Genomic DNA, 119,132 nt, shown 5'->3' on the forward strand with positions numbered 1-119,132 from the left:
GTCTTTAGTTTTTTTTTATTGTATTACATTATATTGTTGGGGTTCCCCGAATTGAGGAGGGATCCCCAAGCTGGATTCATCACCCCAAGAATTAAGAGTCCATGCACCAATTGATGCAACACGCAAGAGGTTTTAATTAGGCATCTGTAGATGGGCCTCTCGATCAGCTTTAGATCGATTGGCCCTGAGGTTCAGTTACAATCAGCTTTTAAAGACAAAAACCACAAGCCTTTGGGAGGGGTCCCTATCTTGTGACCCGTGTACATGACTACTGATCAGGGGAAGTAGGTGTCTTCCTGAGACCTTGGTATGAGTTAATCATCTCTCCCTAAGTAAATGGTGGTTATCATCTCCTTGTTTCCCATGAATCTTGTTTGCCCATCTCTGACGCCCTGGTCAGTTCGTCACAGCTGGTCAGCAGCCCAGAATTGGCCTTTTGTGGGTTTACAGCCCTTCTGCAATTAAGGTTGCTAAACCATACATCCCATTCTGTGGTCTTTCAATATGTGTGAGCGCACATGGGCACATGAACCATGATGAATATACAAAGGTCAGAGGACAGCTTTGCAGGAGTCTGTTCTCTTCTTCTACTATGTGGTACCTGAGTATTGAATTCAAGTTCTTGGGCTTGGTGACAAATGCCTTTACCAGCTGAGCTATTTCTCTGGTTGGCTTGGTACAAAGTGTACTTGTTCAGCCTTCTCTACTGGGGCGTAAACTCCATTGCCAACACGTGCACTAAAACACAGGTCAGCAACCAGGACCCACCAAGCCGAATGCTGCCCTTGGCCTTGGCTTTGAATGTTCAGCAAGTTTAGAGTGTCTCCCCTATTTTATAATCATTATCATCATCATCATCATTATTTGTTTTGTTTGTTTTCAGACAGGGTCTCGCTATGGAGCACTGACTGACCTAGCTGTCTTTGAATTCATAGGGAGATCCACTTGTCTCTGCCTCCTGGGTGCTGGGACCCCTGTGGTTTTCTTATTCTAAAAAGTACTGTGTAAAATCTGCAGCAACCAGCTGTTTATCTAATGCATCCTCTCTTGTTTGGTTCTGTTGGGTCACTGCTCCACACTTGAAGCCTTGATGTTAACCCTTCACCATTGTCTAGGCGATTGGGGCAACCTCTTCTCTGGGATCCAAACAAAGGGAGCTCTGCAGCTACAACTGTCCCCTTCCAGCTCTCCAGAGCACCTACACTTCTGGGTTTTCCTGTGGCTTCCTGGATCAGCTCAGCAAACAGAAATGTACTCCCAGGAGTCCCTGCTATGCTTTCAGGAAAATGCTGTTTATAGAATAAACAATTTAAAGGAACATAAAATATCTACCTTAAAATATTAGCATGAATCCCATTCCCCCTCCCTACTCCCTCTTTGCTCACTAGTCAGATCAAATCATGTCTTAGTTTTTTGGTACCTAGAAGGGTCTTAAATGGGGATGGGGCATGTGATCCCTGTCTCCACAGTCCCTACTACTCTCTATTGCTTCATCTTTCCCTTTTGCCTTTCTTGTTTACAGCATTTGCTTGCACTCTGAGGGTATTTAGTTCTAAATAAGGTGTGGGATATCATCAATCAGACAACACTTGCTTCCTAGGACAGGAACATCCCCACCCCCACCCACCACCACCACCACCAAGCCTTTGACTATGAGGACTTCCGCACCTAGGGTGTTCTCCCTCATCCCATTCATTCGTTGAATTCCTTTCCAGCTTAGAACCTTCAGTTAGAAGGTACATTCAGGCCAGGCAGTTGTGGCTCATGCCTTTAATCCCAACACTCAGGAGGCAGAGGCAGGCGGATCTCTGTGAGTTCGAGGCTAGGCTGGACCGACAGCCTCCAAAGCCACAGAGAAACCCTGTCTCGTAAAAAAAAAAAAAAAAAAAAGAAGGTACATTCATTCAGATTTATTCTATATATCTATTCCCCACTCCCCACTGTTCCTCTACTCTCTCTGTTCCTCCTTGCTTCTCCCTCCCTCTTTCCCTCCTTATCTCCCCCAACACACCCCTCCCTCCCTCCCTCCCTCGGTCCTACTCCTGTATATATACATTTCTGTACTGCTTCCATAGAGCTTCCCAGCACAGAAAATGGGTCCATTGTCTCTCTTTTCCCCTTGGTCTCACTCAGGGCAGAGACACAAGTGTTGAGAACATTTGTAAGATAAATGAATTTAAATGACTTCTAAAGCCAGGCAGTGGCGGCTCACACCTTTAATCCCAGCAGAGAAGGCAGAGGCAGGCAGAGCTCTGAGTTTGAGGCCAGCCTGCTCTACAAAATGAGTTCCAGGACAGCCAGGGTTGTAACACAGAGAAACCCTGTCTTGAAAAACAACAACAAAAAACAAAAACAAAAGAAAAAACAAGCACGCACACACACACACACACACACACACACACATGCACACACACACACACACACCCTCCAAATGACCACTAAGTGTGAGGTCTCCACTGCTCCTGCAGGGGTTTCTGTTGGGATTTTTTTCTTTTTTCTTTTTGTCTGAGATAACTGAAGCAGCTTGGGGTGGGTAGGATAAGTTTAAGCAGTGCCAGCTAATAGAGGGAAGGGGAAAAAAAACAGTCAATACCAGCTGTCTTTGTCTGTACAAATTGCTACAACAAAATACCACAGGAGGCTTACAGGAAGTAGAAACTGGAGACTGGAAAGTCCAAAATAAAGGCACTGGCAGATTTGGTGTCTGGTTCACTGGGTGCTTTGTATGGAGGTCTTCACATGATGTAAGCAGAGCAGCAGCTTCTGGGATCTCTTTTTTAACTTTTGAAAAAAAATTACTATTTATTGGGAGGAGAGGAGGGAGGGAAAACTGCTGTCAGGCTGTAAAATAAATGAAAAATAAATAAATGATGAATATATGATGGAAAATAAATAGATACATAAAATTATTGTTTGTTTTTTAAGAGAGAGTCTCACTTTGCAGCTCTGGCTGGCTAGAACTCCCTATATAGACCAGGTTGTCATTGAACTCACAGGGATCCATTTGCCACTCTCTCCTGAGTGCAGGCATTGAAGGCAGTTGCCACCATGCCCAGCCTTGGGATTTCTTTCATTTGGACACTATCCCTTTATAATCTGCCCTCTCATCTGGCCATGAAGCCTCCTATCATTGTAGCTGGCATTTTCTTTGGGTTGCCAACCAGCTCCCAAATAAAGACATGGAGACTTATTATTAACTATGAATACTTAGCCTTAGCTTGGGCTCATCCCAATAGCTCTTTTAACTTAGTTTAACCTGTTTCTAATCATCTATGTTTTGCCTCAGGGCTTCTCATCTTTTTTTCATTCTGTATGTCCTACTCTCCTGTTTCCTCAGTGTCTGGCTGGCTGGCCCCTGTCATCTCCCTGTTGTATCCTTTTCTTTTTCTTTTCCTCCCCCTCCTCAGCTTAATTTCCTCCTCCTACTTACACCCCCTGCCCAGAAGTCCCACCTATACCTCCTCCTTTGATATTGGTCATTCAGCTTTATATTAGACCAATCAAGTGCCTTAGGCAGGCAAGGTAAAACAGCAACACATCTTTACATAGTTAAACAAATGCAGCACATCTTTGCATAGTTGAACAATATTCGGCAACATATCACCATGTCTTGGACACAAACTGAAGAGAACTACACAACTTGGGTGTGCTAGTTACTCTCTGATGACCTGCTTCACAGCACTGCTTGGTGCAGCATCAGATTTCCACTCAACTCACATAGGCTCCCTGCCTGTCTCGGGCAGAGCAAGTCCAGTTTTTCCAGACAGCAGTGCATTAGAAGCACATTCAATGCCTCAGTGTTCCTGTGCCAGATCCCAGCTGGGCAGAATGGCTGAAATCCCTTGAGTCAGTCTGTACTGTTTAAACAACGGCAATATATATCTAGGATAGCATCTCAGGGGTGCAAAAAAAATTGACAGAGGTAAACCCTTTTGAAAAAAACTCTGTATCCTAGAGCTGGGGAGACAGCTTAATCTCTAAAGTTCTTGTACAAACATAAGGACCTGAGTTCTGGCCCACAGTCCACCCACGGGTTGAAAAGCCTGATATAGCAGAACACAGTTATGATCCCTGTTAAGTTCCAAACCCCTGGGAAAACAAACAGCTAAAGTGCCTATTTAACATATCAAATCAGACCTAGCTGCCAGGTTCTCCCAGCATACCCTGCTCTCTACCCTGAATTCTCCAGCCCAGAGGCTGGGCTGCCCTTCCCCCAGAGGATCTTGCCTATATAATCCAGACATTTTGGTTACCTGCCCCTTTTGAACCTTTGGCCTCTTGGCTGCTGAACCTGGTCCCCCCCACACACACACACCACCACCACTATGGCCCAGCTCTGCCTGGTCATGTTCACTCTGGACTCTCCCAGATGTCCATGCCTGGTTCCCCTCTCTTCCCTCTTCCTTCCTCTCCTCCACTCTTCGCATGACTCAAGATCATGTCCACTCTGGACTCTCCCAAATGTCTCTGACTCTGGCTATGTGATCTCTCTTATCTACCATATCTAGGAGCAGTTATGTCCTTTACTTTCTTTTTTATTTCTCTTTTTAAATCCCAGCACTGGGGAGACAGAGGCAGAAGGATCCCTGTGGGCTGGCTGGCCAGCCAGCCTAGCTGAACTGGTGAGTTCCAGATTCAATGGGAGACCTTGTTTCTGAGTTTGCTTCTCTGTTGCTATGATAAAACGCTGACTAAAGGCAACTGGGGGAAAGGTTTTATTTCATCTTATAGCTTACAGTCAATCATCGAGGTAAACCAGGGCAGGAACTGAAGCAGAGTTCACAGAAATATTGCTTACTGGTCTTGCTCAGCTTGTTTTCTTATTGACCAGGATCACATACCCTGGGATGGCACCGCCCACAGTGTGCTGGGCCCTCCCACATCAATCAGTAATCAAGAAAATGCCCCACAGACTTGCCCACAGGCCAGTGTGATGGAGGCAATTCCTACACTAAGATTCCCTTTTCCCAGTTATGTCTAGATTTGAATCAAAGTGACAAAAACTGTGATCCATGATGCCTTGTCTCAAAAAAAAAAAAAAAGGAGAGTAATTGAGGAAGACAGTCAGTGTCTACACTGATCTCCACATACACATTCGACATGTGACATCCGTGTTCAGGATAGGTCTTCTCTCTTCACTTAAACAGGTGTCATCTAGGTGATTCTAAAGCCAGTCAAATTCACAGCAAAGATAACAATCTTTAAAAACATTGACTCACAGTCATCAGAGAATGTGAGTTCAGATTTGTGTGTGTGTGTGTGTGTGTGTGTGTGTGAGAGAGAGAGAGAGAGAGAGAGAGAGAGAATGTGTGTGTGTGTGTGTGTGAGAGAGAGAGAGAAAGAGAGAGAGAGAATGTGTGTGTGTGTGTGTGAGAAAGAGAGAGAGAGGGGGGGGGAACCCAAGAATCCAGAGCATCAGCCCTATGCAGCCACAGCCTATGCTGAAGAAGTAAAGGTCGTGGTCCTTCCCTGATCGGGCTCTCAGGTAGAGTGGGCGTCCTGTGGGAAGCAATGTGGACAAACCCTGAGCTGCGGTGACAATCCCTTTGACCCATGGTCAAGCTTATGTTGAACTGCAGGCCAATCAGTCTTCTTCCCCACAGGCTGTTGCTTTTTTTTCCCCCTAAGGCTTATTTTTTTCTGGGTGTGGTGGTGCATCACCTTAGTCTCTGCACTTGGGAGCAGAGGCAGGCAGATCATCTATGAATTTGAGACCAGCCTGGCTTACAAAATGAGTTCCAGAACATCCAGCCAGACAGAGCCACATAGTAAGACCCTGTCTTGAAATTTTTTTTCATTTTATTTGTATAAGTGATTTGCCTTCATGTAGATGTGTACACTATGTGCATGCATTGCCTGTGGAGACCAGAAGAGGATGTGGGATTCCCTGAAATAGAAGCTAGGATGTTGTTAACCACCATGTGGGTGCTGGGAATCAAACCCAGATCCTGCAGAAGAACAGTGCTCTTAAATGCTGAGCCACTTAAGCTCAGCTTAAATACTGAGCTTCAGTATAAAGGTTTTTACTCTGTTTTTTTTTTTTTTTTTTTTTTTTTTTTTTGAGAAAGGGTTTCTCTGTGTAGCTTTGTAGACCAGGCTGGTCTCAAACTCACAGAGATCTGCCTGCCTCTGCCTCCTGAGTGCTGGGATTAAAGGTGTGCGCCACCACCAGGCTAGGCTATTACTCTTAAGGCAGACTCTAGCTGCTGTTCCTCACCCAGTGTCTTAATCAGGACTTTTATTTATTTTTTATCCTATTCATCCCATGTCAGCTTGTGTTGATAAAACACTAGAGAAAATCAAATTAAGGGAGTTAAGACTTATTTTATCCTACAGTTTTAGAGGTCTCAGCCCGTCATAGCTGGGTGCCGTGGAGGAACAGAGAAACTGAGATAACAGTTTCCAGGAAGCAGAGCAGAGAGGAGAGGGACCATGAATAACCTTCAAGGGCATGCGGATTCCAGTGTCCTGTTTCCTCTATCTAGGCCCCACCTCTCAAGGGTTCCAGAACATTCCAAAGAGTACCATCATCTGGGGACAAAGTATTCAATGCTTGAGCCTGTGGGGAAATTTCACATTCAAAACACAGCATCCCACCCTTAGTCTCCAAAGGCTCACCCAGGTTCATGATATAAAATATATTTAGTCCACCCCGAAGAGTCTTAGCAGCTAAAAAGTCTTACTAATTGCATCAGTTACATTCCTATTTTTGTGATTAAACAATGTGACCAAAGCAACACATAAAAGTTTATAATTACAGAGGGTTAGAATCCACGATGGCAAAGGGAAAGACTCCAGGCAGAAACAGCTGAGAGCTCATACCTCCAAACATAATCAAGAAGCAGAGAGTACACTGAGGATGGAGGGAGCTTTGGATGCCTCAAAGCCTGCCCCTGTGACACACTTCCTCCTCAAGGCCACACCTCCTAATCCTTCCCAAACAGTTCTACCAACTGGGGACCTAGTATTCAAACATATGAGTCCACGAAGGGAGGGAGCAGGGAATTCTCATTCAAACCACCATAACAGAGTTTCAACATTTCTCCAATATTTGGGACCAAAGTCTTCTGAGACTCAAGAGAAACTCTTAGCTGTGAACCCCTACAAAAAAAAAAAGTTCCAGCCATCCAAGCTACAGTGGCACAGAATAAACATGTCTGCTAGCAAAGAAAGAAGTAGGAAAACAGCAGAGAAGGATCAGGCTAGCTTAGCAGGGAGAATATTAAACTCAATAGACCTATGTCTGGCCTCTGGTGTGCATGGTATTGTGATGTGGGCTCCAGTGGGCTTGGCAGTCCTATGCATTATCATTTTTACATTTTTAATCTGAACGATCTCTCTCTCTCTCTCTCTCTCTCTCTCTCTCTCTCTCTCTCTCTCTCAGACTGGTACTACTGGTCCCACGCTGACCTCTGTAGACAGATATCGATACTTCTGACATTTCCACCTACCTGGGGTCTCTATGCTGGCTTAGGCTTCCCCAACACAGCTCTAGGCATTGTCATCTTGGGACTGTCTGTAGGGATCTTGACCCTGCCACACATTTCCTGACCTCTTGGGCTTTCTTTGAAGTTTGTGTGGAAGCCTCTGTAATCCTATAACTGTTGAATTCTAAACACCTACAAAACCAAGGTCTGCCATTAGTGGAGCATGACTACCATAGCCTTTAAATTCTTAGGCATATGCACACACTGAAAAAACCTTGGGAAACAAGCTTGTGGGTAGCTCCATGCGAGCCAAGAACCCTATGGCCCTCTCTGCTCAAGGGAAATTCTTCAGATGAGTTTGCTCTTTCACACCCTTGAGCCTGTCTTAAGTGGGGACTGGATGATTCCTAAGACATCCCACCGCATCCTTTATTGGCTTTGTTTTACTGGTGCTAATCTCTTCAGAAATTATGTCTTCCATAGTCCTAACTTTATCCTGCCTTTCTGACTAACCTGCAAAGTTTCTTGGTTTGTTTGTTTTTAACTTTCTTCTCGGCATGTTGCTCCTCAGACCCCCTGTAAACTTATCTGAAAACAGCTCGCACCAGTCATGCCACAGCCTGAGTGCTAGACTGCCATGAAATTTCAACAGATTGATTAGCCTTTAAACTCACCTTCCCACGAAGTTTCAGGAGGACATGGGTGAGTGTCCTCTTGCCCTTTTTCCAGTAGAGTCCTCACTTCCATCGGAAGTCTCATGAGTGCTGTCTTCTTTGTTCATATTACTCTCTGGTACTCTGAGCACCCATTAGAATGTCCACCAAGCTCTGTTTACAGTACCCTAGGGCTTCCCCAAACTTCTCTGATTCTTCCTGAAAACCAGTTAGCAACAACTCCACTCCCCTGGCTCCAATTTTCTACATTGGTGAGGCTTTTTATTTGCTGCAACAAATTGGCTAAATGAAACAACAGAAAACATGAAAACATTTTCATTTTCCTTCTTTGTTTTTTTTTTTCTTTTCTTTTCTTTCTTTTTTTTTTTTTTTTTTTTGGTTTTTCGAGACAGGATTTCTCTGTATTGTTTTGGAGGCTGTCCTGGAACTTGCTCTGTAGACCAGGCTGGCCTTGAACTCACAGAGATCCTCCTGCCTCTGCCTCCTGAGTGCTGGGATTAAAAGTGTGTGCCACCAATACCCGGCTCTTTTTTTTTTTTTTTTTTTTTGAGACAGGGTTTCTTTGTGCAGCCTTGGCTGTCCTGGAACTTGCTCTGTAGATCAGGCTGGCCTCAAACTCACAGAGATCCACCTGCCTCTATCTCCCAAGTGCTGGGATTAAAGGTGTGCTCCATCACTTCCCAGAGACATTTTTGATTCATGGTTTCAATACATACTGGGGAAGATATGGTGGAGTAAAGCAGCTTATATTTTAGATGCCAAGAAGCAGAATAGAAAGAAGAGGTCCAACTCCCAAAGTTTCCAGAACCTTCTCAAACAGTACCAATAGCTGGACACCAAGTATTAAACACATGAGCCTATAGGGAAATCTGTTCACAGCAGGAGAGATTGGGAGTCTGGTCTCCTTCTCTATACCCAAGTCTACCCCCAAGACTTTCTACTCCTGATGCTTCTACCTCATATCTCTCTGAGGGCTAGATATCCTAAAGTGGAGAACTCCATCCAAGTCCACACATATGGGCTTTCTGGTTAGATACCCCGAACCCTACCTGTTGCCTGCTCTGAGTACTACTCACCAGTCTCCCTTGGATCTCTCTACATGCACACCATCCTCATGATATAACAAGAGGTTTTCAGCTGCAGTCCTCAGCATCCCCACCCTGAGGCCTCTGCCAAAATCCCTGTGCTCCTTCACACTGGACTGGGCTGGGTGTCTCCACAACTAGATCTGTGTGGCGTTTCTGTTGGGAGAACTAAGAGGATATCAGGGAGAAGATATATCTCAGACTACCCTGTATGATAGCCCAGGCTGAGGGAAACTTGTCAGTGAGGCTCCCTCATGATGATAACATGAGAAATGTTGAAAATTCAGCCAGGAACCCAAAGGAATCACTATGCTATGGACAAAAGTAGACATTCTGTGGTCAGATTACAGCAAAAATGTCCCAGGGAAAGCAGATGAGCAGAGCCTGTGCCTTGGAGATGGCAGGTTTATTCCATGTCACTAGGACAGCCATGGAACTTCACTGGGCTGTTCAGTTAGGGTGGGGAGGGGGAGAGAGTAAATCTCCCTATTAGAAAAAGCTTTCAGACATGCGTACAGATGAAGAAGCCAGGTGTATAACATGTAGGTGACGTTTTTCTGTCCTGCCAGCCAGCTCCCCAAATAACCACACAAAGACTTAATATTAATTCTAAATGATCAGCCAATAGTGTAGGCTTGTTTGTTATGAACACTCTTTCCCACCAGCCCGGTCACACAGCCCTTGAGCCCCAAATGAACACAGGGAGGCTATATTAGTTTTGAAACTGTTGGCCGATGGCTTGAGCTTCTTATTGGCTAGCTTTGTCTTAATTATTAACCAATAACTACTAATCTATGTATTTCCATGTGGTGTTGGCTTACTGGGGAATGTTGGACCTGCAAATTCTCTGTCTGCTACATCACAACTATTCTGGTGGGCTCCCTTGACTACCTTTCTCAGACTTCTCCTTCTCTCCTAGTCCTGCCTCATTGGCCATTGGCCCAACAGTGTTTTATTCATCAACCAATAAAAGAAACATATACAGAGTAACATCTCCCATCACTTGTTACTAACTAGCTCTTTCAACTTAAATTAACCCATATTTCTTATCTATGCTCTACCACTTGGCAGAACCTTTTTTCAGCACAGCATGGTCATCTTGCTTCTCACTGATGGATGACCTTGCCTTCTTTTACCCCATACTCTCTTTTTGTCTGCAAGTCCTGCCTAACCTTTTCATGACTAGCTATTGGCCAGGCAGCTCTTTATTAGTCAATGAGAGTAAAACATATTCACAGTGTACAAAAAGATTGTTCCACAGCACCAATACCTGGTCCCACCTTCTTGGCCAGTGGGGTCAAAGTATCTCTGGAAAGTGAGGCTAGAGACCCCCCACAGATATCATCTTAGCATTGAACATCTGAGACCCACTGGGGCCAGGCGCAGTAGCCTACTCTGAACAGACAGTCAGGGTTCTGGGTGTAGCTGCGAGGGCTCACCCTCCTCTAAAGACAGGAATGGGCCATGCTGAGAGAGGTAGAGAGGCTCCTTTCCACTGCTTTCCCACTCCAAAGGGATCTATACTGAACTCCATATCTAAGCCCTCTTCTGTGGTTTGGATCTTTGGGGTTGTTAGACTACATTAGAGGAGGTTCCTGACTAAGGTGAGGACAAGAAAGGAAGCTGCCTTCAACCAGGACCTAATGGACTGGGGCCACCAGCTGACCACCTGACCATTCTTCTGAACCTCAGATCCGAGTACTTGCAGGGTGAAGAAGTCAGGGAAGTACTTGGGCACAAATGACAGAAATGACTTCAATGTGTGCTGAGTAAAGATAGAAATTTATTGAGTTTGCTGTGAAAGAACACCATAGGCTGGGTGACTTATAAACAATGAACCTTTATGGGCTCATGGTTGTAGAGACAAGGAAGTCTATAACTGAGGTATGGTGTCTGGCATGGGTCTTCCTGCTCTAGTATCCCACAGGAAGAAACCATAGATCAAGAGAATGTGAGAGAGCATACTCAAAGTTTTATGTACTCTTCTAATTAGCATTGATCTGTTGGTGAAGGTGCAGCTCTCATGGCCTAAAAAGTGAACAGATCCCAGCTAAAGCCAAGGCCTCAAAAAATGTGTAGCTTTCTCCACCCAGGGATCCAATTTACTCTGGCTCACTCCACTCTGAGGCAGCCTCTCTATCCCATCCCAAAGGTGATGACAAAGTCCCTGGCATCCCCAAACTATGCTCCATACAGACGCACCAAGAGACTCTGGTCTTTTATGCCAATTTTCTCTATGTTGGGAAAAGCAAGCTGTCAAGCATGGGCCACATTATAACCTCTGAACCAATCGTAGAGCCAGGTGACTCCAGCGGGCTATATATCAGACCCAAGACATCACTCTCCCAAAGGGCTCCCAGGGATGCTGGTCCCAAAAGCAGAGAGGTTGCTAGGCAGGCAGCTGCTGCCGATGCCACCACATGGTCGTAGCATTCACCCATGCCATTCTTCATATGGAGGTATAAAATCACAGAAACAGTGGAGGACAAATCTGAACTGTGCTAGGACACAAGGATCCTGGTATCTTGGTGCCAGTAGAAGGCTGCTTCTTGCCCCCTTCTCTAGCCTGTTGGGTTCTACCTGACCCAGGCCCTTCTCCGTAGAGAATTTCCCTCTGTGACCCCTAGCTTAGTGTCTGCCCCACCCATTGCTTTGTAAGAGCCAGGAGGCTGAATCTGTCATCATTCATCAAGTCCCTATTACCCAGATAGTGCAGGCTTGGGGATGAATGATGAATGGATGAAATAATGAATGAATGTCAGCTCTGCGGTCAGCTTTGCGCTTTCCCATCAGCTGATTCAGTCAAACCTTCTCCTCTGTCGCTGTCATCAAACTTCAAACTCCTCAACGGGTACAACAAACACTTCTACCCCAGGAGCTGCAAAGCTAGGAAAAACACCCCACACAAGACTTAAGCTAGTTTTTCTTTTCTTCTAAAAACTTACGATTGGGAAATACCATAGATTTAGATTTCTTGATTTTTTTTTTTAAGTTAAACCATACACGCACCAGATGTCTTCAAAGTGAGCAATTATTGGGCCAGTTCTCGTGACCTTCCTCAGGAGATGAGGGGCTTGGAGAGCAGTGGGGAGAAGGAGGAGACAGCCGGGAACTAGGGCGGGGTGAAGCTAGCCTCGTGACTCATCGCAGGGTCGAACTGAGGCTCCAGGTCACACTGGGGCGGTGGAACCCCTGGCTTAGATGCAGGCACACTGTTCGCCAGACGGGTCTGCCAGCGCATCTCCATTAGGGGGCGGTTTCCGCGCCGGCCCAGCTTTCCTTCGGACCTGGGGAATCCCCATCCCAGCAGCAACCAGGTTTGAGCTCTACCATATCTTGGTCAAGATCCTGTATCTCTTCCAAAGAGCTTCAGTTTTCTCCTTTCTCAGCCAAGCCCAGTTCGCTGCCTGGCAGGATGGGAACAAGTTCACGAGTCTAGTGTGTACTACTTTTTCTTAATCTGAAGAGAGTTTGGCACTGAGGGGGGTACATTGCAAGAACAGGAGCCCAGTGTGTGTGTGTGTGTGTGTGTGTGTGTGTGTGTGAGAGAGAGAGAGAGAGAGAGAGAGAGAGAGAGAGAGAGAGAGAGAGAGAGAGAGAGAGAGAGAGAGAGAGAGATGCTCTGTGCATACCCGGCCTGGTTTTAACCTCAGGAGGAATTGAGAGGTACGTTCTACAGTTATCATAGTTTACAAATAAGGAAACTGAGGCACAGAGCGATCCGCCCCCCGGTTAAGGCTTCTTGTATAGTTTGTCTGACTTAAAGTCTGAACTGAAGAGTTTGCCGCCGAATGGCCTTCCTCCCTCCCTTTACAGTAGGGACTGGAGCTTGGGAGCCGCCCCTCACTCCTTTCCTCGAGTCTTGGGGGCCCCCGCCGTTGTCACGACAACCAGGGACCACCAATGAGGGGCAAGCAGGCGGCATGAGGCCCCGCCCCAGCCCCACCCTCTGAGAGGACTAGTGGCTGACTATAAGGGCAGGAGGCCGAGCGGCGGGAGCCTGAGCCAGGGAGCGCGAGGCACGGAGAGTCTTCTGAGTGTCTGGAGCGGTCGGCAGCCACCATGTGCGGTAAGTTCAGGACAGCCTCCCTCACAACCTTTCAGAGCTTAGGTCAGAGAGCCAGGCGGAGAGGACCTTCTAGGGGTGGCGATCGTGGGGCTTTCATTACCCAGGCCTACCTTACCCGCTCCTGACCCCGGAGTGAGGTCTCCGGGCATGGGGGGCGTGGGAAGAGGGGCGTCTAAACTCGGTGTGCGAAGACCCAAGTCGGGACCGCACAGAGTAGAAGCAACCGGGCGGGTCCCCGGCTTGGATCCCCGCAACACAGAGGTGTCCCCACCCCGTGTATTGGGAGGGCGCTTCCTTCACTTGGCCCACAAAGGCCGCCACGAGCTAGCTTAAGCATCCTAGGCGCGGAGTGGCGGTCCGGAGTCCCAGTCCGCCGCGCCCACCCAGGACGGGCGACCTCACCTGCGCCGTGTCAGCAGCCCACCCCGGGGCGTCCGGACCGGTGCTCTCGGGAGGGTTTACGCGTCTTTCTGGCGACCCGAAATGAACCTCCTCCTGTCCCTAGAAGGGTGGGTCCTGTGGTGGAGCTTTGCTGGAAAGGGCCCTAGGAGGCTCCAGAGACAGTGACTCCCTGGAACCTTGGCCCGAAGCTAGGAGCGGGAGCCTTGGACTGGCTAGCGGCGCAGCCCGAGGCGACGCCGAGATGTCCGCGGGGCTTTGGGAGCAGAAGGGAGGGCGGCCGCCCTGGGCGCACACACATCTGCAATTCCTTACCCTCCTGGCTGGCTGGGCCGCCTCCGCTGGCTGTCTGGTCGGGGAAAGCTGGGAACTTCTGGGACAAAAGGTCACTGTGCTTTTTTTTACTCCTTGAGTAGGATTCTGTTACCCACTCCAGCCCCCTGTGGCTGGAGAACCTGGTGGAACTTTTGAAGCCATGAAAGGCGCCTCTCTCACTTTGCTGAGGGCTTGCAGGGTGGGGTGTGCCAGTGGGTGAGTCCAAAGCCAAGATCTGTACAGGCCTTGTTTCACAAGCCAGGAGATCAGGGGAAAGGAGCCACTGGCCAGGGAGCAGGCAGGAGGCTTTGAGACACAAGCTTGCCCAGAGACAGCCCGGTCAGTTTAAATTCCTAGTCCAGCAGACAGAATCTTACCACTCCCAAGTCTCCTTGGCAATGTGTACGTAAGGTTGCCTCAGTCGTTTCTGGACTCAGAAATGACACAAAGAAGGAAGTTTTGTCAAAGACCCTCCCCCTGCCCCAAGTTCGAGCCCTTGCAAGGCTCTAGCCTTAGAGCCAGACTCTGCAAGAACCTCAAACTATTTGAACTATTTGGCTTTCCTTGCTGATCCTCAGATGGCCCTCTGTCCCCACCACCAACCACCTGACCCTTCCACCCTGCTTACTCCTAGCATCTGCCTTTCTCTTGTGTCTTTCCAAGTTCTGGAGGGCTGCATCCTCCAAGTCTTTGGAAGAGATCAAGTTTGGAGTTATAACCAACCTGTATCCTTCCTAGACTTTGGTATTGATTTGTGACTGAGTAGGAGAAGTGCCTCCAGGTCACCAAAGGATGTCTAGGACTGAGGAGACGTCTTGGCCCAGCTGAACTTCTTTTTTTTTTTTTTTTTTTTTTTTTTTTGGTTTTTCGAGACAGGGTTTCTCTGTAGCTTTGGAGGCTGTCCTGGAACTCACTTTGTAGACCAGGCTGGCCTCGAACTCACAGAGATCCGCTTGCCTCTGCCTCCCGAGTGCTGGGATTAAAGGCGTGCGCCACCAACACCCGGCTCCAGCTGAACTTCTATTCAGAAATTCAGAACCAGAATTAAAGGAATTGGATGCACTAGGCTAGGCCTCTTCAAACTTAAGTTTTTCTTTGAGGTCATCCTTACTGATTCCTACAACAGCTCCGGCCTTCAGCCAGGGGTCCTGTAACATACTGTGCTTTTAGTGCTCTCTGTCACTTACCAGGCACCCTTTGTCCCAGTTCTAGGCACAAGTGCCTAGAACTGAACACACTGGTCTGGGTTCTCTTGGACTGTACTGTCTGTATGTGTTCGTCACAGAATAATCGTTTTCCTTTCATGGCTGTTTTCTCTTGTGATTTAGTGGATTTTACAGGAAAATGGTAATGACTGTGCTTTTGACACAAGCATACAGCAAATATTGGATCAGTTCCTATCTACATTTGGGAAAACTGAGGCCTAGTGAGGTTTGTCTGAACAAAACCTTTTAGATCATTTCACTTCCCTGAGCCATACCTGTGGTTTTCATTCAGAGCAGCCTGAAGTTTCAGGGGTTAAGGCCTGTCCTTATCAGCTGGCTAATGACCAGGCTCTGATGACGTCTCTATCCACAGAAAGCTGGGGCCCAATGGGATCCCACCCTCCACAAACAGAACAGACGCACTCAAAAGCCTTCAGTGTGTTGAGAGTTTATCTGAACAGAACCTTAAATATGGCTTTAGCTTCCTTTCCCTTTGCTCTGAGAAAATATCCCAACAGAAGAAACTTAAGGGAGAAAAGGCTTGTTCCAAGTTACAGTCCATCATTGTGGGAGAATCCAGGTCGCAGGAGCAGGAGGCAGCTAGACAGAATAAATCCACAGTTGTGAGCAGAGAACAGCACCTAGCTCATGAAATGGTCCCACCTACATTCAGGGGAGCCTTCCCACCTAACTAGCCCAAGTAAAAAAATCTATTCCAACGTGCCCACAGGCCAACTTAATCTAGACAGACCTTCATTGAGCCTCCCTTCCCAGGTGACTCTAGAAAGATCCACTATTAAACCTAATCATCACAGCTTATTGACATCAGAGAGTTGCTTGCATTATGTTGATTTCCTGCCAATAGAAAGGTTATTGTAGTTTCTCCCCCCACTTGCGTTCCTCCTCCCCTTTTATTCTTCATGCAATTACTGTGGATGATTGCTTGTTGAGAGGTTCTTTGTGTTCTAGGCTCTGAGGTTTTAAAGGCCATCTGGCTGTGCCACCACCCACTTCTAAGAAGGGGCAGGTGAAGAAAATGGCCACCCTTCTGTAGTCCAGTCCCAGGCCACAAGAGGATAATCCAGCTGGCAACTGTTGCCACAGAGAGGATATCTCAGGCATAGGTTACTCCTATCCTGGTAGTACCAGGCTGAACCAGGCAAGGGGACAGCTTTTTGTTCAATGCACAGGGTTTAAACATTTTTTAAAAATGAGTTACCAGATTACAAAATTAGGAGGGCTCATGTAAGTGTTTATGGTGTGTGTGTATGTGTGTGTCCACTTCTCTGGAGCCAGAGTTTCAGGCAGTACTCTTATCCACTGAGCCGTCTCTTCAGCCCCTGGTATGTTGGTTTCTGTGGTATACATACTTCCACCACAGCAGTTTCAGGTGAGGGCCATGGGAAGTCCCTGAATGAGTAATTGGGAAAATGGAGCAGCCAGCTGACTCCTGGAAGCCATCAGGACAATCACAGACCACCTACGCGTGTCTCTAATACTGATCTTGGCACTCATTTGGGACATGAGCTTGAGTCCTCTGGAAGAGTCCTGTGCACCCTCAACCACCAAGCCATTTCTCCAGGCCTGTGGTAGAGCATTTGAATTCAGCCATTGTTCACAGAGCAGGTTCCCTCCATGCAGGCTACCCCCTTCTCTGTGCCTTCCTATCTTGTGCTCTTCTACAAGATGGGAAGTCCTCCTTACCTAGGCTTCCCCAGATCCAGAAAAATTGTCACATCGTGTGTCATAGCATTAGTAAACAGCACAAAAACACAAAACAAACAAAAAAGCCTGACCTCAACTTGGTGTAAACTTAAAGAAGACCTTGAACCTTGCTTGTTTTTTTGTTTTTTTTTTCCAAGACAGGTTTTCTTTTTTTTTTTTTTAATAATTTATTTTATGTGCATTGGTGTGAAGGCTTCAAATCTCCTGGAACTGGGCTTACAGACAGCTGTGAGCTGCCATGTGGGTGCTGGGAATTGAACCTGGGTCTTCTGGAAGAGCAGTATATGCTCTCAACCACAGAGCTATCTCTCCAGCCCTGAGACAGGGTTTCTTTGTATAGCCCTGGCTGTCCTGGAACTCGTTCTGTAGACCAGGCTATTCTCAAACTCAGAGACCCACCTGCCTCTGCTACCCAAGTGCTGGGATTCAAGGCATGTGAGCCATCACTCCCCTGCTGACCTTGAACTTCTAATCCTCCTCTTCCGTGCCTCCCAAGTTCTAGGATTGTGTGTGTGTGTGTGTGTGTGTGTGTGTGTGTGTGTGTGTGAGTGAGCAAGTGCACGTGTACTCCTGTGGAGGCTAGGGTCACCAGGTCCCTGAACTAGAGTTACAGGCCACTGAAAACTGCCTGATGTGGGTGTTGGGAACTGAACTCCATCCTCTGCTAGAGCAGCAAGTGTTGGGTCCATTCAGTGTCCATGGCCAGGTCTTCAGAATCACTCAATGTTCTGTAAGAACAGTGGGACTGCATATTGCATGGTGTGTCTGCTTCTACTCTCCCATTTTTAAGGAGGCAGCAGGAATTGTCATTTGCACATCAATTAATTGGTCTAACCCAGTCTACAAAAGTGAGGGCCAGTCAGACAAGGCATAGCCTCATACCCTTGGCTCAGTGGCCTCACCACACTTGTGGGCCTTGCTCAAGAAAGTAGACCTGCCTCAACTTCCCCAACACAAACACCGAAGAATTTCGTGAACATTTCTTTGAGATAGAGAAACAAACAAAACAATAAAACAACCAACATGACCCTGCTTTCCTGTGTAGACAATTTGGTATTTCATTTACATTAGACTCCTGGTCTCTTTGATTCTGAAAATGGTGGTAGTAAGTAGGAGGCTCAGCCTTGGGTACCCCAGCCTGGGTGGATGGTGATGTGGTTCCCATGGTGAAGGCTCAGGCTGGGCCTCTCTGGGTGGAGTTGCTTGCCCTCACTCAGGCTGAGAACAGTGTTCTCATTGTGCAGAGATGTACTATCAACAGGACCAGAGGAATCCCAGCCTGCCCTCTTTGAAGCTATTTCTTCTCATCCTCTAGATTCCCATGCTCCAATCCCTCCCCTACCCCCAAGCACTCAAGGGAATGCAGATAAATTCTGAGTGTTCAGCAATTGACCGGTACTCAGGGAACGTTGCTTCCCTAAACTGGTCATTGTCATTATCTGTCACTTAGAGGTTGACCCTTGAATGTTAGGAACATCTGTTTACATGACTTCTGTGGAGTCCCTGAGTGATCTCTCAAGCCTGTGCAGGGGGCAAATGATTTCTAATAATCAGACCTACCTTTGCCTGGCTGAGGAGCTGTCTCTGACCTACTTGCGAGGCCGCTTATCTTCGGCTATCTTCGTTCATTCACGCACGCTTTCATTCAACATCTGTTTATTGTGCACCTAACATAGGCTTTCTGTGGCGGGGTTGCTAACGTGGATGTGGCGGTGTAAAGTAGCGTGTAAAAGGTCGTGTACAGTGGGGAGTCAAACAAAAGGGAGAGAAAGCAAGCATATGAAACAAGTAGTTGTGTGGCCTCTAAGGTGGGAACTAGAGAACCTCATGGGGACCCTGCTAGCTGATACACAGTGAACAGAAGTCACTTTTGTAAAGAGCCAGCAGCCCTTGGAGATGTCTCCCCCAGTCTAACAAGAAGTCATGTCCCCACTCTCAGTCCTTAGTCCCTCTGCCTACAAATCACAGCTCTGGGGACCCCTATGCCTATAGGATCTCCTTCACCCCACTCTGTAAGGCTCATCCCTACATCTCACTGAATCATAACAGTGAGAAGGTTCCAAGGACTAGTAGTATGCTTATGGGTTGAATTAAATTTTGCTCACATCACAGCCAGATCATACATTTGGCTTAACCATCATTTCTCCCAGAGGGTCAAGAAAAAGAAGAGTGGCAGTGTTCCCCCACACCCTGACTATTTGACAGACATTTCTTGAGGACTGACCACGGGCTGTAGGAATGCACTGCATGGGCACTGATTGGAGCCTCAGGGTGGGAAGCTCCTTGTCTCATGTTATTCAAATGGACACTTATTATGCGACAGCTTTTTGAGGGCTTTACAAAGGCGTCCTAAACTTTCATAATTACCCTGCTAAGCAGATGCTGCCATCACTGCTGCTTCACCGATAAAACCCAGTGATCCAGGTTCCGTGACTTGTCAAGGCCACACAGAATGCACAGGGCAGGGGTGGGAACAGAGATGGGCATTTGGCCCTGGCTGTGGGCTTCAGCCCCCATCTTCTGTGTTCCTTGCTGTCGCATAGCCAGCAAAGGGAGGGAGAGGATGCTGTGACCCTGAGCCTGTTCTTCTGTGGACCTGATGGGGAGTTGTGTTCCGGTCTTTCCTACCCTCTTATGGCTACTGTTCTTCCAGGTTATCATGGCCTGGAAGCCACTGTGAGGTCAGCTCAGCTCAGGAGGAAGTAGAGACACAGGAAGTGACAACTGAGACCTTGGAAGGAAAGGGCATGTGCTAACCCAAGGAGAGGCTTGTAACCACCCAAAGTAGCACTGATCTCTAAGAGCCGCGCAGGGATTTGGCCAGAAATCCCAGGTGTCTCTCTATTACCAGATCTGTCTTTGAGAGCCTCAGCCCTCCTCACTGGCATGGCGGTCCCCACAGGAAATCCGGATTAACCAGGGCTGTGACACATTCACCACTACCTAAGCAGTTCAGCCTTGTCAACCTTTGTCCCTTGGCTAGGACGTCCCCCTTATGATGACATGGGGGGTTTTCTCTCTCTCCTTACACTTACATGTATTTATTTTATGTTCATTGTATGTATATGTGCATGTATGTGCCATGGCACACATGTGAAGGTCAGTTCTCCCCTTCCACCATGTGAGCTCCAAAGATTAAACTCAGATCATCAGGCTTGCTGGCTGGCACATTTACCACTGAGCCATCTTGCTGACCTTGGAGATTTTCTTCCCACCCCCACTTTGGTTTTTCAAGACACAAGTTTCTCTATGTAGCCTTGACTGTCTTCGGTCTGTAGAGGTCACATACAAGCCCGAGCTGCTGACCTTCCATGAGCACGAGTGCACTTCTGCGAAGATGTCTGTTGGGTGTGTTTCTAGAACTGAAATAGCTCTTATCACGACACGTGTTCACGTTTCATTTCAGATATCCGCCAAATGCCTTCTAAAGAGGTGGCATGAACTTAGATGCTCACTGCCAAACTCATCTTCTCTGTTTAAAACTGCGTTTCCATCATCACTGTATGGTAGATTCCAAGAGGCAATCCAGCCTTCTTCTACTTTATGACCTTTTTACAAAAATGATGTGATTAGTAATCAGCGGAACGTACACTAATTTGTTCATTTCAATTCAGCTTTGTGCTAACCCAACTGGCCAGGAAGAGGGGCGGTGCTTCACTAACGCCGAAGTCACTGAGTAGATGCCTCATGATGAAAATGAAAAGATTTATGTTTCCTGGGCAAAGGCCTCGAAAACCCTCCTTGGCAGCTTGTGCCTCAGCAGCCGACTCCCAAACTGTGCTTCCACTGTCTGCCAAGCCGCTGGCCGGGTGTCAGCACTGCTGGTGGTCCTGAGGACAAGGGCATTTCAATATCCCTCCAGGGGGCTCTGACATGCCCCTTCCCCCAAGCTGTTTCTGATCTTCAGTGCCATGCAGTCGTGCTAGATGAGTCTTCACCGGTGGAGTGTGGCTGGGAGAGAAACAGCAAGGAAAGTTGGGAGAGCTGAATCCAGAGGCTTCCCACCCCAAAGAATCCAGACTTAAAGGCTGTTTTTTAACTTTATATTTACAGATATATAAATTTTATAGATCTACAAAAATACTCGGGACCCAAGATATCAATATTCATGATATCTTACACTCCACCAAATAGTCACTAAGTATTGTGGGAAAAGGGGACCCATGACAGGGAGAAAAAAAATCAACCAATCAAGACGGATAAGAACACTTCCTTGACCGCATTCCACACGATCTGGAACTTTATTGGTGTATATCCACTGCACATGTGTTAGGTTAATGGAGATCCTGGAGTGTGTCGATTATTTTGACTGTGTTCACCATCACCCACCCTTCTGTTTAAAATATTTTCAAATATTGGTGATAGTCACCTTTCTAGTCCTTTATGTTACCTGCATTGAATATACAGTCCCCTTAATGGGTGTAGGTATAATTCTGGAACATTTGCAGGGTGCTAGGAAAAGGTAGTTTAAAAAGACTCCAGGGGCTGAGAAGATGGTTTAGTAGCATGGGAAGCTGAGTTTGAATCTTTAGCACCCATATAAAAAACTGGGTATGGCTCTATGTGTGCCTGTGACCCCACTGTTGGTGAGTGCAGACCGATGGATCCTGAGAGCTCACTGGCTAGCCAGCCTAGCCTAAATGGTGACCTTCTAGAATCTCTGTCTCAACACAAATAAAATAGAGGAAGGTGTCTAATGTCTTGTTCTAGGCTCTGCATGTTCTCACACCAGCACGTGCACTCATGCACAACACACACACACACACACACACACACACACACGCACGCACGCACGCACGCACGCACGCATGCACACACAGAGCCTGAAGCTGTGTCTTGTCCATCAACTAAGCCTTTACCGTGGTCTGTGTTTGTAATGTACAGTGTGAGGAGTGACAACAGAAGAGGCACGGTTCTTTTTCTCTTACAGTTTCCCAGGTAGTACATTCCTTTTTATTGTTGATCTTTGCAGCCCTAGCACACGATTTTCCTTCTCTTATTCAGTCAAGAACTTCTACCTTTTTGCTTAAAAGGAAGGATGTAAGAGCACCATATCTTCAGCACCTCTCTCTCCCCTGACCTGAAGCTTTGTGTCAAAATTTCCCTTTTCTTTACAAATAAAAATATATGAAACTGTACAGAAAGCAAACTGTGCATGCTTTAAAAAATTCTGTGTGTATGTGAGCGTGTGCCTGTGTGTATATATGCACATGAGTGCAGTTGCCTTTGGAGACTAGAAGAGGGTATCAGATATCCCTGGAGCTAGAGTTAGCTGGAGTTGCAGATGGTTGTGTGCTACCTGATAGAGATGCTGGGAACCAAACTCTGGTCCTTATGAAAGACCAAAAGCAGGGATTTTAATCTTTCCACTATGGGAAAAGTAAAAGTAAATAAATAAGCAAGCAAACAAAATAAAGCCAAACTGAATCCTCTTAGTTTGCTAGCCTACCTTAACAATGCTTTCCCAAGAGATGGATCTATTCTGGCTGCTCTTACATTTATCCTTGGAGCAGGAACTAAGGATATACAGCTTACTTAGCAGAGTGCTTGCTTGCCCTGCATGCACGAAGAATCCCTTAGTACAATCCCCAGCATGGTGCAGAAGGAAAGGAAAAGAAACAAGCTATACTGACTAGCTGTTTTGTCAGTTTGATACAAACTGAGTCATTTGGGAAGAGGAGATATTAATTGAGAAGATGTCATCATCAGATTGGGCTGAGAGATAAACCCATGCAAGGTCTTTACTGAGATTGTACCCTCCTGAGTTCTCAGCCAATGAGGAAAAAGGAGGAAGGACCTGCCCTCAGGGCAATAAAAACTGTTCTTTGCACTCCTGAGGCACACCCTCCATTTTGTCTTTCTAATCTCTGTTGGTGGTGCCCAGCTTTGCAAGGTCTTAAATGAATCGTTTTGCTCTTACTACTCTTAGCCCCTGGTTTATTTGTTCCTTACATCTGCCAGTCGAGCAGAGAAATTCTCTGCAGTGGAACCGGGAGGCCAAGGGTCATGACACAGGGCTCATGTGAGCTTTTGCCACAGAGAGAAGGGCTGACAGAACACAAGTCTTTCAGAGGACAGGAGGGACAGCTGTTCTTGCTAGCCTTTCCTCTGCAAGCAGCCTAGGGGGCTCTCTGAGATGCCTCCTTTGCCTGGTGTCTTTTTTCCTAAACACAACACTGGTATATTTCTTAAGGTGATATTTTGCTTTCTCTTTGGACAGGAATTTTTGCATATATGAATTACAGAGTCCCCAAGACAAGGAAAGAGATCTTTGAAACCCTAATCAAGGGCCTGCAGCGGCTGGAGTACCGGGGCTATGACTCTGCAGGTAGGTCTCTGAGACACCCCACCGTGGTTGTTTCTCTTACTGGTGTTCTTTGTGGTGGGGCTTTTTCAGCCTGGGAATTTCCCCGACTCTTAAGATGTTAGGTTCGATGGCAGGGGGATCCCATGATGGGGGAGAGAGGGCAGATAGGGGAGAGAGAGATTGGGGGGGCAGGCAGAGACAGATCTGTCTGCCTCCTCAGAGGAATGGCAGAAGAGAGCTCAGGAGTGGGCGGAGCTTGTCTCTTAAAAAGGAACCTTTGCACCTGAGTACAGAGTCAGGGTATGGCCTGCCATGGGTGCAAAGGTGGGCAGTCTTTGCCAGGTCCCCAAGGGGCAGAGCAAGGTGTGTCTGAATTACAACACTGACGCTTCTTAACATCCCTTTATCAATATACTAACTGGTAGTTTCCTGGTGAAAGACTACCCTTCCCAGCTTCCCTCCCTTGTGGACTATGGAAATCATCTTTGCCCCTTTAAGGGGCCACATCCCATCTTCTGTAGGCATTTTGTCTATCTGCATACCTGGGGGGGTAGAAGCGGCCCCTCACAGTGAACCAACATTGCTCTGCCTAAGGACAGACCAAGCCTCTTTCTTTCCCCCTTTAGTCTCTCTACGGCTGCCTGTAATAATCTAAGAATAACCATACTTGCTCATTAGAGAAGTTTCAAAACTACAGAAACATTGAGAAAACATTTTATTTTTAACAGTAGAAAAGAAAACACAAGAGTTAAAAAAAAAAATCTCTATCTGACGTAGCCTCATCCGTATTGCTCAAAAGGCACAAAGTTTCAGTTGTGCAAGATGAATGAGTCTTGGAGATCCTGGGCAGCTTAGATGGGAAGGCTAACAATGTGATACTGTGTGCATCCATAAGAGAGGAGACCTCATGTTAAATGTCACACACACACGCTAATGTGGATGGAGGGAAGAGGTCGGGAGAGAATTTAGGGGAAGGAGAAGTTGTTGCCATGGATTTGGGTATTCCCACCGGTAGATCCCCCTGTAAGTCCACCAAGTTGGGTACATTACACCTATGTGCAGCTAGCTTTCTGACTATCAGACCTCAGTAAACTCCCCTCTAGCATTTTCTTGGCACCCCAGCTGTTGTACATTGATATCATCTGGGTTATCTGGGTTGAGAATGGAGAGATTTTTGTAAATAAATTTTCTTTGTTTTGCTCCCTCATACCCATCATTGGGCAATTTTGTAACGTAGTTAACTAGTTAGGATGTTAAAGATTGAGCTAGTTTTTTGTTTTGTTTTGTTTTGTTTTTGTTTTTGTTTTTCGAGACAGGGTTTCTCTGTATTGTTTTGGAGGCTCTCCTGGAACTCGATCTGTAGACCAGGCTGGCCTCGAACTCACGGAGATCCGCCTGCCTCTGCCTCCCGAGTGCTGGGATTAAAGGCATATGCCACCAACGCAGGGGCCATGATGATGCAAGCCTTTTATTCCAGCATTCAGGATGCAGAGGCAGACGGATCTCTGAGTTTAAGGCCAGCCTAGTCTACAGAGCGGGTACCAGGACAAACAGGACTACACAGAGAGATCGCATGTTGAAAACAGATGGAATCCAGGGCCTTCCACACGCTACTTGGTGTCACGCCCTCGGTCTCTGCGGTTTTGCAATCGTTCTCCACTTTTCTTAGTATTTCCACTCTCCAAAGCCCTTCCTGCTTACCTTCCTAAGTCCCTTCCCAATCTTCATCAGGCTATCTCTCAGGGTCCCTCCTCTACTGCTAAATGCTCAATTAAGTAGCTTGCTGAGTCAAAGAGACTGCGTGACCTTCTGGCCTTGTAAATTCTTCCCCAAAGGCAAATCCTGACGGGGTTTACAGGCATGCAAATGGAGGGAAGACAGTGACTAGGAGGCCACAATTCAAAGAGCACAGCAGGATAAGTGCCATCGAATAGCCTCTTGCCCTTAATGGTGGGTGTGGCAGCCAAGCCCAGGATTCCTGCACACAAATCTCTGCTATCATCTTTGCGACTTTGAAATTGACATGGGTTTGCTTTTCAGAATGAATAATCCTGAAACATAGATACTTCTCTTTGATCAGGAAGCTTGGGGAAGAAGTATGGGAAAATTAGTTTGTGTGAGGTCCTGGGTTAGCCACCAGATGCACCAGCTGCGACAAACAGCACCTTGTGGCCCTGCTCCTGAGTGGTATAATCAGCTCCTGGTAAGGGCCAGGGAGGCCCCAAGAGAGCATCCCAAACTCTTGGGATTTGGGATGCTGTCTTCCTTTCTATAAAATAGCACAATAATTGCAAATGATCTAGCTCCACCTCCTCCCAGACACTTTGTATCTTTATTTATTCCTAATGCAATGTAAATGCTGCATGAATAGTTTTTACGATTAGTTGTCTCTGAGATAATGACAAGAAAAAAATGCTCAGTACAGATACATTGTATTTGTTGGTGTGTATACATGTGTTTGAGCACACCTGTGTAAGCATTACCATCCAGGCAAACCTGGTGCCGCCCCTTGGGGACCTGGCAGAGTGCTTCCCCCTGCACCCATGGCAAGCAGTACCCTGTCTCTATAAACAGGCTCAAAAGGTCCCTTTAAGAGACAAGCTCCACCTACTGTCTTTCTCTTTTTCCACTGGTTCTCTGAGAAGGCCGGTCTCTGTCTTGCTCTCTTCTCTCTCTCCCCTCTCTTTCTCTTTTTTTCTTCTCTCTTCCCTCTCTCTTCCCTTTCCCCACCCCCTTCCCTTCCCCTGGCAAAACTTCCTTCCCATGTAAGTTCTGCCTGCATGGTGTGTTTGTCCCTCACCTGCAATAGCATGCACCAAGGTCCCACCTTGTGCGGCATGTCATAACAGTATGTGTGACTGCACATATGCTCGTGTGTGTGGAGGTCAGAGACCCATTTTATTTTTTGAGACAATGTTTTTCGTTGACTTGGAACTTGTAGGTCAGTTAGGCTGAATGACCTGTGAGTTCCCAGGATCCATCCTCCTGTCTCTAGCACCTCAGCCTTGGGATTACGACACCATGCCTGCCTTTTTGTTGTTGTTATTTCAAGACAGGGTTTCTCCGTGTAGTCCTGGAACACACTCTGTAGACCGGGCTGGCTTTGAACTCACAGAGACTCCAACTGTCCTGAGTGCCAGAATTAAAGGCATACCTGTTTTTTTTTTTAGGTGTGTTCTGGAGACTGAACTCAGGTCACCTTAGCACCTCTTTTATTTTCAAGACCTCTGATCACCTGTTGGTTGGTCATGGAGATGAAGCCTTGGCAAACTGCACCTTGCAGTGACAAAACTTAACTCCAACATGAAAAATGTTTATGTCTTCAATTTTATGAGGTTCTAAAATAAGCAAGCTGTTCTGCTGTGATGGAATGTGGACAGTGGTTGCCTCTTTGGAGAAGGGGCTCCTTCTGAGTGTTTCTGTGGGTCATGTTGGTCAGAGGCAGGCTTCAAACTACATGCTTTCTGTGAACTAGGTGTGGCCATAGATGGTAATAACCATGAAGTCAAAGAAAGGCGCATCCATCTCGTGAAGAAAAAGGGGAAAGTGAAGGCCCTGGATGAAGAACTTTACAGTAAGTAGGAAATGTTCCATGTCAGAGTGATGGCTGGCACACAGGCCCTTTGAAAATACCTCATTGCCAACAGCATTTGAGACTGGAAATTTTGTCTACATTTGGGTGACTATCAGAAGGGTTAAGACCATGTTGTAAGACTGTCTCAAAGTGTGGGATGTTTTATTCTAAGCAGCTACATATGGAGACTCTAAAAACTATTTTAATACTTACGTATTTATTTTAATTATTCTGGCATACAATACTGCTTTTCTATTTATATTAGAGAGATCATTTTCCTTTCTAATCAATTTATTTTGGTTAAGAAATAAGGATGAGTTGGGTGGTTGTGTCACACACATTTAATTCCAGCACTCGGGAGGCAGAGGCAGATGGGTCTGTGAGTTTAAGACCAGCCTGGTAGTGTGGAGCGAGTTCCAGGACAGCTAGGGCTACACAGAGAAACCCTGTCTTGGAAAACAACATCAATAACAACAACAAAAACAACAAACAAAAAGGCCAACAACAAAAAGGCAGAGACAGAGCAAGCTGGCTAGCCAGACTATCCATAATGGGTGAGCTCAATGTAACGAAAGTCCCGGCATCATTGAAAAGGGCGGCCTTCAATCAGTGAAAACACCTCAGCATCAACCTTGGGCCTCCCCACACACATGAAAACATTAATGCACACACCACACAGACACATGTGTGCAAACACACACACACAGACAAACACACATGCACAGCATACATGAATACAGCAACTGATTTTCTTTTTGTTTAGAGCAAGACAGCATGGACTTGAAGGTGGAGTTTGAAACACACTTCGGCATTGCCCACACACGCTGGGCCACACATGGTGTTCCCAATGCTGTCAACAGTCACCCACAGCGCTCAGACAAAGACAATGGTAAGTTATTTCTACCTCAGAATGTTTCTACCTCTCCCTGAATGACCCATCAGAGACGATCCTGGCCAGAGTGGTTTCCATGCCCAACTCAGACTTCCTACCTGCCCAGCCCCCTTGAGACAATCTAAACATCTACTCCCCTAATACCCTGCTGGGTCACACTGGGCCTCAATCAGGCCAACACCTGGTCCCCTGGGTGCTATTGACCTAAATACACACAGGAAATGATGGCATTTTAACACAAGGGTTCGTTGAAGTTCATCCCAAGAGTGAAATATAACAGTGCATTCACTAGTTCATTTTCCATCACTATAGCTAAGTACCTGGAGCTGGGTACTTTACAAAGAAAGGAGATTTATTTAGGTATCAGTTACAGGGGCAGAAAATCCATGATCAGGCAGTACATCTGCCTGACCACTGGTGAGACTCCCCTTGGCTTTAACACCACATGGTTAAAAAACAAACAAACAAACAAAACAGAAAAGGAAACTGGTTGCATGAAGAAGGGACCAAGTGTGTGGCCCTCTCTTCTCAACAACAAATACTTTCCAGAACTAGTGAGGACCCCGTGAGAACACTATTAGTTTCCTCTGCAAGCATGTTTCAAATCATTTTCCAACAGGTCCCATCTCTTAAAGGTCCTACCATCTGTCACACCATCACCCTGAGGTCCCAGTGTCCATGCACTGAGCTCCTGAAGGATACACTCAACCCATAGCCGATAATATGAGAAAAGCAAAATGTTCCAGAAGGGTAGGACCCTGAAGAGAAGCATGGAGTTCCTTCTTCATCCAGCTGAACTCATTCCCCTCCCTCACAGAGAGTGGTCCTGAGTGAAGGCAGAGACACTACTGATCATGGTCAATGTCTAGGTACCTCCCCAAGCCCTGAATCCCAGACTCAGGGCTCAGCAGACAAGAGTTTAAGGTTGGAGGGAGAGAGGTTACAGTCACACAGCCTCCTGCCCTGTCCAATGACAAGGAAAAACCCATCAGAAGCACCTCATTTCAGAATACACTCACCATGTGCCAGGCAGTGATGGCACACACCTTTAATCCCAGCAGAGGCAGAGGCAGGTGGATCTCTGTGAGTTCAAGGCCAGTCTCATCTACAAAATGAGTTACAGAACAACCAGGGCTACACAGAGAAACCCTGTCTTGAAAAACAAAAATAAATAAACAAAAAGAGCCAAAGCTCAGGGCAAGAGAGATAACTCCGAAGTTAGAGCACTGGCTGCTCTTCCAGAGGACCCGGGTTCAATTCCCATCACCTACATAGCTGCTCAGAACTGTCTGCTATTCTAGTCCCAGGGCATCTGCTGCCCCCTTCGAACTTCCACAGGTTCCAGGCATGCATGTGGTACAGAGACATGCACGCAGGGAAAATACCCATGCACAAAAAATAAAATGAATTAGAGAGAGGGGGGAGAGGGGCGACAGGGTGCGCTAAAGACTGTTGGGAATATCTGGAAGTACTTCTGGATAATGGAAAGCTAATCCTTCATTTGACATAAATAACTTCAGAAGATGGAAGACATTTTGATAATATCCAAAGACTGGGATCCATGCAGGGCTGGCTGCTGGGTGCTTACCACAGGTTACTTCCTCGGGTGTAAGCTGCAGACACTGGTGCAGACGTCAGTTGTAATCACTGCAAATGGAACCTGCTTGCCACGAGTCTCGGAGAAGAGTGTCCAGGGTTCAGCTGTCTCCCTCGGCATGTAGCTTGAACTTCACTTCTGCTCGCACTTCTCTTTCAGAGTTTGTTGTCATCCACAATGGGATCATCACAAATTACAAGGACCTAAGGAAATTTCTGGTAAGGGGCTTCCCCTGGCTCAATCAAATCTGGGTCAGCATTGCTCCTCCTCCTGACACTTGCACTTAGCCTGAGTGAGACCCACTCTGGGCCGTGTCACAACCCTGATTGTGAACCTTACCCTCATCTGAACCACCACGCTAAGACCTTTTCTGGGGAGATATCAGGTTTTAGTGTTTGTTTATCTCCAGGGCTGCTGTGGTTTCACAGAATCAAAATAATGTGAACTGTGCTTCACCAAAATAGTTTGTACTACATAACACATCCACTCAGACACCACGTAGAATATGGGGTGGGCAGCTAGACATTGAATGTCCTCAGTGTGGAAAGGTTTTTCAGTGTGAGTTAGGATGTGACTCAACATATTTTATCATAACTGCTGCTATTTTGCAATGTCCAGATTAACGGTGAAGACAAGCTCCTGAGGAGGGAAGGTCTCTGGGAATAAGAGGGTGACTCAGAGGTGTTGGGTTGCTGGGTTCTGGCAGACATTTCTTGTCCCTTCCCAGTTTTACTTGATCTTGCCTTAAGTCATATCATAAGGGACTAGAGGGAGTTGGCCCAGCCAGCATTGCACAATGACCAAAATCTGTCACCCTGGGTACAACCCCATATTCCAGGAAAGCAAAGGCTACGAGTTTGAGTCAGAAACAGACACGGAGACCATTGCCAAGCTGATTAAATATGTATTCGACAACAGAGAGACTGAGGACATTACCTTTTCAACACTAGTCGAAAGAGTCATTCAGCAGTTGGTAAGTTAAGAGCTCCGTGAACACACCTTCATTTTTCTTAAGCACTTGTACAGATCTACACAAGGTGCTGAGGGGAAAGATAGTTCGTTTATAGAACATGGTACTTACAATGTTATATTCTGGTAGAATCTGGAGAGAGTCCAGTTTGGTGAGTGAATATCAAACAAAATATTTGCTTCCTTTTAGCCTCTCTGAGATGATGGCTGGCATTCTATAAGAATGTGTTATGTGTGCCGGGTGTTGGTGGCGCACGCCTTTAATCCCAGCACTCGGGAGGCAGAGGCAGGCGGATCTCTGTGAGTTCGAAGCCAGCCTGGTCTACAAAGTGAGTTCCAGGACAGCCTCCAAAGCTACAGAGAAACCCTGTCTCGAAAAACCAAAAAAAAAAAAAAAAAAAGAATGTGTTATGTGCATGTGTGAATGTAGCGGTCACGGTTCCTGTTGTCACCTCCAAAACTGAATTATATGCACTGTTACATGCTACTCAGATGAATGTGACTGATGTTGGAGACTTAGAATTGTAGTCTTTCTTCCTCGTCAGTTGGGAGGAATGTCCACAATTAATTACAAAATGGGAAGGGAAAAGGAGAAGGAGGGAAGGAGGCAGGCATGCATTTTCAGATTTCCAAGTTATCTGATTTTTTAAGGGCGCATAGCAAAAGCTGTGGGCCAAGAGATGTTCCCTGTTCCAGTGGTTTTATGATAAGAGAGCTCAGAGCACAGAGAAATGCTAAAGGGAGTGGCCTGGGAAGGACAGCAGGAGAAACTGGTGATCACATCAAACAGCTGGATTCAAGAAGCACAGCGACTCTCAAAGTGGAATAGACATGGGGATTGTGGGCTTGCCCAGGGGAACAGGCATGGGGGCTGAGGCCTTGTCCAGGGGAACAGACATGGGGACTGGGGCCTTGTCCAGGGGAACAGACATGGGGGCTGGGGCCTTGTCCAGGGGAACAGACATGGGGGCTGGAGCCTTGTCCAGGGGAACAGACATGGGGGCTGGGGCCTTGTCCAGGGGAACAGACATGGGGGCTGGGGCCTTGTCCAGGGGAATAGACACGGGGGCTAGGACTTGTCCAAGGAGGAAAACTTTCCTTAGAGGAAGCAGAGCAGGAGGAGCCTGCATGGGATAGGAGTGAGGGAAAGGGGTTTGGATATCTCAGAGCCCATCCCCAAGGTACCATGCCATCTAAGAACTGGTCCAAGGCTACAGCAGCCTGGAGATTCTGTTCAAGGCCCAGAATCCAGGACTCATTGGGTCAGAGACTGCTGTGGATTATCATGCCGTGATTTTAGATATGTCAGCCTACAGTAAAAGTTTAGAGTGAATCTATTGCCAAACTCCTTTGATCTGTGTCACCCTCTTTTTTGAATTGGTTCCAAGACCATAATTAGATACCCAAATCAAGTTTCATATAAACTGTCATAGTATTTGTATATAAACTGTGCACATGCCTCCTCATGTGTTTTAAATTATCTCTAGATTGATATATTAAATATAATACCTAATACAATGGAACCATTGTAGATGTGTCACTACATTGGATACTCTAGGGAACAAGTCTGGGCATGTTCACTCTGGGATACTTTTTCATGAAGAATTTAAGTAAAAAAAGACATCTGCTGAGCTGGAGAAAAGGCTTACTGATCTTGCAGAGGACCCAGGATCAGTTCCCCTCACCCAGGTTGGATGGCCCACAAACTCCTGTAGCTCCATCTCCACAGGATCTGTCGCCCTCTTATGGCCTCTGTGGGCACTGCACACACATAGTGCACACAAAGTCAAGTAGGCAAATAAACATGAACATTAATCCAATAAGTAAATCTTAGGAATTTGTAGTCCTGAATTAGGAAAACTAGAGTCTAGTTCTAGCCTTGTGCAAGCATCAAGATGAGGTACAGGCACAGGGGCAAATAACAGTCACAGCTATAGAAATGATAATAAGAAAACTAACTGCACCAGTTCTGGATTCTCCAAAGGCCAGACACCATCTGAGCACTTACAGAGCATTAGCCTCAAACCACAAAATCATACAGTTAGAACTGTGGTTCTCCGGGTCACAGATAAGGCGACTGAGGCATGAAGGTGGCTGAAGTGATTGCCTAATTAAGGGAAGGGATAAAGCCAGAACTGAACCCTAGGTTGGGCACAGTGTCGAGCCACGTTGATCAACCCCGTGGACCTCCCATCTGCTCCCTGAACAGGCCCCTTCCTGAGGCTTGGTGCTGGGTTTCTCTAGTCCTGGTTCTTTTCACCCTCTGTGACTTTAGCTGCACCGTGCTACTCTGGGCATCTCTAAAGCGGTTCCTTGTGAGACTGAACTTTAACATTTGAGCATGATGCTGTCTATTTGGCTTCCCCTCTGACTGCATCATGCACTCCAGAGGCTGCCTTATACAACCTATATCTGCCATGGAGAGGAGCTGGGGGTGACCTGCCAGTGGTCCATAGTGGCATGGCTAGTCAGCGCAACTGCTACTCCACAACCCTTCATCTGTTTTGCTATGTTTTCAGGAAGGCGCCTTTGCATTGGTTTTCAAGAGCATCCATTACCCAGGAGAAGCCGTTGCCACAAGGTAAGCACATGGGTGCTCCCAAAAACAAACAAATAAATAAATTAGGTCGAGTCACTTGGCTTGGGACACCAGGGAACTTTTCAAGCAAACTACCTAGTGCTTGTTAGGTCTAAAGGACATCAGCTGTGGCTGAGGCCCAGGTACTGTGCCACAGTGGCCAGTGGTGCTAGAGCTCCTCAGGGAAAACTAAATGGTGGTGGCGCACGCCTTTAATCCCAGCACTCAGGAGGCAGAAGCAGGTGGATCTCTGAGTTCAAAGACAGCATGGTCTACAGAGTGAGCTCCAGAACAGCCAAGGCTACACAGAGAAGCCCTGCCTTAAAACAATATCATCAACAACAACAAAACAAACAAACAAAAAGACCCACAATTAAAAGGGAAAACATAAAGTTGGATTTTTTTTATGTGAAACCTCTAGACTTTTAACAAATTAATGTTAAAAAATAAATGTTGGGTACTGTGCAAGCCTCACAATCTGAGTTTCATCCCTGGGATCCATGTAAAGGTAAAAGAAAAGAACAGGCCACAGGCCTCTCCATACATGCTATAGCATCATCCCCTCTCCAATAATTAATTAGTTTCATTGTAAAAATTTAATAATAAAAGTATTAGGGCTGAGGAGGTAGCTGTCAGTAAAGTGTTTGCTGTCATAAAAACACTGGGTGCGGTGGTGCAGCCTTACAATCCCGGCACTGCAGAGGCGGGTGGACCCCTGGAGCTCATAGCCCAGCCTGCTGAACCCAACTGGTGAGTGCTCAGTCTCAGAAAAAGAAAGGAAGAAAGAAAGAAAAAGAGAGGGAGAGAGAGAGATTGAGAGAGAGAGAGAGAGAGAGAGAGAGAGAGAGAGAGAGAGAGAGAGAGAGAGAGCAAGCCAAGGCAGATGGCTGCAGAAGAATGATAGTCAAAACTTACTTGTTGCAGATGTGCACAAGTACATACACATGCACTGCCCCCTATAAAATAAAACAGAAATAATAAAAGTGCATGAGGGGTTAGATTCAAGTCTTATGGCGGCTCAGATCCTAATTAACATAGGGACCCCTTTTAAGCATTTGTGAATATGAAACAGCCTGAAGTGAACACTGCATCTAGTTCTTTAAATGGGCCAGTGAGATGGCCCAGCAGGTGAACTTGACAGGCTCGTGACAGGCTCGTGACAGGCTCGTGACAGGCTCGTGGTGAGTGGAGGCTCTGGTAGAAGCCCAGCTCTAAGGAGCGTCGGTGCCCTGTGGGCTGCTGGCTTTACTCTAAAGGCACCAAGAAGCCATTTAGAATATATATGTGGCCCTGGGGGACCTGAGAAGAGTGAGTGAGACTGTCCCTTGAAGACTGTCATAATACCTACCCAGAAAATCAGATGAATTTGTCATAATCTTATTTCCCCCCCTGGGACTGGGACTAATTTGTCATTTGAAATGTAATCTCATCAAATCACAGGATAGAATTATAAAATACCAGTTGGTCCCTATCAAATCTAGAAGCTTCCTTTAAAACCCCATAATGTGATATTACTGTTTAAAATGAGTGTGGTGTGAGGAAGCAATAAAGCTTGATTTTTCTAAATTGCCTATAACAGATGGCTGAAATATCCAGGCCAGCCCTTGGGACATCTCAGAGGGCTTCTGTGTCTTAAAGGAGAGCTCAGTCTGAACAATAAGATCCGTGGAGCTACTCACCCAGAAACCCAGATAGCCTTAAGCACTGTTATTAATGCTTAAGTCCTATCATTATTTGGGGGCAATTTGAGCTAGCTCCTCATTGGACCCAGAACAAGGCCTCTGATTCGTTTTAGACAAAACAAAGGATGATACAAAATCATCAGGGCACTAAGAGCACCTTTTTCTCAATCTTTCCCAACTTTGTCCCCTATTTCCAGAAATCAGAAGCAGGGGTCTGAGTGAGTCAGCGTTCCTGAGAAACGGGGGCCTGTCTGAGTCAGGCAGACACAGCAAATGCCTATGTGTGGGCTGGATCCAGACTATTAATAAACAGGTAGTTTGTAAGCACATCAGTCTATATTAGAAAGAAATTGTTTAAGACAAAATATTAGCCCACTTGGTTGAAGTCAAATGCTTGACAAGGCCCTTGGTGGTCCTGACAGAGTACCCAGGCACATAGCCCACACCTGCTACAGAAGCCCACTTCCCACCCCCACTCGATGTGAAGTGTGACTTTCTAAGGTTTCAGATATTGGTGGTCAAACAAGGTCCAGAAGCAGACAATTCATAAGTTTAAAATAACTTCAGTTATGGTGCAATGCTACAATGTTTTTTTATTTTGCTGTTTGGTGTTGTTAAGCCTCTTACTGGACCTAAATTAAACTGTCATTGGTGTGAACACATATGAAGACCTTGTGTGTCCTGGGGTTATATCTGCAGTCCCAGGCTTACACTGGAGGTCGTGTGTGTGTGTGTGTGTGTGTGTGTGTGTGTGCCAGTGTATGCATGTGTGCATGAGGGTGCATATGCGTGTGGAGGCCAGAGTCCCATGCCAGGTGTCTTCTCTTCTGTGTGTGTGAGATGGATGTTTTGCTTGCATGCGTGTGTGTGCACCACCTGTGTGTGATGGGTGTTTCGTTTGCATGCGTGTGTGTGCACCACCTGTGTGTGATGAGTGTTTCCCTTGCATGCGTGTGTGTGCACCGCCTGTGTGTGATGGATGTTTTGTTTGCATGTGTGTGTGTGCACCGCCTGTGTGTGATGAGTGTTTCCCTTGCATGTGTGTGTGTGCACCGCCTGTGTGTGATGAGTGTTTCCCTTGCATGCGTGTGTGTGCACCACCTGTGTGTGATGAGTGTTTCCCTTGCATGCGTTTGTGTGCACCGCCTGTGTGTGATGAGTGTGTGTGTGTGCACCGCCTGTGTGTGATGAGTGTTTCCCTTGCATGCGTGTGTGTGCACCACCTGTGTGTGATGAGTGTTTCCCTTGCATGCGTGTGTGTGCACCACCTGTGTGTGATGAGTGTTTCCCTTGCATGCGTGTGTGTGCACCGCCTGTGTGTGATGAGTGTTTCCCTTGCATGCGTGTGTGTGCACCACCTGTGTGTGATGAGTGTTTCCCTTGCATGCGTGTGTGTGCACCACCTGTGTGTGATGAGTGTTTCCCTTGCATGCGTGTGTGTGCACCGCCTGTGTGTGATGAGTGTGTGTGTGTGCACCGCCTGTGTGTGATGAGTGTTTCCCTTGCATGCATGCGTGTGCACTGCCTGTGTGTGATGAGTGTTTCCCTTGCATGCATGTGTGTGCACCGCCTGTGTGTGATGGGTGTTTCGCTTGCATGCGTGTGTGTGCACCGCCTGTGTGTGATGAGTGTTTCGTTTGCATGCGTGTGTGTGCACCACCTGTGTGTGATGGGTGTTTCGCTTGCATGCATGTGTGTGCACCGCCTGTGTGTAATGAGTGTTTCGCTTGCATGTGTGTGTGTGCACCACCTGTGTGTGATGAGTGTTTCCCTTGCATGCATGTGTGTGCACCACCTGTGTGTGATGGGTGTTTCGCTTGCATGGGTGTGTGTGCACCGCCTGTGTGTAATGAGTGTTTCGCTTGCATGGGTGTGTGTGCACCACCTGTGTGTGATGAGTGTTTCCCTTGCATGCGTGTGTGTGCACCGCCTGTGTGTGATGAGTGTTTCCCTTGCATGCGTGTGTGTGCACCACCGGTGTGTGATGGGTGTTTCGCTTGCATGCGTGTGTGTGCACCGCCTGTGTGTGATGGGTGTTTCGTTTGCATGCGTGTGTGTGCATCACCTGTGTGTGATGAGTGTGTGTGTGTGCACCGCCTGTGTGTGATGAGTGTTTCGCTTGCATGCGTGTGTGTGCACCGCCTGTGTGTGATGGATGTTTCGTTTGCATGTGTGTGTGTGCATCGCCTGTGTGTGATGGGTGTTTTGCTTGCATGCGTGTGTGTGCACCGCCTGTGTGTGATGGGTGTTTCCCTTGCATGCGTGTGTGTGCACCACCGGTGTGTGATGGATGTTTCGCTTGCATGTGTGTGTGTGCACCACCGGTGTGTGATGGGTGTTTCCCTTGCATGCGTGTGTGTGCACCGCCTGTGTGTGATGGGTGTTTTGCTTGCATGCGTGTGTGTGCACCACCTGTGTGTAATGAGTGTTTCGCTTGCATGCATGCGTGTGCACCTCTTGTGTGCCTGCTGCTCACAGAGGTCAGAAGAGGGCATCAGATCTGGACTTAGGATAGAACTGGACCTACGGGTGGTTGTGAGCCACCATGGGGGTGTTAGGAACTAAGCTCAGGTCCTCTGCAGGATCAGTATGTGCTCTTTGTCACTGACTCATCACTCCAGCCCTTTCACCTTAGTTTTTGAGATGAGGACTCACTCGACCTAGAGCTCGCCCAGTCATCTAGCTGCAGGCTAGCTGGCCAATGAATTCCAAGGAGCCACATGTCTCCTGTCTCAGTGTTCTCCTACCTTCCCTCCCCACCTGCAGGGGTTACAGACATTCACACTACCCATTGTGCTCAGCTTTTAAGTAGTTTTATGGGGATCCTGACTCAAGTCTTCATGCCTTCACAGCAGCCACTTGGCTAGTTGAACTATCTCCCTAGCACTCAATTGGAGGTAGTATGACTATATCCTGCATGGATGGACAGAGGGCAGTGAGGAACTACTGCCTGTCTGGGCTCTAAGTTGTGGAGATCTAAATTGTGTGAATTATTAAAGTGATCTGCTTGTTTGATGTGAGTGCTATAATCTGTAAGATAAAACAGAATTGCATTGTGAAGGCAAGATGTCATTAAGACCATGACCTAAAGCCAGTGGGTAGAGGTGCAGGACTTTAATCCCAGCACTCAGTTAGCAGAGGCAAGTGGATCTTTGTGAGTTCAAGGCCAACCTGGTCTACAGAGCAAGTTCCAGGACAACCTGGGATATTACACAGATAAACCCTGTCTCAAAAAGCAAAAACAACAAAAAATCATGACAATACTTCCAACAAGCTTACCCAAAGCAATAGTAAGCAGAAAAGAAATACTGTGAAATGCTTCACTGAAGATTGTATCCCAAGATAACCAGGGAGCCTGGTGCTGGTGACAGAGATGGGCAACAAGGAAGGGGGCCTGAGTTAGAGACTCTTACCCTTGTCAGCTTCTGACATTCCTGGAAGATCTTTTCGAAAATCACTGTTTCCTTTGTGACGAAATCCACTTTTGTACAGGTCAAAGATTCTGTTTCCCTTAGAGGGTTATCACTTAAGCCAGGGTAAGACTGCAGCCCACAGAGTCTTACATTACAGTCTCCCCTTGCTATCTAAACCCTGTCCAAATCCCAAAGTCCTTAGACACTCAAGTCCCTTGTATAAAATAGCATAGTGCGGTATTTGCATATAGCTTCTCCATATTCTGTGTACACCAGACATTTCTCTCATGGTGAATGTCCAGCCATTGAGATCTAGCCAGGTGGGTTAGATGATCATGGGGATTTAGAGACCGAGGAGCTCATCCTCTCATAAAGTGGGGAGAACATGTCACCAGCCTAATTAGTCAGATACCGGAGTGGTGATGTGAGTGAGATGACTTCTCCATGGTCCCTGTTCTAAACCTGGAGGACATCATCTCACCATCAAGATGTCCCTTTTGTGTGACCTAAACATAGTCTTCTGCTCCAGGGGAAGATGGTGGGTGAGAGGCTAGGAAGACATCTGCCCCAGGATCTCAAAGGTCACTTAATATCTTCTTCCTGCAGGAGAGGCAGCCCACTGCTCATCGGGGTACGAAGCAAATTCAAACTCTCCACAGAGCAGATCCCCATCTTATATCGGACATGTGAGTTTCCTGAGGACATCGACAGTCAGCTGCAGGGTAGCTGTCCCCTTGCAGGCAGCCCTGTTTGGAGGCAACCATACCACCAATACCCCCAACACTCGTCTTGGACCCAGCTGCCTGCCATGTGATTCTGGGTTTCAAAGATGTTCGTGCAATGGAGACTCAGCTCCATCTTTTAAAAAAGCATTTCATTGTGACTATTTTGAGACCTGCACAGAAATAGAGGGAGCAGCAGGCAGCTGGGGAGAATGGTAACTGCACCCTGATCTGAGTGTCTTTGGTTTGTTTTCATTTGCATTGCTCTCCACTGTAGCTGTTTAAATGCTCTTTCAGCGCCACTGGGCTATTTGGGGAGTGCTTACGGGATTTGGCTGGCACAGCCATAGCTAAAAACTGCAGATTTCTCCCACACAATATTCAAAAGAGGAAAATGGGTTCCTTTGCCACGTGTTATGCAAGTAAAGCAGCCTGCTGAGACTGACAACCCATTCTTTTGTTTACTAGGCAATATCGAGAATGTGAAGAGTATCTGTAAGACCAGGATGAAGAGACTGGACAGCTCCACCTGCCTGCACGCCGTGGGGGATAAAGCTGTGGAGTTCTTCTTTGCTTCCGATGCAAGGTTGCTAAACATTTTTGTTGTTTTCCTGGGATTGTGTCACCAAAGAATAACTGAATCCGCACACGCACACACTCAGGGCACGTATGTAGGTCAGAGAATAGCTTGTAGGATTTGATTCTCTCCTCCCATGTGAGTCCCAGGGATTGAACTTAGGTTGTCAGACTTGGTAGCAAGCACCCTTACCTGCTGAGCCATCTCACCAGTCCAAGTACATACATTTTAGAGATATACAGGCACAGGGAAAGAAAATGATGGGGTGGGGGAAGAAAAGGGAAAAGAGAGGAAGGAGTGAGGGAAAACTAGAGAGCTTCTATTTCAAATAGATTTTTGGTGCCTGTAAGTGACGTTTGGCCATTATAATTTGCTGAAGTTTTTATTTTTTAGAGGTGCTGGAAACCACTGAGCTCTTACCTTATAGTCAGTGACGTGTGAGAGGTGTTTCTAAAATTAGAAAAAGCACGAATTCCTGGAGGAAGATGAAATAGTGTTCATAGACAAAATAATTACACACTTTTAAAGCCAACTGACAAGCTGTGAGAACTAATACTGGCAGCTTCCCAGAGAATAAAGATGTGGGAATCTTACATCGCAGCAGTCATCGCTAAGCTGTCAGCAGGGACCGTGCCTACCTTATTCCTCCTAGAAGCTTCTCGTGTGACTAAGCACTGTAGACTCTTGAAACAAGAACAACAAAAAACAAGACTATTCACTACAGTGGAAACAGCCACACTTTAGCAAAACCTCTCAGCGTTGGCAAATGTTCTAGCTTCATTCTGTGGCTGTGACAAGTGTGATCCCCAAGAGCAACTTAGGGGAGGAGAAAGTTTTTCTCATCTTATACTTTGTGGTCACCTTCCATCAATAAAGGAACTCAGGGCAGGAACTCAAGCAAGAACTTCAAGTGTAAACCATGGAGAAATGCTACTTGTTGGCTGTCTTGCTGATTCATGCCTCGCTAGCTCTCTTATACTGCCTGCCCAGGAATGGTGCTGCTCACAGTGGGGTGAGCCTCCTCCATCAATAACAGTCATTACAACGCCCCTCAGACACACCCACAGCCGGTTCTGTTCTGTTATCCCTCAGTTAGGACTCCCTCCTTTCTTGGGTGACTCTAGGCTGTGCCAAGTTCGGCAAGTGTCTAGAAGAAGTTAGATCTTACTGGGGTTTGAATTTTAACAACACTGCACGTGTGGTAGTGTGTCCTTCCGCCAGAAGGCACATACTATTCCATCATTTCCATTTGACGAGAGGCTCAAGTATTACCAGCCTCACTCATTGACTGAAGGTCCTCTCAGTTTATACCCCTTGGTCCCAACAGTCATTCAAGATCCTTGATTAGGGCTATTCATAGTTAGAAACCTATAAACTGATTAGCCTGTCATTTGTTCCTTATTAGCTAGATTCTATTATATAAAGAGAAACTTGTGTGGTTTTAAAAATCAAGTGCTGAGTGGGCAAGATGGCTCAGTGGGTTCAGGTCCTTGCAGCCAAAATGATCCTCAGACCCCCCATGGTGGGAGAGGAGAAATGCCTCCTGTAAGTTACCCTCTGACTTCCACACACATGCTGTAGCATGTGCCTCCCCCAACCCCGCCACGTGGGTAAGCAAACAGAAACTTTACAATGTTTAAAGCAAGTGCTATTTCTTTCTCTTTATTGTCAGAATAGTGTATGTATTCCCGACCCCTCCAAAGGTGACATGTTTTTTTTCAATCTTATTTGAAGAAACTGATTATAAAAAGACATCTATGAGATTGCTGGGGGGGGGATTTGAACACATTAGATAGTTGATGATTTGAAGATAAATTGCTAAGTTTGAAGAGAATGTTGGTATTATAGTAGGTTAAAATGTAGTCTGTAAGATTTAAGAGATATGAGTAAAAATGTCTGCTGAAGAAATGATGTATTTCCATACATTCTCTACTGGGTTAAGATTAAGGTTAGGTTTCAAAATAATTATTGGAGGGGAGAGGTATGGAGAATGGGAGGGCCCACCTGTGAATCTTTTTGCTGTAATGTCACTGTCATGCCTAAAATGACAAGGATCCTGTGCTTGGGAAATGGCAAGTGGTTGCTGCTTTGTAACTTTTAAGGGTGGAACATGAACTTTGATGTCTTTCTCCTTCCTTCCAGCGCCATCATAGAACACACCAACCGGGTCATCTTCTTAGAAGATGATGACATCGCCGCAGTGGCTGATGGGAAACTCTCCATTCACCGAGTCAAGCGCTTAGCTAGTGACGACCCCTCCCGAGCCATCCAGACCTTGCAGATGGAATTGCAGCAAATAATGAAAGGCAGGTGTCCTCCAGGAGTCCCTGTGCAGCTGCCTTGAAGAACAGGTGCTCTCGGGGGGTCAGAGGATGAAGGGCCCCCTGAGTCCCCAAAACTGTAGGGCCTAATGTGTGTAAACTGCATGATCACTGTATCTGACCTACTTTCACCTGATTTGTTTCCATGGCATCAGACAGGAAAGCTGCTGCAGACACTATTTAAAATCTCTGGGGGCTTTATGGGTAATATTAGCCCCGTGGCATGGTGACATCTTGGGGAAAAAAAATTGCAAAGCAACAGCAGTTAAGCCTTTTGCTAGGCTTTTCCTGGTTCACAGTTAAGCTATAAAATGTATCTAAGTTAAAGTTACTTACCTTGGTGGTGTTTCCCTGGCCAGGTAACTTCAGTGCATTTATGCAGAAGGAGATCTTCGAGCAGCCAGAATCAGTTTTTAATACCATGAGAGGTCGGGTGAATTTTGAGACCAACACAGGTAGGAAGCCCCTGTCCATGCCCTGCCCCATTGAATGTAGTCATATGTAGAGGCGACATTAATACCCTGCTTTGTGTCCTGTAGTGCTCCTGGGTGGCTTGAAGGACCATTTGAAGGAGATTCGACGATGCCGGAGGCTCATCGTGATTGGCTGTGGAACCAGCTACCACGCTGCTGTGGCTGTAAGTGTAAAACACCAGACCTTAGGTAGTCTTGGGAAGTTAACTGCAGTCAAGACCAAGATGCTGGTCACAATGCTCACATGCACTGGCCTCTGAATTTCACCAAGTCCTTGTACTTATTCCCATAAGCCAGCTTGAGAAATGTACTGAGCCCTTTCTTCTGGCAAAATGGCCTGGGAGTGGCCGAAGCTCCCATACCACTGGAACAGCAAGGCACCATGTCATAAATTGTCTTCAGAAGCCCAGTGCCCTGTCTCCATATAAGGTCCATCACTGACTTCAGTGTCTATTCTGTTTGGCTTTAGACACGGCAAGTTTTAGAGGAACTGACTGAGCTCCCTGTGATGGTTGAACTTGCCAGTGATTTTCTGGACAGGAACACACCTGTGTTCAGGGATGATGTTTGCTTCTTCATAAGCCAGTCAGGTAAGGGAGACAGGCGGCTGGCCAGGTTTTCACCGGCCCGTCTCCACACTCTCCTCTCTAGACATCATTACCCTCCCTCTTCTTCCAATGCATCCTCTGTGTGTCTGCAGGGTACCACACATGATCTCACACACTCGGTTATTTAAACCCTTACAAGCATCTGTTATTAAGCAGCACTGTATGCTGTTGTGTGAGTTTTCCTGGAGAAATGTGACCAAACATGTTTTTACCCCACATAGGTCACCAAAGACAGACAAAAGAAATCATTCTACCCAAGGCTAGTTTAGTGAGCCTTTGAGGTTATTAAGGTTACTTTTGGGACCATGGATGACTCAAAGGCAGCTGCATCAGGAGCTAAAAGTCCTCCCGCATGGGTGATGGATGACCAATGAGAGCTGCATCTTTGGAGCTCCCTGTAAGACTTAGGAGAATTTGGCTTCCCCTGCCATTCTCAGCCTTCTAGGACTTCCAAGAATACTCACAAATATGCTCCTAAATTTTTCTTGGGCTTAATTTAGAGAAGAAAAGAAATCTCAATTCTACTGGGTTGAGAGTCCAATCCTTGTACTCAATCCATGGTGAGTTCCGTGTCCAAGCTCTGGGGACTTGCTATGTGCAATCTCCACATGGTCCAGCAGGGGGAGACATAGAGAAACACAGTTCTGGTTTGTGGGGGAAGTGCTTTCCCTTAGCTTGAGTCTTAACCTAGGTGTCATCCTCACACCAGGTAAAGGTGTACTCCACTCAACCATATCCTTGGGGTCACCCCTAGAGATTTAAGGAGGGCTTTTTTAAATTAAATTTTGGTGAATTCTAAACCTTTATAAAAGTAAGAATATTCGGGGCTGGAGAGATGGCTCAGAGGATAAGAGCACTGCCTGCTCTTCCAGAGGTCCTGAGTTCAATTCCCAGCAACCACATGGTGGGTCTCAACCATCTGTAATGAGATCTGGTGCCCTCTTCTGGCCTGTGGGCATACAGACATATGCTGTATATATAATAAATAAATAAATAAATGTTTTTTAAAAAGTAAGAATATTCATATAATGAGCCATCTAGCCTTAGAAATTACCAACCAAGCCAGGCAGTAGTGGCGCACACCTTTGATCCCAGCACTTGGGAGGCAGAGGCAGGCGGATCTCTGTGAGTTCAAGACCAGCTCTATAAGAGCTAGTTTCAGGACAGCCTCCAAAGCCACAGAAAAACCCTGTCTCAAAAAAATAAAAAAAGAAAGAAAGAAAGAAATTACCAACCAAGCCAACTTTGGGTCGTCCTTGTGTGTAATTCACCCATTTCCTCCTCTGGATCATCTGGAAGCTGATAACAATCTGAGCATCATATCACATCTATCTCCATAGATAATTTAGATTGTGAGTCAAACATGATAAAGCATAAATCCATAATGTCATTATTACAATTGGAAACTGATCATACTATTCTAATATCATGGGGAGTTAAGATTGCTTCCCTTTTGAATTTTTAATACCATTTTCATTTTCATGATAAGCTGAGAAAAACTAGGACTAACACACCCACCATCCCACTGACTACTTAGCTGCCTTTGGGTTGACTTTCCCATCAGAGCCTTAATGTAGTTCATGAATAGGTCTATGCATGGAAGTATCTTGTTCTTAGAGGAGATTTAGGCAAACAACAAGCTACCAAAATCAGAGATTGAGATTAACGTAGATAGTACCATCTCTTTCCTTTTCTTCCTGCCTTCTCTCACTGGTGCTGACTTTGAGTCATGTGCAGTAAACTCAGAAGTCTACAGAGAAAGGGGAAGAGGTGAATTAGACCATCTGGAAGCATCTGGTATCACTATTTGGGGACAGGTCAGGAACTAAGTTGAACACAGTCAAGAGCAGTGACCATGTGGACGAAACAATCAGGGGGTTGGGAATTCACTGGGTTTGATTTTTATGGTCGGCTTCATATTGCTTTGAGTGTCTTTAAAATTAGCAAACAGGGAGTTGGGGCAGGCTTGTGCTATTGAGGTGGCCTAATTAGAAAAACTATTTGAGTCCACACTGGGAAGCTGCAAGAAATGTCTCCTTCAAGCAAGTTCTATTTGAGAAGCACCATGTGGGCAGCCTTGCTTTTCAATGTTTATACCTTAACAAATCTGACCCAGTCAGCCTAGAGTCCCAGAAGGACAGTCCAAGCCAGCTGCAAGGCCTGGATGGAGATGAGTCACCTTTCTCTGAACTCCTCATCTTAAAGGGAAATGAGGACTGAGGTCCCCACAGAGTTGACATGAAGATTCAAAGAAGCAGGATAAGAACATGCTTACTGCATAAATAGTGATGAGATCTTCTATCTAAGGACCAACAGGAAAGATGTTGAACCCTTGTTTCCTTTTCAAAGGCTGGCCAGGCCTTGACTTTCTAAGCGGGAGGAGTAGGGGTGAAAGAGGAGGCAGGGAGGAGGGAAGGAACGGGCTCTAGCTGGCCCAGCTCCTGCACTTGCAGACACCGACAGCACCCCTGTGTTGCAGGTGAGACTGCAGACACGCTCCTGGCACTTCGATACTGTAAGGACCGCGGGGCGCTGACTGTGGGCATCACCAACACTGTGGGCAGCTCCATTTCCCGGGAGACCGACTGCGGCGTCCACATCAACGCAGGGCCAGAGATCGGGGTGGCCAGCACCAAGGTATGAGTTGTTGTTTGTGTTCTCCAGGGAGAACCTGAGTGGTGGCATCGGCTGGAGAGTGGGTGTCCTTGCAGTTGCACCCGGCTCTCCTCCCCTCTTCCCTCCTGAGCCCCCTCTCCCTTCCTTTCCTGCCTCTTCATTTTGTCGTTACGTCTTTTCCCTGTCTTTGTCCGTGCTGTTGTTTAGCTCTCCTTTAAACATCTTTGAGACAGCTGTCTAAAGTCTTCACGGTCCCTCTCCTTTGTCCTCAGGCTTACACCAGCCAGTTCATCTCTCTGGTGATGTTTGGTTTGATGATGTCTGAAGACCGAATTTCTCTACAGAACAGAAGGCAAGAGATCATCCGGGGCCTCAGATCTTTACCTGGTAAGTCCCAGAACCTGACTGCGTTTCCAAATCCATTGAGCTCCTTTGGGTCACTCTCTTTTTTTACTTTCACATCAAGGATGTTGTTAATGACTCTCTCCTTCTAGATCTTTCTACCCAAGGATAAATCCTACCCTTCACTCCCCACAAACTGTCCAGCAAATCGTGCTAGGCCAAGATTTAAAGCCTCAGTGTCAGCAGAGCTCAAGGACCTCCTACCTCATCTCTGGACTGCCTCAGGCACTAGGTAGCAATGTCTGCCACCAGTGTGGGATGTTTACCTTAAAATGAAGGAAGTAAGCCTTGCCCTTTAGGTGAAACAAGGAATAGCACTTGTTGCCAATAATAAAGGTCAATTTTTCAGTCATCATTTAGGATTTGGTAAGCTTGTCTCTGCGTGGCCAATTCCCAGATTTGAAGTTTTTGTTTTTTTTTTAAACTAAATTGGTGATTTTTTTTAACAAGGTGATTTGTAAAATAAAGTTTGTAACTAAATGTGTCCGTTTTTAGATTTGCCTAGCTCTGGGCCTTTGTATGATATTTTCAAATTGTGTGAAAGAGCTACTTAAGTGCAAAGCAGGTCAAACGTAACAAAATAGAGAAACTTCATCTGTGTTTCAGATTGCACACTTGCAACTCCCCATTTCAAGAAACTTGCTTCTTGTCTGATACAAAATCAAAGAACACTCCCAATTATTTGAAGGTGTTTTAAACCTTTCCCCTTTCCAAATATAAATCTTTGTAAGGCCTGGTTACATATCTATACTCCAATAAAAAGAACAAAAATCACAATAGTTCAAATACGGAAGCAGATGTGGTGTCAACTCTTATCAAAAAGTCAGACACTAAAAACACATAAACGTGGTAGACTGCTAAGGTCACTCAATGGGTAAAGGCTCTTGCTGCCAAGGCTTACCCCCAGTTTGAGCCCCCAAACCCATATGGTATAAGAACTGACTCCTACAAGTTGTTCTCCAACCTCTGCAAGCTTGATGTTGCATGTGTACATACACATACAAATACATGCAATACATTTTTAAAAGCTGATTCTACAATACCATTCTTCTCATTCATTTTTTTTTGTTGTAGCTTTATTGCTACTGTTATTACTTTCCAATGAATGAATCAGCACTTTGAAAGTTTTGTTTTTGTTTCTTTGTATGTGTTTGTTTTTCAAGGCAGAGTTTCTCTGTGTAGCCATGATTGTCCTATTACTCACTCTGTAGACCAGGCTGGACTCTAACTCACCGAGATCCACCTGCCTCTGCCTCTTGAGTGCTGGCATTAAAGGTGTGTGCCAACATGCCCAACTGGTTGGTGTTATCTTCAAATCCAATAAATATTGAGAGCTATAACTCACAAGAACAAAGGCTCTTGGGGATTACAATGATTTGCAGGAATATAAACTGAGTCCCAGGACCAGGAAGTTTGATTACATCAAGTGTGACTTACACTGGCTTTGCCTTGGGACCCAGCCCAAGGCAAGGAACTGAGGAGCTAATTTGGAATTTCAGTCCTGTGTCTTCCCAGGAGGTGATTTCATCTCTCTGACTCTTGGTTTACTTCCTGTTAACATGGATCTGGAAACGAGAGCTTGTAGCCTACCTTGCAGAGATTCACAAGCATACTCTGTCTGCCTTGTAGATGTTTATAAGCATACTCTCACAAATGAACTGCCAGCCTGACAAGGTCCTGGCCAGTATCCCAGGTTATCACAGAACCAAGTTTAAGACCCTTCTAAATAACTTGTAGAAGCAGTGTCTCCTACAACTTACTCCTTTGTAAGTTTCTAACCCTTGCTATAGCCCATAGGTTTCCTTGTGAATGTTTGGACATCAGAATGACCGGTTCTCCCTTGTCTCTTTGCATTGCTTAGAGCTTATCAAAGAAGTGCTTTCTCTGGATGAGAAGATCCATGACCTGGCCCTGGAGCTCTACACACAAAGGTCACTCCTGGTGATGGGACGGGGATACAACTATGCCACGTGCCTGGAAGGAGCCTTGGTGAGTCCCTCTCTGTCCAGCCTCCGCCTCTAGTGTCTTATTGCACAGCTTCCTGGTGCAACATGGAGCAGGCCTAGGAGACACTACAAGAAGCCAATGGGAAGGAGGGCAGGCCTCAGTGTTGAAAGGGAAGGATTTGCAACCCACTAGACACCTTCATGAGCCTGCTTTGAACTTTGTCTCTCTTGCCTTGGAGTCTCAGAGATAAGTGAAGAAGGTATCTGTGACCAGGGAGTTCTCAGTCTACTAGGGAGAAGGGGAAAGGGCATTGGGTGAAGCTCCTTCAAGTGCCTGGCTTATGAGAATCTATACGGAAAAAAAGCTAGTATGTGCTTGTAATCCCAGCACTGGGAAGGTAGAGACAGGAGGATCTCTGGGGCTCTCTGGTCAACCAGTTTAGTTTAATTGGGGAGCATCAAGTTCCAGTGAAAGATCATGTCTCAAAAGTCAAAGTGGGTGGCTCTTGAAGAATGACATCAAGGTGTACACTCACACACTCACTCACACACACACACACACACACACACACACACACACACACCTCTGTATACACACAGATTGCATTGCATAGAGCAAGTAAATCAAATTCAGGTCCACTACCACAAGCAATCTATGGGGGAAGGATTTTGGCAGTTGGAAATTGCAAGATCTCTGTAGATCTTCCTTGTGACCCTCAAACTTCCAAAGGGGGCAGAGCTTGCATTCATAGCAATGAGCCTGAATTTAAAAAAAAAGATGACTAGCTATTGACAACAAATTACTAGTGTGAGAGGAAGCTGGTAGGGGTGAGACAAGATGCTGGAGTGTAAGGCTACTGAGAGCTGGCAAAAGTGACTCCTGGACTTCCACATTTCTCACTGTTAGTTTGCTATTTATAGATGAGAACGCCATACAAGATTGAAGGGGTCCCATATTCCAGGTGAGACAGCACTGTGAGCCGGGACAGGAGTACCAAGCGTATTGGCTCCTCCCTATCGTATCTAGTCAGCAGATGGATAGCTCACAAAAGACATGCAGGAGCATTGCAGATAGTGGTAGCTGGGAGTAAATTTACCTCCGAGTCCCAACTTTCAACATAGGCATCTTCTGCAGATTCATTCCTTCCTTATGTTACTGGTTCATTGTAAAGGTTACCAACAAAGATGCAGGGGTAGATACACAGATCAAGGTGTCCAGGAAGGGATGTGGTATTTCATTTTCATCTTTGATCATGCCACTCTCCTGGAACCATTTATTCAGTGATATTGAAGCTCCCCAAGACATCATTTTGTGTTTTTATGGAGACTTCCTTACACAGGCTTAATTGATTAAGTCACTGGCCATTGATGATGAACTCAGCCATGTCTACTCTGCAAGGATGAGCTGCTATAAAGTTGGAAATCCCAACCCTCTACACTCGCATTGCTCTAGATAGTAGAGACATACTCTGTTGCTGTCGTTATCAAGGAAAGACTCCTCTCACTTTGAACACTGTAAGGATTTTAGGAACTACATGCTAAAATATAAAAGGAACAGAGACCAAACATGTGTCAGCTACTTTCTTCCTTGCTGAGACAATGCCTGGCAAAAGCAACTTGAGGAAGGAAGGGTTTATTTTGGCTCTCAGTTTGAGGGTACTGTCCGCCCTGCTGGGGAAGGCATGAGGTAGCTGGTCACACTGTGTCCACAAGGAGTAGAGAGAAGAGACAGATAGATGCTGGTGTTCAGCTCCTTTTTATTCTGTCCGGGACCCCAGTTCATGGAATCATTTCACCAATACTTAGGGTGGATCTCCCTATCTCCGTTAAGCCAATCTAAAAACTTTCTTACACATGCCCAGAAGTTGGCATTTATGGAATTCTAGATCCCACCAAGTTGACTGTAAAGACTAGTCACTGGTTCATTTCCCAATATCAGTCAATCCCTGCACTGTGAACTCCGGTCACTTACAAGAGTCCAACTCCTATAAAGAACACAGTGTCGGGTATTCAGGGGCACAGACGAGGCGAAGCCTGGGTGCGGTGCACTTTCAGCCCCATGATAGTTCTGCTCCCTGACTGGGGGTCAGCTGCAGTGGCGAAGCCTTGCTGATGAAAGATGCACATTCAGCTGTGTCTCCAAGTTGGTCTTAGAGGAAAGAAAGGGGTGTTTAGGCTGCTGCTGGCACAAGTCAATGGCCTCTATGTGGTCACTTGGAGGCCAGCACACCAGCTGTCTGCAGTCTCCAAGGAGGAGCCTCATTCCTCACAGGGTCTGCCTGACCCAAATAACTAGTTCTAGACATGTGGAGGAGCATTTTCTTTAACATTCTCATTGGTGCAATGATGAAAACTTCACAGTAAATGAATGGAAATGGATCTACTTGAACTAAGGAAAAAAAATTCACATAATAGCCTGGGGTATGGGAATTTACTAGATAGGTCAATCTAAGCAACTGTTTAGATACGATTAAGGTTCTAAAATTGGGAGAATGGTTAGCCATCTAATTGAATAAGAGCATATCTAAGCAGAATACAATGCCACCATTATCTGTGGTAACTGGGGAGGCCACATGGCTTGCCAAGGGGGTGGGGGCGGGGGTGAAGGCAAACTAGACCGAGGCTAACTTTCTGTCTGAGTGCATTACCGTGCCTGGAACTGAAGAGAGGTGTCACTGTTGTGCCTGGGGGCTGCAAGGTTGCTGCTGCCTGAGCAACCTTGTTCGAGCTCTGGACAGCAGCCCATCCTCTCCTTTGGCCCAGAGCACCCTTGCTGCTGTTAATTCATCTGTGCACCCGTCTGCCTTGAGTCTTTTAGCTCTTATCTTAGAGTAACCCTCTCTCCCAGCATCCTTCTGTCCCTCTGTCTTCTCTGTTGCAGCCCCCTGCCTCCCCAGTGTGACACTGATCCCAACTTGTGTCTCCATAGAAAATTAAAGAGATAACCTACATGCACTCAGAAGGCATCCTGGCTGGAGAACTGAAACACGGGCCCCTGGCACTCATTGACAAGCAGATGCCAGTCATCATGGTCATCATGAAGGATCCTTGCTTTGCCAAATGTCAGAATGCCCTGCAGCAGGTCACTGCCCGCCAGGTGAGGGCTCCTCCTACAATCTGAGGCCCCTGCTTTCCTGTTCCGTGCCACACATGCCCATCTCACTGACTGCTGCCATCAATGGCTGCTGTCTGTGTGTGACCACACTGTGTCCTGTCCCCCTTTGTTTGCATTTATCTTTTTATGTGGAGAAGGGGCATGTATGTGGAAATCAGAGGACAAATTGCAGGCGTTAGTTCTCTCCTTCCATCATGTGGGTTCTAGGGCTGGAACTCAGGTCTTCAGGCTTGCTGGCAGAACCATACATCCGCTAAGTCATCTCACTGACCCATTGGCTCCCTTTTGAATACCACACAAATCTGTCAGGAAACCAGGGAGCCTGAGCTCAAATCCTTCAGCTCTTTAGCAAGGGCTAATGACCAGACTATCACTGAGCTGCCTTGGATCCTAGGGCTAGAGACAGAGGAGTTGCTTCCAGGGAAGCTTCCTGGGGGTGGAGCTTCTTCCCAGGGTTGCTGTAATTGCCATTCTGATACTAACTTTGCAGAGTTAAGTCAGACTTCACAGGATAAGTACACAGTCCTCCCCATAGGAACCCACACATTAGGAACTAATGGGCTCAGACCTCAGACTGCAAATTTGGGGGTCCCCCAAGCCCCTCACATTCAGTAATTCTCTGAAACAACTCACAGAACCTCAGAAAGGGCAATATTTACTATTAAAGTATTGTCATAAAGGATTCCAATTAGGACCTGCCCCAGAAGCAGCCTGAGTGTGAAAGTCCCAGATGGGTAGCTTCTCTTATCTTGTTGTGAGCCTCCTCCCCTGCACATTGATGGGTGTCACCAGAGTTCTCCCTTGACCTCATTAAGCAGATGTGGATGACTAAATCATTGACCCTGTGATTGAACTCACTCTCCTGTCCTGCTTCTGTCCTCGATGACTCAAAGCTTCAACTTTTACATCACAGTTTATCTTTCCAGCATGCCCAGTCCCCATCCTGAAACGACTTAGGATCTATTGTGAGCTATCTTAATAACAGCAAACTCAAGCACTGTGCAAGCAATCCACTGTGGACAGTGTCACTTCTAATTGCTCAAAGTCCAAAGGTGAATTGACTCCCTCCTAGGAGCTAACCAGCCTATCTAACTAACTAACTGGCCTCATGGAGATAGGAGAGCATAACCACTCAGAGTCATGAAGTTACAGGTAGGTGAGTTCCAGAAAGATACTTAAGCCTGCCACTGCCATATATATCTCAGGCCAGTGGTTAGTATAAAAGTTAATATATACAGTTAGAATAAAACTAGTAAACTAAGCTAGATGGGAGTGGCGCATGCCTTTAATCCCAGCACTCAGAAGGCAGAGGCAGGCAAATTTCTGAGTTCAAGGCCAGCCTGGTCTATAAATCAAGGCCCAGGACAGCCAGGGATACACAGAACCCTGTCTCAAAAAAAAAATATGCTAGTATAAAAACCCAATTGTGTCATTTTCTACTGAAAACCCTCTCACAGCTTCCCGTAAGACTACGGTGACCTCTCTCCATTCCGCATCACAGACCCCTTTCCACAGCCCACTGAGTTCCTGGTCTTCTACCTGTCCTGAGTCCCACTCATGCCAAGCTCATCCTTTCCTCTGAGCCTTTGCATTGGATCTTCCCATTGTTTTTGAGGGTAGGGGAGTGTTTTGATGCAAATAGCTTCATAGTGCAGTGCAAGAGCTGGACAGCTCTTTCTCTGTAGCCAAGGCTGGCTTGAACTTGCCATATAGATCTAGCTTGCCTGGCTCTGCCCTCTCCAGCTATCTTAGTTACTTCTTGGTTGCTGTGATAAAATACCTTGATAAAAGCAATTTACGAAGTTATCTGGGCTTGTGGCTCAAGGGCCTGCCCTGGTAGCAGGGTTTGAGGAAGCAGGTAGACAAACTGCATTTTCTGGCCCTCAGTTTACTTTCTCCTTTCTATGCAGTCCAGGACCATAGCTGAGGGAATGGTGCTACCCACTTTCAGGATGTGTTATCCCACCTCACTTAGCATAATCCAGATAATCCTTCACTGATGTGCTTGGAGGCAGTCATTGTTAACACATACAAAACTTATTAATATCTCACACTCGTGTTTTATTGCCCCCGTGGCACTTATCCAAAATTCATCTTTGTTCATTTTATTTCCATCACTGGATTATGAGGCCCATTAGAGTTAAGAGTAGGTCAGGACAAGGCACACTGAAGCCAGCCAACAAATGGATGCTGAATGACAGTGCAAACTGCAGTCACCTGACCAGGGAAGGGGAAGAAACACACCAAGACGCATCACAAGCTGTCCTTTACAAGTGGCACGCACACACACCCTCACTGGTAATTCTTGCAAAGTCAAAGGATTAACATTGTAACTACAGTAATGTTGACACCAGAAAATGCCAGAAACTCTGCTGGGTGCAAGAGAGGGTTTGCTTCGTTCAGAGACACAGTATTTTGAGCCTATCTGTCTGCCTTAGGGTCGTCCAATCATACTGTGTTCCAAGAACGACACTGAGAGTTGCAAGTTTGCATATAAAACCATCGAACTGCCCCACACGGTTGACTGTCTCCAGGGCATCCTGAGTGTGATTCCTCTCCAGCTTCTGTCCTTCCACCTGGCTGTCCTCCGAGGCTATGATGTAAGTCTGCAATTTGCATACGCACAGCAAAAAGGAACAGAAAGCTAAATCTGTTTTATATCAATGCATTTTTATATTTATTTATCGAGTCAGGGGGGCGTGCGCCACCACCGTGTGATGCATTTTGATTTTTTATTGACATTTGTGTAAATTTATGGGGCACAGGGTACCATTCTAATGCATAGATATATAGAGTTTATAATGGCAAAGTTGCTTTTTTGTTTTTTAAATGCTTATTTTAATTAAATATTCATTGGAGAAATAATGTCATTTAAAGTAACTTTCATTTTAAGGTTGTTTAGATTCCTCAAGAACTGCATATAAAAAATACATAAATAAATAAACAAACAAATCATCATCCATAGGCACTGTTGATCAATCTGGTTAATATTTCATTCAATTCTTTCTCCTGTACATGCAAATTTTAAAAACCATTTTTTTCAAGCCAGGTCTGAGGGAGAATACTTGGAAGACCAACACTCAGGAGGCAAAGGCAGGGAAATTACAAATTTGAGGCAGCCAGTGCTGTATAGCAGCACAAATACAAAAAGAAAAACCAAACAAAAACTTTAATATTGTATCAAAGTTAGAATTCTGTTTCTTCCTTGTACTATTTATATTAAGTTTTTTCATCTTTATGAACTTATTATGTACAACATTTAATTGCTGCATAGTATTCCATCAAAATCTTTTACTTTAAAATTTTTATTTATGTATCTTTGTTTTGAGGGCATGCAGTGCCCCTCAGAAGCCCAAAGAGGGAGTCATACCCCTGTGGAACTAACATCCAGGTACTTGTGAGCCACTGGTGTGAGAATCTAACTAACTCCCATGCTTCTGCAGAGCAAAGTACCCTAACCACTGAGGCACCTCTGCGGCTGCCATTGGAAGTTATAGCAAGATTTTCTGAACAATTACTTAACTAGTCTGCTGTTTCCAATATTTCATTTTATGAATAACACTGCAGTGAGCATGTTTGTATGTACAACTTTGTCCCACATTTAAGATTTGTCATTGTGGAGAAAATGATTTGACATTTTGAGACTGATGGCATCAACATTATGCCCCAGGAAAGAACACAATTCACTGTGTAGAAAAGTAGATGCTGTGTTACAGGTTTGGTTTGGTTTGGTTTTTGGTTTTTCAGAGACAGGGTTTCTATGGCGGCCCTGGCTGTCGTGGAACTCACTCGGTAAGCCAGGCTGCCCTTGAGCTCACAGAGACCTGTCTCTGCCTCCTAAGTGCTGGGCTTAAAGGTGAGTGTCACCACTGCGCAGCTATAATTTTATTTTGAGAAGCTTATAAACTGTAACAATACAAAGAACAATATCCCAGGCATCTAAATGTATATCATCTAATTGACACTTGATAACTTTTTGTTGTATTTTTTCATTTTTCTTAGCATATAAATAAAATACCTTTTTGTAGACTAAGTAGAATCTCACATTATTACCCATCCCCAATCATACTTCCTTCTCATTTTTTACCCAAAGTAACAAGTATTAAGAAATTCATGCATATCCTTCCAAAAATGTGAATATTTTTTCATTAATTAATTTTTCCAGTGCTGGTGGTCAAACGAAGTCTTACAGAGGCTGTGCAGACATGCTATTGAGTTATACTCCTAATCCTAAAAAATAATTTTTTCCAGAGTTTCTCTGTGTAGCTTTGTAGGCCAGGCTGACCTTGAACTCATAGAGATCTGCCTGCCTCTGCCTCCAGAGTGCTGGGATCAAAGGCATGTGCCACCACCACCTGGCCATAAAATAATTTGCTTGTTCTTTTTGCTTTTTGCTGTAGCTTTGCATGAGAGAGAGAGAGAGAGAGAGAGAGAGAGAGAGAGAGAGAGAGAGAGAGAGAGAGAGAGAGAGAGAGAGAGAGAGAGAGAATATGTCTGTGTCTGTGTGGTTTTGTGTACATGATTGCAGGTGACAGCAGATCTCTTGGACCTGGAGTTCCAGGCAGTTGTGAGACACCTGATATAGGCACTAAAATAGAACTTGGGCCCTCTGGAAGACTAGTATGAACTGTTACCCATTGGGCTATCTCCAGCCCCTGCTTGTTCATTTTGATAGGCTCTTGCTATGTAGCCCAAGCTGGCCTTGGACTTGTCTGCCTCAGCTTCCTGAGTACTGAGATTATAAGAGAGCACCACCATACCTGTAACTGAAGAATGACTTTTTAAGAGCACCCACCAAGATACCCATTGTAAAACATATGGGTTACACAACAGGACACATGCTAAGTCATGACAAATGTTTACAGAATGAAGTAAATGCTTTACAGTTAAAAGAACCTTTATGCAATAAATAATCCACTTTCAAAAAGGGGGTGTTCAGGTAGATTATTGTCAGAGGAGACTGGAAGAAAAACATCATGTTACTGGCACCTGTGAGATACTGAACAAATTGCTGGCCTTGAACGTCTGAACCTCCTGCCTCCCAAGTCTGTGTACCCCCATCCTGTTTTACGAGGCGCTGGGGATGAAACCCATATCTTGGTGCATGCTAAACAAGGACTCTATCAACCAAGCTTCATCCTTTGTCTTCCCACCTTTCTTTTTAGGTTGACTTTCCCAGAAACCTAGCCAAGTCTGTCACTGTGGAATGAGAACAGGATGTCCATGACGAGACCATCGTCACCTGCAGTCTGATCCCAGACCTGAACCAACTGCAGAGGAGCCACGTGGGAAGAGAAGCGACCTTCCCTCTGTGGGTCCCTCGTGCTCCCAGTAGAGCTTGACAGCTTTGATGTGCCTTGTACCCAAGTGCTTTGCTTACAGCAAATGCTGTTTCTCTGTGTCCTGAAGTCACTGAGGAGAAGAAATTGTTTACACACGGGGATTGGAGCAGACTTTCCACTACAGTGCAATAGAGATACCGCTCTCTTTGGAGTAACTGTGAACCTTTTTTAACCAACACTAGCTAGTTTTAAAAGATGAAATATTTATAATGATGATTGTATAGCTTTTAAGTTATTTTTCTAGTATGTGGCTTTCTGTAGCCATGGAAATGCCCAGACTGTGCATCTGGGCTACCCAGTGTGCTGTCTCTGGGCTCACTCCTGGCGAGTGTCATTCATCTCAGTTTTGGGCACAAGGCATGAGCCCTTTATCTCTTTTTTCCTTTGCTTCCCTCCATAAGCTGCTCCTGATTTTCGTCCCCTGACATCAGTGAGTTCCCTCCGACCTCTTCCTAAGTCTCCTTTGAGCTCAATTAAAGTCTCTACTTCCTTCAGTATTTCAATATTCTCAGATGGGCTCAAATGCCTCCACTCTCTGACTTCTGCTTAATTATATCATGGTTCTTTTTAAGCCCAGGCAGCACTTTGGTCCCTGCTCCCTACTTATAGTAAACCAGCCTGAAGTGCCCCATGTAAGACGGTTTCGAGGGAGCTACCCTGCTCTATTTAAATGCGTGCACAATCAATGTACTATGCAATTTTATAATAAAGACAGTGCAACTTTTTTTTCATCCTGTTTATTTGATTTGATTAATTTCATTTTCTGAGGGTCTGAGCAGTGTCTAATGGGAACATTGCTCTGGAGGCGGAGAAATCCAAGATAGAGGTACTGGCTGCTTTGATATGTGGGAGAGTCTGCTTCTTGCTTCCCACCAGAACATCTCTCTGTATCTTCTCACTGTGGAAGAGGCTCGTGAGCTTCCCAGGGCTTCTTTTAAAGAGCACTGATTCCATCCATAAAAGCTTCACCTTCGTGATCCAATCACCCTATAGAGGCCTGACTTCGTTTATGTGTGCATGCTTGTATATGCATGTTCATAAGTGTGTGGGAGCACATGTATGTGTGTGTGCAGCTGTCTATGCATGTTCATAAATGTGTGGGAGCATGTGCATATGTGTGTGCAGAGATTGACACTGGGTATCTTTCTGGGTTGCTATCTACTTTCTTTGCTGAGGCAGGATCTCTTTCTGAGCCCAGAGTTTGCTGGTTTAGCTAGTCTAGCTATCTCTACTTCCTAAGTGCTGGGGTTGCAAGCAGGCCACCACACCATTCTGGCTTTTATGTGGGTGCTGGGAATCTAAACGTTGGCTCATCATGCTTGCTCAGCAAGTGCTGAATCCACTGAGCCACCTCCACACCCAGACTCCTCCTTCATTACCAGCACATGGGGGTTAAGGCTATAAACATTGGTTTGGGGGAGAGATGCAAATCCAATAGACCATGGAAAGAGGTAAATTTTTGAGAACTTAATAGATGAGGAAAGTATTATTCACACTTCAGTGAAGATTTGTCTGATATAGACTTTGAAGTCAGGAAATAACGATTCTTAGAATCTTCCATTCTCATGTTCTTTGTATTGTTATTGAGTTCAAATCACGCTGATACGTCTTTGTCGGTGGCCTTTTGCTGCTTGTTCTTTTTGCTTCTGGTGTCCTCAAATGCTGCAGTGTGATCCCTTGGGTCTCTTCATTAGATGTTAAGTTCAGTCAAGCAATGCATCCTCTTCAGGTCTGGGAGAAAAAGGGATTTTTTAAAATGTGTAAGTCCATGTGCACCACTTGCATGCCTGGTGACTATGATGACCAGAAGAAGGTGACAGATCCCCTGTAACTGTAGTTACACAAGGTTATGTGGGTACTCAGAATCAAACCCAGATCCTTTGGAAGAGCATCCAATGCTCGTAACCACTGAACCATGTCTCTAGCCCCAGGGTTCTGAGAAATATTGAACTACTCTGTTACAGAGTTATGTTTCCTTTCCCTGGCCTTTCTGAAATGCAATTCCAGATTCAGAGCTTGAAGCTTTTAGATGGCATGGGTCCGAGCATTCTTTCCTACCCGCAATCTTGTCTTTTAGTTCAACTAGTTAGGAAACTGGCGCAGTCTTCCCTCCCTAACTATGTCTACTTCCCTATCCACAACCAACCTATCTGCTAGTAAATTACATCAAGTGTTAAGGGGCACAGGTGGGGATTTTTCAGGATGTCCACCAGTTGTGTTTGTCTGGTCTTTTCCTCATGGTTGGAAAGGGTGTATGGAGCTGGGGGAGGACGGATAACATTCTCCTCACTTCACTTCCAGTACACAAACTACTGGCCCTCTGGTGTTAACCTTGATCTGATTATTAACCTCCCCGAGGCAGTCAGTGCCAGATTTTGCCTCTGCAAAGATACTGTGTCAGATGTTATTTGCGGAGATTCTAGCTCTGGCTGCTGGGAGCTGTTTGAGTTGACCTCTGTGTTTCTGACACACCCCCAGCATTCTGGGTCTGTCTCTGTGTGTTTTATAAGTACTTCGTGGTTTACACTACACTAAACTCCAGGTTCAACTTACACATTTGCTAACCAGTCCCGATCTACCATATGTAGTGGCTCCTGTCAGAGAATTCAGAAGCAAAGACCCGAGCTTTGGGTGTGCTGTCTGCTATTGGGATGTCATCACTTCTAGGCCACTTCATCTGAGACCAAGAACATGCATGAGTATTCAGAATTGCTTCTGAACGACTGGTTCTTGTCTCAAGTGTGTGATATATTTTCAGTCCCTCTGAAGCCAACAATAATATTTTTTTCTTTTGGAATTTATTCTCTGCCTGGTCTCTCTATGTGTGATAAGATTCAGTTTTCTGTTTGACTGTACTACTATTCTCTTCCATAAGACTTTGGACTATCTTGCCCAGGTTTAAGGTAGGCTGATTAGAAGTTTTGTGGACACATATTTTAAAATGGACATTCACTGCTAGGAACCCCAAGGTTCCTCTTAGAACTTGTCAGACTTCCAGAAAAGCTGTTTGGTCTCCAGCTGGGAGTCAGGGCCCAGATGGTGGCACTCTGGAAGATGCCTAGAGACAGAGGGCTGAGGGCCACAGAGTCAGTCTCCAGTTACACAGTCCTGAGGTTATCAGACAATAGATCCCTAGGCTACTACCTTTTCCAGCTATTCAGTCTACCCACTTGTGTTGCCATGTGAGCCCGCATCTAACCCTGATTGGCACATGTGTAGAAGCTACGAGAAGGGCAGTTCACTGAGTCTTTTACTTTGAGTTTCCAAGGCAGAGGGTTCTTGCTCTGGAATGGTAGGAGAGCAGAGTGGAACACAGGTGGCAGGCATCCCACAGCGAGACAAAGATGCTGACCCAGGGAGAAGCAGGATGCGATGAGGACCCCTGGCTTCTTCATCCCTGGCTCCTGAGCAGATGGCTGCGGAGGCAGGCTCCATCCTGGCTTTCACCACAGTGCACAGAGCAAGAGCAACCCAGTACATGTCCTGCTGTGGTTCCGACGGGACGTGAGTGACCCCTGGGGCTACTGTGAGGCATGGAGAGGTGGAAAGTTATTTCAGGAATGGTGTTCAGAGGTGAGGGCTTAGGGAAATGAGTGGGATTGCATAAGGCCAGTAGGATTAGAAAAGACTTCTGGTGGTTTTATGAGGAAAAAGATCAGGCAGGCACACATATACAAGTATACCGTCTCCGTCTCATACAATATGGTGCCCTGAACTGCCTTGAGATTTTGCCAGCAAGAAAGTCATAACCAGATAAGGTCTCTCCACCTAAACAGAACTTTCTCTCTTTGTCTCGTGTGTGTGTGTGGGTGGGTGTGCGCGCGCACGCTCGTCTGTCTGTCTGCATCTGTGTGTGTCTCTCTCTGTTTCTGTCTCTTTCTCTCTATATATGTATGTGGTCTCCAACCAGAAGTCAACTTTGTCTGTCTGTCTGCATCTGTGTCTCTGTCTCTCTCTGTTTCTGTCTCTTTCTCTCTATATATGTATGTGGTCTCCAACCAGAAGTCAACTTTGTCTGTCTGTCTGCATCTGTGTCTCTGTCTCTCTCTGTTTCTGTCTCTTTCTCTCTGTATATGTATGTGGTCTCCAACCAGAAGTCAACTTTGGATGCCATTCCTCCTTAGGCACCATCCATCTTGCATTTTTGAGACAAGACATTTTGTTGGAACCTCAGGATCACAATTAGGGTAGGCTGCCTGGGCAGAGAGCCCTGAGAATCTTCGTGTCTCTGCCTCCCAAGGTCTAAGATTATAAGTAGAAGTCAGCCGGCCCAGCTTTTAAAATGTGGGCTCTGCGGGACTGAATTCTGGTCTTCCTTTGAATTATCACTCACCTCCCTCTCATCATTGTGGTAAGGTAATGGGCAGGAACAACTGAGGGGAGATTTCCTTTGTGCATGGTTTCAGAGACTCACTCCACCCTGGCAGGAGGGACATGGAGGAACAGACAGTTCATATCATAGCACTTGGGCACCATCAGGGACCCCCATTCACACTCACGGTGTGTGATCTTCCTTTAGACAGTCATTGGCAGTAGTCTCAAAAACATGTGGATGTGTACTTTAGCAATTTCCCAGTCACGTCTTAATCTAGTGAAATTCATGATAACAACCATCACAGTAGGCAAGGGTTCTACCACCGAGCCAAAGTCTCTGGTTCCAGGTTTGTTTATAAAGTACCCTGCCTCTGGTATTTTGCCCCTTCTTCCCTCTCCCTCCCTCTCTCTGTCTCTCTGTCTCTGTCTGTCTGTCTGTCTGTCTGTCTCTCTCTCTCTCTCTCTCTCTCTCTCTCTCTCTCAGGGACAACACTTGTCCCTGATCACCCTCACCCCACCCCACCCCACACACAAAACACAGTTGAAACAGCCTTCCGTTAGATTCATCAGCACTGCTAACAGTTGGGGAGAAGAAAAATGTTTGAGAGGAGTAGGGAGGGAGGAGAGGGAGACAGAGGAAGCCAGCAGCAGAAGTGTTCTCAGGCCTCTATTATCTGGGCATCCCCAATAGGCTGTCCTTACAACATTTACTATTTCCCACAGAACTAGCCCTGCAGGAGCTAACCCCCTGCCCAAGAAAGCATTGCTGTATGCAGAGTTAGACTGGAACACAGGCCAAGGAAACCTATCAGTCCAGAGGCTGCATGGGCAGCAGCCTCTGGACAAATTCTTGTTATCCCAACACCCCCAGCCCAGGACGCAGGCCTTCTGTGCTCTTTCCTTCCTGGCAAAGAGGTCAGTGTGGGACACAGAAGTGGATGGTGTCCGTCTGCCGTAGCATCAAGGAGTAGGTAGAGCCTAGAGTCATGGCAGAAGAAAGGAAAGTCATAGAAGGGTGAAATGGGATTGCTGGATGTTCAGTGTGTCTCTAGCTTTATCCAAAACTGCTGTACTATTTTGCAAAATATTGTATAATCTTGCTTTCCACCAGCAGGACATGAGTGCTCCAACTGCTTCATGTCACTGCCAACACTTGGTATTAAATTTTAGTCCCAGTGGATATGTAGTGATAGCTCATCCCAGATGGATTTATATTTTCCTAAAGTCTCGAAGCAGTTTTAAAGTCAATTCCTTCCTCTTGGTCCCTGCTACCACAGCCCTAGCCCAGGCTTCAGTTTCTCAAAATGGCCTTTGCCCTAGCTCTTGACTAATCTTGTGGCCTTAAGCCCATCATTCTTCAAATCTTACAAGTTCCAGTGCTCTTTCTAAAATACACACTGAATCACACCACTCACCTCCTTTCTTCACACCCTCAACGGCTGCCCTTTACTTCCTTAGCCAGGTTCCCACCTTCCGCTGCAAAGGCCACCAGGTAAGGGTGAAGCTGCTGCAAGGTGGGACCACAGGAAGAAAAGGGTGGGGGAAGCCGGAGCCTCGCCTGGATGGTAGCTTGCACCCAGTTCCTCATGACCACCATGACCACTGCCCTTTATAAAGAGAACCCAACAATGGAGTTTTGTCTCTTTTGTTTTTGTTTTGGAAATCCTCTCAATTTTTTAGATGATGCAATTATGTAAAAAAAAACCAACCCACCAACCAAACAAACAAAAAACCCAACCACCTATCCAAACCACTTTGGTTCAACAAGGCATAGCAGTGAGCTGAAGGCAGCCTGTGTGCCACTGATCAGGAAAGCCAGCCCATCCCAGGATTATATTACTCCAATCTCCTTACCTCCCTCTCCTGCCAGTACAGGTGGCTGTGGCTACCTGAGCACAGCACACCTATCCTTCTCCTTTCCAAGCATTTGGCCCAAAGGTGTTTCTAAGTCTCAGATCCAGCACTTTCCTTTGGTTTTCCAGGCTCAGTAAGGGCTTACTTCTGCCAAGAGTCCTCACATCACTGTGTCTCCCTGCCTGGTCAGGGTGATCAGGTGTCAGCATCCATATATGGAGTTCACACCACACTTTGGACAGCATCTTTTCACTTGCAGGCGTCCACCAGGATCTTTGTACTCCTTCAAAGCATGGACCAGCATTGTCCCACCCCACCCCACCCTGTCATTGTCACCTCTGTTCTGCATCTGTATGCCCACCAGTATTTGCTAAGTCAGAAAAAAAGAGTGGTGTCTGTAGAATGAACAGAATCCTTATGGAAAACTTAGTGGGTAAACATATGCACGATGATTTTGGTTACTTGCTTGGCTACAAAACAAGTCTTGGATTTCTGGGAATTGGAGGTCCATTCCAGTAAAAGGAAGAGCACTGGTTATTGCTCTTTAGTGAAACTGCAACTATGACAGCCAGGCTGTACTGGTTTTTAATAACGCCAATCATTGGCTCTGTTTTCTTTGGTGGTTCTTGTGGTGATATTTTATTTATGATAAAACAAATAAAGCTTGCCTGAAGATCAGAGTGCAAAGCTAGCCATACTAGTCAGTCATACATGTCAGGCAGTAGTGACACACACCTTTAATCCCAGCACTAGAGAGGAATATAAGGTGGGTGGAGACAGGAGTGCAGCTTATTCAGTCTGCAGTCACAATGAGGACAGGATCGCCCCCGCCTTGGTAGAGGTAAGAACTCTCTAGTGGTTGGCTGATCTTCAGTTTGAACCCCAATATCTGTTTCTGGGTTCTTATTATTCCTGCTACATGTCTGACAGCAGGTCACAGGCAAAGCTGAGGTGAAGACAGGTGTGGACAGAAGCCCACAAGATGAGCCTTTCTCCATGCAGCACACTCAGGAGGTATCGAGCTTTTAAACAGGAATAAACCATACTCCCTCTGGTGACCAGGGTGGGGTGGTTGGGTTTTTGTCAACACGACCTAGTCATATCTGGGAAGAGAGAATCTTAAGTGAGAAAATGCCTCTGTAAGATTGACCTATAGGCAAGTCTGCGGGAGCATTTTCTTCATCAATGATGGATGTAGGGGGCCCAGCCATCCCTAATCAGGTGACTGGGGTGAGTTCTGTTCATCACGGCCCCTGCTTCAGTCCCTGCCTTGAGTTGCTTACGTCCTTCAGTGATGGAGTGTGACCTCAGAGTTGTAAGCTGAAATAAACCCTTTCCTCCCCCAAGCTGCTTTGTCACAGCAACAGAAAAGCAGAAGAAGATAGGAACACCTTAACTGACTGGATCCCTTTCTCCATCCCGCTGCTCCTCTGAGGCCAAAGCCTCCAACACCCTGGCTCAGTACTTGAAACCTGAGTCACGGGATTGCAACTCTTCAAATTCTGCTGAAATCCATGGGGCCTCCTAGTCTCTTGGCCTGCTTTATGCAGGGTACTGCTCCCTGGAGACTCTTGGCATCCCGTGATTACAGCTCTACCACCATAGTCACCACTCTTCAACCTCTGTCTCCATTTTTCCAATCCCTTAACGGGCAGCCCTCAGCCTATCCTGTTTATAGTTCTCCGAGCTTTCCCCAAGGGTCCAACCTCCCTGTCTAACTTGCAGCCTTTCTATCAAAACACATAGTGGTCAGCACCCCAAACTCTGTGCTCTCCAACTCTTATACAACCTCAGACCTGCTGGAACCTATCTGAGAGCCTAAGTGCTGCAGGGGAGGTGACAAAAACAGCAGTGTTAAAGACACTATTCATCGTTGAATGCCCTCCTGGCCCCTCTACACCGAAACAAAAGTTTGTCCTTTACAAGACTTCCTGTCTAGGCTGAACCCCACCACTGATTCACCAGAGTCACGGTCACCGTCTCCCCAACCCCCACTCTCTGGACATGTGGCCGCACCCCTGTTACAAGCCCATTCAATGTGGCATGCGCACGCCGCGCACCAGCCTTAACGAGCAACAGGCCCTAAGACCCGGCGCTTCTCCTCCCTCCTCCGGTGCCGCTACACTCCAGGTTCCTGGATGCCAAGGCCTTACTCCTGTCCCGGGCTCTGTCTAATCAGGCCTATTCCCGTCTTTTTCCAGGCCGCCTTGCCGCCACTTGCACCTGCTGTCACCGAGGACTGACTACCGCTCTTACGCTGTAGCAAAGACACGCCTCGCCCCTCCTCGGTTCCCATTCCCCTTGGTCCACTCTCGGGCGCATGCGGATCTCCTGGCTCTGGAGGGCTGGCTCAGGAGAGGGTCTTAGGTTGGCCAGGATCCCTAGCCTGCTGCGCACACTGGCGGACCGGCTTGCAACAAGCAGCCGGCGGGGCCCGGGAGCAGCCTAGGGGGCGCCGCTCGGCACTCGGGAACCCAGTCTTCAGTGGCCCCGCCCACACCGAGCCTACAGCCACGCCCGTACTGCCCAGCCTCGGCCCGCCCCCCTGTCGCGATTGGCCCCGCCTGCCAGGCTCTCCTTGCTCTGATTGGTTGGTCTGAGAATCCGTCAGGCCGAGCGCCTCGGCGGCGGCGGCAGTAGCAGCAGCAGCGGAGCAGAAGGGAACCGGACCGGAAGGGTCGCAGCGCCCCGGGCCCCTCACACCCACTGCGGCGGCGACGGGGTGGAGCGGAGCGGGGCGGGGCGGCTGGGTTCTGCCGCGGAGCCGGGAGCCGCCAGAACGCATCGCCGCCTGCGTGCCCTCCCTCTGCCTCCGGCGCGGCGGCGCGGAGCCGAGGTGAGCCCGGCGGGCGGCTAGGCCTGGCGGGGCTGCTCGGGCCGCGCCGGGCCTGGGTTGCGGGGCGCGGGGCATGGGTTGCTTAGTACCTCCCGGTAATCCACGGTGCCGCAGTCGCCCACTCCCGCCCGGTGTCTGCAGCCCCGGGCTGCAGCCCCGCTGTCTGGCCCGGCCCCAGTAGACCTGCCCGCAGGGGTCTGTGGGCGCCTTCCCTCCAGCTGTGAGACACGCAGCTGTACCTCGCCGCATGCCCAGGAGCCCGAGCTCTGGTCCCCGCGACCTTGGCGGCGACTCTCACCCTCACCGGCCCTCTGTTTCCCCCCCTTGGAGAAGTGATAGAATATCTCCGGTTTGGTCGGGGCTGTTATCAGGCAGTGAGTGTGACTGTCTCTAAGCGCTGGGGCAGAAACCTAGGGCGCACATTTGTGGGCACCCGGGTGGGTGAGTGCTCCCTTGATGGTATGAGTGTCGTAGGAACTCTCGCTCATCCGCTTCGAGTCCTTTCCCCCAGTTGTCGCTCCCCCTCCACCCCCCGCCGCCCGCCCCCAGTGCCTTGTCATTCATCTTCAGTGCCCAGCAAAGCCAGAGTGGGCCCTGCCCACCCCCTTTGCCACTCCCTCCCCTCCCCTCCAAACAGAGCAGAGCTCTTCTATCCTACTCCCCTCACCTGCCTTGGACGTGCCAAAATCATTTATTTATTTACCTCATGACCTTTGCACTTCCAGTTTTCTATGTTAGGAGTTGTCCATAAGATTTTTTTTTTTCTCCTTTGTCACTCTCATACTGCTCCCTCCTGTGGTTCAGCGTCTTGTTTTTGGTGAGGCCTGCCTTGACCACCCTTTTCCCTAGCTCCAGTCATTCTAGTTCACGAGTTCCTTTGGTTTTGCTTCTGTCACCTACTCTGGTTTGACGCTATCTGATTTATTGCCCTGTTGATTTTCTGTAGCCTTGTGAATACGGGTAGGTGGCTGGTATATTCGCTCTTTTCAGTACTGTCAGCTCATTGAATGAGCAGTAAGACGGCGTCCCTGCCAGCCTGTTGTCTCTGCTTTGTACATTTTTGTTGATGACTTTTAACTTGTGAAACTTGTGAGCAAACAGATTCTTATTCTCATTTTGTGAAATATATTTAATGTTTTTTAAAATCTTTTTCTAATAGCTGTCAGAACAATTTATGATAAACATTTTTGATTTTGGTAAGAGTTTTGCTCCAGCCTCCTCCCACACATTCAGGAGTTATCTACTGAATTCTGCATTATCTAGGTCATGCTTTCTGCTGGGCTCTAGGGACACAAAAGAGATAGCAACAGGGTACCTTCCCCCAGAGAACCCAGGAGCCCCAGAGAGCAGGCTGGCATGCACACAGTTCTAGGACAGGATATGACACCAGCTATAGTGAAGGGTCTGTGCCCTAGAAATGGAGGACAGGGAGTGGGGGTGCTGGTGAGCCTTGAGCAGGGACAGACACAGAAAATGAAGGCAAGATCAGCAGGGAACTTTGCCTGGTGGGGAGCAAGTGTGGGGTTGTGGAGTGGTAGAGATCCCTGGAGCTCCAGAACTTCTCTCAGCAAGTTTTGTAAAAGCTAGGATTCCAAGTTTGTATCGGGACTCTGATTTTCCAATGTTGGCAATAGCTAATTAAAACTAGTTACTTGGTGCCAAGCCAAATGCAGACCTCATGCGGCACTGCTAACCTCCTGAGCAGGCTGTGTGGGAGGGAGAAGCAGTGAGGAGCAGGAACAGTAGCCTGAGGCCGGGAGAGTTAGGCCCTGCTCTCCCAGATACCAGCCAGGTACTCATCTGAGTATGGCTGGCACTCCGTGAATGGCAGCTCTGAAACCAGGCTTCCCAGAAGGAGAACCCAAGGCTCACAGTGCTTCAGCAGTCTGCTTCAGCACAAGCAGCTGGTGAGAGCCCGAACCCAGACCACTCCTAATCTACAGTGCTCAGCTCTATTTGTGTTTGGCTTTCAGTTTGTTCTGGAAGAACAATAGCCAATCTATAAATGTTTCCCCCTCCCTTTCAGAAGAGTCCTGCATGGTTAAAAATAATTGTCTTTTTTGGGGTATAATCTCCAGAGAGCTTTGGTTTTCCTGAGGTTTTAATTTGCAAGGTGCCAGGACTTTATAATAACTTGTTAACAGATGAAAATAGCTTTGTTCTGTCCCTTAAAGAAACGGTCAAGGGTATACTTGAATATGTCAGTTTCAAATGAAAAATAAAATTTTAACTTTCTGCATAAAGAAAAATGTCAAAAAGCAATTGTTAATGAGCAAACCAATTTTGAAAAAAATATTATATATAAGATAAAACAAAAATCCTGTGATTTGTCGGTAGGGCTGCTGTTTTTGTATAATTATGAAGTTAGCTTTTACACCTGGCTAGGAAGGTGGCAATTCATTTTTTAAAAATTTCTTAATGATTTGTACTTGACCACTATGTGAATTGATTTCAACAGCAGTCTGTAAATTTAATTGTTTGTGATGGGGAATTTCAAATATGTTCAGAAATAAACAGCTTAATATCAGTATCTACAGGTTTGAACTCTGGCAGACTTGTTTCATCCCGGATCTCAAAGTGCATAAAGGCTCCCCAAGTGTGAGGGTTAGATTCTAAAGCAGGACCTAAATATCACCACAAACTTCTCCGTCCACTTCTCTAAAGACACTGGTTCTGGACGGGCGGTGGTGGTGCACACCTTTAATCCCAGCACTTGGGAGGCAGAGGCAGGCGCATCTCTGTGAGTTAGAGGCCAGCCTGGTCTACAAAGTGAGTTCCAGGCCAGCTTCCAAAACAATACAGAGAAACCCTATCTCGAAAAACCAAATAAACAAACAAACAAAAAGACAGTGGTTCTCTTACGCTTTTAAAAGCAAAAGTTCTTTCATAGCATCAAGGGACCAGTCAATATGCAAATTGTCTCATGTATTTTATATTAAGGTGTGGAATTCAATAGTCAAATGTCTCATATATTTTATAGTTTCTGTATTCACTTGAAAGGAGAACCAAGGTTATGTCATGATTACTGGTTGATGTCTTTTTAATTCTCTTCCTTTGTTGGCTTTTGGTTTTTGGTGTTTATTATTGGTATTTTTTTTTTCTTCCTTCAGGCATGATCTCACATTGTAACCCAGGGTGACCTCAGACTCACTATGTAGCCCAGGCTGGCTTCAAATCCATGGCAATCCTCCCCATATTGCTAGAATTACAGGCAGAAGCTACCACACTCTGCGAAGTTTCTTTAGTTTGTTGCTTTCCTCTGCTTCTCTTTTGTTTTTCTTGTAGTTTACTTGTGGAAGCAGCTGGTGGTTTGGGGCACCTCTGTGATTGGAGTTCACTCTTGCTATCTCTATGCTATAGTATATATAGTGTTTCTATTTCCTGAGAAGTAGTAGTTGAATCTAGATGACACTCAGATTGAGGGTGAACTTAGGTCAAAGTGCCTTCTCAGGTCAGCCGAGCTCTCACCTAGAGGTGTCCTGGGGATGTGTACTCCCCTCTGTTCTACAGATGAGTGTAGTTGCATGGCCCTGGATAAGTGACTGGCCCACCATGAGGCTGACTGGAGACCTGACCTTAACCTGTTCCACACTGCCTTCCCATATTTATCCTTTTACTTAACTTTGCTTTTAATTGACGTTGCTTGGGCTGTATAATGCATCAGGGTTCAGAAATAGCCAGGTATATCCTCTACCACTGAGGGATTCGGAGTAGAGCTGATGGGCTTTCCACACTAAATGAAAGGAGCACTTGGTGCTGTTTAAAGGGAAAGGCCAAGTAGGAAACCTTGCATGAGAAGCAGGTACTTGAACTAGGTTTTGAAGGAGGGTGAATGCTGGCCAGAGGAGCAGAAGGGACAGAGAGGTCAGGCAGATGGAGCTGCTGAGCAGAGGCCTGAGGTGTGCTGTCACCTGATGTGTCTGGTGGCCCAGAACAGGACAGAGGGCTTGCAGTCTGCCCTTAATGCTAAGGACTTGGGTCAAAATCTCAAAGTCACTATCAAAAGGATTCAGACAGGCAGGAGAAGGGTAGGATTGCTGTATGTTTCCAACACATCTCTCTTTTCTAATCCCTTACTATAAACAAATACAGATCTACAAGAAGCTACGAAATCCCACCTACCTTTCGCCTAGTTTTCTCCATTGATTGTGTATTTATATAACTCCAGTGTAGTACCATAACAGGAAGCTGGCATTGCTACAGTATGTGTGCAGTTCAGTGTCATTTTATCATGGGCAGATTCCTGAACCACCATTGCCACATAGCCTTCTTAGCATCCCCAAGGTCTCCTGTAGTCCTTTTGTAGCTGCCTAACTCACCAGTCCCCACCAAGCATAACCCCTGACAACTGAGATCTACAGTTTTGTCATTTGAAGAATCCTTATGTGCTTATAAGGTGACCTTTCAAGGATCACTTACTTCAGTAAGTACAGCTGTCTCCCAGCATCCTGGGAGAGTGGATCCAGAAATCTCAGATGAAACCAGCCGGTGGTGACTCATGCTTTTAATCCCAGCACTTGGGAGGCAGAAGCAGGCAGACTCTGTGTTCAAGGCCAGCCTAGTCTACAGACTGAGTTCCAGGACAGCCAGGACTATTTCACAGAGAAATCCTGTCTCAAAAAATCAAAACAACACCCCCCACCAAAAAACCCCCCTGTAATTTCTAGATGGATGCACAGTCTATGGATGTTCAAGTCATATAAAACAATATAGTGTTAGTGTACATTCTTTCATATGTCCTCCACCATCTCTAGAGTACTTATAAAGCAAATATTATGAAGTTATTATATGACTTGAGGGAAACAACAAGAAAAATGTGCTGCATACATTCAATGCAGATACAATTTCTTCTAAATTAGCTTTTAACTTAGGATGATTTTAATTGATAAATGAAGACATAAAAAGTATGCCTTTTAATGGGGTGCTATGTGACACATGTAGTGTTTAAATTAGGTCAAATCACATCGAGATCATTGATCACCTATCATTTTGTGTCATAAAAACTTTCAAATATCTCTTAACTATGTGAAGTGTGCAGTATATTAGCATGATTTGTAGTTACACTACTGTGCAGGAGCACATAGAATTTCTTGTTCAGCCTAACTGTACCTTAGTACAGTTGATCTTCCCAAGTATTTTCTACCCATGGTTGGTTGAATTTAAAAAATTCAGAATCTATGAATATGGAGATCAACTGTGTAATCTTTTGAGATCTACCCAAACAGTAGTGTGGCTCTTTTCAGTGTTGTATTAATTGAGGGTTAATTGAGTATGAATCATTCATTCTTCAGAGAAAAGTATGTTGGTGAGGGAAGCCCATGTTGCTTGGACGCATAGCTTTATGTCCTATGTTACTTCAAGTTGTGTGACTGGTGTGTTAGGAGGAAGGAGGGTGCTGTGGTCAGGCACACCTCAGTTCAGTTCTGGGCCACACTGGGAATCTGGGCAGTTCCTTACTGTCCGGAAACCTCAGCTGCTTCCTTTGCTGTCAGGATGGCAGTGCACCCCTCACATGTTGCTTAAAAGAATTGTGTCTCTCAGAGCCCGAGCTGTTTTCCTCACTGGAGTGTCATCAGTCTCAATCCCACCCACCCTTCCACATGTGTCACCAGGTCATTTTGTAGCTTCTCATTTTAATTTTAAAATTTTGATTAGGTTTTAAATATAAACATATGTGGTTAAAACAGAACAGGAAGTTCCTTTTTGTTTGTTTTTTGTTTTGTGAGACAGGGTTTCACTGTGAAACAGTCCTGGCCGTCCTGGAACTAGCCCTGTAGACCCAGCTGGCCTTGAATTCACAGAGATCTACCCTCCTCTGCCTCCCAAGTGCTGGGATTAAAGGTGTGTGCCACTACCTCCTGGCTAGAACAGAAAGTTCTAATGGGAACATTTTTCATTTCCCACTTATTTCTGTTCTTGCTGGTATAGAGTCTGTGGTGTGTGTGTGTGTGTGTGTGTGTGTGTGTGTGTGTGTGTGTGTATGCGTGCGTGTGCGCGCGTGCACTCCCACTGTGTGCTCACATGTGTATACATGTTGTGTATATATACTCAGTACACACAGATTGACATTATGTGAACTCTAATTCAACTTGCTTTATTTCCTTTGTGTATCTTAGATGTCTTTCCAAGCCAGGACACACAGTCCCTGAATTCTGTTTAATGGCTTCATTGTACTTTGTGTTTTCAGTTGTTTATAGTCTTGCTGGTTAGATGTGTTTTGTTCTTGTATAGATATCTTTGAATATTGAACCCATACTCACCCCGTGCATTTCTGGACTTGTAATTGCTGTGCTAGGATTCACATGCACGCATGTCATTAGCTATTATTTGTATGATTTGCCACCTTACAGTTCTCACCAATATTGCTAAGTGTCTTTGTTCACAGTGTGAACAAACTTGAGGACAGGTCTTGCCTCTGTGAGCCTTCCTTCATGACAGTCGGTATTGTTCTGCTCACTCCTGTCTCTTGTGCTCTTCCCCCACCTCACTCTGGAATGAATCCAGGGCTTTATGCCAGGCAAGCACTCTGCCACTGAGTTACCTGCCCAGCTTCTGTCTCCCCACCTGTGAGAAGAAGCTCATGGCCTGGAGAAAAGATAGACCCATAAAAGCCTTTACAGCCCCAGCTCAGCATGCTGCCAAGACTGTAGAAGTGGCATGGATGGAGCACTGTGTTGGACCCATGCTGGTGGCATGGCATTCAGGTTTAGATGTGTGGCTAATATGGTTGCTTCAGGAATGCTTGTACTTCCCCTCTTGCAAAATGGTTTTCCTGAGCCCCAGTTTATACCTTTTACTTAAAATGTCATTGCAACTGAATAAATCCATTAGTAGCTAACTTACATGTTTTCTCAGGTTGTCTTGTGTGTGTGGCCTTTGTCTTGTTCTCATTCAGCCCAAGTGTAAAAGGAGTGGCTTTGAAAGGTTCCTCCTTAGATGCTTTTTTTCTTTGCCTAACAAAAAGGCTTTATCTTAATTTAGAATTAAGTCTTGGGATTAAATTATATTAATTCCTGAGCCTAGTCTAATTAGCTCTAGTCCCAAAGTTCAAAGAAGTCAGCCTTGTATTGTACTAGTCCAGCTGTAGGATGTGAGCAGCTAAAGAAAGAGAGTTGCAGAGAAGATTGAGATCTGTGCCTGTCACAGCATAGGCAGGAGGTCCAGAAATGAGCATGGTGTTGCTCCACAAGATCAACTCAGTAATCTAGCTGGTGGGCAGTTGAACTCTTTCTAGCATGTGGCTTCCATTGCTTCTTAGATCCCAAGCCTTTGTTTAAGCCTCAACTAACTTATTTCCATGTTTAAGGGACATTTAGGCATCATTGGATTGAGAAGAAAGTTCTCATTGCAGAAAACTCAACCAGGTGGGCATTGAATATCAAATGGTAAAACAGAAAAAGGCAGGTGTTTAGTGGAGCTGTCGAAATAGGCTGGGCAGAGGCAGGCAGATCTCTGGAAGTTCGAGGCCAGCCTGGTCTACAAAACTACACAGAGAAACCCTGTCTGAAAAAAATTTTAAAAAACACATAAACAAAAGGAGGAAAGAAAGAAAGAAAGGTGATGTAGAAAAAAATGTTTATGGAATGCTTGCCTCTATGACTTTGTTGCTGTCATCTTTCTTTTTCTTTTGTTTAATTTAAATTAAAAACAATCTTATTTTACATACCAATTCCAATTCTCTCTCCCTCCCATTGTTGCTGGCATCTTAAAGACCAAAATAATAACTCGTTAATTTTTCAGTTAACATCATCCTAGGGTGAGCATATCAGTCACATTTCTCCCTTTTTTAGTCACTGTGATGGAATGCATGACACAGCAGCTTAGGGGAGAAGGAAGTTATTTTGGTTCATGGGTACAGCCCACCCTGATGCAGTACACAGTGGTGGGAGCCTGTGCTGGGGTTCCTCAGTCTCCACAGACCAGGGAGCCGTTGGCGCTGGAAGCAGTGAATCTGTTACCCTCCATGCTGTCCTCCAGCAGCCCACTTTGTCTAGCCAAGTCATGCCTCCTAAAGGCTCTTCATCTTCCCAAACAGTACCCACTTCTGAGGATGAAGCCCAGCAGGGGAATCAGCCTGCTGCCCAAACCAGAAGAAAACTTGCAGAAGCCACTGGTTTATAGCCATATTTGTGAATATACAGAGAGTATAGGTAATTATTTTACTGTGAGCTATAGCTGAGCTTGGGGTACAGGAATGAAGGCCAATTCCGGCTCCACCTTCATGAAACAGGTCCATCTGTGTGACACACACCTCATACCAGTGTCTCTAATCCTCGTGACAACCTGTCACACTGGCATAGGATTCTCACCTTGTGGTTCATCGTGTTAGCCTGAATTCATACACTTAGATGCCCAGTGTTTGTTATCTCCCAGGACCTCTACAATCAATCATTCTGAATAATGCTCCCATTTCTAGCTGAGACTTCTACACGTAAGCTGGTCTCCCAAGAAGGAAATGGATGAGACACATCAGTGACATAGTGGGCTTACCATGACTGGGAATAATATGTAAATTCTTTCCTGCTGAGGTGGGTCTTTCTCCACCACCTCCAAGCCCAAGACAATTTATTATAATACAGCCCTTTAAAAACATGTCTTTTCTGCATCTCAAAATTCCTTTTCAGGGCTAGACAGGTGACTCAACAGTTAAGAGCACTGATTGCTCTCCCAGAGGACCCAGGTTCCATTTCCAGTACCCACATGGCAGCTCACAGCTTTCCAGGCATGCACATACATGCATGCAGACAAAACACCCAAATGCATAAAAAAATGTTAGAAAATTTTTGTTTTAATTTCTTCTTTTGATGGTGTTGCACCACTGAAATGTCTGGGTTTTTTTGTTTTGTTTTTGTTTGTTTGTTTTCATTTTTTGTTTTGTGCTTTTTTGGATGTGTTCTTGCTTAAATTGAGAGCTTCGTCAAGCTGATTTTTCCCATGTCATAGACATACCTTTGCATCCCAGCAGATCAGAACCACTGTGAACTGAGATCCATATATACAATTTGTTTCTCTCCTCAGGGATCTGACGAAGGTACCATCTCTTCAGAATATTGTATGACACTACATCATGAGTGACAGTAAAAGTGATGGTCAGTTTTACAGTGTGCAAGTGGCGGACTCAACTTTCACTGTCCTAAAACGTTACCAGCAGTTGAAATCGATTGGCTCTGGAGCCCAAGGAATTGTTTGGTAAGTCTGGGCGTTCTAATAGCATAGACTAAGTCTTTAGTGAAAAGTAAAACTAAATTAGAGTTTAGAAACACTGATTGAAAAAATGCCCCCTGTTGTAGATTAGATTTTGAGTAAACTAAATCAGTCCTTACTGTAGTTATATATAGTCATTTATAGGATACAAACTCAATTTTTCTTTTGCTTTGTTATTGGTTTTGTTTATTTATTGGTTTCTTTTTCTTTTTTTCTTTTCTATTTGCCCTATCATTATGATATCAGAATAATTGGTATTCAGTGAGGTGTAACAGAGATTTGGCGTTTTATTCATTTCTTCATCATGGCCACCTTCTCCCCCTCCTCCTTTTATTCCCAATCACTCCTATTCATTTCCAGGCGCCACCATTGCAGTGCCTTGCCATTCATTGGCAGGATGAGGCCAGGCAGTGTCATTATCACACCATGGATTAACCAGGAAGGGATGCTGTGTGAGGGGTTGGGCTGGCCGTCTCTTCTTTGGTGTCTCTCTTCAACTATGTGTCCAGCCCAGGACGTCAGAACCATTGGTCTGACCCTGAACCTTAGGCTCTTGCATGGTAAGACAGTCAGCTGCTGCGACATCACTGGCCAGACAAAGGTAACGTTTCTCACGTGTTTTCTAGACTACCGTTATCAGCACCCCCCCAGACTTTTTTAGCCTGTAGTTTTCTGGTTGAAGCACCCTCCCCCTTCCCCAGTGATAAACAATATTTTTTTGTTTTGTTTTTAAAAGAAATTGTAATAATGTAAAGCATTAATGTTTACAGCTGGTAGGCAAAGAGGATTAAAAATAAAAGTCCTCTTCTGGGCTTTCCAGGAGGAGGGTTTTGGTTTTCCTGTGAAGATGCTGAGCGTGGCATCGTCAGTGGGCTTCAGCTGATACTCCACTGCGGAGACTCTGATCAGGGAAATCTGCTGTTTTCCTTACTGTAGGCAACTGGAAGCCCCGGGTGCTCCGAGAGGAAACTGGGGAAGGAGTGTCAGCTGTGAGCACACAGTGGGGTCTTAACTTCCGAGTGACAGTGAGCACTGGTGCAGGCAGAATGTCCTTTATCTGAACTGCTTAGAAGCACACGTGTTTCTGAGTTTAGATTTTTGTCACATTCTTCAGTATTTGTATTTACTGGTGGGCATCTGTATCCTGAAATCTGAAATGCTCCAAAATCCAGCACTCTGAGTACCACGGCAATGCTCAAAAAGCTTCAGTTTTGGAGCGCTGAGATTTTGAATTTACCCTGAAGATGACAAGAAAGGTTTTTAAGTCAGTGGATGGCAAAGGTAGTAATGTGGGTGGTAATAAAAGTAATGAGTGTTTATTTGATTTGTAAACTCTTTTTTACTTAGAATTAGATAGTAATTTGACAAGAGGATGGAGGAAGGGGGAATGTGAATTATCTTGGAGGAGTTTACAGGGTGGACAGAGCATTCATATTAAATATGGGTTTCATTTATCCACTGGGTTCATTATTGACTTGTTTTTGAAGGTTAAAAGTGAAGTGAATAGTATATATTATATAATCACATGAGATCTGCCATGACGGTCTCTGTATATGTGATGCAGTTGAGGACTAGCTCATTGACTTTTGCTTGTCCCATGGGTTTTAGGGATAGATCTGGGTCTAAACCACCTATTGATCCCTTGGAACCTTATTGCACTTAGTTAGAACTTGATGACTTGAATCACTGACACTTTTTGCATGACCAGGGCTCTGATCTAACTTCTGTTTAAAATCTTAATGACAATGACCAAATCAATATTCATTAAATACCCTTTTAGAAATTCTCAATAAATTATATTCATCTCCATAGGGCTATTACATCCAAGAACTGTTTAGGGCTAGAGACGAAGCTCAGTGGTAGAGTGCTTGCCCAGTATATGGAAGTACCTGTGTTTCTTGCTAGCACCAAAAACATACATGAATATGCTGGCACACATGCAGGTATACATGTACCCATGTGGACACACATATATATGTATTCATATATACATATATATGTATTCATACATACACATGTACATGCACACATATGTGCATATATGCCCATGTATACATATGTGCATATGTATATATACTTTAATTTGTTTTTGTTTTTTTTTTTTGGTTTTTCGAGACAGGGTTTCTCTGTGGCTTTGGAGGCTGTCCTGGAACTAGCTCTTGTAGACCAGGCTGGCCTCGAACTCACAGAGATCCGCCCGCCTCTGCCTCCCGAGTGCTGGGATTAAAGGCGTGCGCCACCAACGCCCGGCCCTATACTTTAATTTGTAACTGACAGTTTTATAGTATCATCCCACCTTATGTTCTAATATAGGAAAGTAAAACCTTCAGAAGTGATTATATCTGCCCCCCCTTCCTCTTTTGTTTTTATCCTTTGCCCAGATACATGGTATCAGTTAGAATAGGGGAATGATCTGGCAACGGTACATTCCTGTTAAAGCAAAACAAAAACGTTTACTTTTGTTAAAATAAGTTCAACAATGGGTACGCTGTTACCTTGACAATAGGAACTGGATTTTCTACCACTGATCATTAAGAGCTAGCCATTTTTCTGTTACTAGTCTAAAACTTTTTGTTAGCATTGTACTTGTACATTAAAAATGTCCATCAGTGAACCTTTGGAGATGCGATGGGCAGAATAATGGCTCCTTAGAGATAGCCACATGCTAACCCTAGAATCCTGTGCATGTGTGACCTTACAGGACAAAAGGAACTTTGCAGAATTGATTAAATTAATGATCTTGACATTCAAATTCTGCAAGCAGAAGGATTACTTTAAGAGGCAGGTCAGGCTAGGCCATATATTGAATTCAAGGCCATCCTGAGGTACACAGTGAGACCCCAATCTGGAAAACAAAGCAACAGATCAGTGATCTTGAGGTGGGCGCTGGGCCAGTGTAATTGGAAGTTGTTCTTACAAAAGGGAGTCTAGAATGTCCTAGTCAGAGAAGGAAATGGACCACAGAGTGTGGAGTGCTGTGGGATGGGAATGCAGGAAACTTCTAGAAGCTGGAAAAAGGAAGGAAATGGATTCTTCCCAGAGCCTCCATGAGGGTCACAGCTCAGCTGACCTTAATGTTAGCCCCTTAGGACTAATGTTGGACTTCTGAACTCCAGAAGTATAAGATAATAAATTTGTGTTGTTTTAAATCAGTAACTTGTGGCCATTCAGTAGCCACAAGAACAACACTGGAAACCAATGTAGAAGCAAGTGTATTTTTACAGGTTTGAGAAATAAAATGTATTAGCACCACTTTGGGGTTTCTAACCTGGTTAGTTGTGTTAAACTAGACCGTTGTATACATAGGACCAGGTGTGCACTTCAAAACCTTGGTGATCTACAGAGTTAAGTGTAAGAGCTGGAGCAAGGATAAAATATTCTGACCCTGATTTTATTTTTGCTTTTGTCTGCAGTGCTAAGCGTCAGATTCGGCTTCAGATGTGCTGGGCAAGCCTCTGTTGTCGAGCTGTGTTCCCAGACACTCCCCTCCTGTCCTGAATTGTCTTTACAATTGCTGGCTTATTTGATTTGTTTCTGTGTTTTTGTTCCTTAAAAGATGATAGGAAAACTTATTAGGAAATAAGTTTTTAAATATTACCATTTTAGAGCTCAAATATCTACTAAGTTATATATACTGTTGAAATTTAGTGTACTTTTCCTTTCTCCTTCTAAAATCCTAAGTTGTTCAGCCCGAAATGTAAACCTTTGGGTTTTATGACATGCTTGCCCCTTTCCTTAAGTTTTTAATATTAGTCTGGCAGTTCCTAGGAGTAGTAATCTTAATGCAAAACAATCTTAATGCAAAATAATGAGTATAGATAGGTCTTGCATGCTTTCCTTCCAGCTTTCTGTAAGCATGAACATTCATCTTAAATTGTCTTATTTACCTCTATTAATGTAAACAAACCATAAATAATGTCCAGAATAACATTTTTGATAAGGAGATTCTTGGTATGAAGCACATGATAGGTGTGAGATAGGAGACTTGGGTTCTGAGTTCAGATAAAGGTCTTTGTGACCTTGGGCAGCCTACTGTGTCTTCATGAGTTTTCACATTTTCACCTCTAAAATGATGGCTTGAAATTTCTGACTTAGCATGGTAAATCAAAGAACCAAACAAAGAGAATGACAATCAGGGAACAATTTTTTTTTTTGTTTTGTTTTGTTTTTTTGTTTTGAGACTGGATTTCTCTGTGTAATAGTCCTGGCTGTCCTGGAACTCACTCTGTAGACCACACTAGCCTCCAACTCACTGAGATCCACTTGCTTCTGCCTCCCAAGTACTGTGATTAAAGGTGTGTGCCACCACTGCCCAGCCAAAAAAAGTTTTAAATAAATGCCTGCAACATTAAAATAAGTTGGGGGTCTTGATCCAGATAACACGGGAGAGAAGGTGAGAGTAAGTGGAGGGTTGATCATAACTAGAAAGGGAGCCTTACTCCCGTGGAACTCCAGAGGACTGTAAATGCCGAGACCACAATGGGGAGGAGGCTAAAGCCAGGAACGTTAAAACACACCTATGAATCAGATTCCAGTTTGCCGCCAGCATTCCCATACTGTCCTCCGCCATGGCTAGCATTTGACTTTCGAGAGCTAGGAAGTTCCTAAAGAGCCAGAGCCACATCAGTCAAGCCTAGTATAGGAAGCCCAATGTTTGGGACTGACTGTCTCTAGGGATCATTGGAATTCTGAAATGGACTGCTGGAACTGTCCTTGTGGCTGGAGAATAGAAATTAGACCCTGAGGCTTTCTAACAGGACCCGGAAAACTTCCTCTTCTCTGCTTTGGGGCCATTGAAAGACTGTACTCTAGAAATAATGAGCTAACTTAAGTGAGGCACTGCCAGTCAGCATCCAGTCATCATTCACTTGTTGAACTTTTACAGAGGTGAGTCTAAACTTGTAGTGCCCCCATGTGCCCAGTAGAAACAAATGTAAATTCTGAAAGAGAATTGGATTTCGATTATTTCTACAGCACCTTTATAAATGCAGGGTCTTAACCCAATAAAAAAAATGGCTAGACACACAAGGAGACAAGACAAAAGGGTCAGGGCAGCAGGGGATCCTGGCATCGTTAATCCAAAGTTTTAAATAGCTGTGGAGATGTGTTCAAGATGATAAAAGACAAGATGAAAACTTGAGTGGAAGAACAAGAACTTCAAAAAAGAGAACTAAGTGGAAATTATAGAAGTGAAAGTGACAGCTATGGTAATTGAATTACAAACTTAGAGAAAGTGTTTGTGAATATTAGATGTAACTGAAGAGGAGTTGGTAATTTAGAAGATACATCAACAGACAATACCCAGAGTGAAGCCTCAGAGACTAAAGAGTCAGAATACAGAAGAGAGATGTGTTAATTTTTTATTGCTCCATAATCAATTACCACAAAATTAATTGTTTAAAATAACTTGGCATTTATTATCTCATGGCCATCCTTCATCAGAGAAAGCAAATTAAAACAACATTCTCATGTACATGGTGAAATACACTCAGCTCAGAGGGTAAAAAGTAAGTTGTTCATGATACCACGTGTTGGTGAAGACGTTCACATACAGCTCTCAGGCATGGACTCTTGTCACACTGCTGATGGACATGAACACTGAAGACAGTCTGGCTTTATCTACTAAAGCAGAATCTATGCATTCCCACTTGGCTGTGTGCATGTCAGAGATGCATGCTTCAAGGAATGGAGCCACACACATACATGTCAATGGCAGTGAGCCTTATCATCACTTGAAAACTGAAAAGAACTAAAGTGGCAGTCAGTGTCATGTGACAGTCACACAAAGGAATATTATAGCAATGACAGTGAATTATAGTACTCAGACTAGTGGGTGAGTCATAAATGCAGTGTTGAGTGAAAAGTCAGACTTCTGAAAAAACAGGCAAAACTAAGTGATAGAGTTATATATAAGGGCACAAGTTTGTGAAATTGAGAAGGTGATTGTCATAAAAGTCAGAAATTAGGCCAAGCTTGGTGGTACACACCTTTAATTCCAGCACTTGGAAGGCAAAGGCAAGAGGATCTCTGAGTTCAAGACTAGAAAAACTGGTCGACACAGTGAGTTCCAGAACAATCAGGACTATGTAGAGAGACCCTATCTCAAAATACAATAAATAAATAAATAAATAAATAAATAAATAAATAAATAAATAGCCAACCAACCTCAGAAGTTATTTTCTTCTCTGGTGGACAAAAATAACAATCGGAAGGGACTGTTAAGGGGACTTTTGGGGGCACCAACAGAGCATGGCTCTTTGTGATATCTCATTGAGCAGAGGAACAAAACCCAAAACAAAGCAACAACACTCAGATCTAGAAAGCAGTGGCCTTAACGTTCTGAGAGAAAATTGATTTTCGGCTTAGAAGACAGCCTGTCAGTCAAAGAAGAAGGCAGAGTAAGGTCATTTATCTTCAGTGTATGTTGTCTGGGGACAGTCTTTAAGGACGTATTTCAACAATCAAGACAACTCGAGGCCATGTAATACAAGAAGACAGTTAAATACAAGAGGCCAGAAATGGGATCCCAGGATAAGTTCTGTGAGGCAGGCTTTGAGATACCTTCAAAGAAAGGATGGATTCATTCCAAGCATAGATGTCTGAGTGGGAGGGCACGGTGCCAGTGATGGGCTTTGGGAGATGAGCTTTTCTTCTCTTAGGAAAACGTTGTTGGTTAAAACCTTATGGAAGGAAGTATAGAAAGAGGCATTGTCTACATAGAAAACAGAAGGGCTGGGTGCTCAAGCAGCTGATAGCCTGGAAGGACAGAGAACCCATCTCACCTCCAAGTAGCAGACATTCTAATTTTGTTGGTGTAATTGGCAGCAAAGATTGTATGATCTTTGGAAAATGAAGCATAATCTCAGCTCTGCAACTAGTAATATTTACATGTGTACATGTACTTTCCATTGGTTGTCAGTGTTTATAATAGACAGCTGGAAGAAGCAGCACAGAGGCTTAGCTGTCAGTTTAAAATGAGGATGCCAGCAAGTTTGAGCGTTTAAGATGGGGGTTTGGAGGAAGAGGGAGGAGGGTAAAGAGATGGAAGAGAGCAGGGTGGAACAGAAGATCACCTTATGTTGTGGGGGAAGAGCAAGATAAGGTGTGTTAACCCACTTACAAAGGAAATCTTGGAATACCATTAGAACAAAGCTGGGAGAGGTTGGAGCTAAACCCTTGGTTTCATACTAGCAAGTGTCTGTACCTTTGAGTTAAAAGGTGATCTCAGACAGAAAACATGGGTAGCTGAAGGTCATTAGAGCTAGAACGGAGTGATTTAGATAGATTTCTATTGCTGTGATAAAACACAATGACCAACATAGAAGAAGAAAGGATATATTCATCTTGCAGCTTGTAATCCATTGTAATTCATCATCCAGGGAAGTTGGGACAAGAACCTAGAGGCAGGGACTGAAGCAGAGGCTGTGGGGAGTGCTACTTATTGACTTGCTCCTCCTGCCTTGTTCAGTTTGTTTTCTTGTAAGAAATGGGCTGGGCCTCCCACATCAGTCATTAACTAAGAAAATGTCCCTCCCCCATAAGCCAGTCTGTAAGGGGCATTTTCTCAGTTGAGATTCCTTCTTCCAAAGTGACTCTTATCTTATGTCAAGCCGACAAAAAAACTGGTCAGTACACACACACACACACACACACACACACACAGTGTTTCAAAATACATAAATATTATAGAATCACTAAATTCAGCTAATTTACATATACATGTTTCACTTGTTTTCTGCAGTGAGAAGAACACTTAAATCTATTGTCTTAGCAGTTTTAAAGAATACAGTACAAGTAGGTTATGGTAGTGCACGCCTTTAATCCCAGTACTCCAGAGGCAAAGGTAGATGGATCTCTGTGAGTTGAAGGCCAGCATGATTTACATAGCAAGATTCAGGACTGCACAGAAAGAGTTTGACTCAAAGAAAAAGTAAAGAAAAAAAGCAACACAGTATAGTGATGTTAATAACTGAAGGCAACATGTTATTCTGTAGAGCCCTTGAACGCAGTCATACTCCTGTTTGTCTGAAAATTCAGACAAAACCTTTTGAGATCAGAAAGGTGAATCTAAGAAATACAAGTGTATACGTACACACAGGCACTTTAATGATTTCTCTCACAATGGATTTTCTTCATCATCATATATTCATATGAGTAGTAAATTTGCCTGTGAGCATGTGGGCTCACCTATGACTTGTATATATGCACACACACACACACACACACACACACACACACACACACACACACTGTACATGTGTGTGTAACAAATGTTGTGGTTCTTCTTAGCAAGTTCTACTATGCCCAGCCTTTAACTTAAAAACAGGCCAAATTAAGTTAAAGTTGTTCAGCAGAAAGTAGTAACAGAGTGGAGTAAGAGTAAACACTATTACAAAGCAGAGAGGATAGACAGAGGCAGGGTTTGAAGGGATGCCTGGGCTCACGGGTTGTCTTTAGCAGCTCTGAGCCCCTGTTGAGCCATCAGAAGGCCTCTCACTGATGACACTGTGTACTGCTAGCCTGAAACCTGAAGACATGTCATCATGCCACTCAATTTTCTGCATCCAATTTCTGGAGAAAAATTAACACTAAATTCCATGAAGGGATGTGAGAGCTAGAAAGTGGAGCTTTAGGTTTTCCTCTTATTATAAAAGTAGGCAGTGTTTCCTGCAGAATTTTATTTTGCTTACATTGGGACTTTGTGTCTTGGGAATTTACCATGAGCTGAGACTTGGGCTACTGTTTCTTTTTAGATTCTTTGGCCTGGGAAAGCATAATCAGTCAAAACTTAGATTTATTAAATTCCTTCCATGAGCTCAACCACAGAATCTGCTGTGGTACTCCAAAATATACTAGCATTTTAATCAGTGACAACAGGGAAGTTTTCAATTTTTTGACGTCTTTAAACTGAAAATTTCATTTCTTGACTTGTGTTACATGCTTTGGATTAAATGACCTGTTTCTGAGCCTGCTAATCTTAGTAACTGAAAATTCAGTGTACAAAGAATTGCTCAGTCCTGCTGGAACTGTAGCTGAAAGGCATGTGCTTTTGGGGGTCGGGTGAGGTGGGTTAGTCTGTCCTGCTGGCTAAGCTACTTCACTTTCTATATGCACATGAAGCTGATGGGAGAAGAACAGAAATATTTCTCCTTGTCTGTTACTTGCTTTGAAAGGGAATACATTGAATGTATATTCTCCATTGCTATTTTCAAAGGCCATTTTAATACATTGTTTATTATATTTCCTAATTATAGTGCTGCTTTTGATACAGTTCTTGGGATAAATGTTGCTGTCAAGAAGTTAAGCCGTCCTTTCCAGAACCAAACACATGCAAAGAGAGCCTATCGTGAACTTGTCCTCTTAAAGTGTGTCAATCATAAAAATGTAAGTTACAGATGCTCCTTCTGTGCGCTTTAATGTTAGTATTGTGATCAGACTTCTGAAGATTAACTAATGATGAGAGAGGCTATGTGTCTCAGTTAGGGTTTCTGTTCTATTTCTGGGATGAAGCACCATAACCAAAGAACAAGTTGGGGGGGAAAAGGTTTATTTGCTTTACCTTTCAACACTGCTGTTTGTTTATTGAAGGAAGTCAGGACAGGAACTCAAACAGGGCAGGATCCTGGAGGCAGGAGCTGATTCAGAGGCCATAGAGACAAGCTGCTTACTGGCTTGTTTCCCCTAGCTTGCTCAGCCTACCTTCTTACAGAACCCAGGACCAGCAGCCTAGGGATGGCACCACCCACCCTGGGCTGAGCCCTCCACCTTGGATCACTAAATGAGAAAATGCCATACAACTGGATCTCACTGAAGCATTTCTTTAACTGAGGCTCCTTCCTCTGATGACACTAACTTGTGTCAAATTGACAAACAAAACCAGCCGGTACACTAAAAAAGCTTACATTTTATTGATAAAATTAAAATGTACTCTTTATTACATCTAGTTATTGGGGGGAGGAAGATGCCACTACTCACATTGGAAGTCAGAGGACAATTTACCAGAATCAGTTCTCTTTTTTCCCACCATGTGGGACCCTGGGATACACTGAGGTCTGTCATCAGCAGGCTTGGCGGCCAGTGCCTTTACCTCCTGAGCCATCTCTTCAGCCTCTCGAGGAGGTTTGCATGATCAGTTCATGACACCTCTCTCTGGTTTTAGATGAGTGAGGAATATTTTAAGATTATACCAAACCCTTTGTTTCAACACTTTTCATCTTTTCTGCTAGATCTTTTTATATGGTGACATTAAGTATGCAACTAAGATCAGTTCATCCTTTTGTCACATTGTTTTTTTTTAATTTTGTGGGGAGCTGGGGATTGAATCCAGGACCTTACATACACAAGGCAAGTGCTCTACCACTGAACTATCTCCCTGGCCTCCATTTGCATCTGTGGTTTGAGTTGGTTTTAGTTTGTTCAATGTGTGTTTAATTTTACTTGTTTAATTTTTTGTCCGTTTACAAAAATGTGTGTTTATTATTTTTAAAAATTCAAATAATATAAGTTAGAAAGCAAAACGCCCTGGACCCTTCAGCCATAGTTCACTAGCATGAACATTTTAGTAAGCATGCTTGTGTATGTATGTTCGCATATGTATAAACAAGATCAGTTATGTTATTCTCCCTCTCCACCCTGTAATGTTAGTAGATTTCATACACTTTAATGGGGCACAGCTGTAATGCATTTTTAAATGGTTGCATATACAGATATATAATGATTTGGTTAACAAATTTTGCTGTTGGTATTTTTGTCACCTTGACACAAGCTAGCATCTGGGAAAAGGGAACATCAACTGAGAATATGTTATCATCAGATTGGCCTTTAGGCAAGTCTGTGAGGCATTTCTTGATTAATGATGGATGTGGGAGGGCCCAGTGCTCCTGGACTGTATTTTAAAAAGCAAGTCAGACAAGCCAATAAGCAGTGTCCCTCCAGGGCCCCAGCTTCAGTTCCTGCCTCCAGGTTCCTGCCTTGAGTTCCTGCCCTGAGTTCCATTCATGATAGATTATAAAATGTAAGTTGAAATAAACCCTCCTTCCCCAGATTTGGTTACAGTGTTTTATAAAAGCCATAGGAAGCAAACTAAGACACAAATCATGTTGTTGGGTAGATTATTTCTACGTTTTCTTTTTCTGTTAGAAGCCATGCTAGTTCATGGCCAGGATTGCTGGTCAAACAATTCCGGTTTTTATACATGCCGACAGACTGATATCAAGGAAGACTGTTAGGTTATACTTTGATGAAAGGCTTCTGAGAGCATATTTTATTTCAGATTCCCCAAGCACTATGTTGTACTGGTTTTGTTTTTCTTTTTGCCAATCTGACATATAACAAATAATCATATTTTTATCTGTGAGCTTGAATTTCCTTTCCATATGTTCATGGGGTTGTGTATATGTGTGTGTGCATGTGCACCTGGGTGTGCAAATCTTGTGTGTGTGAGGTTGATGTCAGGTGTCTTCGTGACTCACTCTCCACCTAATATAATGAGGCAAGATGTCTCACTTGAGCCTAGAGCTTGCTAATTTGGCTAGTATAGCTAACCAACTTGCCCCAGGGCTCCATCTTTCAAGCTCTGAGATTACAGTGGGCCACCATTCCCATTGACATTTATGTGCGTACTGGGAGTCTGAACGCTTGTCTTCACTGAGCCATCTCACAAGCCCTAACTATTTTTATTTCATTGAAAATTTGTTTTTTCATGATGGTGGCTCTACTTTTCTCTTAAACTGTTGTTTTTAAAAATCTCATTTTATAGGTGGTTTTATTCATTAAAGCTATTAACCTTTTTTCATCCTTGGATTTTATTGTGCAACCCAGGGTGGTAGCCTTGAATTCTGTAGATGTACTCAAACTTACAAACTCCTGCTTCAAATGGGAAAAATGGGAAGAAAACAGTTGAAGCTGGACATGCGTGCATGTCTGCTAAAATTACATGTGACGTACCACCCATGCACACTTCAACTGTTCCTTTCCCCACTTTTTTCCATTTGACTTCATGTGTTGCTTTAGTCACGCTGAGTTTTTTTTTTTGTTGTTCAATTTTGGTTTTGTTTTAATGTAGTTAGATATCCTAAGTTTCCTGTCGTGCTTAGAAACGATTTTATTACACCTGGTCAGTAGAAATGTTTGCTCATATTCTTTGCTTTATACTTTAGTGTTTTAGACTTTGTTCCATTTTGTTTCCCAAGACTGAAAGGTGGATGCAACTTTCTTCCACCTTTCTCTAGTTCATGTGAAATGTTTGAAACACATGGTTTGCAAGCACAAAGGCTACAAGGAGCGAGCAGTGAGGTCTGCTTCTTAGTGCTCTCAAGGGAACCTAAGGCCATGAGGCCTCATCCTTTTGACCATAAAGTACAAGCTCAGCCTTCATATTTAAAAACTGTCCAGAAAGTTGTGTATAGTAATTCAGTTTCCAGAGTTAGCATAGTACTTTATTTGGTGTATTTCCAACCATTATTTTCACTCTACTGCATATATGTAAATTTTGTAGTCATGATTAACTTATTGGGGATATGAGTGATTCTATTAAAAGTACATCTTTCAATTGATAGTTAAGTTTTCCAATGCCATATACTAGAATGCTTTGGTGTCAACCATAGTAATGATAAATACTGAGTTCTGCCTTCATTTTCCCACCTTTAATACATTTCAATGTTCAACCTAACTTTTATAATCCATCTGACATACTAAAGTATAATTAATTTTCTCCTTTCAGATAATTAGCTTGTTAAATGTGTTCACGCCACAAAAAACTCTAGAAGAATTTCAAGATGTGTAAGTATCTTTTGCATCAGATTGAAAATTTAGAAAGTTAGTGATTTTGATGCTTATGAACCAGTAGGACCATTTCCATGCTCAAGACACTAGGATGCTGCCAGTGAGACTCAATCCAAGTCCAAGGGCCACAGAACCAGGGGCTACTAGCTATGTCAGTGGTGTAGTTTTTAGTCTGAGAACTCAGGGAGCCTCTAGCATTTTGATTTTGATGTAAGTCCTAGCATTTTGATTTTGAAAAAATAGAAAAAGCCTGTCTCAGCTCTCAGAAAAGTGATCCCTTCATTCTCTGGATTCAGTCTTGCTCAGTTGGATAGTGTTCATATACATTGAGCACTATGCTTCCTTACTTAGTATATTCAGACTCACTTGCTCGTTACTGCTCCAAACACCCTCTAAGACACACTTCACAGAAGGCTTTACCAGAGCACTGTTCCTTGCCCTAGTTAAGCTGCCTTCTATAACTCGCTATCACAGGGTAGATGCAGCAAAGACTGTGATGAGGCAGTGGCTTTAGGACGAAGGCTTAGGGGAGGTGAGGAGTTTTTCCTACAGATACTGGGATGAGGTGGAATTGAGAATGGAGGAATAGCCAGAGCAAAGACGTAGCAGAGAAGCATGACTGGTATGTGCTGCTACCAAGAGGCCTGTGTGGCTGGAGTGGGGGACCAGACAGGGCAGAGAGGATGGGCTTAGAGAAATGGCATGCAGATAGGAAAGGAGTCAGAATGAGATTTCCAGCAGAGCAGTGGACTCACTTGACAAGTTTTAAAAGAACAATTGCTTTTTTTGGGGGGGGGGCTGAGAATCCACAGTGAGAGGTAGGGACAAAAAAACCTAGTTAATATGGGGAGGCATCACAGCAATTCATGTGAGAGGTTCAAGTGGGTAGCAGGATGAAGGCATGAGATTAGACACGAAAGCTGTTTGAAGGTGGAGGCTTAGGGTCTGCTGATAGCTAAATGTGAGAGAGGATTGGAAAGCCACAAACGAAGGCCTGAAACTGGGGTGAAGAGAGCTGTAGAGGACTAGATGGGGTGGGGTGGGGTGGGGAGTGAGAAGGTAGAATCAGGAGTATAGTTTTAGACATACACTCAAGAGATGTTTGTTACCCATCCAAGTGGAACTGTGGAGCAGGTAGACAGAAAAGAACCTGGTTCACGAGAGAGGCCTGCAGTAAAGGAATCCAAGAATCTGTAAGTGGTCCTTAAAGACATGGCAGGCCGGACATTACCAAGACAGTGATGTGAGAGGAAAGCCAGTCTGATCACAGCCACTCCAACAGGAAGAAGTGGTTGGGCGCAGAAACACTGGCCTTGGAGTCTCTGCAAATGTAGAAGCCATCAGTTGTAGCAGAGAATTGCACGGGCTGGTCAGATCGGTATGACAAACAGTGGAAGGAGAATTGGAGATCATGTGTCTAAGCACCTCTTTGGTCGGTGGCTATGCTTTCACAGTGAGCCAAAAACATGTGCTAGTGGTGGACCGTGAGCTTGTTTATTGTGTATTCAGTCTTAAAGACTAGATTTCAGACAGGCGATGTGGAGAATACCTTTAATCCTAGCACTTGGGAAACAGAAGCAGGCAGAGCTCTGTGAGTCCAAGGGCAGTCTAGTCTACAAAGTGAGTACCAGAACAGGCAGGGCTGTACAGAGAAACTCTGTCTCATTAAGCAACCAACCAAACAAACAAAAAGTTATCATTTTTCAAGTAGTCCAGGTACATAATGAACCTGAGCAGGAAGTTCAGAGTTCCCATTTGCCCTCTTCCCCCTATATAGTAGAGTATGAGTAGTCCTACGAGAATCATGCATTGTTAAAGATCAAGGAGGCTATAGTAGCACAGTGTAGATAATAGAAGGATGATCAAATAGAAGATAGGTAGGTAGGTAGGTAGGTGAATGAATGGATAGGCAGACAATAAAAAAGAAAAGTAGATCGTTTATATGAGATTGTTTCCATGGTATAAAAGTTGTTCTTTTATGATTTGAAAGAAAAACATCGGATATTAGTTGTTTTTGTGTCTTTGGGAAATTTTACAAAGTGAAACACATTGTGTTTTTACTCTGTGCAGTAATTATATCCCTTACTACTGTCTCATAACAGTTGTGATCTAACAATCATGAAGGGATTTAAAAAATAGAATTAATGAATATTGTTGGTCTCTTTTGAATTTTCAGGTACTTGGTTATGGAATTAATGGATGCAAACTTATGTCAAGTTATTCACATGGAACTGGACCATGAGAGAATGTCATACCTTCTCTACCAGATGCTCTGTGGCATTAAGCATTTGCATTCAGCTGGTATAATTCACAGAGTAAGTAAGCACATAATAACTTTATCATCATTTGGTTGTCACAGTCTTCTAGTTGCAAAAGAACATAATATTTTTGTGAGTGTGTGTGACGTATGTGCATGTGTGTGAGCGAACACTTATTTATATGTTTAGAGACCAGAGGGGAATGTCAAGTGTTCAATCTTGGACTGAATACCTGGAGGGAGCCAGCAAGCCCAGTGATCCTTCCAACTCCACTTCTCCCCAGCCCCATAGCACTGGGTTTACATTACATCTATAACCACATTGAGCCTTTTACACAGGCACTGGAGATTTGAACTCTAGTCCCCATGCTGTATAGCAAGAACTCTTACCCATCAATCCATCTCCCTATCCCTAAGAACTTCTTAAATTTGGTACTTTAAAAATCCAGGTTAAGCTATAGAATCATACTGATGAAAACACTGTTCAGACCAATGCTATTTGTCCAAGCCCCATATGCTTCAGCCACTACAGACACAGAGATGGGGAGCCACCCTACTGCAGAACAGTTTTGGTTTTCACTTTGTGGTAACTTAAAACTTAGAGAAAAGCTGCAAGACTAGGTAAGAACTCCAAAATACCAATGACCCCAATTCAAACTGTTGTTAATATTCTTACCATATTTGAAACTTCCTTTTTAATGAGCAAGGAAATTAGATTTGGGGTAGGAGAAAGCCAGTGACCAAGAAACATAATGGTGTTGCCACTGTAAAGACTTGAGTGTAAAGGCCAGAGAGATAATGTGACTGATACTCTGAGCTGCTTTTGTAAGTTTTTGGGTTTTTTAATGTGTACTGTTGTATAAGCAGAGAGTCATGATAGAGTTTTAAAAATACTTGGGACTGAGCTGGGTGTTGGTGGCGCACGCCTTTAATCCCAGCACTCGGGAGGCAGAGGCAGGCGAATCTCTGTGAGTTCGAGGCCAGCCTGGTCTACAGAGTGAGTTCCGGGACAGCCTCGAAAACAATACAGAGAAACCCTGCCTCAAAACCAAAACAAACAAACAAACAAACAAAAAAACCTTGGGACTGGAGACCTGGTTCAGGATTTAAGAGGGTTTGCTGCTCTTCAGAGGACCTGAGTTTGGTTCCTGGAACCCAAGTCAGACAGTTAGCAACTGCCTGCTCCAGAGGATCTGAGGTCCACTTCTGGCCTCCAGGGAACCTACACATGTGTGTACAAACTCTCCACATACATGTATCACTAAAAATAATATTTAAAAAATCTCAATGTGTTACATGAAACAAGGAGCAGAGATCATAACTGGGATTTTACTGGGAATATCACAGCCTTCTCTGAATTGCTTCTATGCTGATTTTGCCTAGGCTGTCTCCAGACTTTTTGCTCTAACATTGAGAAATCCCCTTCTGCTGGGAAAGCACAGTGAGATACAGAAACAAAGCAGTGGATAGAATTCTTTCTGATCATTTAGGTGCCAAGAAAGGTTGGATCTAGCAAAAACTACTGAATGGAAGCCTCACAGGGTGTGCCTCATCCCTGCCCTCCCAGCTAGAAAGCAGAAGTGTTGGATTTCAGCATTTCTTTCCCTTGTGCACTCCCATAACCAAGTTGTTACTCAAAGTGTAGTCTTTGCTGCCACCCAGTGGTCATTTCAAGTGATAGACATTATGATGGCAAAGTTCACTTTTTTTTTTTTTGGTTTTACGAGACAGGGTTTCTCTGTATTGTTTTGGAGGCTGTCAGTCCAGCCTGGCCTCGAATTCACAGAGATCCGCCTGCCTCTGCCTCCCCAGTGCTGGGATTAAAGGCATGCGCCACCACCGCCCGGCATAGTTCATTTTTAAAATAGTAACTAAAAACTTTCCTATGAACCATTCTACTTCTAGAAAAATTTCCCCAGACTTCTAAATAACCGAAGGCATCCTTTTTAGTTTTATTTAAGATACTGAGTTTTCCCCAACAATATGATGCTAATAAAGAACAGCTGTTTTCTTCTCTCATACAGAAGACATTAAAAATATGTATTCATTTTTATTTTATGTATATGGAAATTTTGTCTACATTTATATACATGTATCATATGCATGCATGGAGGCCAGGAAAAGGCATCCGATCTTTAACTAGAGTTAAAGATGGTTGTGAGCTGCCGTGTGTCAGGAACCAAAACATGATCCTTTGGAAAAGCGGCAAAGTGCTCTTAATCACTGAGCCATCTCTCCACCCACCTGATTCTCCAAAGGCATTCTTTTTTTTTTGTTACATTTATTTATTTTTATTTATCTTTTAAATTTTTTTTATTTTAACTTTATTTTATATACATTGGTGTGAAAGTGTCAGGTCCTCAGGAACTGGAGTACTGGAGTTACGGATAGCTGTGAGCTGCCATGTAGGTGCTGGGAGTTGAACCCAGATCCTCTGGAAGAGCCAATAGTGCTCTTAACCACTGAGCCATCCCTCCAGCCCCCCCCCAAGGCATTCTTAATGTCTCTTAAATATATTGCCTTCTGTTGGTATTGAGGGTGGAACCTAGGATCCTGTTCAGATGAGGCAGTACTTTACCACCGAGCTATGTCTCAGCCCTCTGCACCTTTAATGAAATGTATGCTTTATGATAATTCCAAGATTCCAAGTTGTATTAAGTTTTGAAGGGGAAATGCTTTCCCTTACTTGTTTTCCTCCCCCTGAAATCAGAGGTAAGGGCAGGAAGAATGTCCCCTAGTTCTTGGAGACTTCGTGAAATCATGGCATGTACTTGCCTTTTCATTGAGTATTTGGTCCTTTAGCCTAGGGACAGCACTCCCGCCTACAAGCAGGTGAGACAGAATCCGAAGAAGTGTGTGTTTTGCTTAGCACACTGTTTTGCTTAACCCATGGTGACCTGGGAAAATGATCTGTGGCCACCTTGTTTCCTGCCCAACACCTCCACCATATCCTACCAGTTCCTTCTGGATCCCTCTGACACTCCTGCCTCATACACTCACATCTGTGTCTACTTGGGAAAGGTATGAGCTGTCATCGAAGAGACTCAAACACACCGGTACACCAACGCTAGTATGTTGATGTACCAGTGCTGAAACCAACAAGCACTGAAACCACGCTGGTTTCAAACACACAGGTACATTAACTGGATGATAGGCTTCTGTGGGTGAAGGGCCTAAGTTAGCCTCAGCGTGCCAGCTGTCCAGTGTAAGCATGCTGGACCCCTTCTTCTAAACAGTGTCTCACACAGAGATACATGCCTTCAGTTTTGCTGTTAAGTTGATTTGTCAGACACCTGTAATTCCAGAACTCAGGATGTTAGGACGGGAGGGTCACAAGTTCAGGGACAGCCTGAGCCATATAACAAGACTCTGTCTTGAAGAAACAAAAATAGTTTCAGATAAGCAAAGATTTTAAATATTGATAGTCTTTAGAGTGAAACAGGGCACTTTTACTTTGTATAATTCACAAAATTCAGAAAAATGAAAGCCTCCACCAGCCCTGCAGCCACCTGGAGATGGCCCACAGTAGCAGCCCACACCCTTCCTGCTTGCACAGATGCTCCTCTGCCACCTGTACCCATGCCAACCTGTCTGCACACGTGTCCATCATTACCTTACAGCTTCCAAAGTTGGAGCCCTCTTGACAGCAGTGTAACTTGACGAACACATTTGTTGATTTACATTTGTTCTTTCATCAAAGATCAAATGTTATATAAACATTTATGAAAACTGGATTCCCTCTTCTTGCTCCTATTGCTGTCAGCTTTCAGAAGTGAACTTTGAATTCAGTTTTGTTGTTCCTTTTGTTTGTTTTGGATTTTGCTTTTTTTTTTTTTACTGTGGTGCCAGGGATGGAGCCTTGTGCATACTAGACAAGTGCTCCACCATTGAACTATGTCACCAGCCCAATTTTCAGGTCTTTTAATGAATTTCATTCATATCCAATGAATTAATTTTCATATTCCAAGGCAGTGTATTTAGCTCTCCTTGGCCCTTTTCAGTTTGGGGACTAAGGTACTGATGTATTCCTTGTCCACAACCCAACCCTCATCCCGTGTCTGTTTCTTCCCCTGCCCTCACGATTTAGTTATAATCTGGCTCTATTTTAATAGAGTTGTATTTTTAGTCAATATAACCATATGAAAATTTTCAAAGTTGAGCTTTATGTAATTCTCTGCATATATTTCTTTCTCCTTCAATATTTTGTTCCTGTAGTTAATTCTTATACTTTATTTGTCTGGAGTTGTGTGTTTGCTTGTTTTAAGTGGGATTAGGACTATATGTGTTATACGTGTCCTTGAGAGTTTGTGTGTGTGTGTGTGTGTGTGTGTGTGTGTGTGTGTGTGTGTGTGTGTGTGTGTGTGTGTAGATGAGATGCTTCGAGGTCAACCTGAGGTACGGTTCCTCAGGAACTGCCCATCCTGGTTTTGAGTCTCTCACTGGATGAGCCCCAGAGATCTGGCTCTCTCCCTTCCCAGTGTTGGATTACATGCTCTGTCATGTCTAGCCTTTTACATGGTGCTGTGGAGCAAACTCAGGACCCGATGCTTGCACAATAACCACTTTACCAGCTGAGCCATCTTACCAGCTTGAGACTGTGTTCTTCTTACTCTTATAACCCTACATTTTCTGCCATATGGTGAAACGCACCTAGCTGCATCTCAGTAAATGCAGGATCTTCAGGCTTACTCCCTTCTGGACTGCTGCCCAGACGTCTCATGCAGGGGTGACCCTGCCTCTCCTCTAACACTTTTCTTCACTTCCTTCCCATGTTGGATTCCGTACTTCCTGACCCTCGTTGTCTCCTTCTCTCTGTTTACTCCCTTCTTTGGGTGGCCTGTGTCTTCCAATAATTGCTTATAATACTCTGTGAGGGGCCATGGATAAAGGTGCCTGGTACAGGTCTGATGACCTAGGTTCAGTCACCTGGGACAGGGAGAGACGGGGAAAACTGACTCCTGTAAATTAACTTCTGATTTCCACACATGTGCCATGACATGTATGCTTACACATACTCACACACGCATTCACACATGCACACACCAAGTATGCAGGAGGGAAAGTGTTTGAGGCTGCAGATTTTTTCTGCCACACAGTTAATAGTGTGGGTCGATGAGGAGGGAGTTCTTGGTTACACATCAGCCACCTGCAGTAGTGACATGTTACCCACCACAGTGAGGTAGTGTAAGCATCCGGAGCTTCCTCATGCTCTTTCTACTGCTTCCTTGTAAGTGGCCTGCCTTCGTCTTTGTACTTTGCCTCAATGTGGACATTTTCTTACTAATTGCACCAAGCATGCGTTCCTTTCGTCTGGGAAGCACAGAGTTCTGAGAGATCTGTGTTTCTTCAGAGTCCCCTCTGTACTTATTCTTTTTTGGAAACATTTTGGTCAGCACATCTCTTTTAAAATCTTTAAGTGCTTTTCAACAGTGTTTTGTTCTTGTTGCCTGTGTGCTCTGCCATCTCTGAGTATAAAAATTTTAAAGTATTTTGTTATTTGGTGCATTGATTTTCCTCTTCTGAGTTCCCTTTTAATTTGTTTAGTCCTGTGCAAAGCATTACACATCTGCCCATCTTTGCCTCTAATCACAAGTAACCTATGCATTGGTTCCTTGGCCTGTGAAGTAAGAGCTACAAAGATGGGAAAAGCCAGATAGAAACCTGAAGCTACCTCAAGAGAATCACTGTGTCCTGTGAGTGTAGAGCTAGATAAATGTTGGTACCACTATTAAAATCTCAGGGATGCAGGGACCTGGGTCCCTCTTGTGACTCAGTTTAATTCACTTCTCCAGTCCTTGAAGACACTACATGGACCCTGGAGGATGGCTGTGACCACTACATATGGTTGCAGTTACTGTCCTGGCTCAGTAGATGCTAAAGCAGAATACCAAGGCCTTGGGACTGACATATTGATTGTCCAGATGCATTCTTCCTGCTGACTGCAAACAAGGGTGAGAAACCATCCCCACTGTGTAGGATGGATGATGATGTTCTCTTGCAGTTTTCCCAGGTCTGTGTTGACACTCCATCTTCACCCTAACATCTGAGGGGATTTGAATCAGACTCCAGTTACTACCTGGCCTTCACCAAACTCTCACAAGTAGAAGAGGTGTGGTGATATTTAGGGTCTTCCAGCTCAGCATACATTCAGAGCTTGTGTGCAATCATCTCTAAATTTCCATTCATTCCCATTTCCACTATGCTCCCACCTGAATAAATGACTTTGTTACCCGTGACTGAGGACCAAGGAAGTAGACACTTGTCATGATGAGTAGGGTCCTCCTTCCTAGGACATCTTTTCAGTTGGTGGTTCTGGATCTGAGAGTTGAACAACCATAGTGGTGGTTAAGTCAGGGTTGGTTGATCTCTCTCTCTCTCTCTCTCTCTCTCTCTCTCTCTCTCTCTCTCTCTCTCTCTCTCACTCACACACACACACACACACACACACACACACACACACACAGAGCTTTTCTGTCCTAGATTATTGTGAGTCTATCTGTTAGCCACCCCTATGGCTGCCATGTTGTAGTAACCATTCCCACAACCCTCTGCAGGTCTAGCATGACCTGTGGGTCAGCTATCTTCATGTCTTACTTGTGTTTCTTGTTTTCTGTGTTTTGGATGGTCCTTGAGATTTGAAGAGACAGAACTGGAAGTGAGTCTTTTGAGTCTCCATATAGTTAAGTTCTGAAATGCTGATTCTGTTTGTATTGTGAAGGCTGATTGGAGAGAGTCCATAGATGTTGGAGAAAACTGAGAAACCTCAGTGACCTCTTTACTTACTTCTTTGGCAGACATCAGTTGCCTCTCACAATCCTGGGGGGACACCTTGCACAGAGCACCCAGTGTCCTGACAGACATCCAGAGCTGTATTTTTATTATCCTAGTTGTCCAGCAGAGGGCAGTAACGTGGAAAGCTGTTCCCATCACTACAGTTTTTAGACAGAGGGGCTGTTTGCCCATTCTCTAGGGCTCCTTTGACAGATGAAGGCTTTTACCATTGAGTGGTTTCCAGTTCTATGTTTGTTTGTCTTCGTTAGAAGCAGTACTGCTGCAGCTCTCCTTGCTCATGCAGCCTAGATGCCAAGGACTGCTGGCCAAAGTACCTCCATACCCTTGGGTTCTACATCAGTGGATTCAGCTAGCTGCAAAGCAGGTGTTTAGAAAACAAAAATTTCATCTGTACTGAACACATACGAAGTTTTTTTATGCGTAGCTATTCCCTAAACAATAACATTGTTTTAGGTATTATTACCATTTAGAGATAAGAGGATCCCGGAGGCTGTATATAGGTTATTTGCATATGTTCTTCCATGTTATATAAGAGACTTGCAGACTCTCAGGTTTTGAGCAAAGAAGCAAGTGGTAGTGAAATGCCATCTGACTTGTTTGTAGGCAGGGGTCTTGCATCCCATAATGCCATTCTACCTCCTTTCCATTCTCACACACTTCAGTAGCTACTCACAGCTCCTTGACAGTATGAAATTGTGTATTTAGTATGCTGTGATTCATTTAAATAGCTAAACCATTTTTCCCCTAGGATTTGAAGCCTAGCAACATTGTAGTAAAATCAGACTGTACTCTCAAGATCCTTGATTTTGGCCTGGCACGGACAGCCTGCACCAACTTTATGATGACTCCCTATGTGGTGACTCGCTATTATCGGGCTCCAGAAGTCATCCTGGGCATGGGCTACAAAGAGAATGGTAAGTATAGTTAGGACTACAGGCACTAAACAGTAAAGTAGTGCTCCCATCATCACTGGCATGTCCTTCCTCAAGGACCATGTGAGATGCAGTTCGAGCACTGTGCTGTATACAGATGCCTGTAATCCACAGATTAGAAATCATTTATTTTGTATTTCCATTTGTCAAATTCTTTTTTTTTTTCAACTCTAGCTGTCCTCAAATTCATAGAACTCTACCTGTCTCTGCCTCCTGAATGCTGGAGTTAAAGGCATGTGCTACCATGCTGGACTTTAAACTCTTAAAATCTTGAAGTCTTCCGCTTTTGTTCAGTGCATTATATGCTCACAGAAGTGCAGTGCTGAGTGTGCAGCTTTCAGTGGGCACACCCACATGGCCCATAGCCCTGGGTTCTGTGTCCCCTGGTCTCCAGTACACCCACGTGGCCCATAGCCCTGGGTTCTGTGTCCCCTGGTTCCAACACTATAGACTGGTTTCACTATTTTTTTTTCCAACAGCAAAACTTCACTTTTTCTAGCAGTGTCAACTAAATATAAGTTAAACTTTAATTTTTAACAAATATTTGTGATTATTTATAAGAGTAATGGAAAGAGCAACAATGGAAATTTGCTGAAGTCTTTTGAGATGAGTTTGACTATGAGTTTATGTGGATGCTTTGTAGTCTGCTCTGAGAGGCCCAATGCCCTCCAGTCGCTGCCTGTGTTTAGTGTTCCCTTCCCTGGCTGAGGCACAGATTCAGCTAAGCCTCATGCTTGGCCCCACATAGGAGGACAGACACTGCAGAACCATGCTCAAGAAGGGCCTGAGCCAGCATCCAGCCCTTCCTCATTGGCTGCCATCTTTCTGTTGAGGCAGTTTAGAAAGTGGTCATTCAGATTCGGTGTTAGGGTTTTACCAAAGTTCCACCTGACGAGTGTTTACTGGGGTCGCCCAAGTTTGGGAGGTGGTTTAGAAACAGAGATGCAAGGCTCTCTGGCTGCTTTTTAATCCCCTGATATTTGGTAGTGGACATCTGGTCTGTCGGGTGCATCATGGCAGAAATGGTCCTCCATAAAGTCCTGTTCCCAGGAAGAGACTGTATCCTTCACAAGGAGAGACCCAGCACTCGGCCATGGAGGTTGGGGTGGGGTTGGGGGTGTGGCCCTGAGAATTTCATGTTCATTGGCACTTTATGTGTTTGTTTTATTGTTTGTTTGTTTGTTCCTTTTTTGTTTTGTTTTTAAGCTGTAAAGTATTGGACCCTTTGGCACTAAAACCACAGATTGCTGCAAACTGCAGGCAAAGTATAGGTCAGCAATCACATATTGTGTAAAAAGTTCACCCTTGGCAAGCCACTTATTTTTCCATATTTGTGTGTCTAGTATACTGTTAGAATTCCTTTTTCCTCACTTTTGTTTTGTTCATGACACTTCATAATTTTATCATTTCATTTTATTTTCAGTTGATATCTGGTCAGTGGGTTGCATCATGGGAGAGCTGGTGAAAGGTTGTGTGATATTCCAAGGCACTGACCGTATCCTTCCCCAGGACCTTGACCCTGGCCATGATTTCAATGCCAAGGGCAGCATGGTTGCGCCTACTTACTGAATGCTCAGAAGGAACTGTTGGGATGCAGACTGCGTTCTCAGGGGTCTTCGTTACACTTGTTAAATTAGTGTCAAAGACCAAGTGATTCAGTTTTACATTTTCTTCTTTTCACTCAAATACATGTAACAGTTTGAAAAAGACTTAGGGTTAAGCTAAACTAGTCATATTAGCTCTTTTATCAGAAATAGCTGGGTGTGTAAAATTATTGATCTTTGATACATATATTCTGGTATTTAAGTGGAAATACTATTTTATAAATTAGTTCATTCCATTAATTAACTGAGAAAGGTGCAGTCTGAATTTAATAGGCTAACATGCATGTGTGATTTAAGTCATGTATGATTTTGTTAGTTACTGGTATTTGTCAAAACTGCAGCAGACTATGCCAACGTGAGTGAAATGGTTAGATGAAAATTGTGTCAGGATCTCATTGGACAGTCCATAGACATTTCTAAAGACTCCAGGCAGAAGGTATCTGTGACACACTGGGGAAGGTAGACGTGGTCAGCACGTCATGTCAGCGTGGAGAGTGAAGGGAGCAGACAGCACAGCGGCGCTAGCTCTCTCCCCGCGCGCATGCTCATCTTTCACACTCTTCACGCTGGCACGCTTCTTCATGTGTGCCTTTCCATTTGTGTTCTATCCCTTACATGCTCATCTTTCACACTCTTCACGCTGGCACGCTTCTTCATGTGTTCTATCCCTTATATTTTCATTGGTCTTTGATTTTGTTTTTGTTATAAAAGCCTGTAGTGACCTCTGTCTGGTAGCAGACCCATAGTTCATGGGAACAGGCTCTGCAGTCAGGGTTTGGAGTGTGTCTACTTCACAAAAAGTGCTGTCGTTTTTATCATTTCATGAAGACAACTTTCTTAAAATAGGAAAATTCCTCACAACATGAGCTTAGAATAAAATATCTTATTCTACTCATATTTATTGTTCTTTACATTTTTTATGACAAGTTACAAAGTATATCATTTTATTTTTCTCTAATAATTTCTCTGGCATTTTTCTGTAACTTTACCTTGGATTATCTGTTCCATGTTATAAATAAGTCTTTATTCTACAAGTAAAATCAATTAAGGAGGTATTCGGGAACCAATGATTTAGAAACACCATGTGGACTTGTGATGGGATACAAATGACAATTAAGATTAAATTTGTGCCAGTTCTTACTTGTTTTCCACCTTTTTTTTTTTATTAAGAATTACTTTTCCTGCTGGGTGGTGGTGGCGCATGTCTTTAGTCCCAGCACTTGGGAGGCTGAGGCAGATAGATCTCTGTGATTTTGAGGCCAGCTTGGTCTACAAAATGAGTTCCAGGACAGCCAAGGCTACACTGAGAAACCCTGTCTTGAAAAAACAAAACCAAAACCAAAAAATTACTTTTTCCAAAAAGTAAAAATAAATAAAAAGTATGTACTTTTGAGTATACTTTAATAATTTTAAATTATAATTAAAATATTTCATATATTAACATGTTAGAATAATTGATGATTTATATATAAGGTCACCCTAAAGTACTTTGAAGTCACACAGAAATTAATCATTTTCTAAAGAAAGTTGCTCACTTTTTCAAAGATTAGATTGAAAATTTGGGTGATATAGAAAGGCTCCAGAAACCAAGCTGAGGTTCTCTAGAGGTTTGACTTTGGCAGAAAAGTAACTGCTGTCCTCACTGAGGCTTCTGAGAAAGAAAACACTTGAGCTTGAGCACCTGAAGCACAAGTTCAGACGGCTCCTCATGGCGGCTGTGCATCTTGGAGAAACTCGAGTCTCTCTGGGACATGGCTTCCTAGTTTTCTAAATGAAAGACCTGTGCTCCATCCACCCAGAAGGTCCACCATGCTTTCCCAGGTAAAGCCCACTCCCACCCCAAGATTTCACACACACACACACACACACACACACACACACACACACACACACACACACACACGTAGAGAGAAAGAGACAGAGACAGAGAGATAGAGAGAGAGAACCTGCCCATTTCTAGGCGCTTTATCCAAGTGAAGTGTAAAAGACCACTGCCAAGCTGACTTGAGGATGGTAAAAGCAGGAGACACTGTGGAGGCTGTTAGTCACCCAGAAAGAGAAAAGAGGGCTCACACCAGGCCAGTTGGTTGGACCTGGAGTCTTCTCTGAGAGGTAACCTTCGAATGACTTTGTGGATTCAGAGTACCTAATCTATAAAGTGTGCAATTCAAGGCAAAGATTTGGAATAAAGAGAGGAATGTGTAAATCACTGGTTTGTTGATAGCACTGAAACCTTGATCTAGTACTAAGCATTGAAGAGATGAACAAAGGATCAGGGACTAAGGAAAAGGAGAAAGGGCTCAGAACTTACCATTGGGTCTAGTGGTTGCCCCTGGTAACCTTAATGGAAACAGCTCTCCAGATTACTGGGGAGGGAAGCCTGATGAGAGTACATTTAGGAGAGACAGGAGATAGGAATTAGACGCAGGTATCAGTAAGCAGACTAGGGGTGCTGCAGGAAAGTGGCTGTTGTTAACTTGGAAGAGGGCATCATGTCTGAATGATGGCAGAAGGTTCCAGTAGAGATCGTGTTGCAGGTGGAGCATCAAGAAATGATAATAAGAGACACTTGTCCTTCAGAAGGTGAGAGGGGAAGGTAGGTGGGCTTGGCTTTCAGCCAGAAGCCCAGATGGTTCCCAGTGGGTAGTGGCACAGACATAGGAGTGGGGCATCACGTTGCTCTTAGGATTAGTCCTCACAGTGAGGCATGAGCATGAGGAAGAGGTGTTAAACGTATAGAGACAGGGACAATATGGGCCAGGTTTCCTATTTTTGGCTAAGCCCCTAAATAAAACCTGTGCATAATCCCAAGTTGTCAGAGTTCGTGAAAGGAGAGGAGAAGGAGAGTACTCAGGGTTTCACTCTCTGAACCCATTTCCTGAATAGGCCCTCCAAATGAACACTCTAGAAGACCTGAGTTTGTATGACTGGCCCTGGGTAATGTTCCAATGATATAAACACATATTCTGAGAAAGCCTGTCCCTTTCCAAGCTCCTCTTACGTGATTCATAGCCTGCGTTATCTCGTGTGGCTGTTTACAGCTTCAGTGTCACTTTCCACAGACATTGTCCCAGTCACCCTCAGCCTAACGAGCACCCTGAGAGCTAGGCAAAGCTGGTGTCACATGCATGTACAAGTGAGGAAGTTGCTCCCGAGGACTGGCTCCAGCAACCTTGAGCGGGTAGAACTCACCGACTCTGAAACCCAGGTCATGCACACTGAAAGGGATGGGCTGATGCTAAGTGAAACAGAATGGCCTCTGAAAGCATCATTGTCTAAGGCTGTTTGAGGAGGAGTGTGGGGAAGGCCCAAGCCCAGGCCCCTGCCCCTTCCCTCTGCATGCTTCCATGGCCAACCTGTCTCATAGACTCTGCTACCCAGCTATGAGACAGGTCACGTGATCTCTCCAGCTCCTCTCTCCTTTAGAGACCTGTGAGTCTAAGGTAGCTTTAGTATGAAAATTGATTTCAGTTTGCTTATGTAATATTTGTTTATTTCATGTTTAATCATTTATATCATAGGTTGAATCATTTTGTCATAATTTTATTTTGAATTTTAACAGAAAAACTTACAGATTATGTTGATTTAATGAACCATAATCATAGTTTTTAAGATGCACAGAATGGGAGTTTTTGTTAAGTAACTTAAAATCAAACCTTATTTAAATATTATTCCAAAATGTTTTTGCTGATCCTGTGGGGGTGGCCTAGTTACTTACTTGTCCATAGATATAAATATAATTTTCCTTTGCATGATGGTACTATATGTGTTATGACTGTGAAGCATTCCAGTTGTATTTTCCTCAAGAGAATTCTTAGATATTGATCAGTGGAATAAAGTTATTGAACAGCTAGGAACACCGTCCCCAGAGTTCATGAAGAAACTTCAGCCAACCGTGAGGAATTATGTGGAAAACAGACCAAAGTACCCTGGAATCAGATTTGAAGAGCTCTTTCCAGACTGGATATTTCCATCAGAATCTGAGCGAGATAAAATAAAAAGTAAGGTATTCTTTTATTCTACAATTGTTTCTCAAGTTTTTGAGCTGTAAAACCCATGTATGTTAGGAACCCTGGAATAGCGTCTTTTATGGTCCGAATGCATCACAGAGTGAAATATTAAAGACCAAGAGTCTTGACCTTGCTAAAACAAAGTCAAAGAAATGGTAAAAATGAAAATGTCCAGACCAGTCTGGACCACCCTTAGGTTATGGGTGGGAAGATGCCTGCAAGTGTGAGGACTTAAGTTGTGCCCCTAACATCCCACAGAAAGCCCACAAATGGCTGTGTGTGTGTAGCTGAATTGGAGCTTCCAGTTCATGAGAGACCGTGTCCTACAGGAATAAAGGGGAGAGCAATAGAGGAACACACCTGACTCCCTCCTTTAGCCTCAGAATTCATGGTGCCCACACAGTCACACACATGCACACAAGACTCAGATTGTGATGTCAGATATCCAAACGCAAAATGTTTTCAAATGCAAAGAACTTCAGTTCAGTGAGTTCATTTCAGTTAGGATTCTAAGGATTCTAGACAGAACTGTTGAGTGTAGCCCAGTGAGAAAGGCCCTCCCTGCCCTTCTGTGCCCTTCTTAGACTGTGACCACCTGAGAAAAAACAATGGCTTTGTTTTCCTCTACCCCAGGGCGAGCAATACCTTGGTCAGAAAGCCCTAGCCTTTCCTTGGTTGTATATGTTGTGAACTTTTCATTCCTGAGACTTCATCGAGCCTTCTGCTTAATTAAGTTGAATTTGTTGGGTTTTTGTCCTAGCTACTAGCCCTAGATTAAAAAACAAAAAGTGTATACTGTCAGCATTGTATATAGCTAGGCAAGGCAGAGAAACCTCTGGGCTGTGGGTACTGGGAAGGTTTTTACCTTGTTCTACTGTGACAGAAAAGGAAAACACCCCTGGCAACCCCACCCTAAAGAGGTCCTTGCCGTCTTCTCTGCCATGCCGCACAGCGTTAGGTCATCAGGACACTAGTCTGAGGCTGCCACCTCTGCTGCCTCCATCTCCCATGCTAAAAGTCTGGTCTGTGACAGGGGCCATCGGATTTTTAAAGGCTGAAACTGTTGATCTTGAACCCCTTAAACACTTCTTGAAGTGGCATATCTCTGTACCCTCCACTCTCACATTGGTTCTTTATTGTGTGGTTTCCTTTTTTCCATGGTAGCAATGCAAATATGTCATTTGTTTGCACCCTAGCAAGTCAAGCCAGAGATTTGTTATCGAAAATGTTAGTGATTGATCCCGACAAGCGGATCTCTGTGGACGAAGCCTTGCGTCACCCATATATTACTGTTTGGTATGACCCTGCTGAAGCAGAAGCAGTAAGTGTCTGTTTGGAAATGACGTCTGTATAGAGGGCTCAAATTTATAACCAAGGCGCACTGTCTTTGGATCTTCTCTCTGTTAGTCAAGAATGGCTACATGAGGCTAGCAGGTTGATTTTAGGGCCCTGACTTCAAAAATAGAACAAGTACTATCTGAAGCCTAGATTGGTACCCCTGGGGGGCACTTGCTGCTGGGCCTATAGCTACAGAGTTAAGTACTCAGTAGTGCACATGATTGTGCTGTGGTAGTCTAGTTGTCCTTATGTTGATAAAGCTGATATGTAGTAATAATTCATGAAGCATTTGCTTCATAGATGGCACTACACCTTGGGCTTTGCTTACATCTTATTCAGACCTTCAAATCAGAGAGGCTAAGTAGCCTTCCCAAGTGACACACTAGCTCACACCTTCCCACCACATTTGGCATCTCATTCTCTGATGTGTTTTTTCATAGCATCATTTGTATGAATATCTTTAGCTATGAGTAAAATTATAACACAGTGGGGCATTTGCTTCATGCCAGCTGTGGAAAACACTGCTGTGTCCTGGGTATAGATTTAACTGCCATTTTGGCATTATGTTATATTAAAAGAATTGGATTTATGAACAGCCAGTTCCATTTATGAGCTTGTGACTTGAGCATGGGTGTCCTGTCATAAAGAATTGTAAGCTGAAGTGTGTTCTAAGAAAGTACTACACCTCATTCAGTTCCCACACAACCTTATCCCTGGGAACCTTAAGCTGCCTGTGGGTATTAATTTTGTTATTTCCTTTGGGCTATCTGCAGAGCATTTTGAGGTCATATGATTATTGAGGTTTAGTATTACTTATTATTATTATAGCTTGTTTTGGGTTAACTCTAATTATTTGAATTTTTAAACATAAAATATATTATGCTTACAAAAAATTGTACATGTTAATTAAGCTAAATCCATGTTATAAGTAGATTCAAAACATTCCTAGTAGTGTTATGTGCCCATCATACCCCATTAGCTTTGAGCTATTCACCTGACGTGACATTTAATTTTCAGCCACCACCTCAAATTTACGATGCCCAGTTGGAAGAAAGAGAGCATGCAATTGAAGAGTGGAAAGGTAAAGCAGCATGTTTTGATCCTTACAACATTCTTGTAGTCCTACAGAACCTGCTTTCACCATTTTTTGATAACAGACTCCTGGGAAGGACATTGAGACCCAGAAGCCCCGATTTCCTCTCTTCCCACTTCCCAGCTGAGGAAGAGTGTGATACTAACTGTTAGAATAGAACATGTGTGACATCATAATTTGCTTCAGGTGAAACCCAATGACTTTCCATGTGATTTTCCATTATCGTATACTGATGTGTAGCCTTGACATCAGTACGTGTGTTACGCTCATTTTGATAGCATGGGAGTTTGTGGAGCCAACCCAATGTACAGGCCACATATTCCCTACAAAGATGCCTGTCTAAACAGCCATGGGGAAGCCCAGCTGTGGGACATGTCTTTGTCTATTAAGCCATATAGTTTTATGTTTTAAAATGTAGTTTGAAGGAAATTACCAAAAATAGGCAAGAAGGTATCTTTAAGATGAGCTACACATCCATAGTGAACTAAGGTGGTTAACAAAGAAACAACTTGAAAGTTTTCATTTAGAAGCAGGGCCATTAGAGACTAAGGGCTGTAGTCAATACAGGCCAGCATTGATCATAGACTTTCCAGACTGGCATGCCTGTGGCTCACACATGTACACACTCATGGCAATGCTCACAGTGTATGCTTGCAGTACGGGAATGTGAACTCCTAATAACTTATGTGGTAGCCAAAGGAAGTTGAGAAATCTTGTGCCCCTGGGTAGCTCCAGGAGTGTGGAGGCAGAGTTCGGGTACAGGGGAAATGACAGAGCATCTTAACTTCTGTTTCTCTTTGAAGAACTAATTTACAAAGAAGTGATGGACTGGGAAGAAAGAAGCAAGAATGGGGTAAAGGACCAGCCTTCAGGTTGGTGATTGCTTTAATTTTGTTGTCTAATATTTTGGCTGTTCAATGTTTATAAATGGCAATGATGTGTTAATGTCACTTGGGCCACCCTGGTGTGGTGTAGCCACCTGATGCAGTCACCCTTTTTAGTTAGTGGCAGGCCCTAACTAACTGCATTTGAGACATTCCTGTTGTGACTCGTAGTGGCCACTGTCAGCTGTTTAGAGAGCAAGACATTGGATTTGAAAACATGAGTAGTAGGAAATGGGATAACTTTATGAACCTTTGAAGTTAAAATAACAGTTTTTAGACTCATTAAACAAGAATAAAATCCATAGCAGGCACTAGCTTTTTCCTTTTGGGGGATGTATATTTCAGAAGGCATTTTTTTCACAAAAGATTTACTTGAACCCTGATGCTTTTTTTCTGTAGATTCGGTGTGTCTGTTGTAAATGAAATGTCCCATAACACATGAACACCACTTAGGCCTAAGCCTCCTGTGGTAGTTGTAGTATAAATTCATCCATTTCCTTTAAGGTCTATTTGAAGTCAGTGGGTATATCTTTTTAAGTAATCAACATGATCATACATGATCACATATACATCATCCACAGGAAAGAAAAAGAGAACATTGTCGGGAAAGCCAAGACTGTTTGGAAATTGAACCAAAGAAGGGCTCAAGGAAAAATTCCAGTAGCTCAAAAGTATAGTTGACCAGTTTCTTTGTTCTGTGATCATTAGGATCAGGAAACTGCAAAGCACAGAGTCAGGAAGTGGCCTGGAGCCCCGTACCTCAGGTTTTATTCCATTTGGTTCTCTTAGCACAGATGCAGCAGTAAGCAGCAAGGCCACCCCTTCTCAGTCTTCATCCATCAATGACATCTCGTCCATGTCCACTGAGCACACACTGGCCTCAGACACGGACAGCAGTCTCGATGCCTCAACAGGACCCCTTGAAGGCTGTCGATGATACGTTGGAGACAGTGCGCTTGTCTGTGCAGGAACTCTCACTTCCATGGCCCCGAAGCACATGGGAGTTGATGGAACCAAATTGAAAAACTCCATGTTCTGCATGTAAGAAACACGATGCCTTGCCCCTGCTCAGTTCCAATAGGATTGCCTGCTTAGACTATAAAATGAGGCAGACTATGTCTGAAGAAAAAGTACAAACCACACTGTTAGAGATTTTGTTCAAGATCATTTCAGGTGAGCAATTAGAATAGATGAGTTTCTTTTCCAAGTTGTGTGGTGTCTGTGGTGACAGCTCGTGTGTAACCGTGGGGACTCGTATGCATGTGACCACAAATGCTTGCTTGAACTTGCCCATGTAGCACTTTGGGAGTCAGTATTTAAATGCCAAATAATCTTCCAGGTAGTTCTGCTTCTAGAATAATCTCTTAATCCTCTTTAGTAATTTGGTGTCTGTACACACACACAAAAAAATAGATTTATGTGTATTAATTGGCCACCATCATATTATCATATCTTACCCACTTTTATGATATGATTTATTCTATCTTTTGTATTTCAGAAGGAATATAATTAAATTTATTTAATAAATAAAAATACAGCTTTTCTTAAATTTGTGATGTTTTGGGCTGAGAATTACCGCTGCTAAAACCAAGTTCTTTATATAGACACTCTGTGTCCTTTAAGCTGCCCAGTGTGGGATAACTTTACATACAGCTTTCTGCATGACAAAATTTCCAGTTGTATATCGTGCTGCTTAAGGCATACATCACCTTGAATCCTGCCCATGCATCTCCTTCTCCTTGGTCCTCTGGACATGGATTTAGAATCCTCCAAATCACAAAGCAACCATCTCAATAGAATGAAGGTGGCAGAGATTCCTGAACCCACTGTCTAGTGTTGGCATAGAGCGGACAGTGGCCTCTCCGGAACAGCCACTGAATAGTGCCTCCCTCCCCAGAGCCCACCCATTCTTTGTCCCCTCTCTTCATTCACGGTGAAAGGTGATTGGGTCTCACAACCTTTCCTTCTGCAGCATTCCCTCCTAACTGGTCTTTGTCACTGACAGAAGCCAGGGCCAACAAGAACACGTGGTCTCTTAGTTAGTGGGGCTCACTCACTGTGCCTGTTTGATGCTGCCATTTTCCATTTTGTGGAGGCATTTCCTTTTCCTAGGGGAAGTCCATGAATGTTCTGGAAACATTCTTCAGAAGAGTAAGAAGAAATACCTTAGAGAGTAGCGATTCACTCTTGACTGTTTGCTGATTTAAAACTGCTCACCTGAAATTGATACTTTGATATTCTGGTCTGTAAATGACTCGGGATTTAATAAGATACTGAGTGTTCCATGCTGCAGAAATGGAGTTGGGATGGTCATACCTTGGCTGCCTGTGCTCAGAGTGTGCTCTCCTTTGAGCTTATTTTGTTAGCAGTTCATATCTTGTGTTCAGTTACTTTGGGAGCTATGGAGCATGTTCTAGGAGGAAATTTGCTAAGAACTTTTATGGAAAGTACCATCTGATACATGATTCTGTCTGCACCAGTTGTAACCTAATGGTTGGTCTCATTACTGGAACCTTCAGAGAACAAAATTAATCTTGAAATAAGGACTAGTTTTCTGTCATGTATGGACACTTTCGGTACAAAGTGGAAATGCCCTTGTGGGTGGATGCAGAAACACCTGCTTATGGCTTCAGGTTATTTAGGCCCCAGAAGCCTGAAGTCGCAGGTATAAAATTTACCACCATATGTAAACATCTTACAATGGTCTTCTCTCCGATACACATTCTTTTAAAAAGAGAGCAGATACAGAAAGTGAGCTTGTAAGTGGCATAATCTGCCCTACACTGTAAGGGAAGCATGCTATGATAGAGGCTCATCCAAGGTCCCACTGTCAGGAGGTGCCCCCAAGAGTGGCTCTCTGCTCTCCCCTTACTCTGCATAGCCAGTGAGCCTGTTGTGGATGGAGCCTGTGCTGGTATGGACAGGGTCTCCTGAAAAGACCCTCTTCCATTAGGCAAGTGCACCTATGACTGGTCACAGAGCTCCAAAGAAATACCTCACCCCAGTTTCAGGGTTCTCCCTCCTAAACCTAGATTTGTCAGGGTCCTGAGACAATGCGAATGGTTTCGAACTGACCTCTGTAGGCAAATGCCGGAGTTGGATGAAGAACTGAAAAATGTGCTCAACTTTTTCATCTTTTCTATTTTATTTTTGTAATTTATATTGTACACACCCTGGAAGTCACTATTTTGGACATGTATTTTTATAAACCAGGTAATTGATGATTATCTGGAATTTGCACTAGGTTAGTTTTTGTTGTTATTGTTGGCTTAGTTTTCAGCCAAAAGGGGAATGACTACGTCTTCCAGGTCTGAGTTTCCATTTCAAGCACAGGTCTGGAGGTCAGACATGTCCAGCCAGGGTAGGAGAACAGCCTCAGAACACAGGCTGCATAGTGCCTCACAGTTCTGGGCCTGCAGTCGGAACCAGACTGTGCTCTCATCTATAGAACAAAAAGCCCAGAGGCCTGGTGTTAGAAGGAGTAAGACCTCCGCAGGCTGTTGCTGACAGCCAGGGCCTGCATCTAAAACCAAAACACAGCACTGGCTTCATCTGGGCTGAGTGATGTGTGAGTCATAATAATGGTGATGAGTTTGTCTGGTTACCTTCTGATGGGACTCCTCTGACGTCTCATGCTGGTAGTAAATACAGGTGTGACCTTTCAAATTGCATATCTCAAAAGTAACGTTGCCTAATGTTTTATAATAAAATATATTATGTGTGTTTTGATTGGTGGAAAATAATACAAACTACATTTTAAAAGAGAAATGTACAGCATGTCCAATTCCTGTGTGTTTTAAAGTGACAATTGACTGACTGTATCTTTCCACATCACCATTTTGATTACAAACTTAACACAAGTAGATGTTGAAGTGTCGTGATTTCAGACATCCGCAAGTAAGAATACTATGTTCTCTCAGTGAAAAGCTTTTGCATATCCCTGCATCTGTTTCCAAAACAATGGCAGTAAGTTTTGACTTTAAAAATTGTATAATATGCTTGGAATATTGGCAAAGTTTTATTCTCACAAGATGTAACCAGGAGAACCTGCCAAGCTGTCTCAGTTTGTCTTAAAGCCTTCATGGTACCTGTGTGCTTGTAATTTTGTGCACGGGATAAACCTTTCTCATCTCACCTCTGTTTTCAAATACTGAGGACATTTGAAATTTCAAACCACTGGAGTAGCAGTTAGTGCTAATGGCTAGATTGGGAAACTCTTTTGTTGACATACCATCTCTCAGCGTAAACAGCTCCAGAATCCCTTTGTTAACTGAGATGGTTTCTGTAGATAGTTTGGTGGGGTTTTCTTTTTTTGTAGTAGGGGTATCTGTATTTAATGTAGTGTGTATCAACACTACGCTGAAGATTGTCTGCTTGTGTGGATTTAAGTATAAGGTAACCTTTGACAATAAGATAGAGCCGTGATATTTTTGTTGTTGTTGTTGTCATTTTGAATCACCAGTCAGCAACAGCATCAGTAATGGGGTGGCAGGGTGGTGAATCACATCCCTTGCAGCTAAATGTCACTGTGATGTAAAAGGGATGCTCTGTTACAACCACTGGGAACTGTCTCAAAGCCTGGAACTGCATGCACCCTGGGTTTAAAAGCCCAGGGATCATTGTGGCAGAATGTTTCCTGCTCACTTCCCTGTCGTGGCACCTGGGAGTTGGAAGGGAAATTCAAGATCATCTGCCTACATCCCTAACACAGAGTGGTGAAAGGGAAGTGAGGGAGAGGTAACACACCTTGCAAGGCATAAAGAAGGGAGCAACAGGCTGGCTCCTTTCCAAGGCCCAGAGTGTTCACTAGTCTCATTCCTCACTCTCTTTTGTTTATGAAGACCTCTCCCAACAGAAACATCACAGGAGCCTGCAAGGCGGTTGTGAGCCAGCACCAGCTGAACTTGTCTTCAAAAGCTTGTCACCGTGAGCATAATTTGTCCTTTTAGGCAGAGCCCAATCGGCATCTTTGGTGGTGCTGGCCTTCTAGCTGTTGTATTCTAGTATTATTTTCTCATGCCCTGTGAAGGTAATGTATGGTACCAATTTGATGTGGCCTGGACGTTGTATTAGTCCCTTTCCTCATTGCTGGGACAAAATGCCTTACAAAAATAGGCTCAGAGGGGCTGGAGGGATGGCTCAGCTGCTAAAGACTAGCCTCACAACCAAACAATAGGCTCAGAGTTTGAGGGTCTGGTCCATCATCATGGGAAGGCTTGGTGGCTTGACTCATTTCCTCTCGTTCTCCTTTCTCCTCAGTCTGGGGGATAAATACACACACAGCCAGTGGAACGGCACTGTTCAATTTCAGGATGGTTATTTCCTTCGTCACACTCCTCTGGAAAATGCCCTCATGACACGCCCATGAGGTCTGAATCCCATCAAGTTGACTCTCAAGACCAACCATTACAGATACTTTGTCCCAGAGGTTCATGAAATGACAAGTTGGTCCCCAGTATAACCAGAATTGAGAGGTGGGGACCTTTACCAGGTAGATCTTGAGAGGATTTCATGATGGGACTAACATCTTTCTTCAGAAAAAGGGTGTATTCTCTTATGTCTGGGTTGGGTCTCATGAGAGGGAGTTAAGTATTGGACTATGTTAGTTGTCCCAAGGGTGGGTTGTTACCTAGCAGGTCCGGGTCTCCTTTGTTTCTGTTGAGCATGCACCTGAATACCCTTTCTGTGCTTTCTTGTAATATATTAGAACTAGAGGCCTTCACCAGCAGCCAAGCCGTGCTCCTTAACTTCCGGAACTGTGAGCCAAATACATTTCTGTATAAATTGCCCGGTCTTGGGTATTCTGTCGTAGCAGCCGAAAACAGGCTAAACCAGGTTGCCCTGTAAGATGTGCACCCTCTAGCCATGTGTAGATCTTCCATGAGGTCCTTTTGCCCATTTCTTGTATTTTCTGGAATCTGAGAGGTATAACTAAAGCTTAGGCAGGTTTGCTTTATCTTTTGGTAATCGTACATTTAAGTGATAATGTGTCCTGTGTCTTAAATCACACCTAAAGCCATTGCATGCCTCTGTGGCCCACTGTCATATAGACATTAAAGCTGACCACTTGGCCAGAGGGGTGACAGTCTAATCCCCTTCTCAGTTACATTTTTCTCCTTGTGATGAGAAGCTTGTCTGTGTGGGCTTACCTCGGGGATGCCCCATCTGTCACACTTTTCATGCTGTCAACCTTAGTTGGTCATCTTGCTGTGAGCAAGACTCTCACTGGGCCTTAACGAAGAGTGACTTCCTCAGTTCATCCATCCAGGTGACTGTCACTCTGACACATGCTGTCAGGAAGCGCTTCTTTGCATAGCGAGGACTGCTTCCTGAAGGTGGCCTGCGTTCTTTGCACTTTTGGTTTAGTACTCGGTGTTCAAGTGGGCACAGCGTCTAGGCCAGCTCCATGGTCTCACTGGAGGCTCTGCTTTTCTGGCGTTTCTGTCTGAGCATCTCATTATTCTTTCTGAGACTTAAACTGCCACAACTGTGGGCCCCCCCAAAGCCAATTCCTATGCCATGTTGATTCATCCCATTAAGTCTTCAAGTTTTAATTTTGTAGTAACTTCAGATGGATAGAAAAGCAGGAGTAGAACAAAAAATTCTTCCATAACCGTTTCAGACCCCCAGATGTTAACACTTTTCCATATCTGTGTTATCCTCTACTACAAAATTGCATGCATATACACATATGAGAACACATGTATTTGTACTAATATGTAATCATTGATTTCCCTCTTTTTTTTTTTGTTTTGGTAAGCAACCAAACTTTTTTGTTTTGTTTTTCAAGACAGGGTTTCTTTGTGTTACAGTTCTGGCAGCTGTACGGGAACTCACTTTGTAGACCAGGCTGGTCTCAAACTCACTGAGATCCTCCTGCCTCTGCCTCCCGAGTGCTAGGATTAGCATGCACCACCACTGCCCAGCTAGCGGCCAAAATTTTAATGCCTATTAACTCATATATACAAAGGTATATGCATCTAAATTATTTATTTATTTATTTATTTATTTATTTATTTATTTTTTATTTTTACGAGACAGGGTTTCTCTGTATTGTTTTTGAGGCTGTCGGTCCAGCCCGGCCTCGAACTCACAGAGATCTGCCTGCCTCTGCCTCCCAGGTGCTGGGATTAAAGGCGTGTGCCACCACCGCCCGGCTTATGCATCTAAATTTTAAAGGCAAAGCTATAAGCAGAGGCATGCTTGTGTGTGTCTGCTGACATACACACAGTATTCAGCATTCGTGTGGCTAGACAAGGTCACAGTAAGTGTAGAGACATCTCTGAAGAACCCAGATACTTTATGAGTGGTCTAAGGGATCTTTCGGGAACCTTTGCACACCTGTCTTGGCCACAGGGCATCAGGGGTAAAGCTACAGAAGGAGTCACACTTGAGTGGTAGAAGTGGAATTGGAGTGGAGAGCCCAGAGGGATGTGAGACCTAAAGCTCGGGTTACCGTGGGGGCCACAGAGCTGGGGAGCGTGCTTTCGAGGGCTGGAGAGATGGTCCAACAGTCAAGAACACTGGCTGCTCTTCCAGAGGACCTGAGTTTGGTTCCCAGCATCCATGTGACAGCTCACAGCTGTCTGTAATGCCAGTTCCAAGGGATAGACACCTTCTGATCTCGGCACGCGCCAGGCATACAATCATGCACAGACATACATGTGGATAAAACATTCATACACATAAAAAATAAAAGAAACTGACAAAGTTAACAGAAAATTAAAAATTGTAACATGATCAAGAAGAAGGAAATTCAGTCAGGAAAAGAGAAAAATTAAAAAGTAAATACAAAAAGGAGAGAGGAATGTGACCGTAAATAAATGCTACTATCACTAGGAATTAAACACAAACGACTCAAGCAAATTGATCAGCAAGTGTAAGTACAAATGTAGCAAAATATGAGATGCAAAAGCATCCTCCCTTACATGTATTCTTTATAATGGCAACTGTGGGTATATAGATGATAGTATCATAGGAGAAACATCAACAAGCTCTGTTTGAAATCTGAATATACTGCTCTTAGGACAGATAGGTCATACAGATCAAAACTGAATAAAAATCCTGAAGTTTGGAGTGTCAGTATTGAACTGGGCTTATAGGGAATGTTTATACCCACCAGGCAAATTCTTTTTGCTCACATAATAGAAATTAAAGGAAAATCAACTACCAGTCCACAGAGGAAGTGTCAATAAATTCCAAAGTTGACATAACATTTTTTGGTATAATCATAACAGAATTGAAAATAAATTTGATAAGATTTTACACTTTAGATAAAAGAGGAAATTATGAGGAAAAATATGAAATTCCTGAAAAATGCATAGCCTAAATGCCAAATTTCATAGAAACCATCATGGGCTGGCAGACATTTACCACAGATTTCAGAAAATGTGTTCTGAACTCAGGAAATTGACTCTGAACAGAGCAAACTCAAGCAAAAAGGAATAATAAAGATAGATGCAGGGATCAAGAAACTTGAAAATGGCAAGGCAGAAAATGGCTCAGTCAGGAAAGTGTACGCCTTGTAAAGTATGAAGACCCGAGTTCGAGTCTCTGACCCCAACACAGAAGCCTGGTGTGGTGGCACAGCTTGTTATCCAGTACTGGGGAGGTGAGGGCACATAGTTCCCTGGGGCTTGCTGCCAGCCAGCCTGGCCTAACAGAGTTGCTGTCTCCAACAATAAAAAGGTGGAATGTCATTGAGGTTATTCTCTGACCTCCACATACGTGAACACATACCTGCACACATGCGCACCCCCCCACATGAACACACACACAAAGACATTAGAAAGTAAAAATGAGAAAAGTATCAAAACCACAAGAATAAAATAGATAAATCTATTAGAGGGCAAGAGTGCGAAGTGGCATCTGGAAGCAGCTGGACAGAAGAGTGTTTAGAATCTTCTGGCAATTATGATCATCTGCACAAAGACATTTTCTTACAATGCACAATTATGAAAATGACCCCAGAAACAACAGCAGGGCACACCACATGTGTTAACAACCTCATTTCAGTACTTCCATGAGCATGGTAGTTATCCTCATCTGCAATTTGCAGACATGGAGAGCAAGCATTCCCAAAGCAAGGGTTTGCAGAGCTGAAGTCTGGAGCTTGATGGCAGACACCCGCCTCTGCTCATAGACTGTGTGTTTAGGTGGTTTCCAGGAAACTCAGATCAGTGTAGCACCAATTCTAATTGGTCTTAATAATAAGACCCCAGAGTCAGATATCGGGATAAATACTGAAAGGTCAGAGAAGTAAATGAACCAACCGCAAAAGAGACCTCTTACCTCCACTGAATCCTCCGACCAAAGGGGTGATTCTGTCCCTAGCAATCCTCAGACTGGATGCCCTGAGCTCCTTCCTCTCCATCTAGCCATATCACTCATGTCTCTACCTCCCTAGTGCTGGCATTAAAGGTGTGAGCCACCACCAATCGGCTCTGTTTCTCTTTTAGACTGCATCAGTCTTGTGTAGCCCAGGGTGGCCTTGAACTCACAGAGATCCACATGCCTCTGCCTCCCAAATGCTGGAATTAAAGATGTGTGCCACCACTGCCTGCCATCTGTGGCTAACCAGTATGGCTAGCTCTGCACTCTGATCTTCAGGCAAGCTTTATTCATTACATCACAAACAAAATATCACCACAGACCAGTGACCATTGAAGAAAACGAAATATAGCTGAAGGCCACCTGCTCCCTGACAATGTAAATAATGCTATCTGAAAAGGAGCTCTGAGATATTTTATTATATGGAAATCACTTACTGGGAAAAGCTCTATGGTCCCCTCAGCGACCATGATCCAAGAGAGATTTGCTTTCCCTTCCCCTTTTATCCTCATCTGTCCCATGTACCCCTGTCCACACCCCAAAGGACAGTATCTTGGGAATGTGAGCTTTCCCCTACAGCTCCCAAACCTATTCTCCAACTTAAACTAATCTGATAGTGAGGTGTTTTTTTTTCTAACTTCAAGAAACAGGTAAGCCCTATTTTACTGAAGAGTCTTGAAGCTTCCCCAACCCAGTTTCAGACTAATTTTGTCTGTATTCCAAAGTCAGATGAAATCAAGAGAATTCTGTGGCCTTCTATTAGCTGTGAATTAACTCAGGACCATATGCCCTCTTCCAGAGTACAAGGGTGACTTAGCTGTTCGGATACGTAGACTTTTTTTTTAAGTATTAGAAAAATTGCATAGAAAAGAACTCCTCCTAGGGGATGGCAAAGCTTGTTAGGGACGAGCAGAAGGGGTAGCAACTGTTGCTCCATAGCCGTGCGGTCAGGAAGGGACAGACATTCTCCACCTCCTCTTTATCTAGCAAGATGCTGAAGTCTCATAAGCCTTCCTGGAAGAGGGCAGAACTTGGTGATGAGATGAGGCTGTCATTTTAGCCTTTTCATATCCAGCCACTTGTGCACACATGCGCAATACATGTATGTGTATAAACTATTGAGACACAAGAAAAGGCAAAAGATAGAAGGAAGCCCCTTCAGACAGCCAGAGCTCCAAGTCCAGAAGTATGGATGGAGGCCATCAACACTGCTCCCCAGGGAAACACCTGCCTCTACCCGAGTCAAGGCAGACTTTTGCAAGCCTGTAACAACCCATGACTCCTCAGCGGTGCTGGGATGTTTCCGAAGTCCCCAGCTGCAAGTACCCTGCTCTTCCTTCATCCCCACACTCCATTGCATGCCATTCATTTTCATCAGAAGTCCTCTGGCATCTCCTCTCTTCTCCATCTTTGGCTACACGCAGAACTGTACCTGATAACCAAATAATCTAACATTAGTGGATATAATCGACTCCATCAGCTGGAAATGAGTGCTGGGTGGGCTAGGGTGGGGAACCTATGACAGGAGGGTCACACCTGACCCTGAAGATGGCTTGATTTTTTTTTTTGAGACAGCACTATGTATCCCAGGTTACCCACCAAATGCTACGATTACAATGTGCATCCTTGTGCTCCCTACAAAGATCCCTTTCTAAGTCAAAGAAAGACGGGTGGAGGAAGTGTAGCTCAGTTGGTAGAGCATTTGAACCAGCGTACACAAGTATACTGGTCTGGTTCAACCCCAGTACAACAAGAATTGTATTTAGATATACTCATGGCATCAATATATCTGGTGTTAACAGACTACAAACTACATTATGTCAAATGTCTGCTGTGAATAGAGGTATGTTTTCTATTAAAAAATAGCCGTTTCTCAGAAATGTAACATATATACTAGAAATTGAACAGACTTCAAGTGGACGGCTCAGTAGTTTGCCAATCTGAGCCCACCTGTACAGACAGGACCGCCCAGATCTCCACATGAAAGTTCACGTTCTCCCCTTTGCAGTCACAGACTCTCAAGGTCACCATTCTCCCATCCTGAACTATGCAGTTCCCTGTGCTGAGTTACTGGCATGATATGGTAGGTGCTGTTTCTGATTCTCTCCACGTTAGTGAACGGTTCTAAGTCCTTCCGCATTGCTGCCACATCCGACAGCATAATTGACTTATCCTTTTTGCTGATAGGCATTTGGATTGTTTCCAGGTTGAGGCTGTGGCAAATGGTGCTGTGCTAAGCATTTCTGCGTGTGTCTTGGGGCACACTTCTCCGGTGGGAGCAGGACTGCTGAGTGTGTGTATGCATGTGTGTGTGTGGGGGGGTGTAGGTTCAGCTTTCCTGCTGTATTAGTTTTCTGCTGCTGCCATAACAAATGGCAGCCAATGTAGTACCATGTTCAGAGCAACCATGATTTATCAGCTCACCGTTCTGAGTTCAAAACCCAAGGTGGCTCAGGTAATCTGTTTGCTGTAGGACATGTGAGCTAAGACAAAGGTGACAATGAGGAGGCCTCGGGAAAGCACCTGTGTCCTTCAGGAGCGTCCTTTAAGTTCAGGCCCGTGGACTTGTGCAATGGATGTCTCCAGCTCCCTGCCATCAATTAGGAGAAGCCACTTATTCTTCTCACTCTAGTCCTTATAAGTCTTCTTTTGGCAACCCCGAGTCCATGGTCTCCAGCTTGGCTGCTTCGCCTCTGCAAAAGTTCCAAGTCTCTGGTGGTTTTCCAGCTAGGACCCAAGATGGATTCTCAGGCTCTGCCTGGCTTGAAAGCAGTAAGTGTCCACCAGCTGGGGTGTCAGCAGCTTTTCAGGGCTGTTCACTGCCCTTCCATGACTTGCACGGGTTGCCTGTTGAATTTTCATGTTCCCTCGTTGGGGTTCTGGTCTTCTAAGCCCTGGAAAATGAGAAGATTTAACTCTGGCTCTCAATGCTTGAGAAGAGAGGCTTCCCACAGGCCACCTCTTCAAAATTCAGCAAATGCATTAGGGAGAATTTATCTCCAGTGCTCCAACCTCACACAACACACACAAAAGTATCAAAAGCACGAAACTTTCCCCTCCTCTTCTTCCTCTTCTCTCTCCAATCTCCCCTTCCTTTCCTGATTTTTTTATGTGCCTTTTAATGTCCTTATGACTGAAGGAAATCTACAGTGTGAGGTTATTGGCACAAGTCTTGCTGTTGACCATCATATGGCTCAAGGCTAGTTTTGACTACAAGGATTAGAACATTTAACTTTGTTCAGAGTCGTTGTATTAGTCACTCTCTGTGCTGTTACAGAATACCTGAAACAAACAAAACAAAAAACCAACAACTTCCTGGGAGTAGTTGTTTATTTGAAATCAAGGTTTTGAAGATTCCTTTATGGTTCCTTAGTCCTGTGCACCTAGAAGAACATCATAGTGGCAGGAGCATGTTCACCTCATGACAGACAGGTGGACAGACAGACAGACAGACAGACAGACAGACAGACAGATGGGGGGAGTTTGAGAGAGCAGATTGTGCCTCTGCCATAACCTTCAAGGTACAGAGCTTGGATTATTTTTATTGGCACCAGTCTCACCACACCCTCCTGTCTTCTTTCTGTGGCTCAACTTCACATTTTCCATTGTTCTTTCTTCCGTTCTTTTCTTTTTTGAGACGGGGGTCTCATTATGTAGCTCTGGCTATCCTGGAACTCACTTTGTAGACCAGGCTGGCCTCAAATTCACAGAGATCTGCCTGCTTCTGCCTCCTGAGTGCTGCCTGGCTAGGCTGCATATTTTCAAATCTCTTTTTACTCCTGATTCCCATTGTAAGTCTGGCTAAAAGCAGCTGGTGATAACCATGCCACAGATTGTACATGTGTTATGTTCACATGTCCTCTGGAAA

At 44.6% G+C, this 119,132-nt stretch overlaps 2 protein-coding genes and 1 long non-coding RNA gene across 8 annotated transcripts; 2 read left to right on the forward strand and 1 right to left on the reverse strand.

Moving 5' to 3' along the window:
- The first annotated feature begins 13,146 nt into the window (after positions 1–13,146).
- Gfpt2 (glutamine-fructose-6-phosphate transaminase 2) lies at positions 13,147–56,764 on the forward strand. 2 transcript variants are annotated; one of them, XM_040748516.1, is made up of 19 exons: positions 13,147–13,255; positions 23,120–23,227; positions 26,682–26,780; positions 27,544–27,669; positions 29,429–29,487; positions 30,108–30,242; positions 32,758–32,819; positions 38,518–38,597; positions 39,102–39,219; positions 41,353–41,516; positions 41,891–41,986; positions 42,071–42,168; positions 42,474–42,594; positions 45,092–45,249; positions 45,501–45,615; positions 47,492–47,619; positions 50,506–50,673; positions 53,130–53,291; positions 55,857–56,764. In XM_040748516.1, exons 1-19 carry the CDS (start codon positions 13,249–13,251, stop codon positions 55,899–55,901), a joined length of 2,049 nt encoding a protein of 682 aa, XP_040604450.1. In that variant the 5' UTR covers positions 13,147–13,248; the 3' UTR covers positions 55,902–56,764. The 2 variants fall into 2 exon arrangements, with proteins under 2 accessions (XP_040604450.1, XP_040604451.1); XM_040748517.1 differs by lacking the exon at positions 30,108–30,242.
- A 147-nt stretch (positions 56,765–56,911) lies between these two features.
- On the reverse strand, positions 56,912–64,687 carry LOC110341212. The gene is made up of 4 exons (XR_002383093.2): positions 64,458–64,687; positions 60,367–60,453; positions 59,386–59,557; positions 56,912–57,764 (listed from the first exon to the last, which is right to left on the reverse strand). It is a non-coding gene; the product is annotated as an uncharacterized LOC110341212 (long non-coding RNA).
- Positions 64,688–64,823: 136 nt separating this feature from the next.
- Positions 64,824–109,794, forward strand: Mapk9 (mitogen-activated protein kinase 9). Of its 5 annotated transcripts, none has more exons than XM_005071870.4 (12): positions 64,824–65,037; positions 74,056–74,226; positions 83,496–83,625; positions 86,963–87,021; positions 89,201–89,339; positions 96,822–96,987; positions 97,993–98,064; positions 102,428–102,610; positions 103,816–103,940; positions 104,975–105,038; positions 105,854–105,922; positions 106,729–109,794. In XM_005071870.4, the coding sequence occupies exons 2-12, from the start codon at positions 74,105–74,107 to the stop codon at positions 106,869–106,871; spliced, it is 1,272 nt and encodes a 423-aa protein (XP_005071927.1). In that variant the 5' UTR covers positions 64,824–65,037; positions 74,056–74,104; the 3' UTR covers positions 106,872–109,794. The 5 variants fall into 5 exon arrangements, with proteins under 5 accessions (XP_005071927.1, XP_021083917.1, XP_005071926.1 ...); XM_021228258.2 differs by lacking the exon at positions 97,993–98,064 and adding an exon at positions 98,429–98,500 and having other exon boundaries at positions 106,724–109,794; XM_005071869.4 differs by lacking the exon at positions 97,993–98,064 and adding an exon at positions 98,429–98,500 and having other exon boundaries at positions 64,825–65,037.
- Positions 109,795–119,132: the final 9,338 nt, after the last annotated feature.

Source organism: Mesocricetus auratus, unplaced genomic scaffold (assembly GCF_017639785.1).
Source record: "Mesocricetus auratus isolate SY011 unplaced genomic scaffold, BCM_Maur_2.0 Super-Scaffold_100007, whole genome shotgun sequence".
Taxonomy (NCBI): Eukaryota; Metazoa; Chordata; class Mammalia; order Rodentia; family Cricetidae; genus Mesocricetus; species Mesocricetus auratus.

Bases quoted from the DNA above. Each gene is read 5' to 3' on its own strand.
- Gfpt2 (XM_040748516.1), top strand. The intron at 26,781-27,543 runs GTAAGTAGGAAA...CTTTTTGTTTAG, and splicing joins CCTGGATGAAGAACTTTACA to AGCAAGACAGCATGGACTTG. The intron at 30,243-32,757 runs GTAAGTTAAGAG...CTATGTTTTCAG, and splicing joins AAAGAGTCATTCAGCAGTTG to GAAGGCGCCTTTGCATTGGT.
- Mapk9 (XM_005071870.4), top strand. From the start codon at position 74,105: ATGAGTGACAGTAAAAGTGATGGTCAGTTTTACAGTGTGCAAGTGGCG. The intron at 87,022-89,200 runs GTAAGTATCTTT...TTGAATTTTCAG, and splicing joins CTAGAAGAATTTCAAGATGT to GTACTTGGTTATGGAATTAA. The intron at 103,941-104,974 runs GTAAGTGTCTGT...TTTAATTTTCAG, and splicing joins ACCCTGCTGAAGCAGAAGCA to CCACCACCTCAAATTTACGA.